Source organism: Brachypodium distachyon, chromosome 4 (genome assembly GCF_000005505.3).
Source record: "Brachypodium distachyon strain Bd21 chromosome 4, Brachypodium_distachyon_v3.0, whole genome shotgun sequence".
Lineage (NCBI taxonomy): Eukaryota > Viridiplantae > Streptophyta > Magnoliopsida > Poales > Poaceae > Brachypodium > Brachypodium distachyon.
The window spans coordinates 41,528,871-41,664,777 of NC_016134.3; the positions used below are offsets into that span (position 1 = coordinate 41,528,871).

At 47.6% G+C, this 135,907-nt stretch overlaps 19 protein-coding genes, 1 long non-coding RNA gene and 1 other non-coding gene across 32 annotated transcripts in view; 11 read left to right on the plus strand and 10 right to left on the minus strand.

Annotated features, from left to right (window-relative positions):
- Window positions 1-15,075: 15,075 nt before the first annotated feature.
- Window positions 15,076-16,068, minus strand: LOC100840959 (RING-H2 finger protein ATL39). The gene has a single exon (XM_003576727.4). It carries the CDS (start codon window positions 15,940-15,942, stop codon window positions 15,304-15,306), a length of 639 nt encoding a protein of 212 aa, XP_003576775.3. The 5' UTR covers window positions 15,943-16,068; the 3' UTR covers window positions 15,076-15,303.
- Window positions 16,069-21,518: 5,450 nt separating this feature from the next.
- On the minus strand, window positions 21,519-23,100 carry LOC100830569. Its single transcript, XM_003578470.4, has one exon. The coding sequence runs from the start codon at window positions 22,859-22,861 to the stop codon at window positions 21,845-21,847; it is 1,017 nt and encodes a 338-aa protein (XP_003578518.1). The 5' UTR covers window positions 22,862-23,100; the 3' UTR covers window positions 21,519-21,844.
- Window positions 23,101-23,287: 187 nt separating this feature from the next.
- LOC100830878 (DNA-(apurinic or apyrimidinic site) lyase 2) lies at window positions 23,288-30,450 on the minus strand. Of its 9 annotated transcripts, none has more exons than XM_024463355.1 (13): window positions 30,150-30,449; window positions 29,750-29,858; window positions 29,342-29,578; window positions 29,136-29,221; window positions 28,920-29,035; window positions 27,581-27,661; window positions 27,069-27,269; window positions 26,838-26,989; window positions 25,346-26,049; window positions 25,074-25,210; window positions 24,928-24,979; window positions 24,198-24,294; window positions 23,288-23,425 (listed from the first exon to the last, which is right to left on the minus strand). In XM_024463355.1, the coding sequence occupies exons 1-10, from the start codon at window positions 30,258-30,260 to the stop codon at window positions 25,133-25,135; spliced, it is 1,875 nt and encodes a 624-aa protein (XP_024319123.1). In that variant the 5' UTR covers window positions 30,261-30,449; the 3' UTR covers window positions 23,288-23,425; window positions 24,198-24,294; window positions 24,928-24,979; window positions 25,074-25,132. The 9 variants fall into 9 exon arrangements, with proteins under 9 accessions (XP_024319123.1, XP_014758521.1, XP_014758523.1 ...); XM_014903035.2 differs by having other exon boundaries at window positions 24,198-24,333; XM_014903037.2 differs by lacking the exon at window positions 23,288-23,425 and having other exon boundaries at window positions 23,766-24,294.
- A 2,025-nt stretch (window positions 30,451-32,475) lies between these two features.
- LOC100831185 lies at window positions 32,476-35,065 on the plus strand. The gene has a single exon (XM_003578472.4). The coding sequence runs from the start codon at window positions 32,803-32,805 to the stop codon at window positions 34,711-34,713; it is 1,911 nt and encodes a 636-aa protein (XP_003578520.1). The 5' UTR covers window positions 32,476-32,802; the 3' UTR covers window positions 34,714-35,065.
- A 3,215-nt stretch (window positions 35,066-38,280) lies between these two features.
- LOC100831786 (thaumatin-like protein 1) lies at window positions 38,281-40,369 on the plus strand. Its single transcript, XM_010240132.3, has 2 exons — window positions 38,281-39,364; window positions 39,517-40,369. The coding sequence occupies exons 1-2, from the start codon at window positions 38,607-38,609 to the stop codon at window positions 39,734-39,736; spliced, it is 978 nt and encodes a 325-aa protein (XP_010238434.2). The 5' UTR covers window positions 38,281-38,606; the 3' UTR covers window positions 39,737-40,369.
- Window positions 40,370-40,662: 293 nt separating this feature from the next.
- Window positions 40,663-41,691, minus strand: LOC112272536. Its single transcript, XR_002966553.1, has 2 exons — window positions 41,471-41,691; window positions 40,663-41,215 (listed from the first exon to the last, which is right to left on the minus strand). It is a non-coding gene; the product is annotated as an uncharacterized LOC112272536 (long non-coding RNA).
- A 1,435-nt stretch (window positions 41,692-43,126) lies between these two features.
- LOC100841264 (thaumatin-like protein 1) lies at window positions 43,127-45,257 on the plus strand. The gene is made up of 3 exons (XM_003576728.4): window positions 43,127-43,526; window positions 43,633-44,335; window positions 44,798-45,257. Exons 1-3 carry the CDS (start codon window positions 43,454-43,456, stop codon window positions 44,988-44,990), a joined length of 969 nt encoding a protein of 322 aa, XP_003576776.1. The 5' UTR covers window positions 43,127-43,453; the 3' UTR covers window positions 44,991-45,257.
- A 2,588-nt stretch (window positions 45,258-47,845) lies between these two features.
- Window positions 47,846-51,205, minus strand: LOC100831486 (protein NUCLEAR FUSION DEFECTIVE 4). The gene is made up of 2 exons (XM_003578473.4): window positions 49,726-51,205; window positions 47,846-48,768 (listed from the first exon to the last, which is right to left on the minus strand). Exons 1-2 carry the CDS (start codon window positions 50,934-50,936, stop codon window positions 48,297-48,299), a joined length of 1,683 nt encoding a protein of 560 aa, XP_003578521.1. The 5' UTR covers window positions 50,937-51,205; the 3' UTR covers window positions 47,846-48,296.
- A 5,141-nt stretch (window positions 51,206-56,346) lies between these two features.
- Window positions 56,347-60,065, plus strand: LOC100832088 (peptidyl-prolyl cis-trans isomerase CYP21-1). 2 transcript variants are annotated; one of them, XM_024463644.1, is made up of 7 exons: window positions 56,347-56,627; window positions 57,531-57,606; window positions 57,719-57,766; window positions 58,269-58,292; window positions 58,380-58,562; window positions 59,366-59,441; window positions 59,551-60,065. In XM_024463644.1, exons 1-7 carry the CDS (start codon window positions 56,550-56,552, stop codon window positions 59,684-59,686), a joined length of 621 nt encoding a protein of 206 aa, XP_024319412.1. In that variant the 5' UTR covers window positions 56,347-56,549; the 3' UTR covers window positions 59,687-60,065. The 2 variants fall into 2 exon arrangements, with proteins under 2 accessions (XP_024319412.1, XP_003578523.1); XM_003578475.4 differs by having other exon boundaries at window positions 56,352-56,627; window positions 59,521-60,065.
- Window positions 60,066-60,614: 549 nt separating this feature from the next.
- LOC100832386 (proteasome subunit alpha type-7-B) lies at window positions 60,615-64,097 on the plus strand. The gene is made up of 3 exons (XM_003578476.4): window positions 60,615-60,913; window positions 61,011-61,425; window positions 63,674-64,097. The coding sequence occupies exons 1-3, from the start codon at window positions 60,741-60,743 to the stop codon at window positions 63,833-63,835; spliced, it is 750 nt and encodes a 249-aa protein (XP_003578524.1). The 5' UTR covers window positions 60,615-60,740; the 3' UTR covers window positions 63,836-64,097.
- Window positions 64,098-68,144: 4,047 nt separating this feature from the next.
- On the plus strand, window positions 68,145-75,946 carry LOC100832909 (protein PAT1 homolog). The gene is made up of 7 exons (XM_003578478.4): window positions 68,145-68,597; window positions 68,702-68,830; window positions 70,311-70,459; window positions 71,747-71,803; window positions 72,017-72,086; window positions 73,331-75,260; window positions 75,580-75,946. The coding sequence occupies exons 2-6, from the start codon at window positions 68,821-68,823 to the stop codon at window positions 75,211-75,213; spliced, it is 2,169 nt and encodes a 722-aa protein (XP_003578526.1). The 5' UTR covers window positions 68,145-68,597; window positions 68,702-68,820; the 3' UTR covers window positions 75,214-75,260; window positions 75,580-75,946.
- A 9,666-nt stretch (window positions 75,947-85,612) lies between these two features.
- On the minus strand, window positions 85,613-86,894 carry LOC100833219 (myb-related protein Hv1). The gene is made up of 2 exons (XM_003578479.4): window positions 86,489-86,894; window positions 85,613-86,346 (listed from the first exon to the last, which is right to left on the minus strand). Exons 1-2 carry the CDS (start codon window positions 86,749-86,751, stop codon window positions 85,890-85,892), a joined length of 720 nt encoding a protein of 239 aa, XP_003578527.1. The 5' UTR covers window positions 86,752-86,894; the 3' UTR covers window positions 85,613-85,889.
- Window positions 86,895-92,770: 5,876 nt separating this feature from the next.
- LOC100833530 (protein POLLENLESS 3-LIKE 2) lies at window positions 92,771-95,091 on the plus strand. The gene is made up of 4 exons (XM_003578480.4): window positions 92,771-93,081; window positions 93,204-93,416; window positions 93,505-93,660; window positions 93,748-95,091. Exons 1-4 carry the CDS (start codon window positions 92,878-92,880, stop codon window positions 94,699-94,701), a joined length of 1,527 nt encoding a protein of 508 aa, XP_003578528.1. The 5' UTR covers window positions 92,771-92,877; the 3' UTR covers window positions 94,702-95,091.
- A 3,354-nt stretch (window positions 95,092-98,445) lies between these two features.
- LOC100833837 (nitrate regulatory gene2 protein) lies at window positions 98,446-104,016 on the plus strand. The gene is made up of 4 exons (XM_003578481.4): window positions 98,446-99,537; window positions 99,657-99,862; window positions 100,589-100,812; window positions 102,884-104,016. Exons 1-4 carry the CDS (start codon window positions 98,469-98,471, stop codon window positions 103,662-103,664), a joined length of 2,280 nt encoding a protein of 759 aa, XP_003578529.2. The 5' UTR covers window positions 98,446-98,468; the 3' UTR covers window positions 103,665-104,016.
- A 348-nt stretch (window positions 104,017-104,364) lies between these two features.
- Window positions 104,365-110,535, minus strand: LOC100834146 (synaptotagmin-2). Its single transcript, XM_003578482.3, has 13 exons — window positions 110,249-110,535; window positions 108,762-108,891; window positions 107,995-108,093; window positions 107,833-107,883; window positions 107,628-107,751; window positions 106,910-107,028; window positions 106,706-106,807; window positions 106,546-106,620; window positions 105,984-106,060; window positions 105,659-105,905; window positions 105,217-105,570; window positions 104,984-105,115; window positions 104,365-104,723 (listed from the first exon to the last, which is right to left on the minus strand). Exons 2-13 carry the CDS (start codon window positions 108,870-108,872, stop codon window positions 104,595-104,597), a joined length of 1,620 nt encoding a protein of 539 aa, XP_003578530.1. The 5' UTR covers window positions 108,873-108,891; window positions 110,249-110,535; the 3' UTR covers window positions 104,365-104,594.
- A 3,492-nt stretch (window positions 110,536-114,027) lies between these two features.
- Window positions 114,028-114,534, plus strand: LOC104585132 (vegetative cell wall protein gp1). The gene has a single exon (XM_010241131.1). It carries the CDS (start codon window positions 114,028-114,030, stop codon window positions 114,532-114,534), a length of 507 nt encoding a protein of 168 aa, XP_010239433.1.
- Window positions 114,535-115,112: 578 nt separating this feature from the next.
- Window positions 115,113-119,867, minus strand: LOC100834447 (3-dehydroquinate synthase, chloroplastic). The gene is made up of 8 exons (XM_003578483.4): window positions 119,363-119,867; window positions 119,120-119,270; window positions 118,868-119,035; window positions 118,549-118,775; window positions 116,717-116,840; window positions 115,891-115,953; window positions 115,652-115,795; window positions 115,113-115,444 (listed from the first exon to the last, which is right to left on the minus strand). The coding sequence occupies exons 1-8, from the start codon at window positions 119,635-119,637 to the stop codon at window positions 115,313-115,315; spliced, it is 1,284 nt and encodes a 427-aa protein (XP_003578531.1). The 5' UTR covers window positions 119,638-119,867; the 3' UTR covers window positions 115,113-115,312.
- Window positions 119,868-120,384: 517 nt separating this feature from the next.
- LOC100834750 (3-dehydroquinate synthase, chloroplastic) lies at window positions 120,385-124,645 on the minus strand. The gene is made up of 8 exons (XM_003578484.4): window positions 124,241-124,645; window positions 124,000-124,150; window positions 123,754-123,921; window positions 123,446-123,672; window positions 122,217-122,340; window positions 121,294-121,356; window positions 121,052-121,195; window positions 120,385-120,850 (listed from the first exon to the last, which is right to left on the minus strand). The coding sequence occupies exons 1-8, from the start codon at window positions 124,552-124,554 to the stop codon at window positions 120,719-120,721; spliced, it is 1,323 nt and encodes a 440-aa protein (XP_003578532.1). The 5' UTR covers window positions 124,555-124,645; the 3' UTR covers window positions 120,385-120,718.
- A 1,768-nt stretch (window positions 124,646-126,413) lies between these two features.
- On the plus strand, window positions 126,414-131,634 carry LOC100841567 (beta-galactosidase 12). 3 transcript variants are annotated; one of them, XM_003576729.4, is made up of 18 exons: window positions 126,414-126,831; window positions 126,916-127,028; window positions 127,144-127,210; window positions 127,294-127,386; window positions 127,475-127,618; window positions 127,932-128,023; window positions 128,381-128,486; window positions 128,590-128,674; window positions 128,774-128,892; window positions 129,011-129,178; window positions 129,274-129,455; window positions 129,572-129,681; window positions 129,787-129,896; window positions 130,001-130,108; window positions 130,221-130,322; window positions 130,417-130,562; window positions 130,649-130,994; window positions 131,117-131,634. In XM_003576729.4, the coding sequence occupies exons 1-18, from the start codon at window positions 126,550-126,552 to the stop codon at window positions 131,249-131,251; spliced, it is 2,508 nt and encodes an 835-aa protein (XP_003576777.1). In that variant the 5' UTR covers window positions 126,414-126,549; the 3' UTR covers window positions 131,252-131,634. The 3 variants fall into 3 exon arrangements, with proteins under 3 accessions (XP_003576777.1, XP_024311071.1, XP_014757381.1); XM_024455303.1 differs by having other exon boundaries at window positions 126,809-126,831; window positions 126,916-127,210; window positions 127,298-127,386; XM_014901895.2 differs by lacking the exon at window positions 126,414-126,831 and having other exon boundaries at window positions 127,014-127,028; window positions 127,298-127,386.
- Window positions 131,635-132,588: 954 nt separating this feature from the next.
- On the minus strand, window positions 132,589-132,660 carry TRNAP-UGG. The gene has a single exon. It is a non-coding gene; the product is annotated as a tRNA-Pro (tRNA).
- A 111-nt stretch (window positions 132,661-132,771) lies between these two features.
- Window positions 132,772-135,907, plus strand: part of LOC100835056 (protein MCM10 homolog) — a 4,065-nt gene continuing 929 nt past the window's right edge. Inside the window, exons 1-6 of the mRNA XM_003578485.4 lie at window positions 132,772-133,265; window positions 133,366-133,603; window positions 133,699-133,823; window positions 134,463-134,496; window positions 134,578-134,627; window positions 134,723-134,857. Of these exons, the coding sequence (XP_003578533.1) occupies window positions 132,904-133,265; window positions 133,366-133,603; window positions 133,699-133,823; window positions 134,463-134,496; window positions 134,578-134,627; window positions 134,723-134,857 (944 nt within the window). The 5' untranslated portion in view covers window positions 132,772-132,903. The remainder of the gene's footprint in view (window positions 133,266-133,365; window positions 133,604-133,698; window positions 133,824-134,462; window positions 134,497-134,577; window positions 134,628-134,722; window positions 134,858-135,907) is intronic.

Consider the following 135,907-nt stretch of genomic DNA (forward strand, 5'->3'; position numbering starts at 1 on the left):
CAACTCGTGATCAACTAGGTTAACAAGGACTGCGACTGCCCGCTGATGGCAGCATACGTGGATGATGTCCGCAAGCTGGAACGCAAGTTCAAGGGTTTGCAGTTCGAGCACGTCAAGCACAAGGATAATTTCGCGGCTAACGAGCTGTCCAAGTTAGCAGCAGAGCGTCGGAAGGTTCCGGCGGGGGTGTTTTGGCACTGACAGACTGCGCCTTCGGTTGCCCCCAAGCCGGCTGTCGGGGAAGCCCCCTCGGCACCCGAAGGAAACCCCGCAACAGCGAAGGTCCATGCTGCTGATGTAGCGGCATGCATGAGCAGGGAAACCCCGCGTTGGGCGGTGGATACCTGAAGGGGGAAGCCCTCCCGGAAGATGACGTTGCCGCGGAACGCGTAGCCCGGCAAGCTAAGATGTACGCCCTGGTGGATGGGAACCTCTACCGGAGGCGTGCAAATGGAGTGAAGCTCCTCTGCGTGCCACAAGACGAAGGGCGCGCACTCCTGGAAGAGATACACTGAGGCACATGTTCCCACCATGTCGCCTCCCGGGCTCTGGCCGGCAAGGCTTTTCGGCACGGCTTCTACTGGCCTACAGCGCTAGTCGATGCCGAGAAACTGGTCAAGACATGCGAGGCGTGTCAATTCCATGCGAAGAAGAGCAACCAGCCGTCGCAAGCCTAGCAAGTCATTCCATCCTCCTGGCCGTTCGCGGTCTGGGGGCTGGACATCGTCGGCAAGTTGCCGAGAGCGGTTGGCGGCTACGAGTATCTGCTCGTGGCCATCGACAAGTTCTCCAAGTGGGTAGAAGTGGAACCAGTGCGGAAGGTGACCGCCCAGGCAGCCGTCAAGTTCTTCCAGGGCATCGTGTGCCGGTTTGGTGTGCCTAACAACATCATCACCGACAACGGCACACAGTTCACGAGCGCAGCACTCCAAGCCTACTGCGGGAGCATGGGCACCAAGATCCACTTCGCGTCTGTTGCTCACCCGAGGAGCAACGGGCAAGCGGAGAGGGCCAACGCAGAGGTGCTACGGGGGCTCAAGACGCGAACCTTTGACAAGCTCAAAGGCCACGGGAAGCACTGGATTGAGGAACTCCAGCCCGTGCTTTGGTCGATCAGGACCACACCTAGCCGGGCAACGGATGAAACCCCTTTCGCCGTAGTCTACGGGGCAGAAGCAGTGCTGCCCCTCGAGCTCAAGCATGGATCCCCTCGGGTACGCGCGTACGGCAACCATAGCCAACACGAGCAGAGGGTTGATGATCTAAACTTCATCGAAGAACTTCGATGCCGAGCTGCTGTGCGGGCTGCACGCTACCAGCAGGGACTCCGCCGTTACCATGACAGGTGGGTCCGTCCCCGGGAGCTCGAGATCGGAGACCTTGTCCTGCACCGGATACAAGGAACGAAGGCCGGGAACAAGCTGGCTCCAAAATGGGAGGGCCCCTTCCGGATAGTGCAGGTAACCAGGCCGAGCGCTGTCCAGCTGGAAACTGAAGAAGGCTTGCCGGTGCAAAACAGTTGGAACCTTGAGCACTTGTGTAAGTTCTACCGGTGAAACGGCAGAGCCCGACCCACAGGTGATGCTCCGGCAGCATGCCTCTCGAACTAGTGTAGCCGGGCAACCCCTGATTGTAAACCGCTAGTTTCTATGAATAAAGATAAGTGCTTTCCTCTGAGTTTCAAGTTGTCTCGATTATTTGCATGTTTTTTCTTCTTTCTCCTGCTTTAGGTGCACAGAAATCTCGTTCCATCCTTGGTTGTGAGCAGGGGGCTGCCGGAGCCTCGAAAACAAAAACCCGTTGCCGGATCGCTCCGGCACGGGCCCATGCCATTGCCGGGCTCCCCGCAACGCGCATCACGCAGAAGCTGTGTCCTGGAATGGAAGAGTGCTCACACCCAAGTTTGGCATCGACCCTTCTGTGCCCGGGGTTGGGAGGCAGGAGGGTTACCTGTGCTCTATCTGTGTTGCGTCTTTTTTCGTGCATTTCGAAAAAAAATTGTAGCATCTTGGGCTCGGTAAGAATCTGACATGCAGGACAAGGACGGAATTGCGCGCACTGTGATGCTCGTGGAGCGCTCACGGGCCGTGTCATTTAGCGGCAGCCAATGGTGCATGGCGACCGCTTCGAGGTTCTTACCGCACTTCAAAGTTCTTGCTGCAGGAGGGTGTCGCCACGTGTGCCGCGGTGACTCAACGCGAATGGTGGCGAGATTCTTCACCGCGCCTATAAAAGGGTGTGGTGGCCATGGAGCAACTCCGAGCGAAGCTAAGAAGATAGCTGCGAAGGCGAGGGAGGCCGCGGAGGCACGGTGCTGGTGCATGCCATCAGCGCTGATGGGTGCACTGCCGCTGTGCCCTTGTCGCATCCCTCCAGCGGGTGTTCCTAACGTGGTTCCAAGGCGAGGGCTGCCACGGAGACGCTGTGGTGGAGCCGCCATCAGTGCTTGGCGCCGACGGCAGCCCCGCCACAGCGTTCCTGCCGCATCCCTCCAGCAAGCGTTCCAAGTGCGAGAACAGACAGCTAAGTGCATGATCCTAGCCACTTAGCTTTCTGACACTTAACATTGGCTCGTTGGTGTGGCTCGAGTCCTGCGTGTGGCTGGGGTGTTAGAAGGACGCTTGTGAGAGGAGTGCGCTCCTTATGCGGCTTGCGGGTCCGTCCCGTGGGCGCGTGCTTGGGAGTAGCTATCCCGCAAACGGAGTGGCTCGCCACTGCTACTTCACCCCAGGTCGGCACTGCGGGTCCGTCCCGGGTCCCTGGTCCGTTTAAGTGTGTGACGCGCGAGTCCCCGGCAATACAAAGAATAACACACGAAGGCCAGAAGATCCACCCCACGAGTCAATTCCGGGAACAAGAAGCAAGTACCAAATAGAACCAAAAAGCGAAATTCATAGAAACAGTGAACGATTACATAGACTAATAAAACATCAATTGTTCAACGGCGCCAAGCGTGATACTTGCAGGAATCAATAACAAAGACACAAAGATAAAACGAGGACCGGCAGGGGGCTGCGGCGACTAGTTGCCGGGGTCTTCAGCTGGGGGCTCCGGCTCTGGCTCCGGCTTCCTCTGCATCCAGTCCACCACCTCCTCGATGAACCTGCTCACCCCCTTGCAATGAGTAGGGCTGTCCTCGCTGTCCGACCAGGCATCCAGCAGCGTCTCGAAGGGGAAGTCCGGGTGGTGGAGGTGCACCCGAGGGAGGATCGTCTCAGCGATCTCCCTAGCGCACGAGGCTATCTCCCCGTCGCAGAACTTGGAGATCCGCACGTCGAGCGCCCCGAGCTTCCCCACCATGTCGGAGAAGAACGGGATCAGCGTCCTTCGCGGCCTGCAGCTCGAACCGCGGTAGCAGGTCACGCACCGCCCGGGCGATCCCGAGCAGCTTCACGGTCTCCCTCTGGCGCTGCTCCACCAGCGTGGCGTGGTTGCCGCGTGCCAGCGCCACAACGTGCTTGGCCTGGCGGAGGAGTCCGCTTGCCGCAAGATCTCCGTGGCCTTGGCCACGTTGTCCTCGCCAATCTTGACGAGCTCGCCCCGTGCAGTGCCCAATTCGGACTCGAGTTGGGTGCTCTTTTCCTTGGCGGAATTGAGCTCCTTCTCTCGCCGTGCCAACGCCGCTGCCGCGTCCTCCGCGGCCTTGGTCTGCCCCTCTAGCTTGGTGCGCAGCCCCTAGAGCTGGGAGAGGTAGCTGCTGACCAGCTCGCTCTTCTCGTTTAGGTGAGCTTGGGCCGTAGCGAGCACCTCCTCGTGCTCTTTGTTGGCCTTCTCCTGCGCCGCAGCCAGCGAGTCCAGAGCTTACTGGTGCTCGGCGCGGTGGCCCTCCAGTTGCCGATGGAGCTTCGCCTCGGGGACGACCGGCACTGCGGTTTCATCCCTGGTGCCAGGCGCGTCTCCTCCCGTAGCCGGGAGAGCTCTTGCCGTTCCCTCTCGACGGCTTGCCGCACTTCGCCGAGCTGGCCCTTCGCGAGTTCGTGGCGCTCCTTCACCTGGTTGAATGAGGTGACGAACGCCAGCTACTGCTCCTTGATGGCGTCAAGGAACTGGTGCCCCTGATCGTAGATGCTTGGGTCCCAGGTGATTGGGCAGATGCCGAGGTCTGGGCCAGAGGTAACGGCAGATGATGACGAGACCCCCGCCACCACTGTTTGGCCGGTGGGAGCGTCGTCCACTTGCAGCGGAGCCACCTGTTGCTCCCCTGCCGCAGCATCCTCCACACCCGGGCCCAAAGGTTGCGGGGCTGGTGGAGTTGCCGCGCCCCCGGCAGGAGACGCCTCTTGCTGGGTGGCCGCGGGATCCACGCCTTCGGCCTGCGTCGCCGAGGACGCACCACCGAGCCCCGTCTCAGTAGCGACGGTGGGCGCCGCCACCGTTGTGTCCGGCGCGGTGGAGCTTGGCGCGGGAGCCGCCTCCGGCTCCTCCCTCATCTCCGCATCCTCAAAGTTGCTGCCGAGATCGACCACCGCATTGCCCATTCTTGCTGCGGGCGCGGTGGGGGCTGCGACAAAGAAAAAATTAGAACTTAAAGCTAAATTGAGGTACCCGGCGACGGACGCGAGGAAGCTCTGAGAGAGTACCTTGCGGGGCCGCTGTGCTTGCGGGAGGAGCCTTCCCCCCCCCCCCCCTCTGTCCCGGCTTCTGCTGCCGGGCCGCCCGCCGCGAGCTGGATTTCGCCTTCGGGTCAGGGAGGTGGTACGGTTGCGGGTCAGTGGGCAGAGGAAACATAAACAATGAAACCAGAAGAGGGATCAGTACCTGTTGCCGGCTCCTCCTCCACTGGGATTGGGTCGGCGGCAGGCGCGTGGGCGGCGCTGCCAGCCCCCGCGCGAGCCGGTTCGACACTGACGCTGGCCCGGGTGCGCGGTTTCTTTCTTGGCACGGCGGGTGGGCAGTCGGCCCTCCCCCTCTTGCCGGCTCCCGTCGGGGTGCCGTCCTTCGGGGGGTTGAGCTTGAACTCGTAGCCCCGGAAGAGCCCCCGCTTGGGCGGGGCCGTGGGCGCCCGTGGGGTTGCCGCACCCCCGATCGCCGCGGAAGCCGCCGCGGCGCTTGCGGTCATGGCAGAGTTGGCCGTTGCTGCGGGCGCTCTTGATCTTTGCAGGATCAGGGGTGTGTCGTCCTCGTCCTCCTCCTCCTCCGTCACGGGGAGGACCGCTCGGGTCCCGGCAACTTGACCCGACTGGTCACCAGAAGACTCGAGGTCGGGCCAGCTGAGCTCCGACTCTCCCTCACTCTCCTCGACCACCCGCTTCCCACGGGTTGCGGGTGGAAGGGGTCGCGGGGTCCGAGCGGGGGATTGCGACATCAGGTCCCACTCATTGTGGGGCGGGTAGCTGCTGATGATGTGGTGCACCCCCTGGACGTCGGCGTGGAGGGAGGGAGCCCCCGGCGGCAGTTCCGTGAAGGGGGCATCTTCGCCGGTGATCCCTTCACCCACGCCCAGATCGCATCCGGGGCCATGCCCCCGTTCTGGAGGCGGGTGGTGTCCCCGGGCCCCGTGTACATCCACACGGGGCGAGAGCGCAGCTGCAGCGGCGCGATGTGCCGACTGATGTAGGTGCGCGCCACGTCGAGGTCGGTGAGCCCCGCTAGCCGCAGGGCCTTGATCCTCTCAACGATGGGGAGGAGCTCAGCGTCACGGCTGTAACGGTCCCGCCAGCTGCCGTTGGTCACCGGCAGCTTGGTAGGCGCATAGATGAACTCCTCGGGTTCCTCCACGCGAACCCAGCACCAGTCCGCGCGCCATTCCTTATCGATCTTCTTCTCCGACCGGACGATGAACTCTGACTTCATCCGATCGCGGGCACGGAACACCACCCCCGACGACATCGCCTCCGCCTGCTCGACGCGCGGGTAGAAGTAGTGCCGGGATAATGCCACCGACGGCATCACTCCGACGAACCCCTCGCAGAGGAACTGGAAGACGGCGAGGAGGAAGAAAGAGGTGGGGTGGAGCTGCGCCACCCGAAGCTGGTACGCCTCCATGAGCGCGTGGAGGAACAAGGAGTATGGAGGCACCAACCCGGCGAGGATGAAGCGCGCGAACACCCGGAAGTCGTTCTCCTGATGCTCGGCGCCGACGGGGAAGATGAGAGTCTCCCAGTACTCATTGAACCGAGAGGCGACGGCGCGCCGGACCTTGTCCAGTCCCTCGCCATTGTAGCCGGGCCGGAAGAAGGCGTGCGTGGCCCTCAGCGCCCGTTTCTTCTGGTCCTTCTCCGAGATGGGCTTCTTGGGAGCCTTTTCGCTCTTGCCGGCCGCGGAACTTTTGGAGCCTTTCCCTTTCCTGGGAGCGGTGGGAGCCATGGGGAACGTGGGCGGAAGCTAGCAGAATTCAGGTGCACAAGGAAGCTTTGGGATGAGGAGGAAGGGCTGGGGGGCTAAGTGTTTGCTCCTCAGCGCAGCGGTCGGGTCTTATAACGCTCGGCGCTAAGCAACGGTCACATCCGCACCCTACGGGTGCGCTCGGGATAACTAAGCTTCAAGAGGGTAGTGCAGGGCGTGGCCTTAACCACCCGCGTTAAAGGGGGACGTTAGCGCGGAAATCGCGCCCACTACTCTGCCCGTAACGGCAGAGTCCCTGGAGCAGCGCATAGACAGGGACCCGAAACGGCTCAGGACCCACGCGTCGGTTAAGGGCGTAGCCCGGCAACCGACCAGCGAAGATTTCACCCGGGAATAGGCGTTGCCGGCCCACGCCCGGGGGCTACTGTCGCACCAGTGGCACCCGGGGTACCGCCGCCGCATGACGCGTGGGCCACCTCGCCTGCTCCCCGGAAGGATCGCACCCCGGGCAGCACCGCACAAGCTGCCCGGCAAGTCACCAGCTCGGCAGGGCTAGCCGGGCTGCGGGGGTTGCCCTGGAGGGCAGCAAGAGAATTCCCGCCTGGGCGCTTCCCGGGAAGGGCGTTCCCGGGCGCAGGCACCCGTTACAGGAGCGGGACCAAGCGGGCAGGACAATGACGCCACGTGGCCGCTCGGCGGGTTCCCTGTGCGCAGGGCTCGTCAGGGCGAGGAGTGAAGCACAAGCAAACATTAAATGCTCTGACAGAAAGGGGATTCCCCGTCCAGTCAGCCTATAATGACTGGCCCAGTGTGAATTCTAGGCATGCAGCGCCCTAGCTACAGGGCTACTCATCATGCATGCAAGCCAGCACACCAAGGACAAGCTGCCCTAGTTCTTTGTTCGCCACTTGTCACCCATGCACCGAGGCACCTATGGTATCCCCTTGAGTATAAAAGGAGGACTCCCGCCAACGGTCTTGGGAGGGGGGGGGAGGGGGGGTTCGGTTCTTTTTTACTAGTTTTGGCCAGAAATAGCAAGTAGCTCTTAGCAGAAAAGGAGAGAACGCCCGGAAACTCCCCCCGACAACCTGTAAACCCTTATTCACTGGCTAATAAGAACGCTGAAGCAGGACGTAGGGTTTTACACCTCAGGGTGGCCCGAACCTGGGTAAAAACGATTGTGTGCATCCTCACGCTTGACATTGGCTTCGCCGGCGATCGCCGGATTGATCCCCGACGCCCTCTGCCGAACCTAAAAGGGGGTGCCGCTCACCCCCGTTGTCTACGCCTCGGGCTTCGACATTCAATAAATACAAATGTGATTTTGTTTCATATCTTTATTAGTCTCTAGTTTGTAGTTCATAATTGTACAAGTGTCTTTTTGTGCTTCTTCTTTTTTTGCAATCACAACTTAGTGTTTCCAGCAAAATAATACAAGAGAAATTTGCATGCTGATTTTTGCAACCGCAAGCTAGCTTAATAATTATGTGTAATTTTGTTATTTTCTTCTTAATCTCCAATTAGTAGTCTATGTTTCTGCAAATGCAACCTAGTTTTAGTAAATTTAAGTGTAAATTTTTATTAAAAATACAAGTGTAATTGTCAGCAGTCAAATTTAATTTGCGTGCCAACTTTTTGCAAGCACAACCTAGCTTTAATAATTGTAAGTGTAACTTTTGTGCTTACTTTTAAATAATTATAAGTGAAATTTCGTGCTTATTTTTGCAGCTGCAACTTAGTGTTTTTTTCAATTTAGTATTATTTATCTTGCCTCGTAATTTTATATTCTTGTTTTGACAGGCTCCTATTTTCGGCCAGGTGCTTCTAAAAGTTATATCTTCGTATATAATATATGTCCAACTCTAAGGTTTTTTTATTTTAGAAACCTAGTACAAAAGGAGACACTCACAACACACACGTATACTCACCACTATGAGCAATTCCGAAAGACTGAGCTGACAGATCTTGAGATTGAGATTGATGAAGTCACGTCAAAGGCCATTTCTCTCCTAAGTGGTTTTGGTGGTGATGACAACATGGTGTGTTATCTAATCGTGTGCTAAGCATTTCAGATTTTATTAAGAACTTGGCACAAGACGATCAGTGGACCCTCAAGATGGAAAGAAGCGTAGCGGTGTTAGCGGCTTTTTCTGATTGATTTGACTCGTAGGACATCCATACTATTAAGAGTGAATCCACACGGGAAGGTAATGTGTGAATCAATTTCACGTACACAGACTCATATATTGCACCCACTAAAAAGCCTACCCAAAAAGTGACAGTAGAAACCTAACTTCAATTTACAATTCCAGAGATCCTAGCATTCCGGGCACCGGAAGTTCCGCCTGAACTTCCGGGTGAACTTCCGGGTGCTCTCGGTTATCCCCCTCGGAATATGCGTAAGTTCTGGTTGCTCAGTGGAAGTTCGGGTCAACCGGAAGTTCCGGCCTAAGACAGACAATGCATAACGGTTCGATTTTGGGGACCCCATTTATATACCCCTTCGTCCCCAACGGTCTTCTGTCCGAGCACAAGCCAAGAGCAGACACTCTCTAACTCCAAGAACACAAGATCTCCCTCGATCTCTCTCCCTAGTTGATTTCCCAAGACAATACTTTGATAATAGGAAGAGAAGATTGAGATCTAGGATGTCACCAAGTCAAAAAGTTGATTTCCCTTGTTCACTTTGTGATTTCGTTTCTCTTGGGTTTTTGGGAACCCTCGACAAAAGCTGTCGCCTCAAGCTCCTCCTTGGTGTGACGAGCTCGAGGGTTGGATTGGGAGCCTCCAAGCTTTGTGGAGTGGTGCCCCGGTCAAGTTTGTAAGGGTCCGGTCTTCGCCCTCAAGGAAGCCATTAGTGGAGCTAACCTCGTCTTTGTGGTGTTGTGAGAGGAGAATAGAGTAAGCTTTTGTGGCACCTCTACCTTTGTGGTAGAGCACTCCTCCAAACGGAGACGTACACCTCTCAAAAGGTAGAACTCTGGAGTCAAATTTTCTTCTCCGGTGTGGTATCAATTTCACCTGTTTACGTTCTTGCAAGTTATATTGTTTATCTTGTTGCTTCGGCTATTACACTTTATACTAGGGTTGCATTCACTTTAGAGAATCTAGTGAGCCTTAGGATCAAGTGTCGTATCTTTCAAGAAAAGAAAAAGAAAAACTAAAATTTGTTAGTCGTCTATTCACCCCCCTCTAGTCGACCATACCGATCTTTCATCACCACAGGTGCCTAGCGCTGGTTAAATACTACTCCCTACGTTCCATATTAAGTGACTCAAATTTGTTCAAATATGGATGTATCTATTTCTAAAAAGCGTCTAGATACATGTAATAGAAAGTCACTTAATATGGGACGGAGGGAGTAGAATAATCCAGAAAAATATGACACCCATGTCAAGTCTAGAACTTGAATCTGAGTGGGCTATTTCCACCACAAGGAATCAGACCACCTGAAGCTAAACTCGGTTCTGCAACTCTAATGTTATGAATGTGCAATTAGGATAAGTTGCACATCCTTGAGACTAATTGCACAAAATGTTACTAACTTTTTTGTGTGTGTTTCTATGATTCATTGTTATTAATTACAGTTATTGTCAAGGTCTCTTCTTAATCCACAAAATACCTCTTTCCTATTAAAACTTTGATTTCATTCAGACTGTTCACGTATTGGGCTAAAATTTCATAGCTGAGTGAGAGAAGCTGGCTAACTTCGGTGGCAGTGCAAGTTGAATTTTAAGCAGACGCAATGTGCAATACGGAGTATGTAGGAAGGCCATCATGTTGTATGGAGAAAATAACACAAACACCAAATACTAATCACAAGAATAAAGAAAGCTTCAGGTCGACGTGGTTATCATAGACTGAGAAACTAATACTCCGTAATTCTCAGTCGCCTGAGCTCCGGTCGCTCCGGCCCTTGTAACTACCTTTCATTGCTTTCTTCCTTCGTACTAATTCCCCCGTTGCATCGTAGCACACGTAGCAGGGCGTGCTCGAATCGGTGTCCATTAACCCGGCCGTCCTCTTCGGACGGGGGCGGAAACGCGAAGGTGAGAGGTGAGAGCAAGGACGGACGGTAACCCCTGCAGATGTTCCACCGGCGCTCCGACGGGAATAATCGAGTGTCGGGGAGCTGGAGTCGCTGGTCCCACCGCATCAGTACTGGTCGTCGTCCCTGGTCCGAGGTCAACGGCGTCGGCGAGCTTCGCCGCCGCCCCGTGTCGTACTTGTGCAAGATGTTGTTATGCATGTAGCAGAGCGTCTGGCTTGTCGAACCAGACGCCCCAAGGCCTGTCGGCGCAGATGGGTCCCTCGATCTCGAATCTGTAGAGCAGCTCCCAGCACGGTGGCCGTTTGTTGCCGCCGTTCACGTCCTTGTCCTGATCAGCCGGCGCCGACGGGGTCCTGACCCAGAAGTGGATGAACATGAGGAAGTCCCGTGAGAGGATGTGCGCGGCGAAGCACAGCCGGCCGTCGAGCTCGAAGGTGGCCACTAGCTCCTTTTTATATGCCGTGGCCTCGGAGCAGTCCGGGAGTCTGTAGGTGCGGCACGTCTCGGTACGCACGTCGATAACGAATATTCTTTTTGGGGTATTATCACTCCCCTGATGCCTCAAATTCCAACCGGCTGTCATCACGTGTAGCTTCCCGTCGATCAGTGCCGGCGGCCAAGATTCGGTCCTGGTTGGGCGACACGGGGAGGAGAAGGAGGAGAGATTCCTCGCCGCCACCCGACGCCGCCGCCCGGCTGATGGTCACTTGGGGCCAAGGTGTAGACGTCCATGTGCACAAGCTTCCTGGAGGAATACGAGTAGGATGGGAACGAGAGCCGGAAGAGCTTGTACACCCTGGGGGTGGCCGGACTGAACCCCAAGGCGAAGAGATGGCCGTCGTTCTTGCCAACAAGCGGAGGTGGCCGGGAAGCGTCAGTGTCTCGCCGGTGACGGGGTTGCACACCACCGCCGGCGCCTTGGCGCCTGCGCAGTGCACGAAGCAGAGGAAGCCGTGGCAGACGTTGGCGAGGCGGTAAGGACGGGGGACGGCGACGTGGCACATGGCGTTTCCTGAGGCCACGTTGAAGATGCTGGCCTCGGTGTGGTCGCCGTTCCGGCCGGGCTCGCTTTTCTCGGTCTCGGAAACGAGCAGGACCTCGGCGGCGTCGGCCATGGAGGCGACGGCGGAGCTGGCGGCATGGAGGTCCCGGAAGGTGGGGTCGGCCACGGCGGCGCGCCATGGCCTCGAGACGCAGCAGCACCGGGCTACGTCTTTTGTCGGCAGCTTCAGGAGGATCTCCTGGAGAATCTCGATTGGGATCTCCCTGGCATTGCTGCTCTCACGCTTCGGACGACGGCGAGGACGACGTCCCATCGTCATCGATCCAAGCTGGAGGATGACCTGCGTACGGAAGTACACAGCCGGCGAACGGGTGATATATTGGGGCTTCCGCCGATCGAGTTCCACTTGGACCCGGCCGTACCGCCGTACGTCAAGGCCGGTATATATGGGATGATATGTTCATGTCGATTCCTAGTACAATAACACGCGGATTAATTTTCTTTTAATTATAGGAGTACAATAGATCTTTGAAATCTACCGGAAACTCAATGTACTTGTGCTTAAACCAAGGTACGTACAATGGACAAGACTCGCCATGGGTGCCGTAGTACTTCAGCCCTAGACCCCCGCCGAACGTGTTCAATGCAAGGCAGATGATGACTTCCAACAAAATATGTTCTATGCAAGCAACCAGGAATTCATTTATAGCACAAACTGGTGTAGCGAAATGAACAGAGTGTGAACTCTATTGTCATGAAAAAAAGGTTTTGCTATTGATAAATCGCATGTTTTTTAGTTTGAGATCAGTCGATATGTTAGTCATCGCCATAGCAAGTGTGAGATGAGAGAACGAGGATTACCCTTAGATCTTAATATAACGGTTATGAAATGTCGGCTGAGATTTAAGGCATATTTCTTAAAAATCAGGTGACTTAAATTGTATATGCTGGCAACTGAACATCAGTAAAGAACTAACACAAAACATATGTGCACTTTTCTTAACTCTATAAAACCATAATGTCAATTAACCTGCATTGCTTGGAGAGCATCACGGAGGAAAGGACGATAAGGCCTTGACGGAAGCATGTGTGACATTGCTCTGAGCTTGCAAGACGATGATGTTGTTTACATCATGACCAAGGGACGGATCGCAAGGCGTGGGTGCTTGCCATCGACGTGCGGAAGAAGACCGTACAAGAGGTGTGTCTGAGTTCGACGCTGAAAGATGCTTTGGTTTCAATTTCACGTGCACTCAAAGTGGGATCTCCAGATATATGAGTACTGAGGTAAAAGTAAAAGAAGATCACCGTCGTCTGGAAGTTCTTTCTTCTAACTGGAGAGAAAGCGAAGTGCCCCTATGGTTGATCGCATAAGAGAAAAGGAGAAGTGGTAGGAGTAGATATGCTCGTAAATTATGATTTGCATTCACGGAATTGGGGGGTTTCACAAGCCAGAAAACTAGTAAATCTTGTTGTCCTGATTGCATTGGTTTTAATTCATGAGAAAAGGATTAAGATTTCAGCACTTCATCTCTTACTTAACCATGGATGTGTGCATCGGTCGATGCAGAAGCCGTATTTGTTACCACGAGCAAGTTCTCTCTCTCATTGACTGTCTGACACATGTTGCAAGTTGCGATGAGCCTGGTGCTCTGGTTACATCAAAAGGTACCGAACTTAGGGGCTGAGGCGCTCACCACGCACGGTGAGTTTAATCTTCTGTCATCTCATTAATCCCCTACCATCTGTTTAAGTAAGAAGTCAGTTCTCATACTCCCCAGTCCCTCACCGCGAGCGGCAGCGGCACCCGCCCGAGCTCCCGGTGCGTGTCCCGCTCATCCTCACGTGGATGATCTCGTTGAGCCATCTCCTGGCTAAGCTTGATCAGATGTAGGTAGATTCTTTTCTACTCACTTCATCCGGAAATAAGTGACTTGGATTTGTATAGCAGACTTGGTCAAACTTTAACAAGTTTTTGATTAAGACAAAGCTAAACCATCTTACAAAAAATAAAGAAAGAAGTACTTTCTTTGAATACTCATTGATGAGATTGGAGAGAACATTCAGAAAACAATTTTGATCTTGTTTTGTTGTTGGAGGTTCTTTCCTGGCTTAAGTCAAAACTTTCGAAAAAAACGTTATTATGGATCGGAGGGAATGGTAAACCTATTTTTCAGGTGGACTAGGAAATGCAATTACCCGAAGCCAGCGGTAAACAAAAATATGCGGCGCTGCGGTCAAGGAAGAGGAAGGACGATCCAGGGGAGAAAATCTCGTCCGCGGTCGGCAGCGCCATCAACCTCGATGCGCAGAGGGGGCAAGGAGGGTGCGGAAGGGGGGGGGGCACGGAGGCAGGAATCAGGATTAGGGGGGCTAGTTGGGCTGCCTTTTCATTGATGGGCTTCAGAGAATAACGGCCAAGGGCCGGGGGGCGAATGGCGTAAAGCTAGCCCAAATCACAGCCTCATTAGGCTAATCACAAAGGAATCGCTAATTTGTCGGGGGGGGGGGGTGTCGCCCCCTCGTCCCCCCTAAATCGTCGGCACTACACGTAATCTTGGCCATCGGGCCTAGTTTTTTCAGGCTGGCACGAGGCATGCCAGAAAAGCACGGCCCACAGAACGGCACGGCACGGGCCAAATCAGGCCGGGTCAGGCACGAAGCCCACCACGTGCCAGGCTTTTTCCTGAGATCCAGCCCATGGGCTGGCACGGGCACGGCACAGCAAAAATCGGGACAAGCACGGCACGGGAACGGACCCGACACGGCACGAACGACACGAGATCGCCCGGAATGGGATAGCACAGAAAATAAGCTTGGCTAGAATGAGGCACCAGATTTCCTCGAAGCAGCATGACCGCACGAACGGCACCGAAAAAGCACGAGGCGGAGTTTTGGCATCTTGGGCCAAGAGCAGTCTGCGCGGCGAGAAAACGAGCCAACGGAGCCTTGCGTACCACGAAGCCCACGGAGTCAGAGCGCCTAGCAGAACGAATGGGCCAAAACAGCCCTAACAGGCCTATTTAGCCCGACCATGCCCTTCTCAGGCCTTCGGGCTTCCGTGCCGCCGGGCCAGGCACGAAATGTCCACGGCCCAAGCTTTTTCCTCAGATGTGGCCTGTGGGCCAAACCGGCACGGCACGGACCCATTTTGTGCCGTCCCGTGCCTGGGCCATGCCGGGTTGGCCCGATGGCCAGGAGTAACTACACGAGTGAGAAGGCACACGGCTGTGGTCACACCCGTTCTTTGGAAAAAGCTTCGTGCTCAATAACGTGAGAATATCCGAAAGCTTTGGAACACATTTTCTAGTCTCTTGTGCCTGACGTCATATCGTGAAAGAGTGACTATGTGACTGCACTGAAAATAGCCCGACGGCACAACGCAGCAGAACACGAGTATGACACGTCCGGAGGAAGCCCATGGAAACAGGGCAGCAATACAGGTTTAAGACCCTAAACTGCTCGTATGTTTATAAATTCTGTATTTCGTGCTCCCTCAGTCCCATATTAAATGAATCAGATTTGTTCAAATATAAATGTATCTATATATATAGCTAAAAAAAGTTTAGATAAATATAATATTTCGTGGCTTAAAATGAGACCGAGGGACTGAGGGAGGGAGTATTTGGGAATGGACGCAGCACACTAAACCCGGTCTCAATGCAAGATTCCGTGGCAACAGAATTGACTGAAAGTTCACGGCTGTCTCAAAGAAGACCGAATTGACTGAAAGTAGTTCAAACTGCAAACTGCTCCAAGCAAATGCGCAGTAGCAAATCCGGTAGAATCTGAATTTTAAGTAGTATCTCTGATTATCTGGTCTATCATTAGTAATTTCCTTATTAACAACTAGTAACTAGGATCGTCAAATGTTCAACACATCAAAATTGATCTACTAATTGGTTTACTCCCACGGGCTACAGCAGAGACTGCAGAATTAACACCGCCCTTGCGTGCACCACGCTCACGGCGCCATCGCCATCGCCGGAGGAAGCGCGCCTGCTGCTCCGATGCCGGCAGCGTCGGCGTGCCGAATCGCGCAGCCTTCCTTGACGCGCGGGACCGGGGCGCGGCAGACGGGGCAGGTGGGCGCGCGCGTGAGCAGCCACCGGTCGACGCACTCCCTGTGGAACCTGTGCCGGCACGCCGGGAGCACGCGCACCTCTTCCCCGCCCTCGTACTCCGCCAGGCACACCGGGCACTCGCCGCCGTCCACCTCCTCCGTAACCGCTTGATCTGCTGCTCCCTTCCGGTCACTGCCGCCGCCGCCGTCGCGCACGACGACCACCTGCACGGGGAGGCCCTCGAGCGCGCGCTTGGTCTCCTCCTCCTCCTCCTCCTCCCCCGGCCGCGCCGCCGCTCCCGGGTCGGCATCGGCAACGACGACGCGCCTGTTGCGGCCGGCTTGGATGCAGCCGTAGAGCGCGCTGAAGGCGACGTAGGAGACGCTGGCGACGAAGAGCACGGTCGTGGTCACGCCCACCACCCTCTCCAGGTGCGCCCGCTGCGCGTCCATCGAGGGCGGAGCGGATGCCGATGCCGGCATCGGCGGGGGCGCCGGCGTGGCCAGGACGCGGCGAGCGGCACCGCCCCATGGTTGCATGATGGCAACTGATGCCACCGGCCCCTAGCTAGCTGCTCGACCGGCCTCCCTCTAGGCTCTAGCGACCCCGCAGCGCGAGCGCGTGCGTACTAGGTTGTGTGTGAACGATGTGAATTAGTGAGGTCGACCGGCGACCGCGTGCTTTAAAAAGGCGGTGTAGCGGCCGGCTTTACGCGTAATACTGGGTGCATTTGAGTTGCATGACCCAGGTGGGGTGGGAACTGAGGAGGCGGAAGACGGGGGGAAGCTTCGTATCGTAACGTACGTAGGCGAAGGGAATTCAGAGGTTTCTGCCGCGCCGCCCACGGATGGGCCGAGCCAGCCAGCCAGCGCGCGCGATCCAGCTGCGATTGAGGCCGCGTGCAGGGAGTAAACGTAATGCGGTGCACCCTAGGCATGTCTTGGGAATGGTAGAATTCAGCGTGGTAGTAGGGCGTGGGCGCCATAGACGGGGAATCGATCGCGCATGCACGAGGTAACGGCATGCATGGTTCCAAGACGGGCTGAACTATTTGGCGTGCATGCTACTCAGTACACTCTACGGTACGGAGTACTACACTCCCAATTGAGTTTGGGCCGCAAGGAGCGTCTGCAATTAAAAATAAAACATTTTTGGCGTAGTGTGCTGGAGTATGAATAGAGTGTTTCTTGTAATAAGACAGAGCAGATGGCACGTACGTACTCCAGTCTCCAGTACTAGCACGATTCATCCAGCGTGCGTCCTGGCAATTCACGTCATTCAGATGCCACCCATGACGTTGCGCCTGGGCCGTGCAGCCTCTCTCTTCATGTGCGCGGTACGCCTTGGTGACGCCGACTAGCATATGGACATCTTCTGACTCCGGCTCGCGATCAACTCTTTTTTTTCTGAGCGGCTCACGATCAACAAATCACTTTATTTCAACGCTGCCAAAAAAAATCACTTTATTTCAACAGCCGTTGGACGCCACGGCCCATGGCCGGCTGCTTGATCTCGGCCCAGAACAACAGAGAGAGGCATGCGCTGGCCACGCGGCTCTCGTCGTTCTGGGCCAAGTTCCCGGGCTCCTGCACCGGCGCGGCAGCGGGATGCGTGCCAGTGTCGCTTTCCGTCTACGAGCAGCTCGGAGCTCGCCAAAGCCGGGTGCCGCCTCTTCGATGTCCGCGTCCAGGAGGACTGCCGCGGCGTCCTCGACACCGACTTATCCAACTTGCCGGAGACCAAGTTTGGGAGCAACATCGGCTTCCAGGGCCAGCAGCCGAGTGCCGAGGTAATGCCGACCCAGCGTGGACCCAGGTGAGAATCGTTCGATCCGGCGACGCGGCCCAGTTGGGAGTTGAGTCGGGGAAGTTGAGAGCAGCATCGGCAGATCCGAGGGACAGGGGTTATTAGGGCATCTTCAACGTGTACGTAAGCTCCATGTCATCAGTTATCTTTTTATTTAAATTTCATCTATCTTTTATTATATATATTATATAGAGGATATTTATTTTATGATTTTCTCCTAGCAGGCCCACTATCATCCTCTTTAATAGTCTCGTTACCCATGTAGTAGCGGTATCTTGCAGAAAAAATCATTTTCTCAACTTTTGATTCCACCTCAGCTCAAAAAGTAAGAAAAGGAGTATAAATACCTGCCAAGTACCCTTGTTGGAGAGATGCCCTTAGGTTCCCTCGATAGTACATGCATGGGTCGTATAGGATTCCCTTCCAGGCAAGTGTGGCTGCGTGCGATTATACTCTGTCGTGGGCTTTCGTCGGCGTCCGTGCGTGCATGGTGGATAACAGGGAATAAAACAGTTGTTGTTGTTGCTGCTGCTCCATACAAGCACGATACAAGTCAAACCAAAGAAAACTGTTATATGTGAGTTAATTCGACACATTTCTGATTAATTATTAAAGAACACGGCACTTTGATCCACTTTTGGGCGAAAACTGGAAGGACAAGGTTTGTAGGCCTAAGAGCGGCATCGTGCAGTGCTTCTGACCCTGAGGAGCATCTGGCTCGAGAGGAACCTGCGCATTCCTTTTGGCCAAATTCTTGCCCGTCCAAGGTTCGTAAGCTTAAGAGTGGCATCGTCCTTCTGACCTGATCGAGGAGCATCCGGCTCCAGAAAAACATTCGCATCTTCCATGATCGTTGTTCCTGCGAGTAAGTACTTTATTGACTACTTCTTAATACAAAAGGCGCACATTGTGCAACGGAAAAATGTTCTTGTGGCCGATGTTTTATCAACGGTGCCCCTGAACATTGAGTTCAGACGTTTATTAACTAGAAATAAGTGGACATCTTGGTTGCACTTAGTCCAACGATTAATGATGGTTAATCTTTCCACCACGCCACACAGATTTTGGTGGAAGTTAACTCCCTCTATGGTTTACTCGGTTAAAACTATGTACAGAGATCTAATGGATAGTCCTATGGGTTTCTCGCGGTATTATCTTTGGAAATTAAAAATTCCCCTAAAAGTTAAGATTTTTATGTGGTTTTTTGACCGAAAAGTGTTGCTTACGAAGGATAATCTAGCCAAAAGGAACTGGACAGGATGTATGAAATGTTGTTTTTGTGACTTTGAGGAGTCCATTCATCATTTATTCATCACTTGTCCCTATGCCCAACTTGTGTGGCGATTATTTACTTTGACTTTAATTTGCCTCCCCTACCAATATTTCTAATTTGTTTGGGAATTGGTTAAATGGGATTGACAAAAAAGACTAAGGCTCACATTCAGGTGGAAGTGTCTGTTGTCTGTTGAGCTATTTGGAATTGTCGAAATGATATTATTTTTAATAGGGCTAGAGTTGTTCACTTTTTGCATGTTATTTTCAGCGCCACTGCTCTAATCCGCCTTTGGTCCCTCCTCCTCCCTGTGGACAAGCGGGAGTTTTTGGCTTCTGGGTGCACTCGGCTAGAGATGGTCGCTCGGAATATCTCCAACCTGGCTGGCTGGCGGCCTGTTGCTAGATTACAAGATGCATAGGAATTATCTTCAGGATCTTTGTTTTATTTTACTTTTTTTTGTCTTCACTTTGTGTGATTCGTGAATTTTGTACTGAGATGTTTTAACTTTGCAATAAATTGGCTGTGTGCATCATGCAGAAGTTGTTTGGTTGAGCTGCCTGCAGCTGTATTGCACCCGCAATGCATATGTTCAGTTGTTTGGTTTCCTGGGCTGGGTTAGGTGGGTGCAGCCCAGCTGCCAAAATGGCCCCCTCAGCCTGCATCCGGGGTACGACTGAATTGAGCGTTTTTCTCGTGCAACCGCTTCGCTCGCTCTTTCTCCCGAATCCCAATCAATCTCTTCTCTCTCCATTCGGTCTCGTCTGCCACCGGCCGATCTGCCTTTGTTCCACCGTCGGCCGCCATCCCTCCCTCCACTCGGTCTCGTCTGCCACCGGCCGATCTGCCTTTGCTCCTCCTTCGCTCCCATCGGCTGGCGCTGTCCACCACCTCTCCTCTCCCAGCCTTTGGAACTCTCGCCAAGCGCCGCCCCTCTTCCGTCCCATCCGACCGCGCGCCGCCCTCCCCCTTCCCTTCCTGCGATGAAGCCCGAGGTGGAGCCAAGGACGTCGGTGGCCTCTTCCAGCGATTGGAGAACGGCGGCGAAATTGGTGCGGCGACGTGGGGAGGACGATGACGATGGCTCCAGATGCATAGACAACCAAACAGGCGGCTGCAGCAACTGCTCGCACCCGCCGCGCCTGCAGCCCTGCTGCGATGCAGCCTGCGGCCTGCAATGAATCCAAACACGCCCTAAAAGAATGGGTGGGGTTGCTGCCGCCGTGTCATCCTCCACACATGGAAGAACTACGATGGATGGGCTTTAATATGCCGCAATAGAAAACCATATAGTGGCCGGACAAAGCCTTCATCTCTCGCTATTGAGCAGAGAAGCGCCCCTAGCTGAACAGATGTAAGATCTGATGCCCAATGCACGAGTCAGCATTCTTTTTTGAAACCTTCATGTCTAAGCATTCTGCATTCAATATGTACAGATTATGCATGTCTTCAATCATTGTTGAACATGATAATCCCGTGTCCTGCTCATGTCAAAGAACATCTTTCACAAACCCGGGAAAAGTCTGCTTTAATTTTCTGCAGAGAGTGTCCTAAAAAAAATCCCGCACAACTATTAGCTAATTCATTCACTTCTTCTCTTAAACAATTTTTGGTCCATACTGTACACTTTACGGATCACTTTACCCTCGTTCAGTTTTTGGTATTCTTCACGTGGTATCACATCATCACCAAAAATTATATTATAAAACATCATAATCTTTATAAATATAATATGCATTTTATCTATACTTTCTAATAATTATATTACTCCGTACATAATATGGTAGTGTACATTGTTTTCTGTAGTGTCGCTTGTATTTTACTCTTGAATACAGTCACATAGAAATGTATTTGTAAATATTGTAGTATTATAAAGTGTATTTCAACGAAACAGGATTATGCCGTGTGTAATCTTATCGTCATATAAACACTCAAAATGTATTCCCTATGTTCCTAAATTTGAAGTTCTAGCTTTGTTCCATGTCAAATTTTTGAAAGTTTATAAAAAAAATATCAACATCTAGAATTTCAATTAGTATCTTATGAAAATATATAGCATGATTGATTTAATAAAGAAAACTAATTTAGAGTCTTGGGTTGATAGATTTTCCAGTAAACTTGATAAAAGTTTCAAAAAATTTACTTTGGACAAAACTAGGACTTTAAACATTTAGAAACGGAGTGAGTACATTTTTGAGCGCAGTAACTAACTCCATGATTTCGTATTAGTTGCGGCGTCGTGCTCAGCATGGATAAGAAGGGGCCGTACCGCTGTACAGGTTTCTTGTTGTGCTGGAAAGCTCGGGGGGAAAGGTCCTGATTTGTTGATTGATTGGGACATGTTCAAGCGGAGGCCATGTGGCATTTGCAAATTATGATGCAATTCGCCCACGTGTTGTCAAATCTGTCGTGGAAATAGTATATTGAGCTTGTTCAATACACGGACAGATACTCTCTCTTTTTTATTGAGAATAATACTCTCTCTTTTTAGCGGAACACGGATTATACATACTCCCTCCATTCCAAAATACACCTCATATAGATCTGTGCATTTGGATCAAAGCACCTCTCATTTCTAGTGCCTGACCATTCATATTGGGTTAATAATAAATGGATGTGAATAGTTATTGGCCGGGTGCGGATAACAAGAGAAAATGAGATATATTGTGAAACAAATGAGAAAAATCTATACACGTTGTATCATGAAAGAGAGGGAGTACTTGTAACGAAAGTCAAATGTGCGAGATAAAAGTGAAAAGACCACCTGATGTGATCCTAGTGTAAAGAAAGCTGGCCACCATGTTGGTGAAATGCTCGATCGTAACCGCTTGTTCGTAAGTAACTTTAGTTAATGGTGAGTTGGTGACAGCATTGCTGAGTTCAGTGGACCGTCCCCTCACAAAATAAATACTCTAAATTAACTACACCATCAAAGAACATTGGCCAGCTAAAAAACCTTCCTGTACTCGATCAGTAGTAGTAATACAATCAAGGCTTCGAACTTGCGTTTCTGTTTCTTAAAACTAACGTAACAAATTAACGAAACACTTCTTTGCCTTTCGACTTTTGAGTGAGTAACGAACAATACACTTCTGCTTATTCCTTGATTTGTACATGTAACTCGCCACTATACACAAAAGACGCAATTACACAACATCAACACGGTGAATACAAGGCAAATTAAACCACACGTACGTGCCCTAATTTACCCGTAAAGAATGCCCCACATGAACACACACAACTGCTCCTGTTGACCTGTACTGCGCACCCCGGACGTACGCCGACGAAAATCCAAGACGAAAGTATAATCCTCGAATCGCGCGCGGCCACACCTCTAATTTAACACGCCCTGCCTGCCCTGATCACGCGGTGCCGTCGACGCGGGCCTTGGTGACGCCGGCGCAGGCGTCGACGAAGTCTCCGTCGATGAAATCCGTGGAGAACACCTGCAGCTTGTCGCCGAGCCCCTTGGCGAACACCTCGGCGATGAAGAGGCGCGCGTACCCGTGGATGCGCCGCGTGACGGGCTTCACGCAGAGCACCGGGTTGTCGGCCTGCGGCGTCACCGTGTTCTCCACCCGGTAGAAATATCTCCGGTCCTGCACGCGCGGCTGCTGCCCCAAGAACTTGATGTTGCTCTCGAACTTGGTCTCCGGCAAGTCGGTGTCGATCCAATTGTCCCGCAGGTAGCCCGCGCTCCACAGCGGCTCCCCGGGCTTTGGCGCCGGCGATTTGCGGGGCTTCCACACGCAGATGACCCGCCGCGGGAGCAGCTCGGCAAGCGTCCTGTGGAACACGGCTTCGTCCTGCGGGATCAGGTGCTCCCCGAGCTGCTCCACGAGGTACTTGGCGAAGTCGGGGGGGTCCTCGTGGCCGAACTCGGTGCGTATCTCGAGGACCAGGACCTCGGACTCCGTCTCGGCCAGGAACCGCTTCACGTCGGCGAGCACGACGTCCACGGAGTAGGTGGCGAGGACGCCGTGGCAGACGCGGCGCTCCTCCTGGACGCGGACGTCGATGAGGCGGCAGCCCGTGGCGAGCTGCTCGTAGACGGAGAGCGACTGGCACTGCGCGAAGGGGCGGGTGATGAAGGGGATCCCGATCTTGTTGGTGGCCGAGTCGTGGGAGCCAGGCCACACCACCTGGTGCACGCGGACGCGGTCCGGGCCGAGCTCGGACATCCACGTCTTGCGGTCGGCGGGGCGGTGGCCGGAGCCAGGGAACTCGTCGCCCGAGGACGTGGCCCGGGTGGCCAGCGCCTGCTTCTCGGTGGTGACCAGCTTGCGGCGGTTCACCTGGGCCGAGAAGAAGGCGCCCATGGCGTCCAGCGGGTTCTTGTTGTTGTTGCCAGAGTCGTTCTTGCTATTGGAGGAAGCCATGGCAAATCCCAGCTCCTATAAATAACAGCTCTGACCTGGACGGCTGGAAGACGCGGCGGCGGTCGTGATCGAGCTCGATCGAGGCCGATTGATTGATTGATGGCAAGGAAATATCACCGTGTCAGCTAGCTACGGATGGATCGTGGATGGACACATGGAGATCATGGATGGACGGATATATGCATGGTTGATTTTGGTTGGAGCTCTCTGCTCGGATCGGCTGGGAGGAGGAAGCGAGGCGTGTTCTTGTGCGTTTCTGTATCTGTGTGTGTTGGTTGGTCCGACTCCGACTGGCCTTAGTAGGTAGATGTGGTGGTAGTGGGGTGGTGGCAGGACGGACAAGATTTTTTTCCCCATCCTCCTCTTCTTCTTTTTGATTAGAAGAAGATGATATGGAGCCTTTCTGTACACATTTCGAGCGAGGATGGTGACAGGAACAGGGCCACAGGGACAATGACACAGGGGTGCTGCAATTGAATACCATGTGGACGACGGTTCATGGAATAATTGGCCGGACGATGAGCAAATGGAAGTACTCCACTTTTCTGGTAGGACGAGGGCCGTCTTTGAAAGAAAAAGAACTAGAAGGTCAGGTTGGGAGCAGGGAGTGTGCAAAAAGTAAATGTGAGGACTTCACCCGCTGGCAAGGTTAATGACTCACTGCACGACGGTTTAGCTTTTTCTGAGTAAATGGACTAAAATGAGTCAAGCATGGGAAAGTCAGGTTGACGTCGTCAGCTGCATATAGGTGATCGGAGTTTGGGACGAACAAACGTGATTCACATTTTTTAGAAGAAAAAAATGGTTTAGGCAAACAAACTCTATAGAACGAGAACCACGCGGATATGTTTCTCCAATTTTGTAACGAATCAATCAGTAGCTCCCAACGGAAAGAACAAACGAGGACGCACAATGAGCCATCCGACCCTCATCATTGCTATCTTTAACTGAACACAACAGAGAAACTTCCTTGTAATCATCTGGCAACGGTAGGTGGTTACTCGGTGCTATATTATTTCGAGTAATTTTGCTGGCCATGCAGCCATGCTTATATTGCCAGGAACGCAGGAACTATAGCAGCATGCTTAACTAGATACTCCCTCCGTCCCATAACATGAGGCACACACGTATTACTAGATCGTCAATTTAGCTAACTAAATATGAATTAAATAATGAAAAGATTATATCATTAGAAAGTTCTTTCGATAGCGAATCTAATGGTATACTTTTTGTTAAGAAACATACATATTTAATTAATCAAATTGATTATCTAGGGATGCGTGCATGACTCATACTACGAGGCAGAGGGAGTAGATGGGAGCAAACAGTTACTTACCAAGAAAGCTAAGGTCATATCCATTCCCACAAACATATTTCAGGTCGTACGCGCATATTAGCAGAAGGACCAGCCACCAGATCTCCAGCATGCCCATCTATTGGAAGAATTCATTGTCCGATCCACGTGATGGCTACTGGTTAGCACAGATGTATGAGGCACATAATACAGATCAGCATAAACGCCCCTTCACAAATGACACTTCTTGATAAGAGATGCACAACAGCAAGACTGTATGAATGATATTGACACGATTTAGGTGCATAACTACAGCACAGCTTACATTATTGGCTTCAGCTGGGATTTTTTTCCTTCAGATTTTTACATAAATGGTTTTTGAATTAAAAATACTCTGATAATGTTTTCAAAGGTACGCTAGCCATCCAACAAACCAAACTAGAGTAGAGCTTTTCCATCCCTGATCTGTGGAAGGATGATCCACCAGATTTTCTTATAAGCTCTCATGTGGAGGATGTAACCATGTTTACTTAATAAAGTGTCTTACCGTTCAAAAAAAAAGCTACAGGAGAGCTCTAAGGTGGCATTTATTTGCCACACAACAATAGAGCAGTATTTTGTTTGTCGCTTGGAAGTTACAACGAAGGAGGGTACTGGGTACAGTAACCATCTAACTACAGCTATATAAGGATAAACTATTTATCTCTGTTAGTGAAGGAAATAATGCTGAATCAAGACCATCTTGCTCCCAGTATGGGAAGATCAGACTTACATTTACATGTACATGAAGCCCAAGCAGACAAAAGCTAGACAAGTGTCCAAGGCTACAGGGGACAAAACAAAAGTTAGCACAAAAGTAAATAAAATTGTCCATCAAAGCATCAATACATTTCTTATGAAATTGTTGCAGTTACTCACAGTGAAAGCTGAAAGAAGTCTTTTCAACTGCACTATAAAAAAGGGCCACACAAAAAGAGTCATTGGCGCTGTCCTTTAGATTTTACAGAGGCCCATTGAAAGTGACCACAGTTAGCTTCTGGATTTGATGAAGGTCCCTGCAAATACAGATACACGGTGGTCACAGTACAATATCAATGCTCTACATCATTTAACAAAGATGCTTTGAATCACACAGCCTATTATGGATGTTCCTCTGATATGAACCGAGAAGGAACCTCTGAAGTTAGTACCTGAGCACGGGCACAGACATAGAATAGGCGACCGATATTGGAGCCCTTCTTCACAGACCTTGGAATGCAAGGTTCACGGTGTCCTTTGCAAAGTGGTAGGGTTGTCTTCATTCTCAGTTGTATTCTTTGCCACTCCAATGTTGCGACATTACACTTATCAGTTGATTGTGAACATGGTATATCTGAGTTATCCTGATCTTCATCAGCTGCAGCTGTACAATGGATGTGTTCCAGCAGACTATCATCTTTTGGTGAACGTAATTCATCCATATCAGGTACTGTGTCTACTGAACTAACTGGGTTATTGATATCGGCATCCCCTGTCTTTGTCTCTGGTTGTCGAAAAAATGACTTGATCGTTGGTTGGGAGGATAAGTTATGTTTGTTCTTCTTGTTTGACGTGAACTTGTTGCCAGAAAAGGAAGCTTTCTGACTTTGTGGTGCCAGTAATGTTGGATTGTTATTATTGGAGTTGCCACTTGAACCTTCATTTACCCAATGATCAAGATTCCTCCGCTTACATGTCAGACTAGGAAGGTTACCACCTTTAGAAAACTCAGTTATAGCAGTTGGCAATTCTTCCTTGGATATACTTTTGTTTTCCAGGTCATCACTGCAGCTGCTTTCATCTATTCTATCCTTGGACATATTTGAACCTGTGGCATCTTCAAGTTCATAATTTTTCCCTTTCAAGAGGAATGATACTGCATGTTGGATTAACACAACTGATTAACATAATGCATAATACTGCAACCACAATCGATATTCCTTAAAAGTGCACGCAAGTATGATATTCGACAGCTTTTTATTCGAGAAACTGTTACATAAGGCCAAGAATGGTTGTATTACCAAGTGATAAGCTATGATAAAATGAGAATTCAAAGCCGTCTATCATCTAAGGAGGTGCATCGCAGCCTACAATAAAAAATAGTACATGCCGCAAAACTTGCCGCTTAGAGTGACACAAGACACTGTTATCTGAACTTCGCACATTGTAGAAATTAGAAACTGTAACCAACCTATTCCAAAAAAATAAAAAACGAATGGTGGATATACTGGAAGTGAATATGCACAAACACATCTTTTTATTTTAGTACTTTTAACATGCATGTACACTTTGTTTCAAGTGAATAAGAAAGCCATAGTCCTTGAGCAATTTTAGTACGAGCATCCAACCAAGGAGGGAATTTATCCATATGAACATTACAAAATACAGATAGTCGCTTAAGAAGTTTTTAAGGGGATACAGTTAGAGTTTGCCAGTGGTCTTACAGTAAAATAACTAAAGAGAATGTTCATAGGTAAGGAAGTGGAGAAGTAATAATCTTGCATCTGATGGAAACTAACACATACAGTAGCTCAACAACTGAAGACACATTAGCAGAATGACAACATGAATATAATACAACCTGGTTTCAGCTTGTATACTGGAGAAGGTGAAAATTCAAGTTATGGCATGGAAAATGTTACAAAACATACAGTGTTAGCTCACCTATAGTCTGCTGCCGTCCACGGATTTCTGGGAGATATCTTGCAGCTGTTGATGGGGTATTATGGACTGGAACTTCAGGTATTCCGTTCAGTATAATATAAACTGGAATATGATCAGACCCTTCTAGCTTAATACTTCTCCCTCCTTTCCACCTGTGGACAATGTAACGGTAAGCAAATCCTGTATATTATCCACTTTGCTCTCGGAAAAAAAGTTTCCACCCTTCTTTACTTTGAGATATTTTCTGAATCCCCTCTTCGGAAATGATTCATTATCTCACAATCCTCCACATGGCAGTGGAAAACACTATGGTCTTCCATAGAATTGCAATGATGGAAACATGCCCCGGAAATGAGAATGTGATCTATTCTAGAACCATAATTATATTCTTCAGCTCCAACTTTCTGATTAAAGCAAGTATAAGCTCCCACCCTGCATAAAAGAAATGCAGCAAGCTTACTATACAGGGTTAGCGAGTAATTCCCATGGACTCCCCTATAGGTGTAATTCATAAAAAGATGGTAAATAGTTGCTGCATAAATGACATGGTGATTTCCATATCCAGACAATGGACACATACAGAGTAGTGCTCACTTTCTGAGGAAATTGTTTAACCAATAGTGAAATATTCACTTGCATCGTGGGCATGGAGCAACTAATTATAACAATGTTACACAAGCAAGAGTAGAATAGGTCGGAGTAGCACATACATAGGCAAGGAAAGAATAGGACTTGCCATATACCTTTCAGGGTGTTTTGATCTGAAAGCGTCAAAAAAGGGGCCTCCATTTTCTCTTAGCATGGATCTCAGCCATTCCCGAAACCTTGAATTAGGAAAAGGATATATATCAACTATTGTTCGTCCTGAGTGATTTCATGATTTCGTACTAATGTTAGTCATGCCTAGTACAGAACATTAATTTGAAGCCTCGATGTAAATACTTGTTATTAACATTTTCTAATTTTTCCGTTTCAAATTAAAAAGCAGTAAGGTTTTCTACTGAGCTTGAAGCCTATACATAGCAAAGGTGTATCGAGTTATAAAAAAAAAACGACCTACAGGAATTAGAATCCATGGCATTTTTAATTAAGAAGAAAAAACAGTGAGCACACCTGCAGAGGCTACATTATTCAGTTATTATACGTGGAAGTAAATGCATGTCAGATACTTTAAAAGGAGCAGACTGATGCATTCATCACAAGTACAAAGCCTAGTACAAACCATTAGCTTGTACCACTGGTGGCCATTTATTTGATCCGTCTTTGGTCTTTCCTCCTAGCGGTTGACAAGCGGGAGCATTTGGCCTCTGGATGCACCTGGCTGGAGTCGGTCACACGGGATATATTCAACCAGGCTGGCTGGCGGCCTATTGCTAGACTTCAAGATGCATAGCCACGATCTGCGAGATTTTCGTTTTCTTTCATTTATTTTTGTATCCACATTGTGTGATCCGTGAACTGGCTTGTTTGGTTTCAGTTACTGTTACTTCAACTTTGCAATAGAAGGGCTGTGTGCATCGCTTCGATGCAGAGGCCTGGAAAGCCCCCCTTTTTGGGGAAAAACAAATCATTACTTGGGGCCTTTTTTGTGGAAACTAGTTTGAAGCCTGACTGCACATGTTATCATAACAATTTCTACTGAGCTTGAAGCCTTCATGTGGCAAGGTGTATCAGGTCATTATAGGTGAAAGCAGAGAAGATATAAGTCAGGTATCATGCAGCCTCTGTGTGGATTCTACTCCCTCCGTCCCAAATTAACTGTCATGGATTTGCATAGAAATATCTTGCAATTTTGCGAGACAATTGTTTCTCATGCTGTTAACAAATTGCATCACCCAATCGTACAACTGCTCGTGAATTTCACCAAACAGGGATTTACTCAAATTTGTGCTTAGGCAGACAAAATTATCACCAGAGCAGATACAGCATTTTATTATGAAATAGGTCGACGTTTTTACAGAAACTGAGGGGATTAATTGATTCATTCTCATATCTTCAGACTATACAACTCAGCGAACTTTTGCTGCAAAACACCATCATAGTGAAGCAAATCACAATAAAAGGAAAACTATACGTACTTACATTTGCTTCTCGAATCCAGGAGGGGCGTCACACCTATCTATAGAACCAGGAGCAATATTCATATCTCCAACAACGAAAACTCTCTTCCCAAGAGCCAACAGAAAGTCCCATCGTTTCTACAAGATTTTAGGAAGATAAACATAGTTTAAGAGAACTCACTAACTAACCTATTAAAATTGTGAGAAATCAGCACTATACTGAGATATACATAAGTACCTGCAATATCTTGTAAAATAGTAGCTTAAAACGAACTCGTTCTTCGTCATCTTCTCCAACAGCTGGGCCATATATATTAAAAAGAACTACATGGAGGGTTCAGAATACCATCACATACAGAGAACAAATAAGATATGCAAAAAAAGAACATTGACGTATCGCATGGAGGTCATATAGTCTTCCTTTCAAGCAAAGACATTTCTTACCAAAATGTCCATGATCAGTGATGATACATCGTCCCTCATTGTCCACCCTGAGTAGCTCCTCTCTTGTTATTACGCCAAGACCTTCCTCTTCAACAGGCATTTCAAGAACAAAATCCCCAATTATTGCACTCCCTTCTGCAGAGCCCTGTAATCCAGTAAATCCTTCTTCAGCTGCAACTGGCAAAGCAACCTCCTGACAGGAAAATGCTGATGTTACCCGGCAAAATGTCGCAACACCTATAATACATAAATTAATCAAAAGAATGGGATGAAGAATTCATAGTGACTTGACCAACAAAGTGTCATATAGAAGAAAATAAACATCTCCAACAAACAATGCATCAATACAAGACCACAGACCAACCGACCAGAATATTCTAATTAATCAGTGGCTTCAAGGCGACTCACCAGAGTATGCTCCACGCCCTCTCAAAGTACGATTGCACGAAATAAAAGCTTCGTATCCCTCAGCCATTATGACATCCCCAGACAAGTCCTGCCTCGACAATTTCGTCTCCTGAAGAACATCAAACATTGATACAGTAAGCTGACCAAGTTGCGGGCTTAACCCCACTTCATCAGTGAGCAGAAATCAAGCTACAATCGTGAACCCACACTTCATAGAGCATAAATAGTACGGTCGCTTAGATTATTGGAAATCAACTGTAGTGACTAGTGAGTGAAGTGTAACATTTGGCGGGTAACCACAAACAGCTAAGAGCTAGGGTTTAGATACATGATACCGCCCGAATGGCTAATTGGGCGTAATGGGATTGGTGGGAATGAAAGGATCAGCAACTGGCCAAACCTGGAAGCAGATGATGTCGGCGTCGAGCGCGTCGAGGAGACGGCGGAGCGATCCATGCTGCGCCACACGCGGCCGCAGCCCATTCACGTTGTACGTCACTATCTTCACCATCCCCGCTGCCGGCAGGCGGAGGATCTGGACAGCCGCCGGCGCACCTCGAGCTTCACGCTACCACGGAAACGGGCCTCGGCGCTGGGGGCGACGTGATGGCGGGCGCCGCCGTGCCGGTGGTTGGATGGTGAGGCGTGTGGCGTGGCGTGCGGGCAAATTGTCCGGTCCCGATTCCACGCCGGCGGCGGCGGCAGGAAAGTCCGGTGCGAACCGCTTTAGGCTTACGCCTCAGGTCCACCGTCCGATGGAAGATAGAAGGCTGAGATTTCTTCAGTAAGCTTCACCATAACCCCCTGCTATAATTTTGCATTTAACACCCCAGTACTACAAGATTCACATTCCCGTGCAACAAGGATCAAGAATGGAGAACGAATATTGTGCGATGTGTTGATAGCTAACCTGCAGCTGAACAGCCTGAACTCTCTTGTTCTTATTCTGAGATTCTGAGATGGGATAAACTCCTTCCAGTGAGTTCAGGACTCGAATTCGCCTCGACTCAACTACTCAAGCATCAGTAAAACTTTGAGTGGCAAATCCTAAAGTCGCAGCACACTGTATATACTCCGTAGTAAAAATCCTATACCAGGCAACATCGTTGAAATTAAACGTGATTTCCCTTAAAGGAGACAAAGTTAAACGTGCTTGCATGCAGCTGCAGATAAGAGTGGAATCGATCAACAGCGCGCTTGCTCGGTCGTCCATTCGCATGCATGTGGCCATGCGCATCTTGACCGGACCGGAGGTCGGGTCTTGCTACTCCCGGCACCAACCATTGCTTGCTTGCATTGCATGCACTGACCAGGCCGGGGCACGACAGATCGAATGGTCTTTAAAATTTAGAGGTTCTAATTAATTTCGGTGCCGGTAGATGATACTCCTACACTCAACAATTCTGACTCCGGAGTGGGCCGCATGAACATTGAAGCTGTCTGAGAACGTGATAGTATGACTAAATGGGGAGTAAGTACAGAGGAGTACTATTACCTATTCTCCAGTGATAATATTGGGACCATGAGTAAGTTATTGACAGTACTAGCAGCGAGAGCATTACACTTGACAAGGTGTATGATCTTTTCTCTGAAAGTGTACTGGGTCTTTGTCTTGTCAGGGGACCGCCTCGCAATGCGTTCGGTGATTTTGACTTTTCAGCATTAGTTCGGTGCTCGAGATGTCACTGGGGCGACACTTGCATCCTTTTTGGCAGTTTGATACGTGCAAACCGCGAACATGTCGTTTTGTGACGTTTATATATGCGTCCAGATAAGAGCGGCGGTTTTTTATGTGACCACCGTAGACGTGGACTTGCGATTTGGACGGACGAGTGAATCCTTTCTCATCTCTCTCTCGCAGTTGATCTAAAATGAGAGACAGCCAGACAGGAGAAATGATGAATTGCCGTGTAATGTTTTATCTAATTTAATTAAAGTAGGGAAACAATCTAAAACAAAATAATGATACCAAACCAATGGATTTAGCATTGTAATCATGCACCACATTTCGGGTAGCATTTGAATACTCCATAAACAACAAGGAGAAAATCCATAAACAATCGCAGAGGAAGATTGTAGGGTATGGTGTCTTCCAATATTTAAAAGATTGGGGGATCCAAACCAACCTGCAATCGTCATAGATGGTGCGATGGCTGTTCACCGTCGATATGACTCATCAATATCTTTGGAGTCAAGATTAATCTTTAATCTTACCATAGGACACCTTCTCCAAGAAAAAGTACGGGACATCCTTGGCATCCTATCTCGCAGATTACGCCTCTCCTGACGCGAGCGCAGCGCACGGGACAAACGAGCCGGTAGGCCCGGTACACCGAACGTATTACGCGTACGAATAATGAATCACGGGCTAAACCAGCGGATTATCCCAAATCCCCGCGCGCGGGGTGGGCGGAGGACAAGCACGGCTCCATCCACGTGCGGTCTGCCGCTGCCGCACCTAACCATCTCTCCCCCCGATTCGACCGTCGCCGCTGGCCAGTTTACTCGAACCAACGAGCCGGTCACCACCACCCCACGTACACAGCAGTAGCACCCGGGGTCTGGCATTGAGCCATTGACCCCGCCGCACCGGCGCGCAGCGGAAACCCGAGGGAGAAAACAACGGACGGAAAGATAGGAGAAAAACGCCAAAATCACCGAGAAAACGAGCGAAACCTTGAGCTGGAGACGGCCGTTGCTGCCGTCCGTGCCCGTCCGCGTGCGGGCGGCTTCCAGCTCACACACGACACGCATAGCCCAAGTACCCCGGCCTCTCTCCTCCCCCAAAAAAACCCCAAAACCGATACCCAATTTACTCCCCACCATCGGCAGGGCGGCAGGCACCCTCCTCGTCGTCCTCCTCCTCCTCCAATTCATCCCCTTGGGATTCACACACTTCGGAGGAGGCAGGGAGGGAGGGAGAGAAGGCCGGCCGGAGCCGGACGGGTGAGAGTCCGTCCACCCACCCGTCGCGGCTCGGGAGGCCTTCTGCTGCCTGCGCTCGCCCGTGCCTTCCGGTAGAGGAGGGGGCGGCGGCGAGGGGCGAGGGCGAGATGGACGACCTCAAGCAGATCCTGGCGCGGCCGATCCAGCTCGCGGAGCAGGTGATCAAGTGGTCCGACGAGGCCTACACGTTCCGGCAGGACTGCATGGAGCTCAAGGCCAAGGTGGAGCGCCTGGCCTCGCTGCTCCGCCAGGCCGCGCGCGCCGACCTCTACGAGCGCCCCGCCCGCCGCATCTTCGACGACACCGAGAAGGCGCTCGACAAGGCCATCGCGCTCGTCGACAAGTGCCGCGCCCACGGCCTCGTGCGCCGGGTCTTCACCATCATCCCCGCGGGATCCTTCAAGAAGATGGCCAACCAGCTCGACAACTCCATCGGAGACCTCTCCTGGCTCCTCCGCGTCTCCTCCTCCGCCACCGACGACGACGACTTCGACGCCCACATCGGCCTGCCCCCCATCGCCCAGAACGAGCCCATCCTCTTCCTAATCTGGGAGCAGATCGCCGCGCTCGCCACCGGCAACCTCGACGCCCGCGCCGACGCCGCCGCCAGCCTCGTCTCCCTCGCCCGCGACAATGACAGGTACTCTAAGCTCATCATAGAGGAGGACGGTGTCCCGCCGCTGCTCAAGCTTGTCAAGGAGGGCCGCCTCGAGGGGCAGGAGAACGCCGCGCTCGCCATTGGGCTGCTTGGCCGCGACCCGGAGTGCGTCGAGCAGATGGTGCTCGCTGGTGCCTGCTCGGCCTTCGCCAAGGTGCTCAAGGACGCACCCATGAAGGTGCAGGCCATGGTGGCTTGGGCGGTCTCCGAGCTAGCCGCAAACCACCCCAAATGCCAGGACGCCTTCGCGCAGCACAACGTCATCCGGCTCCTCGTCGGGCACCTCGCCTTCGAGACGGTGCAGGAGCACTCCAAGTACGCCATCACGTCTAAGATGTCCATTCATTCCGTGGTGATGGACAAAAAGAACAGCAATGGTGCGGGGACGATACCAGACTTGCTGGATGCTGGGGAGCTTAGCACTCAGAGGCACCCTACCCAGAGCAACAACGAGATGCACAATTTGGTGCAGTCCACCATGCCCACAAAGAACAACGGGGGCAGTAGTAAGGGCATTGGTGGTAATGGTGGTGTCATCGCATCGAAGCAGCATAATGCGTCATTGTCAGGAGCGACTACAAGAGGCAGGGAGTTCGAGGACCCTGAGACAAAGGCATACATGAAAGCTAATGCGGCTAAGGCATTGTGGCAGCTCGCCAAGGGCAATGCAGCTATCTGTAAGAGCATCACAGAGTCAAGGGCTCTTCTCTGCTTTGCTGTTCTTCTTGAAAAAGGTGAAGGTGATGTGCAATACAATTCTGCGATGGCTCTGATGGAGATCTGCAGTGTTGCTGAGCAGAATTCTGACCTACGACGATCAGCATTTAAACCAACCTCTCCTGCTGCCCGTGCTGTTGTTGACCAGCTCTTACGTGTAGTCGAGAAGGCTGAGTATGATGATCTCCTAATTCCCTGCATTATCTCATTGGGCTGCTTATCCAGAACTTTCCGTGCAACAGAGACTAGGATTATCGCTCCATTGGTGAAGCTTCTTGATGAGAGGGAAGCAGATGTCTCTCGGGAAGCTGCATTGTCCCTTACCAAGTTTGCGTGCACGGAGAATTACCTGCATGTTGACCATTCTAAAGCGATCATCGATGCGGGTGGCGCAAAGCATCTTGTTCAGCTTGTGTACTTCAGCGAACAGGTGGTTCAGCTTGCAGCACTCACCCTTGTATGTTACATTGCACACAATGTCCCAGATAGCGAGGAGTTGGCACAAGCAGAGATCCTCACGGTGCTCGATTGGGCCTCCAAACAAGCATACATGGCGCAAGACCCAGTAATCGAGAACTTATGGCCAGAGGCGAAGATCAGGTTGGAACTGTACCAATCCAGAGGCGCAAAAGGCTACTATTAGGTCACATGTGCTGTGGAAATGCATGAAAGAATATAACCAATGTTCTTCGTTACAATGTCCAAGTACTGTATATACATCGAGTGGCTTCTATGTGTACTCTGGTTGAACTTTTTTTGATCCGAAATATGGCAAAAGTTGATGTTACATCTTTGGTTGGGTTCTTGATACATATGGATGGAGGTAATTTTGTTTCAGGTGTCCTGGGGGGTTCGTAGGCTTGGACGTACACAACTTGAGTTGTTTTGTGGTGGCATAGTTTCGGGAGATTAGCATCTTGTCTTCTCTTTGGGCTACTGTTTGTATCATGTATATTACATTTCACTCATCTATCAGAGAAAAATTCTTAATCCAAGAGTCGTGTTTTTCTTGCATATGACCTCATGGTTTGCTTGACTGTTTCTGCAAATTATGCCACACTGTTTAGTTGATGACTGCACAATTCAAGTTTTTTCATGCTTGAGATGCAATTACAGGCTCTAATTGTGCCGCTGGTCAACTTCCACAGAGATTAATATTCTAAATTTCTAATAGATAAATAACAAATGTCCCAGGTACATTTTTTGGTTTACATACCTTCTTCATAGCATACCTTTAGAAATGTGTCCTTTCCCTTTTATGTCTGTTCAATCTGATTCAATGCCTGTTAGTTTTTGAAATTACTTAATATACATGTTGGACTTCTTTCCTTCACCAAATGTGTATGGCACCTTACTCACTTGTGTGTCCTTCTGCATATTTCTCTGAATATGCTAACTCTAGGAAGAACTCTGGTATTGTGGATGCAATTCTGAATAAATGCTTTGGGAGAGTAGCCTTTGGTTCAGGAAGTTGTATCTTCAGAATTCAGATGCATGGTTCACACTTCACACCCTCCAAGTTATTTCAGGAATGGAAGGAACGAGCTCTGGCGATCAATGAGTTTGCCGTAACAGCAGTTCTGCTACAGTCCTTCCATGTGGATGCATTGTAACCTTAGCCTGCTGATCTTTGTAGTTCTTCAATCATGAACCTGTTTTGCTGCATGAGCCATGTTCAGGTATGTAGAGTTTTGGTGCCTTTCTGGTGCACGCATCCTGTTCTGGATCTCAGCCTGCCTCCATGATTCGACTCTGCTGTTCCCTTTCCTCACCAGGCAGGTCAGGCCCCCTTGTGTTCCTCACAATAACAGCTGATGGGTCCTTCCTATATACTAGTACCAATGACTCCATTTTGTGCTGTGCACACATGGTCCTATGATCGATGGATCGTCGTTTAGAGTTCTTGCTGATGTGGTCCAGTTGTGCTGAACGGTTCCTGAGCGTGATTTCAGTCTCATTGACCTCGTATTCTTTTGTACAGAGCCTCCGTCAAAAGCTTGCATCACGGAAACATGTTGTCGTATGCAGATGGGAACGGTGAATAAACAGCACGACCCTCTTGCGGATTAGTTGGTGGTGATGGATTGATTGATTGGTTGGTTGATTTGGTGTGTTGAGCTGGTTGTTTAGGTTGTCTGCATTTGATTGTTCAGTGCGTTGAATATACGTGAACGGCGCTGTCCACTCTGGCTGGGAAAAGGTCGACGTGCCTGCAACGATTTAAAAAGAAAAGCATGTGTATTCTAGCTTGGTCGTCGTCGTATCGTAACATTCTTTTTTGTAGTAGTGCCAATATTCTGTATTAAGTTGGTTCTTGTACTTCGAGGCACACTGCTATGAACACACCGTACCTTTTCATCCTTAGTCGAGACGTTTAAGAGGGAAGTAGATAAAAGGTACTCTGTCACTTCCATAATTCTCGTCGAAATATTACATGTCTCTAAACACTTTTTAAGAATAGATACATTTATTTTTGGGGCAAATTTGAGACAAAAATTATAAAACGGAGGGAGCAAATACTAGCACATGGATTCATTAGGCGTTAATTGTGTAATGAAACATGTCAAAAATATTGACAGGAAAGAACCATGTTAATTGAGGAGGAATTTGCATACAATTAGTGCAAGAGTGGTCAGGGGACATCTCCAACTTTCCTCTGTGCGTGCTTAGTTTCGCTCAACGCGATCTAGAGTCGACGATAAATAAGCTATGCAATAAGTTATATCTTAAACAGACTGTATACAATTGTTTAGCACTAGATGTGATGTTATACAAAGATAACGAGGACTCTTAGACCATCTGTAAATGTCGATTGTTGCTCTTAGCTGACTGTTATTCTGAAATTGTTGATATGGAATATAACAAGAGAAGAGAGAACTGACACTTCACGAAAAGTTAGACTCGCTAACAAATCGTGTAGAAATATCTTTGAGAAATTATTGTATAAACTATTTTACTGTTGATTCTAAGTGACGAAGGAGTCGATACGGACTACCGTTTGTGGATGCCCTTAGCCAAATAGTCAAACTGTTCACAAAGAGCCAACTTTGTTCTCTCATCCAAGTAGCAAGTAGCAAGTACTAAGAAAAAGCAATGTCACAAGTACTAAAAAATAATTTAAACAAAGTCGTAAGTACTAAAAAAATTAAGCAAAGTCACAAGTACTCAAATAGGAGTGCTAATCTTTGTAGAGATGGGCCTAAACTGCACCCACATCTTGTGTTTCTTTGGCGCTACGGGGATCAGTTTTTTTTCCTCCTGGGTAATGGGCCAGAACGCAACGAGCCTAGATTAAGACCGTCTCAAGAGAGTGGGTATGCAATCTGCAGCACGCGCTCTGCTCGCGAGCCGCTCAGGTGGGCCGAGCTCAACCATGGATGTTCGTTTGAAATGCTAGTGTTTTTTTTTTGTGTTTGTCTACAGAGTGCAGCGTGTACATGTACTTTGGTCGACTACATTGAATACTGGGTGCGTACGGCACGAATCTCACAAATTGTCTATGTATCCTGTCAGGCAGTGGTTATCGCTGTCAGTGTGCAGCTGATAAAAAATTGTACAGCTGGTAAACTGGGTACCCATCGATCGCAGTTTGTTTGCAGCACTGGAAAAGAACATGTTTCACTTAAGCACTGGAACTAACTAGAGTAACAAATTAGTCCGTAGTAGTATTCCCTTGCACAGATAGCATCGCTCGAAGTTATCTTTAGTTATTGATATTGATAATTGCTCACATATCTTGATCTCTGCATATCGGCAGCGAGATGCACAATGCAAGATGGAAAAGATTAGAGCCGAACACAAAACAGGGACGGGATCGAGTTTTGGAGCGAGCGACCGTGCATCCATACACGCGCACAGACTGTCGGCAGGCGGCACCGGAGCCCGACGCTCATCAGTGAGATTCTTCACCCCCCACGACCACGAGATTCCTCTGTTCAAGTTCTGTGTCCGTCCCGGGAACCACGACGAATGTCTCCGGCGGCTCCCTGCAGCCAACCACCACGCCCCGCAACATGCAACTCGCATCGATCCATCGATCTCCTCAAGGCAGATTCGTTGCCTGTATCTTGTGATCCGGAGCATTTTTATTCGAGATCGGTGCTGATTAATCCATCAAAGCAAGCAGGAGTATTTTTGCTTCAAGCTGCTGCAAGGACGAGCAGAGCGACGTAAAGCGAGCACAAGGACAACCCGGTTGACCGCGGCCACGAGAAACGGAGATCGCCCGCTTGGTTGACGAGTCAGGCGGACCACGTGTGCGTGCTCTGATTGGCTGCTCCTCTCTGTTGTAAGCTCGAACGTTGAGCCGGCGCCGACCATCTCAAGGACAACCTGTTGACTGCAGCCTGGACGCCCGGCACCAGCACCACCGCCCATCAGGAGCCGCCAGGTCCAGTCCCCGCTCTCTCCTTATAATAGCTCGTCAAATGCATGGTCCATTGAGCACATTCGCATCTCATCTCCAACATAATCCATCGATCGATCAACCAACACCTCCTGATCTAGTAGCCTGACGCGAGCTGACGGTTTACTGCCATGGCAATGGCAGCTCGCGCGCTGCTCCCCGTCTCCCTCCTCCTCAGCTCCCTCTTCTCAGGGGCATTGTCCACGACGTTCACGCTGACCAACTCCTGCAGCTACACGGTGTGGCCGGGGCTCCTATCGAGCGCGGGCACGCCGGCGCTGGGCACCACGGGCTTCGCGCTGGCGCCGGGGGAGTCGCGCGCCGTGGACGCGCCCGGGGCGTGGTCAGGCCGCATCTGGGCGCGCACGCTCTGCTCCACGAACGACCAGGGCCGCTTCACCTGCGCCACGGGCGACTGCGGCTCGGGAGCCATCGAGTGCTCGGGCGGCGGCGCGGCCCCGCCCTGCTCGCTCGCGGAGTTCACCCTGGCCGGCTCCGGCGGGAACGACTTCTACGACGTGAGCCTCGTGGACGGCTCCAACCTGCCCATGGTCGTGGTGCCGCAGGGCGGCGGCGGCTCGGGCTGCGGCACCACGGGGTGCATGGTGGACGTGAACGTGCCGTGCCCCGCGGATCTCAAGGTGGCCGGGCCTGACGGCGCCACGATCGCGTGCAAGAGCGCGTGCGAGGCGTTCGGGCGGCCCGAGGACTGCTGCAGCGGGCCGGAGTTCGGGACCCCGGAGGCGTGCCGCTCGTCGTCTTACTCGCTCTTCTTCAAGAACGCGTGCCCGAGGGCTTACAGCTACGCCTACGACGACGCCACGTCCACCTTCACCTGCGCCACCGGCTCCGCCAGCTACCTCATCGAGTTCTGCCCCAGCATCTCCAGGTAAATTATGCTTCATTTACCATTGACACACGAACATCAATCATTCATGCATTCATGAATGCAACGTGCGCGATGCTTCACTGGTTGGAGTAAAATCGTAGGTTTAACGTACTAACGTCGCATTTGCAACGTTGTGTGCATGTGCTCCACAGCCTCAAGTCGTCGGTCGGCGGCACGAACGCCTCGCCGGCGTTGCCCGTCGTCAACGACTCGGTCTCCTACCTCGGCCATAACCGCGACCGGAGCGGCAGTGGGTCGTGGTACACGCCGAGCTCGAGCCACGCATCGCCGTCGTCGGCGCCGGGCCCTCTGGCTCTCGCGGCGTTCGCCGCCGTATCCACGTGGCTGATCTGCAGCGCCCGGCGCCACTGACTGTTGCCAGCCCAGTGCATGCCGCCCTGGGAGGCGTTCCCAGAGGCCAGAACGCAGCTGCATGCGCGCGCGTCACGGGCCATGTGCCGGGCCGACACTTTGACCTCGGGCCGCAGGATCACTTGTATAGATTATTTGTGGATCGCAGTAGTGTATGGTTTTGCAAGCAAAGTAGTACTGCTGGCTGGAGTAACTAATCAAGCCACCTCCAGATTGCAGCAAGCAAATTGCCTTTTTTACACCAGTGAGGCGGGAATATCGGCAGAGCAGAACAGAACCAGGTGAGCTGGGGCGACGTCTACGCACGCAGGTGGGTCGGTGGATTGATCACATGAGTTCAACATCAAGAGCAAACAGAGTCAAACAGCATCGTTTGGCCTTCTGGTTCTGTTTCTGGATCCGGAGTTCCCGAACCAGCTGCTGCATGTGTGCTCCGCGGCGCGGCCCATTTCCTGCTTCCGTGCTCCATTGACGCCTTCTGGTTCTGTTTCTGAAAGGAGATGTGGCTATTGCTTGTCGTCTTGCACGGCTGCACCGTCAGAGTTTCAGCGCTGCGTCGTCACTCAGGTCTGCAGCGCGTAGGCGCGCCAGGGTGAAAAGCGAGGCAGTCAGGCAGATGCTGATTCTTCTGCCACCCTGCACCGCAGTAATCAGCAGGCGGAGAGATTTGTTTTATTTCACAACGAAATGGTCAAACATTAATCACCCGGTATGTGTGGATACACTGTGCGCACATGACTAGTGTGTAAGTTGAACTGGAAAAATGTCAATCGAACTGAAAAAATGCCCCATCTTTTTCTCTCCTCCTTTTGCTGGTCAGATTCGATTATGGTAGATCCGGGAACGTCTCCACCCATACGTAGTTACGTACGTACATACGGCGCACGGATCAAAAATATGGCTGCTTTCAAAAAAAGATCAAAAAATATGGCACACGACGGAACCGGGGAGTGTTTCCGTCCCGAACGGTCGCTTGGGCACACATGATTTGCACTTGTGTTTTCACGTGAAACAGTAGTGTGGTCCTAAGTTCCTATAACAAATTTCCATACAGGAACATAGATCAGACGGAGTATTAGAGAAAGGTAGTTTAGACATTTCGCATTATTATAATAGTAAAACAAAATTTCTCTTCCTCACGAGACCCAGTTTCTCCCAATTTCGCCGTTTCTCTTCTCCCGATCCTGCCGCCCTCCTCGTCCACGCCAACTGCCGTCGCCTCTCAGCCCGCGCCGCCTACAGCCTCCCGCCCCATGCCAGTGCTGGCCGCCGCCGGGACCCTCCAGCCCCCACCGTCCATCGCCGCCTCTCGGCCCGCTTCGGACGGGCCGCCGCCTCGCCTACGCCGGCCGGCGCCGCCTGCCAATCCGCGCCCGTGCCGGCCGCGTCCCTCTCATTCTCTGAGGCCACAAATTCTTGTTACGTTCTTGCCCTTGACGTTTCGATGCTCCGTGCTGGCCGAGACAATACTCCACGTATCTAAATCGGAGTAGTTAGGAGTAACAACTAATCTTTGCTCTTAGATCAAATAAAATAGACGTCTAAATTAATCTAAGGATAGAGTACAATCCCCAGTTAGAAAAGCAGGATCGCTCTGAGATCCCACGGATGCTAATGCTAGTGTTATCGATGCCAAGCAACGCTCCATGGCAAATCCCCAAACCAGCAAAAGGAGAGGAGATGAAAAGATCTGCATGCGGGCGCTGGATCGATCAGGTAGGTATGCACACGCACCTGGGGGGCCCGCGGATAACGAAAGTTAACAACACATGCTGCTGATCGATGAGGCCGGTGACGGGTCAGAGGCTACGCAAAGCGGCTTCGCTGCAAGCTGGTACTCCGTAGTGTGCAATGCCGACATGTCGAACGCATATCAGTTGATCGCTTTATATCCATGGCGCAAAGCCAAAGCGCCCCGGCCAGCAGCAGATGAAAGATCCTTCCGCCTAGCTGGCCCGCGCACGGATTCGATCGTCTTTGTTGGGCGTACGTGCAACTTGGCTTATCTCGCCGTGTATGCTTGACGTGGCAAATTTCTTTCTTTTTTTGGGATGATCTCAACTTGGCCTGCCACTGACTGACATGGCGTATCAATCGCCTTGTTTCCGTTCGTTCACGATGAACCGCTTTTACGAGCCGCGCATGCAAGTGGGCAAGCGCGCTATAGTTGTCCAAAAAGATCACACGAAACGAATCTAAGCGTGTTCAGGGTCGAGATACGGATGGACCTCAGCAGCACCAACGTAGCATTGACTTGAGCCACCTGAGAGGAGGTCAGGTCGGGTCCATCTCAGGTGAACACAGTAGTTTGTCCCTCGCAAAAAAGATGGAGAGAAACAGTAGCCGGCCAAAAGAACATGTGTGGTGGAAATAGTATCCAGGAACACAGGGAAAATACATGGAATCCGCCGTAGCAACAGCTAGAGCCTAGTACGCACAGTAGGTGCGTTGACGGCTGTTCCGGGCGAGGTCAAATCAAATCCCACTCTCGATCCCAGTCCCACCGTGTCGTTTTGCCATTTCTCCTCCTCGGAAAGCAAAGTTGGAAGACATGATCGAAGCGTTGCGAAAAGCAGAGACCGCCATTCGTCAGTATTCCAGGCGAGCCAAGGGCGGAAACGACGCAAAGCCACCGCGTACGTACGGTAGACTCCATCGCCAATTCGCCATTGTGGACTCCTGCATGCAAAGGGCCAGATCAGGACAATGCGGCACGAGAAGAGTGGAGAGTGACGGGTGCTAGCTGTGGCGCGCGCGAGAAGACGACGACGACGAAAAAGAAAGAAAGAAAAAAGGCGTCGTGCCAGGTGATGAAAAGGAAGAGGGGATCGATCCGAAGTGCCTGATCTCTTATCCGATGCGCCGCTGACCACACCGCGCGCTTTACACGGCATTTTCGTTTGTTTTCAGCTGGTTCCGAACTACCGGTGCTTTCATTTGCTCTTCCGTGCCTCAAAAGAACCGCGGTCGATCGCCGGCCGGACCACCGATCAGATCATTATCTGCCGGTCGATTTGTGAGAATTGATCCGAGAGAGTGTAGTAGAATGGGCAACGTGTCCTACTAGTACTACGTCGCTTGTCAGTGTTGATTGCGCCGAGACAACGAAGGATCGAAGGCAAAAAGATCGCCAGGGTCGTCTTCTCCACCATGCTCTGCTGTTCCCTTCCCCACAAAGCATGTCAGTTCCTTCGCCCAATTAAGTTCATGCATGCCTTTTTATCTTCTTGACATGAATGAAAAAATATCAAGCTCAGCCCCAAAACCAAAAGCAAGGAAATATATAAAGCTAGTGGAAAAAAGAAGGGAGGAGCGACTAGCAATTCCCAATATTATCCACATCGCTGGTCACCATGCATGAGGAAGGAAAAGGATGAAAAGCGCAAAGAGGGGGAAAGGGGTGAGGTGGCCACGAGCCTGTCCGCTGATGTCACCGCCGAGCTATAAAAACGGCCCGGTGTGTGCGAGCGAGTGAACTTAAAATGCACAGCTGCACAAGCTAACGCTTAGTCTAATAACCAACCCTACTCCCACTTCTGTCCCCCTCTCCCTGATTAGCCATCGCTACTTGCCTTATATGGTTAGCTGAAACCGCCATTCCATGAGCCATATTGGCCGCTCCTCCTGCCGTACGTAATTGATCGATCACCATCTCCTCACATTAGTTTGGTGCGAATTAACGGTTTGATATTACCGGCCGGTGTGTACGTACGTGCAATGGCTTCTTCGGCCGCTTCATCTTCCTCCATTGTTTGGCGCCTCCTATTCGTCTTCATGTCCTTCTTCCAAGGTACGTTTGTTAATCGGCAATGGCGAATCTTGTGTGTTTCTTGTGGTGATCGAATCAATGCGTGACGGCCACGTACTGACGTCCGTGCATCACATGCATGCTGCAGGGACGACGTTGGTGTCCGGCGCGACGACGTTCACGTTCACGAACCGGTGCGGCGGCACGGTGTGGCCGGGCGTGTTGGCGAACGCGGGCAGCCCGGCGCTGGACACCACGGGGTTCGCGCTGGTCTCGGGCGAGTCCCGCTCTCTGTCCGCGCCGCCGGGGTGGTCGGGCCGCTTCTGGGCGCGCACGGGCTGCGCCTTCGACTCCGACGCCGGCTCCGGCAAGTGCGCCACGGGCGACTGCGGCACGGGCGAGGCCGAGTGCCACGGCGCCGGCGCCGCCCCGCCGGCCACGCTGATCGAGTTCACGCTCGCGGGCGCCGGAGCGCCGAAGCAGGACGACTACTACGACGTGAGCCTGGTGGACGGGTACAACGTGCCCGTGGTGGTGGAGGCGGCCGGGTGCCCGGCCACGGGGTGCGCCGCGGACCTCGACGAGCGGTGCCCGCCGGAGCTGAGGGCGACGGGCGGATCAGGGTGCCGGAGCGCGTGCGAGGCGTTCGGGCGGCCCGAGGACTGCTGCAGCGGGCCGGAGTTCGGGAGCCCCGGCGCGTGCCGGCCGTCGGCGTACTCGCAGGTGTTCAAGGCGGCGTGCCCGAGGGCTTACAGCTACGCCTACGACGACGCCACCTCCACCTTCACCTGCTCCGGCTCCGGCGCCTACTCCGTCACCTTCTGCCCCCGCGCCGGTGCCACGCTCAGCAGGTACACTATGCACAAACACACTGGCCGGATCGGAGCATCTTCCGGAATGCAGATCACTTAGAAAATGCATTTTTGTGACAAAAAAGAAAGATGATAAGGCGGGAGGAGCTGCATATGCTAGGTCCTTTAAATTGTTCTCATCCTTACAACTTTTGCTGCCTTTGTCCCCTTACTTCCTTGATTCTTTCCCCCACCAATGCATGTATGGTGACCAGTCACCTCCCTGCGGCTAGCCTAGTGCTTGCTGCGTTGAAAGTTGACCGTGCCTAGTTGGAAATCCCCAATGGAAAACTCGAGAAAAAACTTGGAATCTCCCCCCTCTCCCTTGCTCGATGAACCAGCTAATCATCCACAATGCTTTCATGAACCGTAGCTAGTGCAATCATGCCATTAAATAATTAGTTTTTGTTCAAGAACATGTGTTACATTCTGATCGGTGCTGTCCTGATCCAATTTTTGCAGCCAGAAGTCGAGCATGGACCCGACGATGCCGAGGCCGAACGACTTGGACGACAGCGCGCGGCTCGCGGCAGACTCTTGGCTGGCGAGCCTGGCGACCGGCGAGACTGACGCCGCGACGACCATGACGGCGGCGTCGGCGTTCCAAGCAGCGCTGGCAGCTGCGACCGTTGTGGCCTTGCTTGTGTCACACTAGCTAGCTAACTAGTAAGACCAAGAAGAGTGGAGTAGGTCGAGGACGATGGAGCATATATTCTTTAGCCTTTTGCTTGTGGATAGAGGGGGCAGGGATCAGGGATTGTTGACTAGTGTGCAGTGGTGCTGTTGCGATGGTGTCGGCCAACTATAGCACGCTATGCACTAGTTAATTTGCTTCTGGAATTCTTGTGTATAAATACATCGTTTCTTTTCAGTTTTCAGTTTATGTCTCTTCTCGTCACATGCTGTATTCTGAGTATGGTAAGATTTTCTAGCCTCTTTCTTTCTTTTCCGGTACCAAAATGAGACACGGTTGCCGCTAATGCAGACAAACTAAGGACAGATGCATCAGTCCACGAAGTACCAAATGGGATGGCATTCCAGAATTTCATAACGACCTCAGGGCACCTGCAGTTAGCATATTAGCAATCACATGTACTCCCTCAGTTTCAAAATAAGTGACGTGGATTGTATAAGAATTTATACAAAATCAAGTCATTTATTTTGGGACGGAGAGAGTATTACTAAATACCAATCCACAATCCAGGTAATTTATTGATCAGGAATTCAGGATAGCGATCTCCTTCCACCAAAAACTTGCTATAGTGCAACCAAATATAACAAATGTTTTGATGGCTTCCTTCTCAGAGCAGAACAAGCAGGTTTCATCAGTAATGTGTTCTCTTTTGGGGACATTGTCTCTGGTTAACAACTTATTGTGGCTTAGTAGCCACAGGAACACTCGTGTTGCCAAAGGTCAGATATAAACACCTGAAAAAGAGAATGGGGGGTACAGCACAGATCTTAATTTCAAAAGGTTATGGATGGCCCACCAAGATATGGTCATGAGGAGAAAAGGACAACGATCACCTCCTGATGCCCCAAAAGCTATGTTTTACACGGCTCAGTAAAGTAAGCAATATTTGACAGAACACTGCAAAAAAAAAATGTAGAACAGATCGAACAAAGACAGTGAATTAGGCCTCACCAGGAAGCTAATAATAAGCATGCATGATGGATTTGACATGAAACCAACAAAATGCAAAGACAGAAAAAGAAAATCTAGGGCTCCAAGCTGTAGTTCACAGAAGGGTTAGATTGACAAGCAGTACAACTTAAAGAAAATGTTTTCTGACTTTAACATAAGCAAGCAGCATGAACAAATGTAGACATGATATGGAACTGACCTTGCATCGCCCATGATACATAGTTCCACCCTCAGATGGATTATTTCGATAGCAATATCCGTCCTAAAAGTAGATGCCAAATCAATGGTTATATTTTTTTCTTTTTCTTGACGAGATACCATTAGAGAGTTTAGCTATTTCCTGGCGACCTTTCAGCATTCTGAACTACCACTTAACTAGTTTTTTTTCTTTTCCTTTTGAGCTTTCTCCAAAATATCTGAGGTAAAGTTACCAGCTTGACAGTTGATGTTATAGTAGACGAGACCTAGCATATTCGCAATAGAAAATTATCTACCTGTATATAATTCAGCCATGAATATAATGAAAATACTTGCATTGCTAAAATGAAAACCGGGTCCAGGTCAACATCACAACGACGCATCAAATTTTTTGTTAGAGTATTCACTTGGTTCTAAAGAGAAAACTCAATTCTGTAAATATGTACTCATTCATCACAATAGAAATTTAGCACAGACATTCATTGACTATTCTGGAACTGTTGTATACTGGCAATGGCAAATATGTTTATCGTGTACTGAACAATCAGCATATCTCAATCCCAGTGTTAAATCTGCTTAAAGTACCTGGAAGGAAATTTCAATGTGCGATATTTTTCAACATGTCCTTTATGGCGAAGTGCCACTGAACACTGATGTGCCATCTTTGGAATAAGGGGATGAAAAGACAACCATAAATACATTGAGAATTGTATCTTTAGTTCTTAACCGAATGTGAGCCGTTAAAAACTCTGAAAGATTATGACAGGGGCACGATATTATGCATCATGGTCCACCCTAAGAAATATGCTCTTCAGTATCCATCTATAATGACTGCCTGTCAGATCGAGAAGATATTTTTCCTTGCAACGAAATTCAGATTGGTTGATTGAAACACAGGAGTAATGAATAGACAATCCAGCAGAAAATGAGATTTGGTTGTCTCAGAATCAAATTAAACCTCATTGTAAAAGCCTCACAAACAGAAGTGCTAATAATGGAGGATAGTTGTTTTAAGCATCAAAGGTACCTGAATCACTCCACTTCAGATACTATGTCTTCATCAAAGTCATTTGTGAGGTCGCCACCAACCTTGGACCGATGTGCCATAACATGACACAGGTGATTTACATGTAGTTTCAGAAGCACAATCACTACCTTCCTCTGTACCAACTAAAATGTGAACGATATTATTTTATAATTCGGCTCTGGCAAATGAACACGAAAACAGAAAGAAAAAAAATGTTAGAGGAAGAGTATCATGTCATAGTCTACCGTTGTGCCAAATACGTTCTTACTATTTGTCACGCATAAACCAAACTGCTCACAAAAAGCTACTCCACCCAAAGGACGACAAGAATTTAATAACGGAGGGAGTAATTCGCAAAAGCATATGTACCGTCAAGCAAGTCGTAACTCGTAACACACTTGTGAGTTGTGACCAAGCCTCTTCATCTGTGAGTTCTACAGAAGCTAATGCTACAGCAACTGCAAGTCTGCAATATCTTCTACTCCTCCTCAGGTTCAGGTCACACACTAAAGGGAAAGAGTAGGATGCAGTTGGCAAACCTACAATTCAGCACTGCAGTTTACATTAACAGCACTTCCGTCGAATCAGCCAACAGCCATGTAATCCTGCAAGTAGTGAATTCCTCAAACGCACAGAAGAATATTCAAGAATCGTAGTTTTGAATTGATGCGAGCTCGTATGACAAACAAGCTCAAATGTACAACCACTACACCGTTGTCCCCAGGGCACACGTATATCCTGTAAGGTACAAATGCAACCACTACAAGTTTACAAAAGCTTCTCTGCAGGGTACGCACTAATAAACCGAAGGGGGGAAAGCTATACGCAAAGTGCAGCCTTCTCGGTCAGTAGTACACTACTGCTACAGCTGACGAAACAATTTCTCCACCCAAATCAGCCGCCATGAACTTCCCTGGCAGCACGCTACATATACCAATGGAATCCATATTTGCCCAAAGAATGAAGGCATGCATGAATCTTCAGAGGATAATCCCCTTACCGATGTACTCCGTACACTGTTCTTCAGTTCTTCTTCGAAAATGCCACTGAATGCTAATGCGCGACAAGTTGCATTTCTGGGAGAAGAATGGCTAGCTGACCCTCTGCACGGAGGCAGACCTGCTCTTCGCTTGGTGGATCTTAGCGTACACCCTCCTGGTCCTGAGGCTGAGGAGCACGTCGAGGGCGAACCCGGCGACGCAGGCGACGGCCATGACGACGAACACGAGGCGGTAGCAGTGCGCGCCGGCGCAGGTGTTGCCGCCGCCGGGCACCGCGGTGGCCTCAGCGTCGTAGAGCAGGCCAGCGAGGAGGCCGGAGAAGAGGAAGGAGCCCAGCGGCAGGTTGAGGATGAGGATGTTGTAGATGAGGCCGTAGTGCTTGAGCCCGAACAGCTCCGACGCCGTCGGCACGGTCACCGCCACGCGCACGCCGTAGCAGATGCCGACGACAACAGAGCCCACGAAGAGCGAGCCCGGCATGCCCAGCGCCATCACCACGTACCCCGCCGCCATCAGCACCTGGGACGCCGCGTTCCATGCCGGCCGCGGCGTTGCTCTTGTCCTGGAAAATTGGTGGTGTTCGCAAGGTCAGATAATTGCACAAACAGATTCAGCTGCAGACATTGATTTTACATGGAGTATATACTAGTATGATTGAAAATGAAAGAAATCTGCATTTCAATGTCAATTCTGAATCGTCAGTTTTGACACAGTTTAACTGACACTAATTTATACTCCATCACGGTCTATCCATGATCTCACCCGGCACTGAACCCATTAGAAATACTAGCACAATTAACATCACGCCATAGCTATCAGGCTTATAACAACTGTTTCTTTTCCCCTTATTTCTTTCTGCCTAAAAGCGTCAAGGGAATGTCCGCCCAAATAAAAGAGACACGAGCTACACTGCAAAGAAAAGTTGACATTTCCATGCTCCCGGAGAAAGGAATGAGGTGCGATGCACGCTCTGCCACGAGGTCGACACTTTTTTATTCCCATTCCCAAGGCCTGTATCCATAAAAAACTCTTATGCACTTCACGAATCACGACTAGTCTCCACCATTTCGCTCGCTACTTCGTGCTTAAGATAGCACCACAGGGAATTTCAGTTTAATTGTAATTTTAAACCGAATATCTCAGTATCTGGCTAAAATACGTTCAGTTTAGTCTAAAGTAACAAGCGGTACGTCCAACGATTATGCATCTAGTAAAAGTGCCCATGCTAACGTTCAATAGAAATGCTCGTCCCAATTCCGTTCACGGACGGGCCGCCGACCCCATTTGAACTTCTCGCACGAGGCGAGGCATTATCAGAAAGGAACAGCGACAAAAATCTTTGCACCATTCGTGTCTTATCTTTTGTTTGCTCCGCGAGGGGGCATTCGCGTGTTGTGTTGTGGGGTTCAATTCTGATCGAGATACGGCGCAAAATCAGCCGTACCACGGAGCTAGGACGGACTTGAATCAATTGATTAGGGGGGTTAATGGCCGTGATTACGTGGGAGTAGTAACGTACTTGATGAAGTGCTCGGAGATGGTGCCGGAGGCGAGGCGGCCGAAGAATCCCCAGATGCTGGTCATGGAGACGAAGATGGAGACGTCGGAGTAGCCCATGGCGGAGCCCATCTGGCCCAGGTTGTTCATCACGGCCAGCCCGGTTCCGACGCCCATCAGGAAGGAGGTGAACAGCAGCCAGAAGTCCATCGACGCAAGCGCCTGCGCTATCGTGTGCTCCTCACCGAGCCGCGGCCTCTCGCCGGGGCCCCGCGCCTCCGCCTCCGACCCATTCCGCTCCTCCCCCTTCGCCGGCGCCGCCGCGAGTAGAAGCGGTGCGGTCGTCGACTCCGCCGCCGCCGCCGCGGCCTCCGCCGCCTCGGCGTCCGCGTTCGGCGCCTTCCGAGATTTCATCCACGACCTCAACGCCACGTGCGCCGGCACGGCGACGGGGGCCGCCAGGAGCACCAGCAGCACGGCGACGAAGATGGTCGAGACGACCCCGCCGCCCCCGCCGGTGCCCGTGAGGTCGGCCGCCAGGAGGTACAGCGCGATGGCCACGGCGAGCATGCTTATCGCGGTGAATCCCCTCGCGTCATCTTCCTCCTGCCTGCCCGCGGCGGCGGCGGCCTGCGGGCCCTCGCGAAGGAACACCATGGCGACGGCGCACACGGCGGCGGGCACGACGGCGAGCATGACGAGGAACGAGGCCGGGTCGTCGGCGAAGAGCGCGGAGCACACGTCGGTGAAAATCGCCGTGCTCAGCCCGACATACCCCTTGAGCACCCCGGACACGGGGCCCCTGCTCCCCCTGAAGTTGCGGATGCAGGTGACGAGCACGGCGGTGTTCATCCATGTGGTGCTGTTGCCGCCGAGGCAGAGCCAGACGCACATCTGCCAGTAGGGCGGCGGCGCGACGGCGCGGGAGACGACGAGCCACTGCGCACCGTAGCCGAGGAAGCCCTCGAGGGAGCCGATGGCGAGGAGGAGCCAGGTGGGGACGCGGTCGGAGGCGAGCCCGGCCACGAGCCCGAACGCCTTGCCCACGTCCTTGGCCACGGAGAGCCCGTTGAGCTGCAGCTGCGTGAGGCCCATGAGCGTCTTGATGGAGTCGGAGTAGTTGGAGAAGGTGTAGTTGTTCCCCGAGATGCACTGCACCCACACCGCCGCCACGAGGCCCAGCCACCGCCCCCACGCCGTCCCCGACATTGCGTCCAGCGCCGACGACACCATCCCGTCGATCGTCCCCAATACGCTTCGCACTCCTGAGCGACGAGCGTGCGCGCTACTATGGGTTTCCTGCGCCTGTCGCCCGGTGGGGTTCTTGCGTCTGCGTCTGCGTCTGCGTCTGCGTCGGGAGGCGGTATGGGAGGGAGGGAGGGCGGAAGCGGGGGCGGTAGAGGCGTGTTGCTTTCGGAGCGTGTCGCGTCGGTCAGTCGGTCGGCGTGTGTGGGCGGGCGGGCGACCTGGGAGTTGTATTGGTTGAGACGAGGGGGTTTAGCGAGGACGGGCCCGTTTTATAGGGAGTAGGGGATGTTGATGGTTTCCATTTTCTAGATTTCTTTCCTTTTGGGAGAGACGATGACTTCGTGCTGACGGTGTCAAAGGCAAGATTTTCTTTTCTATAATTAGTTTTTTATTTGAAACTGGGGGCTTTGTTGGATCGTCGACTCGTCGTATTATAGTCACATTTTTTAATCAGTTTTTTCTTGCGATATCTTCCTGTTGGCTACAGTATCTCATAGTCATTTTGGCGGGGTTTCCTTATTTTGTATTATTAGGGCGTGGCTATTTTTAAGTCGCCCGTTTAAAAAAAGTTAAACTTAAATATTAATCAACATTTCGAAACCGTTGGATTAAGATCTGAGGGTTATCTACATTCTCTCATCTGTCACTTGTTATCATTGGAAAGATTTAATGGCTAACCCGTCGGTTGATCTCCAACTAAAAAAGGACAACTTATCAATAACAAAACCGGTTTCTATTATTAGCATGTGACGTCAAAATTTTCTATATACGACGGTTTCAAACAAGACAGTTTTGATGACAAATTTATTCGGAAGGGGTTTACTAAAGAAGAAGGCACGGAGTTGAAGTTGCAATGACATACGGGCATCATGATAGTCCCATCTGTTTTTGTCCTTTTTTTTATTATTGAAACCATGGTTCTGAATTCCAGTTCTACTTCATACTGTTATGAGGGGTTTATTTGTAACGGATAGCCAAACTCTCCCGCTAAAATTGACCACGAGCCAACTGAAGTATTAGAAAAATCGATAAAAAAACTGATTTGAGTTTGCCTCGAATTCACGTGCCATCACAAGCTTTTGACGGAAACACAAACATTTTGGCATCCACTCAAATTTCTTTACGGACCGGGGGTAATTCTAGTACGGAGTAACATTTTTTCTGTAGCCGTGACCTGCAGCAACTAGATAACCATGGAGAGTTTGCGGCTAAGCGCGCGCGGCGGTCAGCGAGTAGGGCGGCAATAAACGCAGAGTGCAAGAGATATGATAAACAAAACATGGTCAACGTGTTGGGCATGGCAACGGCGGTTTTCAAATTAGACGTGCTCCTCTGTTTTCTTGGAAGCCAATATGCTCTCCTCCGCCCACATCCGTCATCCGTTGCTGCTCATCTTGCCTGGCATGCATGCAGAACAACCTGCAGAAACCGCTTCACAGTTGGAGTGTTCGCGCCTGCAACTGTGCAGGATTGCAGCCTCGCAGGTCATTGTAACATTAATACTATGTTCAAGCGCATGATTTGCAGCATGAAGCGTGTGAAATATGTACTGCTAACTTGCAAGCATCGTCTTTCGCACCATGTACGCCTGTTCATCAATGCATGGATATCCGGAGCAGAGTTCCTCTGAAGACAGAATTCGTCGCAGCTACGCGGAAGCAACTTGCGTATCCCGCGACGCGCCGCATAACCAGAGAGAGTTATCTACTGGAGTATATCTGTCGAATCTGTGTGCACATTAGCTCGCACGCGCCGCACCGACCTGTCGCTGCTTTGCTCCAGTTGTACTACTCCAGGAGGAGCACTAGTGAAAGCCTTTAGAACCGTGGATTGCCTTGCCGCAGCACGAAACTGGTTGCTTTCTTCTCGTGGAGCCAGCAAATTAATATCCGAAAGGCATAGTTGCTTTTAGGTCAAACATGTGGTGCCCAATGCTTTCCCTTCCTTAATTTTCTCCCTGAAAAAGACGGCGTGGGAAAAAAAAGAACACAGATCTTAGATCTTACGAGTACTACTTTTGTACTAGAGGGAGGCAGCAGCAGAAAACTAGAAAAAGGCGAGGAGCACCGAGAGTTGCATTCAGGTACGGGAACCAAAAATCTCCAATTGGAGAAGGATATTTCTTGGAATGATTCCAGTAGAGAAAATTCTTCAGAATTTTCCTCTACGTCTACTTCTACAGCAAACGAGTCGCTGCATAGCTGCGGCGAATGGGATGGATTCTCTAACTTAAGTCACATGTCTTTGTGAGGCTGAAATGTGAGTCCCACGGTTGGCTGGTCCACTTGTCAGGTTGACTTAAATCAGATAATACTTGCCGTGCGGCGAAGCGGCAAAATGGCTAAAAGGTACAGTACGGAACATGGCCCGGCTGGAGCCTGGTCATCCCTGGTGCACGTTTAGCTTTTGAGTTTCTGTTCCCGACAACAACGAACGGGCAGGAAGGGGCCGCGTGAAGCACGCCTCTGCAAAACACCAGCAGCCCCAGGTCTCAACTGTCTAGCCCAACAACTCCCACGGGCCGGGTCCAATCCAAGGGACGAGAAGCCGACCCCGGTAGCCGCCGAGCCAGTTGTGGAACCCACTACCCACGACCACAAGACGAAGACGTAATCCCGGCTGCTGGTTTCCGAGAGGAAATACGGCTGATTGCGGACAAAGCGCTCGCTCGATCAATCAGTCCGGTGTCAGTGCGCGATTACAAGAATCTTTTCCCGGGAGTAGCGTTCGTCCGGGACCGGACAGAAGCTGTCTCGTAGCTAGCTGTCCAATCAGCCCGTAAACACAACAAGCCACAGCCTGTGTTCAACTCCTGCCCAGATCGATTATGACGTCTAGACTTCGTTTCTCCGAAGGGAAAAGAAAAGAAAAGAAAAGACAGCGTGACGGTCTGACGGGGACGGGGAGAGACGGCAGGCACGTCGGGACAAACGCGGGTAAGATATCGTGAATATCGCGTCGCCCAGACTGGAGTAGAGGAGGAGGACCAAAGTCACCAAACCGGCCTTACTGTTACCGGTAGGAGCGTTTCCCCGAAACAACGGCGTTTCGGGGCTCCGAAAGTCGGCATGAAACTACCAGAGCTGTCGCCCTCAGCCTGGAGATTAACGGCGGTACGTACTACTCCCATACTCGGTCCTGCCTCTAATTTTTCTCCAATGGAAAAATACATCCTCCTCAATACATGGTGATTGGTGAATCAGCAGAACAAGATCCCGTCAGTGCAAAGCATGAAGAGCCTAGAGGGATTTACTTACCACTAGCACCGATTCGGTTATTCCTAAATCCTAATAGACTGAGAAGGAGGATCTTTAATCTAGACTGAGAGGGAGGATCTTTAATCCTACGCTAGTTGTTATCTGATTAGCGTAAGCCAGCCGCATCGTTTGACGGCTAGAACGGCATCATTCATTGTACTGCCATATATTGATCCGGAATCCTGTGATGCCGATACGTACGGCGCACATGGCCGGTCGCGCGGCAAGCTATCGGCATCGATCGTCTCTGCCGAGCTCACGCTGATCTTATCAGATCGATGATCGGGACACGTACGGCCGGACTGATAAGCAACCCCAGTTCTCCGTATACAATTCAACTCACGTTGTACTCTGTACTGTGTCTAACACGCATCTACATTGCCCGTCCTTTCCTTTTTTCCACGGAAGCTGTCAGTGTACGGCGATCAGCAATTCTTATTTTCTTTCGTGATCAAACAAGGCACGATGATGCATGTGTCTGTTTTTTTTGTGTGTGTGGAATTACGTGGCCTGTCTGTTTTAGTGATATGCAAAACTCCAATTTCTCTTGTACTACTAACAAGCTGACATAATGACATCTCAGTTGAAAATTACGGAGCACTTACCACTGATTCTAAATTATAGTCGAAATATTAAATATACATTTTTTATGAATAAATACATTCATATCTGGACAAATTTGAAACAAAAATTTAGAATCTGAGGGGAGTATAGTCATAGACATGCAGTACGTACAGGGGGAGCACAAGAACTCTTTTCGGGCGCGGCCGAGTAATGCTGCCAAAACAGTCGATGTCGCTCTGGTTGCACCGTGAGCTGGAGAGAGAAATGAACGGCCACCTTGCTGGAGTAACACTAATGATGTTTCACTGATGGAGTCCCTTGAGCTGCTCCGTGCTATTTTTCGTCAGATCATAGATCGTCACTCCCGACGCTCCCTCGTCGTACTGCCTCCGTAATCCGAAAAGTCCCAAACCAAACCCTGAGTCAAATTGTTTAGCACAACGCTAAAAATCATGACAAGAAACGTTCACGACTTTGTTTACGTTCGGACTTAATTGAGACCGCAAGCTAGAACAATCATCGCTGTTCAATCACCATCCGATGTGTACGACCTCATCACGGCGCACGAGGATACCGTACAAACTAGTGGCATGTCATATAAGAAAGATGGTCCATGAAACGTGCACCTGGTTATAATGAATCGTGTCACTGCTTATGCGTCGATCTTATCCGCATACGGTACTCGGTGGAGTGATCTCTCTGCAACAGCCTACACAGTACAGAAGTCAGCAATAAGGGTAAGGGGCGACCACTTCTGGATGGAGCTCGGGAGGGACGATCGAGCTGGCGATAGTCAAGAAGTTAAGGAGACTCAGATCGAGAGAGAAAATTACGCAAAACCACCACATCTAAGACGGCCTTATAAAAAAACCATATTTTTTTTTTTCAAATCACCACCGATTTTGTGGATACAGGTCACGCCGAACACTGATTTTGGGGATACAGGTGTCACCTGTATCCCCAAAATCGGTGGTGATTTGATTTTTTTTTAAAGATGGTTTTACTAGAAGTTCGCCTCAAATGTGGTGGTTTTGCGTAATTTTCTCGATCGAGAAAGTGTTAGTGTGGCAGCAACGGCGAGCACTGGATTTTTTATGTGTTGATTTCGTTCAACGCACCTTGCTTGCTACGAGTACGTGGTAGCACCACGTAGGTGTCCATACAATCCGATGCTCATGTACCGGCATAGTCCACTTAAAAAAATTGATAACAAAGCAAAATTATTTTTCTTATTTTTTCTGTTCTGGGAAAAAAATTATACGAAAGGAAACGAAATTTAGGACGAAAATTGAAAAGAATCTTTTTTTTTGACGTCAAACTGGCGGAAATGGATCTTTCTTATCCATACGTGCAATTCTTTTCATAAGTAACAATTTCCTTCGAGTTGATGTTTTTGCGATAAAAGCAAAATGATGATCCTTTTTTTAAACAACACAAACGCTGATCTAGATTGCAGCGCGGGCTGGGGCCTCGACCAACCGCGTTCCACTTTCCAGGCTTGCACCAGGCTCTCGGTCCGTGGCGATCCGTGCACCACTTTCCAGCCCATATACGCTGGCCCATTGGCCCTTGCGAGTGTGCAAACTGCTGACGTCACTCGCACCTAGCAAACGCAGGCCCGTTCCACAGAATCAGAGGAGGGGGCGTCCGTCCGCTTCGTCGCCGATCTCGCTTCCGCCGCAGCAAATCCCCAACCCGCGAGCAGATTCGCGCCGAACTCGCGGCTATTTGATGAGATAACCTCTCGGCCGCCTGACCTCGGGTGCCTTCAGTCGCGATGCTGCGGAAGGTGGCCGGCGTCTTCCTCGCCTGCGCCGCGCTCTACCTCGCCTTCTCCTCCTATGTCCGCCGCGAGGTACGGCTTCGCGCTCGCTCCACATTTTCGGAAGCCTCCGTGGCTTGGTCTGGTCGGGTTATGCTGTTGGGTTGTTAGCCTTGTTGGATCCTAGGAAACGGCGATAAGGCGGAATCGACTGGATTTCTCCGTCCGAGTGTCAATTCGTTGTACACGACATCTGTTGGTAGTAACATCTGCAGCGAGGTGCGGGTATGGTCGTTGCCTTGTTGCTGAGCCTGCACTGGCTTCGCGATGTCCATGTTAGTAACCAAAGAATCATGCAACCGTTTTCCTCATCCATCGTTGTAGTGAAGACTTCTAAAGGATGTATGCGAGATGCCATTTGTTGATGCCCGTGTTCTGCTGACGATTCAAGTAATTTTACTGTGGAATGAGGTCGAGCTGAAGTTTACTTGTCACCACTAGTGTCGCTGGCCGCAACATGTTTTTGTTCTTTCTCTCGGACCCGCACCCAAGTGTGTGTCATTTGCATGGTCGCAACATGATTAGAGATGCTATCTGAGATTCTGATCAATATAGAGACTTTTTGTGCTCATTTTGGGCAAGTTTTTGGACATGCGTGGTGTCTTCAACTCTTCATCTATGATAGTACTCACTCCTTGCAAATATACAAGTCCAACATGGAGTTTTATGCCAAGATTTGACCAAAAATTACACTAGTAAGATGAGTTTATTTGTGACACAAAAGTGATATCATTGGATTCTTTCTGAATTTTTTTTCTCATGGTATAACTATTATATACGCCAAATATTATTGGTCTAATTGTTGGTCGAAGTTTGGCATAAGATTCTGTGTTGCCCTTATATATCTGGAAGGAGGGGAGTAGTGACTACTGACTAGCGAGGTAATGATTCAGGAGTACAATAGTTTTATCATCTCTTCCTTCTCATGTTGTACAGAGGATTGCAGATGTTCAGTTACCAGCAGTTACTCACAGGGTGTACCTGGATGTAGAAATTGATGGCCAAAATATAGGTATAACTTTCCCAACATGATTTTTTTGGAGTTGCCCTGTTACTCCCTGTATAACTGAGCTTAAGAACAATTTTCTGGTTGCCCTAATTCTTGTATGGCCCTCTTGTTACAGGTAGAATTGTTATTGGTCTTTATGGGGAAGTTGTGCCAAAAACAGTTGGTATTTACACACCCTCTTTCTCTCTTCTCCTCATGCTTATATTTTTAATTGAATGCTTATATCTCTATTCTCTTTGGGGATAATGACATAGCCAAAGATTGCATGATTATCCTGTCATGTTAAATCTTCCGTAGAAGAAGTTATATGTACTTTAGCCGTGCACCCCTTTTTGGACACTACAAAATAGAGAAAACTGGAAATTGATTGGATATTCAGTAGATTAGTGGAGGAAGACTGTTGCATGCCTATGCCGCCTCCAATATTGTAAGCCTGTTTGCAATACTGCTGTGAAAATTTCAATGAAGTTCTTAGTGCATCTGTCCCTTTTTTCCATCATTTGTTAGGATATTTATGGATGTTTTGAAGGAAATGACCCTAAACTATCCCACTGCCTTCCAGCTTCCAAATATATTGCCAAAAGGAACTATTTAGACCATATAGGAAGAATACCTTTCCTCTATGAAGTTTATTATGGTTCTAATTTTTTCCCTGCATTTTGCAGAAAATTTTAGAGCCCTTTGTACAGGTATTCATCTTCCTTGAACTGTCTTCAGGTCGTCTTCCTTGAATTCCTTGAAGTATTTTTCATGCTGCACTCTTTTCTTTATTGCAGGTGAAAAGGGTGTTGGGCCCAAGGGTAAATCTCTTCACTATAAAGGAACACCATTCCATCGAATCATTCCAGGTTTCATGATTCAGGGTGGTGACATAGTTAGAGGTGATGGGAAAGGGAGCGAGTCTATATATGGAGGTACCTTCCCAGATGAGAATTTCAGTGTGAAACATACACATCCAGGTAAGATGTTCAACCAATGATATTTTTCATTTTTAACTTTGTCTTCCTGTATTTTTCAGCTATACAGCATCCTAGTAACACACTTGTCTTCTACTCCCTCCGATCCATAGTAAGTGTCGCATGTTTAGTACAACTTTATACTAAAGTAGTACTAAATCAAAGACGCTTATTATTGATCGGAGGGAGTATGAAAATGACCGCCTTCTATTTGTGAGTACCAGTGGCTACTATGGCTGACAGCTTAGCAATGTTAATATGTTTTGTCTACTTGAGGTCAAACTGAAATATTTACTTGAGGCCCTCTCACATAAATTTTATCTTGGGAGCTCGTCTGACAGTTTCAAATGCAAATCTTATAAAGGGAAAGAAATGCTTCTCCTTAGCTGAGGCAACTGTTTTCTCAGCCTCAACCTAATTAAGCGCAGTGAACTAATTGGGCCTTATTGCATTAGTGAAGCTATGGAGCTGGTAAACACTAATGCGACAGTAGTCTACTAGTGTAGAACCTTGGCCCTTGAGAGGCACCTACAAAATCTATCTTGCTTCTAATATCTCGTCTCACGTGTGGCAAGATTGAACATTATTCACATGCTATATCGCACAATTGAAAACATGTTATATACAGACAATGGCTGGAAATGGAGGTGGCTGTGGTCCGCTATGAAGCATGTAGGGATATGCTTACGTGCACCATTATTCCCTTTTGGATGTTCTTACTTGCAAATACCTTGTATTGCGAATACCATGTTTCTGAAGTTGGAGTGTCCAAATTGTCACTCTACGTCTACCTTGCGATCTTGCAGGTGTTGTTGCTATGGCAAATTCTGGAACTGACTCTAATGGGTCCCAGTTCTACATAACCACAATTAAGACATTCTGGTTAGTTCGATTACACCATATGCTAGAACTCAGCAGTGATCAATCTAGAATTTATGGTTTATGAAATGGAACGCCGTAGGTTGGACGGGGAGCATGTTGTATTTGGCAGGGTGATTCAAGGAATGGATTATGTCTACGCCATTGAAGGGGGTGCCGGAACATACAATGGCAAGCCGAGGAAGAAGGCCCTGATCACTGACTCTGGTGAGATACCCAAGGAGAAATGGGGCGAGGAAATCCAGTAGGCTGCTTGGTCTTTTTTTAGCAGGTAGTTGGCTGCTTGGTCTGTTCTGTTGCTCCTGGACATCTTGACACTACGTGCTTTCTTGACCGGTCTTCTTCGCACCCCCGCTGCGCTTCAGGCGAGAATTCTAAAATGTTGTAGTACATTGTAGCCAGTGTATAGCTTGTGGAATCCTACTTGTCTCTGAACTTGTACTGGTATGCATGACAAGCAAGTTTAGTTACTGAATCTGCTTACCTTAGGCTTGCTATGCAACGAAGTAGTACGAAACTGGTGACTACTCCGGAGAATGGAGATTATCTGGATGTGATTTCCGTTTCTTGTGTTGTATGCAATGCTTCATAAATGCATATAATAAGACTCGACGGCATAATCACTAATTTGGACGCAAATGGACGTGCTTTGAAACGAACGTTCTTGTCAAGTTCAGACTCAATGAACTTTGGAGGTATGTAAGAACCAAACTAAGCACCCATAGTAATGTTTTAACTGTTTGGCTCAGACGAAGAGAAACAATTACACAGTTTTCACGTGGATTTTTCTGGCTTTCCTCGTTGGGTTGTTGATTCCCCACAGGTTTTCTTGCTTTCACTCTGAGGCCTCGTTGGGTTGTTGATTTCCCCACAGGTATCAGGTACAGTATGGAGAAGGATTGGGGGCAAATTAATCTACAATCCCATCATTCTCTCTCAATCCTCACCGGGATGGGATCTACAAGCCCATCATCCTCTTTCAATCCTCACCGGGATGGGATTGACCGAACTGGGCGTAACGTGGGTTTCATCTGCTGATATTTTCCCGTTAATTCGATTTACAAAACCACTGGTACGCGTCTTTGAAAGAGATGAACTGATGCATGCGTTCGTCAGTCGTCACAAATCGGCCCATCCCACCACGTCAAGGCCTTCTTCTTCTCTCCCAAGAAAACTTCGAAGCCCAACTAGAAACCCTTCTTCCCGACGCCACCGAGCTTACCAACACACCCTCGAACAACCCAGCAAAGGCACGACCACCTCCCCGAACCCTAGGCCTACCCGACCGCCGGCGACGCCAGGATGGCCCGCTACGACCGCGCGATCACCGTCTTCTCCCCCGACGGCCACCTATTCCAGGTCGAGTACGCTCTCGAGGCCGTCCGCAAGGGCAACGCCGCCGTCGGCGTCCGCGGCACCGACACTGTCGTCCTCGGCGTCGAGAAGAAGTCCACCCCCAAGCTCCAGGACTCCAGGTACTAACTCCGCAGCCACAGTTCCCCTCTCCCCTCCCCCTCCCGCAACGCGCCCTCGCTCGCCTTCCGGTTCACAGATCTCATCTCGCTCGCGCAGGTCGGTGCGGAAGATCGCGAGCCTGGACACGCACATCGCGCTCGCGTGCGCGGGGCTCAAGGCGGACGCCCGCGTGCTCATCAACCGCGCGCGCGTCGAGTGCCAGAGCCACCGCCTCACCGTCGAGGACCCCGTCACCGTCGAGTACATCACCCGCTACATCGCCGGCCTGCAGCAGAAGTACACCCAGAGCGGTGGTGTACGCCCCTTTGGCCTGTCGACCCTCATCGTCGGGTTCGATCCCTACACAGACAAGCCCGCCCTGTACCAGACTGACCCCTCCGGTACCTTCTCCGCGTGGAAGGCCAACGCCACTGGGAGGAACTCTAACTCCATGCGGGAGTTCCTGGAGAAGAACTACAAGGACACCTCCGGCAAGGAGACCATCAAGCTCACCATCCGTGCTCTTCTAGAGGTATTTGTGTCCCAAATGCTTCTCTTTAGTTTAAGCAAACATAATATATTTGAATTTGCACATGCTGTGCCAAATTACCAATTGCTTGCTTCATTAGAGAAGTCACTCGTAGAGCATACTGTAGGACTCTTGAACATACTGTAAACACTATGTTACACGGTACGGGGATACGAATACATAGATATGGGAAAACGGTATTGTTCTAAAAATAAACTTCCAGAGATACGGTGAGTATACATATAAATGCATAGAAAAATAGAAAGGCAAGGCACTGCCGGCGGCGCGGAGAGCTTCGCGATGCGTGAAGCTGCCGAAAACTTCGTGATGTGCAACGGCCAGTTGACGGCAAGAGGAGTCGATCCGTGATAGTTCTTTTAGTCCAGTTGACGGCAAGTGGTAACAGGCCTGGTATATATCCCTGAGGTATCATCCTGTGCGTATCCCAGCCTTTTTGTAATTTTTTTTTTGAAAAAAGGCTAATTGGGGACGTCCGTATCCCAGCTGTATTTGTGTGTCCCCGTTCTGAGTGCGTATCCTGCACTCTGCCGTATCCCTGCATTGCCGACTAAACATGGTCCAGATGTAACCTAAGGCAAAGTAACCTTGGCAGCAGCAGACAAGAACCGTGGATTCATGATCATTCTCAATATGTTTGACGCTGTTAATCGCCTTAGCAAACTCTAGGTGCAGTATTTGTTACCCGTAATGTGTTCAGTTGACCCGGAATATTCGTTAAGCGAACAGTGGTTTAAGTTGCCTGTGGAAATATGACAGTGTATGGAATCTTCGATTCTTTTTATGTACTCAACCAAGGATTTGGTTATCTTTTTATGTACTTCAAAGCAAATAGCAACTGAGTGGCTGACATGCCAAACAGATGCTGATTACTGGTGCATGTAAAAAGGTCTACTTGCTACTCATAGATGTGGTAGTTTTCTTTCCTAGCAATCTTACGTCTAGTAGAATGGAGATGAAAGTGATGAATTGTGACAGGTACTTATGAAGAGGCATTTACATAGGTACTCCTGGTGCAGCTTTTTTTAGTTGTGCCGAGAAGCTTGTTTAGGCCTCTGTGAATATTAAATTTACTGCTGTCTGATTCACTCCATTCTAATAAGAAATGACAAATTATAGCGAGCTCCTGATTGAGCAAGCATGTGTGTGTGTTGGGGGGGGGGGGGGGGGGTCCATCTATCCCTGGTCAGATGTCTGTGTCTATCCTCTGGTTTCTGCTCTTACTAAGAGAGAATATATGCATAACCCCAAATATTTCATGACTGTTTGCTGGAACTTTTTTTTATAACAATTATACAAATCAACGTCACTTATTTTGGGACGGAGGGAGTATATCGAATGATGCCTTTTTTATTTGCAAATCATGATTTTGCTATTTCTTTATTTGCTGATTCTAGTATATAAAAGATATAATGTCAAAAGGAAGAGAGATTTTGATTCACCAGCCAGTTGGAAGCTGAGTCCTCCAATGCAATTCAGAGAATAGATAGGTGTGGCGTGTATTAAAATGTATTGGTGGGTTCAGCATTGACCTCTCGTTGTGAGTATTTTTTTTAATCCTAGTCATATGTCAAGTCATCAGTCCACAGGGGTTATGCGAGTTCAATTTCTATTTATGATAGTCCTTTTCTGACTCACATTCTTTTTCCTTAAGCAACATAAGCAAGCCGACCTTAATCAAGGAATTAGGAGAATATAGATACACCCAGTGCTCATGGACCAACAGTTACTTTCGGCAAGGATGTATCCATCTGTGCCTTCTTTGTTTCACTCCTTGCATTTATGTGCAATATAGGTCACATCTGAAATTGAACTTTTGCTACATCTCTAAAAAACAGTTCTCTGTTGCAATGTATTTCCATCATGTAGCTGACAGATGGCTATTGTTCACATATGCATCTTCACAGATCTGCAAGTTATACCAGCATACATGATGAATTTAGTGTGTATACTAGAATATATAACTGTTAGTATCTGATTTCTTTACTGGGATTGTATTTATTTGCAGTTTGATTGTTGGCATCCAAATGCTATACTAGGATTGTATTCAGTTGCAGGATCCACATGGGATTGCTTTTCCTCTATATTTGTTTAGCTTCTTTGTGTTCTTGGCTCCTTGCTATTATGCTTATCTTTTATTAGAAAATGTTATGCTGTGCATTGTAACTTAAGTTTATCCTAGCAGTTTTGTTTTTGTTTTTTATCACTACTGATAGATGACAAATCTTTTTAGGTTGTCGAGAGTGGTGGGAAGAACATTGAGATTGCAGTGATGACAAAGAAGGATGGTCTTCGGCAACTTGAGGAGACTGAAATCGACGAATATGTTGCTGAGATTGAGGCAGAGAAGGCTGCAGCTGAGGCTGCAAAGAAAAGCGGACCGAAGGATACCTAATTATTGGATGTGATATGCTTTATTCTGTGAACCAAAACTTTTAGTGTTACCTGTTAAGTTCTATAACTCCTTTTAAACTGCTTTAACAAGACATAGTAAATGAATTGCCTTTTTTTCTTGGTCCCCGGTGTGCTGGTGATTTCTGTGTGCAAAGCGTTTGAACAGGGTGCAAATTTATCGATGTATCTCCAAAACAATTGATGGGATCAGGACATGCTACCAAATCGTGTTATCTGAATTCACGCTTAATCTCACGGGACAATTCTTGTGTTTTTGTTGGTATGTGTCGCTTCACTTTTGCTCCTGTTGATCTCGCCTGAGAATGCTTGGTGCGTCTCTTCACTTTGGTTAATGATATAAATCTCATCTGATAATCCATTGCTGGTGCTTTCGACCTCTCACCATCTACTATGCACTCAAGAGTCCGTGCACGAGTTCCTCAAAAAAATAAAGGAACTGTCAGCGATCGAGTGTTGCAAATCGCATCCCTTTCTGCTATTCCTATCCAGCTAGTAGCCAGAAGATTTACGGGTCGGAGCTCTGGAAACAAACCAAGCTAGCGCTGCAGAATGTGCTTTCGCAGACCCTCGAATTTGTTTAGTCGTGCACATCTGGCATCAGGATGGCAACGGGGCGGGTCGACCAAATCCATATCCATCGCTAGACCAACTATCCATCCATGAATATATCCGTGGATGCAAAACAATATTCACATCCATATCCACCGGGTATCCATGTATTATCCATATACATGCAATATAGTCCCTCCGTCCAATATTAAGTGACTCAAATTTGTGGCGGACCCAAGATAAATTTTAAGGTGTAGCGGAGTTTACACGGCAAAAAATCATATCATAACTATGCGAAAGCTCATTGGATTACTAGATATATACTTATATTACTTTGTGTTCAACAAAAATAATAATAATCCAAAAATAAGATATTGCTGCTCAAAATACCTCAATAGATGACGCTTACGTGGACGACCGATCACCGAGTTATAATCTATATTAACCAAAAGACCATATAAACTTACGAAGTACTCCCTCCGTCCCGAAATAAGTGACGTGGATTTGCTTATACAAATTCACGTTACTTATTTCGGGATGGAGGGAGTACTTTATTACAGTAACGGAAGATACATCTATCGAGTAGTGGATCCACATGTCAACAATTTATTTATTTTAATAAATACCGGATATCCATGGATATCCATGGATCAAATATGATATCCGTGCCCGCTCCACGAGTTGGCAAGTATCCATTCGTGGATATCCATGGATCGAAAACCCGATCCATATCCGCGATCCATGGGCTGGATATCCATGAATATCCACATCAGGGGCGGGCCTAGGATTTTCACCTTAGGTATTCAAAATTGTTCTGCAAATTCACCGGTCAAAATTGTTCCAAAAATTCATTGGTAAAAGTATTGCGTTTCTAATCGAGAGATCTCGAGGTTGTCCTCTCATGTGTGTTGTAGTGCGTGTGTAGCTGTTCCAGGGCGGAAATGCCGCGCTCCACGGAGCATCAACCAGCCAGCCTACCAGGCCAACGCCCAAAAAACGGGGATGCTAAGGAGGCAGAGGAGACGTCGCTAGGTTGTTGTATTTCAGACATGTTTGTTTTGGGATTTAAAAGGAGGCGAGGAGGCATGAGTTGCATCACTCGAGGTCGTACGAGATTATTAGTATACAGTAAATGGTTCGATTTTTACCGATCTAAAATTCTACTTACACCATTGGGCCAATTCGAGGGAAGGAGGAGATAGATGGCCGGTGCATTTTAGGGCTCAATGCTTGAATACTTTGAGTTTTAGCCCAAAATATTCTCTACACATGCATACATATAGAGTACATAGTATACATATATTCTTTTTTTGCAAAATTTCAAGGGTATTCATTTGAATACCCTTGAATTGAGCTGGGCCCGCCCTTGATCCACATTTTGACTATCCATTGCCATCTTGAATCTGGCACCACCACTGGCTGCATCACTTTTTAGCTGTTCAATTCGACTGGTGACAATGAACAATTCTAAAACCGGCATACGTAGCACGCCTTATTAAAAAAACTACAAGCCCAGGCGGGTTGACTCTTCGATCTCACATTGCTCCACATACATTTTTCGTGAAGCGGCCAGGCCGAGGTGATCCTCCATGCTGCTGCGGCGGCTAGGGCTTCAGCTCTTTCCTCCGCTGGTGGTGTCGCCGGTTTGTCCAATGTCTGATGGCTTCCTTGGCCTCAGAGGTGCGGCGGGTCCTAACCGTTCTTTGGCGGAAGAACTTCTCTTTTTTGTTTTAAGTTTTTTTTTGTGCTTCTTCAAGATGGTGAGGTGGCGGCTCCATCTTGCAGTCAGAATAAGATCCTCCTCGCACCGTTCTTACTTCGGTGGTGCGGCTAGCGTTGGCGGAGGGTGCGTGGAGTTGTGTGTCCGGCGAATCCCCTAGGATCCGGCTGCTTTTCGGGTTTTCGGTGAATCCCTTTGGTTTCGGTCGGCCTTTGTGTTTTTTCATGTAGTTTCAGGTCCGGCTCTTCTGATTTGTAGTTCTCATCTTTGGCATGATTGTTACTCTAGTGCGTTGGCCCTTTGGGGTATTAGCACAACAACAACCCCACCATCTACTACACAAGATCTCCGGTGGCGGTCACTTTTGGTGAATAGGTATGCCTCCAGGATAGCTTTCCCAGCTTGTGGTTTTTGTTGAAGGGGGGGAGGCGTTTGGGATTGGCCAGCGACAAGGGCGGCGGCATTCAGGCGGTGTGTATTATAAAAACATGCATATAGAACACCAGCAAGATGTACGACATGAAATTCATCCTTCTCTGATACTCCTTGCTGGTGTTTTAAACCCTTCCGCTAGCTGTGCAAGATAACAAAGGCCCAGGTTTTTGGGGGGCTTCTTAAGAAAGGTAACACCCCACCCCCCACTCCCCCACCAGTTCCTGGAGAACAATATTTGGCTAGGAAGCCTACCAAATTTGGTGGGCAACTTCTCTAGGAAGCCGGGGAAGGGAAACTTCTCGGTGAAGTTGGTGCAAGGAGCCGAAAAGAATGGGGCTAGAGAAAAGTCACGCTCACCCTCTCTCTTTTGTTACTCGCGTTGCATTTGGAATTATGTGGCGGCTTTTCCCATTTGTTCGCGATCTCAACGGTCCACAATCTCTGGGAAGCTCTTAGGCAACATTACTTAATTCCAGGAGGAGACACTTCGATCAACTAGATTGCCTTGTTGGGAACCTTGGAAGCGTGAAATGACATGGTTTAACAGATCTATTGCGCTTCCCAACTTGCTACCAAAGGTGGGGGGGGGGCAAAAGACCCAAGTTTATGAAGGCGTTGGGCAGTGGATGGGCATTGTGATGCCGCACAGAGCGTTCTGCTCAAACTGGTAGCAGGGAGGAAATACAAGAGAAATTAAGGCACAAGAAAAAATAAAGAACAAGTAAAACCCAAGAGGAATAAAAAGAGAGAAATGAGACCGAGTAGGGTTAGAGTTTCTCACTCGCTCTAGTTTCACCCCTGCCTCCGCTCAATCAACTTTGTGTACCCCCCTCCCATGCTTAATTACTTGCCTCCGGTAGAAGTGAGGCGTTTTGCAAGCACTTCGTGCATAAGCGCACATTTTCCCCTTGAAAAGACCTACCGACTATCACCACTCGATAAACCTTAAGCTCTCTTTTGGTTTTGCCCGCCTATTTCCTTCTCTTATCAATATAAATGAAGTGCACCCGCCTCTTTTTAAAAAAACACAAATGTATCTTCTATGCCTCCATGGCTACGCGTTCATCCTTCCTTTCCCTTTTTATAATGGGTGCTCCCAACACAAGATCAAGCCTTCTCTCCCTACCCCTAGTTTTGGAGAGATCTCACTATAACTCTCTGACACATCTTCGCCACCGCTATCACCGCCTCTCGCTTGCCACCGCCGAATAAGAAGAAGGAAGAGATTTTGATGGAAAATTTCGAGCCCAAGCAAATGGCAAAACAATGATCACTGGATAGTTGCGTTTAGTTTTCTCTCCGGTCCTGTAGTAATATATGAGGACGCATATGTAAACTGTCGGGCTTTCAACGGTCTCACCGTTATTTATGTTCCGCTCCGCACAAAACCCAATACTTTAAGTCCGAACTAGAAAACCTAAAATCCGAAAATCAAACAGAATTTTCAGATGTCAAATCTGAAGCTTGAATTTATTTCCAGCAATTCGGACTTTAGTTCCCGGTATCCCCAATTAGCCCAAATAGCCTGATTTGAACACAACACCCCCGTATATATATTTTTTCCCTAAACAAACTCCCCAACTAAACCTAGCCCACCACACTGCTCTCGGAGTCGTATCGCCGTATCGGCAGGCTCTCTCTGTCTCTCTCTAGCGTCGCACGAGAGCACCGAGGGGACGACATCTCATCGCCGTCCTCGCCCCTGTCACGGCGCGCCACCGATCCCGCTCTGCCCTAGCCGCTGCCGGCCGCCCCCCGCATCTCCCTCCTCCAGCCTTGCGTCCCGCCGACCTCGCGCTGCCCTCCTCCAACCCCGGCGCTCGCCCACTCCTCTCGCTGCCCTCCGCCGACCTCACCGCTCCCCGCGCTGCCCAGCCCTGCAGGCGGCCACCGCCTAAGTTCTCCATCGCCCAGAGCTGCCCGCCGGCCTCCTTCCACGGAAGCGGAACGGGTCGAAGTCTCGCCCTCGGCCCTCTACTGGGTTGGCTGGCTCGGATTTTGCGGGAGATCCATCCACGCCGATTTATTTCTTCTGTTGGTAAGGCGGCCCTAGCGCAGCTTCCTGAATTGCTCCAAGGGTTTTTGCTCTCGTGTTTTCCTTGCTGCGAGCAATCAAATTCAATTCAGTTTACCTCCGTGCAGCTAGTGTCGGATTTGTTTCTGCCGTGCCTCGTGCTAAACCAATCCGTTAGAGGTTCGGGTCATCAAAATCTCAGCTTGTTTTTGACAAGTTTCGGGGGGTTCAGCTGAACCCTCGCGCCATGGAATCAGGTGATGGATCAGCTTTTACTTAATTTATTATCGAGATTCCCCTGAAAGTACATTGTCCATAGGGTTTAGTTTTTGTGATAGCGATTGGATTGACCCAAGCTTTTTTCTGTTTGAAAAATAAACCCTGTGTAATTTTCAGATTCTTTACAGCTTCAGCTAATTTGTTTATCATATGATCATGTTTGCGGTTTAAGCTAGTTTAACCTGCTGCAATTTTTCCTGATGCCCACTTTGTTATGGTTTAGTTCTGTGGTGGAGTGAATGGATCAATTATGGTTGTTTACTCAAAAGTATTTTGCTATCCTTATGTTTTCATGAGTAGCTAAATCTGCAGCATTAATTGGATTATACTCCCTTCATTTATTTTTTTGGCTAAATATCTTAGAACCACATGTACTTCGTCCAATTTTTTTGTAAAACCACATTTCTTAAGAAGGGACTGAAGCACGACGGCAGCCTAGGTCCCTCAAGCACAGTGGAAACCGGCGCTTCTGCTCCTCTTCTCCAGCAGGTTAACCATGCTGCAGGTGGTGGAGGACCAGTTTAGAGCAGGTTGGAAAAGGAGGATGAGCATGAAGGGGAGAGTTGGTGGAGGAGGTCGAGCCAGAGAGGAGTAGGCAGGAAGGAAGAATAGGGGAGGTACAAGCATGCTGGGAATGTGCTTGCTGCCTCGTGGAGAAAAGGCATGCATGGTTGTGTAACTCTGGGAGTTTGACTAGGAACCCCGTGCTAATGCGTTAGATCCATTCCCTGCCTTCCACGTTATTTAAATGGAATAATAATAGTGTTCTAGCAGCTGGTTCACTTTGTTGAAACCGTTGTTACCTAGTTATGACACAAGAGAGGTGGTTTAAAAATCTATGCAAAAAAGTGTGGTTTCATGAAAATATCTCCTAAAAGTGTAGATCTGCATTCTGCAATAGTTGTGACATCCCTTCAGTTTTAAGAAATTTACTCACTTTTTCAAGGCCTGGTCATTTCAAGATTACATGTAACATTTGACCACCAAGTAGTACAACAATATATAGGTTTAGTGACACACAAGTGGTGCAGTTAGAATATATTTGAAATATGGTAATGATTTCATTGGTAATAACAATACATCGCAAAATAATAAGCAGTGAAAGTTCAATTTATGAGACCATGCCAAGTTAATTCTTATTAAATTCAATGGATGGAGTAATTTCTATTGTATGATTGAATGTAGTCTTTTGTACTTTGAAACCAACCGGGGTAATTTGATAAGTGCAGATCAGATGTTGCTTTCTTGTAAGAATGTGTTTATTAATGGGCTCTATTAGTATTTGACAATGATTGAATCACAGTGGTGGGCTGAACTTACTTGCTTTAATTTATATTTGCAGTTTTAATTGCTTCTTTGGGTAATAGCTTAATGTTCTCTATGAAATACTTCTTTTTTACTTTCTTATGCTATGGCATCGTTTACTAATTGCTGTATTCTCCCATTATCTCTGTGCAGGCGATACAAAATTTGATGCATCACAGTATGCTTTCTTTGGTAACAATGTGACAGAGGAGGTTGAGCTTGGTGGATTAGATGATGATGATGCTTTTGTTGAGCCTGGTGATGAAGAATACGCTCCTACATATGGAAGGGATCCATTGGAGGTAGTGCCATAGCATAGATAATAGATACCAATATATGAATAATTTTTTACATGACAACCATTGTGCGTCTTTTGCCCTTTTGTTTGCAAAACAAAAATCGTAAGTGAATAACCACATGTTTGTGAGTCCTGTTTTTATCAGAATTGTGGTAAATCCCCCTTGGAGTTCGGAGCATGATGAGAGCATGTGCTCTTAGAAACTAGTTTGACCATTCTAGCTCTTGTTTCCATATTGATTCATGCCATCAGGATAGAGAAAGCAACCAGTTACATTTTCGGGACCAAATAGGCAATACATTGCTACCTCCTCAGTCTATGGCTTTAAGGCACATATTTATGCGTGCACAACAATTTAAACTTTGACAACTTATGTGCAAAGTATATATATTTGGCATGCGCGAATAATATCATTGTATTTTTCTTGAAAAATTATTTTACGTTATATATCTTTATACCATATTAGAAGTGAAAATCGCAGTCAAAGTCGTGCATTGGAGACTGAAAAGTCAAATGCGCCTTACAGTGATGGACGGAGGGAGTATGTAACTGAGAAAGCTTGCGTTGTCTCTTGAGATTGATAATAACTTCCGTTTACGGATTGGTCGAAAGACTGGCAGAGAATGCAGCCAATTGTATTTTATGGTCACTAATTCTACCATGTCACCAAAAATGGCATCTTCTAAACTCAGGAAGTCGACGTGTCTGTTTTGGAATTATTGGTTAACTCTGCAGAGTGCAGACAACTATAACCTGGAAGAATTAAAAAAATCTGATGAATGCGTTATGCTGGAGGTTGGCATGCCCTGTGGATCTGAGGTTGCAGTGATGGTCGACAGCCGACAGGAGGCCAAGGCTGGTAGCCATGGTGCCCCCTTGTTCTGGTGTTGACGGCTAGATCGGGAAGGAAGGAGAGATGGATCCATAGGCTGAGCGTCTTAATATATAGAGGGAGGCATCCAATCCGTACAGGAAACCAATCTAATCCTTAAGGGATACAAACTCTTATATTAAGGAAACCAACCATTGCAGTTAATCTGATTAGCAAGTCTTATCTGCGTTGTCGTTATATGTCTGTCCCCACACAAGTGTAAGCATGTTTTAGTTTTATATGAGTTTAGGTAGTACCATTACAAGCCACTGTTGTAGCGTAAACATGCATTCAGTAATGATTCCAAAATGGCTTGTTGCTGAATTACTGATTACCTTAAAAGCTTGCAGATTGGGGCAGTTATTTTTTTCTGTTATATCGGAAGGTCAGCTGCTTATTGATCAAGCTTTGCTTTTGCAGGGTGGAGGTGTAAGTTCATTTACTAATGTTGACGATCTTGCTGGAGCATTCTCAAAGGTGTGATTTCTTTAGTACATAAGATGTATCTATTGCGATTTAATTTAGCAGAATCATGGTGCATTTAATATTCTTCATGAAGACCAGAATTTATGCTCTGCAATTATAGTATCATAGTCGTCACATGAGCTTCTCATTTATTTCACCTACAATACTGTCTATTTTGTTTGTTTGACCGCTAATATTGATTTATCGATTTCTCTTCACTTTCAGCTGTCCAGAACTGTTAATGAACCAAAGCAACCTGGAATATTTAGTCGTGGGGGTTCAATTTCTGGACAAAGTGAGTAATGCTATGTTTCTTCTTGAGTTCTTTACTAATTGCTGATATGTTTATTACATTAACATGCTTGGGTGTCGAACTTCCTTTTTGTCTCTTAAGGATATGTTTGGTGCATTCTGCATGTTGTTAGATGGCGTAATTGTGCTTGAATGACCGTATTAGGTGGTTTACAAAAGAATAACATTTAATATCCATACTTACCAGATATCGTCTAAATTCCTTGCAACGCACCAACTAAAATTAAAGATGAGTGCGGTTGGATGTAAAAATTGAGTTTACTAGTGAAAATCAATAGTCTTGGTATGTCGCCTTGTTGTGTGCTATATGCATTTTATCTGTTTATTGGCTCGCACAGCTTCACGGTGAGGTCCTAGCTACAGCTATGGCAGCTGTTGTGGAAGCTATTTACAATACTCCCTCTGATCCATATTAATTGTCGCTGATTTAGTACAGTACTAAATCAGTGACAACTGATATGGATCGGATGGAGTAGCATTTTTCATATAAAAAGAAAAGGTATTAAATGCACACATAAGAAAAGTCACATTCAAATAAATTAGGTAACCATAGTAATTTAGACATATTAATCCATGTACATAGAACCATAATTAAAGTCTGGAACTGGCCAACGTAGCACTACAAGTTTACTGGATGCCCGAAATTTCAAAGCAAAATTAGCTAGGATCAAGGTTTTAAATGGCTGTTCACGTGGCTTAGTGGCGAGGTCTCTGAAAAGCTATTGTATTACTAGGTGTCTAGGTATCACGGAAGCCATCGTCATAACATTTTTACATCATAATAAAATAATAGATGTGCATAAGAGATAAGTCTTACAAGCCAATTACAGCATAAGAAAATGTTAATGTATGTTGAAATGAATAAAAATTATACAATTGTTTTATCACATCAAGGATTTAATGACTTAGAAATACGGATATTGGAGTATACAAAAATAGAAAGATGTAGTAATAGTATCTTGATATGTTTTCTCATAGTTAAGTCTTATAATTGATATATTTTAACTTCTGAGAAAATTGTATCCCAAATTATCATGCTATTTTGAGATACATGTACCTGTGTGGAGTAGCAGAGCTATTTGGAGCTATAGTGCTAGTTGCTAGTATTACTGAACATTGACCCGTAGCTCCGTGTTTGAGGTACAAAAAAGATACAGGGAAGCTATAGCTAGCTACTCAAAACCTTGGTTTATCATTATTAACATTTGTATTCTAATTATGTACTAGGTTCTGCTGCAGATTGGGCACAAGAACCTGAATCATTATACTGGCCTACACAGCCTGTATTGGAGGCTGAACAAGGGCTGGACAACAAGAACTGGTCTCAACCACCCCATCCAGCCCACTTTACTGATTCCAGACTTCACAGGACATCCTCATCCCCGCAGGATGCTCAGTATAATCCTAACGAGCCTATTCTTGGACCAAGGCCATCTCCTTTGCACCGGATGTCATCATACCCACAACAAGAGCCTCAATACAACACTACCGAACCAATTCGTGGGAATGGTACCATGTTTGCACCAGCTTTGATGCAGCGTCCAAATGGATTGGTACCACCTCAAATGCCACCTCTTCGTCAACAAAATGGAATGCTCCCAATTCAACAGTCTCCACCCCAGTTCTCGCAACTACATGCCCAGATGCTCGGCCCCCAGCATTCTCCACCACAAAATCTGCATATGTTTGGTCCTCGGCATCCTCCACCACAAATGATGGGTAGATTTGATCCAAATTTGGTTATGCCCGACTTGAGTGACCCTAGAGCAAGATCAATGTTGCATCATGGGAGACAGGGCCTACGTTATCCTCCCCATGGTTTTGAGCTTAACAATATGAGGATGGACAATAGGTTTCAGCGGTTCAGATCCAAGTATATGTCTACTGAAGAAATTGAGAACATTGCAAGAATGCAGCAAGCTGCCACTCAGATCAATGATCCATATATTGATGATTACTATCATCAAGCTTGTTTGGCTAGAAAAACAGCAGGAGCACAACTGAAACGCCACTTCTGTCCAACCTTAATTAGAGACCCATCTTCTCGTGCACGCAGTAGAGATGAGCCACATGCCTATCTCCAGGTTGATGCTCTCGGGAGGCTCCCATTTTCTTCGATTCGCAGGCCCCGTCCACTCCTTGATGTTGAAGAAGCCTCTGAACCAAGTGATAACATTACAGAAAAATCTGCTTCAAAACCTCTTGACCAAGAACCAATGCTTGCTGCTAGAATCACAATCGAAGATGGTCTTTGCCTACTACTGGATGTGGATGATATTGATCGTTTGCTGCAATTTAGTCAACAGCAAGATGGTGGCATGCAACTGAGAAACAGAAGGCAGGCTCTCCTTGAGCAGCTGGCAGAATCACTGCAATTAGTTGATCCACTTACACCTAATAAGAATGCATCTCTGTCACCAAATGATGATCTGGTTTTTCTCCGCATAGTATCTCTGCCGAAGGGCCGGAAACTACTTTCTCGTTACCTTGAACTTGTTCCTTCAGGCAGCGAGCTCGTGAGGATTATTTGCATGGCAGTCTACCGGCATCTAAGATTTATATTTGGCGATTTGCCCTCTGATAGCAGCATAGCTGGAACAACAATTAAACTTATGAGCGCTGTATCCACCTGTGTTCTTCGGATGGACTTGAGTGGACTCAGTGCTTGTCTTGCAGCTATTGCGTGTTCGTCACAGCAACCACCTCTTCGACCTCTTGGATATGCTGCAGGTGACGGGGCTTCTGTCATCATAAAGTCCGTACTGGACAGAGCAACAGAGCTTCTCACTGATCAGCATGTTGCCTCTACTTATAGCATACAGAACCGAGCTCTATGGCAGGCATCCTTTGATGCCTTCTTCCGTCTGCTTATGGAGTATTGCATGAGTAAGTTTGATACTGTGGTTCATACGGTGCAAATGCAACCAGCTGCTGCAGCTGTGATACGCAGCGAAACGCCAGTGGAGCTGTTGCGTGCCAGTCTTCCTCATACAAACGAGTATCAGCGCAAGCAGTTGCTCAGTTTTGCTCAACGCTCTATGCCCGTCAACAACTCTAGTTCTCATGGGTCTGGTAATGTACCCATGGCATCAGAATCTGTCCAGAGCTGAGATACAAGAATAGAGCTGCTTCCCGTAAAATCTATATACTTGATATGGTATGGTTCTTTGAGAGGCTGCATGCTTCTTTTCTCTCTCTATCAATTACTGTCCTGGATGTCTGTGCCTATCATCTGGCCTCGCTTATTTTCAGTATCTTCATGTTATTTTGTTGCACTTGGTTGTCAACATCCAAATTCTCTGTTAGGCTGGTAGTTGCAGGATCCAGCTGGAAGTAGTTGACCTTTCTTCTACAACCGTTTTGCTTTAAATTGGGTTCTTGTCATCATATACTGCCTTCTGTTGGCTTGTATGTTCACTTTATCCTTCCAATGTTGTTTCTGTCTGGGGATCACTAATAGATGAAGAAAATTTTAGGTTATTGAGAGTGGTGGGAAGAACATCAAGGTTGCTGTGATGACAAAGAAGGATGATCTTCTGCCACTCAAGGGGCGCTGAAGTTAATGAATATGCTGCTGATATTGAGCTAGAGAAGGCCACGGCTGAGAAGAAGGGTGCCTGTTTTGTCAGACAAAGCTTACAGCGTGTTGCTACCAAATGTTCTAAACTGTTTTAACAAGACACCGAAGTCACTCGTAAATGAATTTTGTTGTTTCCTTGGTGGCTTGTGAGCTGGGGTTTTTCTTTTGTTTTCTCAGCGTTGAATTGACGCAAAAATTGTTGTTCATCTCAATATTACTTATTAGCCAGATATTTGAACATGCGGACTTATCGTTGTTTCTGAGTCGTGCCTGCCGTGTCAGTTGGCTACCTTGATATCGCCGTTGCTTTCGTGGCCATGTCACTTGGGTTGATAATAATCTCACCTGATAATGCTGGTGCTTTCGTGGCCATGTCACTTGGGTTGATGATAATCTCACAGCTTACTTTGGTTCTTGATAATCTCATCTCATAATTTATGCTAGTGCTTTCGACCTGTCGTGATTTCTGCACTAAGAATCAGCATACAAGCTTTGAGATTTACGTCTCTCCTGCTGTTTTAATCCAGCATGACGAGATTTTTTTTATATCATATGAAGAAACAGAGAGGGGGACAACTAAATGGCTAACAGGTCTGTGACACGTACGAGGAAGCATTCTCATTTCCTGTTGCCCCCCACAAGCGAGAAGGACCTGTGCAAGCCCATATTTAACCAGTTAATCAGATTTTGGAGGCAACGAATCTGCTGATGCTATAATATGCTCGGCCAGGCAATAGACTTTGGTTACTAATCACATCTGCCGTCATCACCACCTGCCTTAATTTTCTTTTGCTGTTAAAAATGTGGCCGGTGACACTGAAAAGAGCACCTGCCTGACGTGCTCAAGGACATGGGCAGCTTAGCTACCTAATCTGAAACCAGAACAACAAAAATAATGAATAAATAATCGGGGGGCATGCGGGCACCGAGCAAGCAAATCAGCAGCTGGCTCAGTCAGAAGGAGAGATTATTGGCCAATCTTATGCTGCGAGCGACTAGATTAGCACACTCAGAAACCAATTAACCATCAAGTTTTTATCATGTCCTCGAGTCTTTAGCTAGCAAGGCCGGTTGGGCGGCGAGTTTGAAGGGTCGCTACCAACCCGGGGCCAGGGCACTCACTGGAGCGTGTTATTATTACACAATCATATCGACATGACCGGCACAGGAAGCACATAGCGGCAGGCATCACCGCTCGACCTACTCTCTCTCACACTCGCCATCACCATGCACGCACGCACGCTTTGGTTTTCTTTTCTAGAAGCAGGTCGATCGATCGAGATGAAACGAACAACAAAAATAAAAATATCAGCTTGGCACCCTTGAAAAACCCTTTCCAGCTGAAAGGTACATTACTGTTAGTCTATTTTCTACTTCTACTTTTTTTTAGGATAATGGACGGATCGGATGGGCGATATTTGTATTGGTCTAATAGTGCTGTGAGCACGCAAGGCAAGGAGAGAGTTGACCGGTTAATTAGCTACTAGGAAGGCGCAGTGGGGAATATATCGAGGAGGTACGTGGTGTGACGCGTCGCGCGGTGTCGTGTCGTTGTTCATGTATCCACGTCGGGTGATTTGCCAAATCAGGAAAGAGGGAGATCGAAGGCGAGGAGGATGAGGAGGTCAGGTTTCGGAAAAGAGCCGAGGAGGAGGCCAGAGTGATCGAGGCAGAATGATCTTCACGCAGGGCCCAGCGTCCAGCCGGGCCTTCGTATCGATCCAGCCTCCGATCCTCCTCCAATGACGACTTGCATTGCATTGCTATCCCCCTGTAGTCACACCATGATCGTGACCGGCACGGCGACGAGTGTACACCGCGCGTAGTGCAAGCTACGTTTCTGCATTGCACCCTGTCATGGTCGGCCAGGATTTCCCGTCCAAGATTCAGCGTTTAATTTGTGAGAAAATTTACGGTACCCCGGTACTCCAACAACGTACCTTGGAGTATCACAGACATCGACGGCTGATATCAAAAGGGTATTTTGGTCTTTTCACCCCTTAACCACCGATAGAGGCCTGACTTCGCATCCGCGCCGCCGCCCCGCTTCGCCTCGCCCCCCCCCCCCCCACCCCATTCGCCGCCGTCTCCCCTAGCTCATTCCAATTGAGCCGCAGCCCCGACCCCTACTGGCCCCGTAGCCATCCCAAAAGAGCCGCAGCGCCCCCCCCCCCCCCCCCCGCCCACATGATCAACCACCGTCGTCGTCGTCTGCATCTGGGCTCGAGATCGTCGCCTTCACCCGCTCTGCTGGCGCGGCACCCCAATCCCGGCGCTCTCCGGCGACGGAGGCTTCGACCTGCGGCAGATCGACACGTCATGGAGACGGGAATGAGGCTTGGTGCGTACGCACATCTCGGCCAGCCGCGGCCCATTCGAGCGACGCCTTCGTCCGATCCGCCGGAGCAGCCACCGATCCCTCTCCGCCATCGAGCAGGCACTGAGCCCCCTCGCCGTCTCCCCCGCAGGTGCAGTAAATCCGCCGGCTCGACAGCCAAGCCACGAACCCTCGTGGCGGCGGCCGCATTTCCTCTGAACTGGCACGACGGCCTCTTCCCCTCACCCCTTCAGGCCCTCGTCCCTCATTGTGGCGTTGATTAGATCAGGAAGGAAGAGATGGAAGGATTTTTTTTCTATTTTTCTTATTGCAAACAAAAATCCAAGGGACCTAAGGATCAAACTTAATTACCAGTTTGCTATCCAATTCGAGGTACTCCCTAGTTTTTCCACCCGGTACTCTGTGGGATTGAGATGGAGTACCATGCAACGATAGCCATTAGATCGGAACAAATAAACGGCTCATATTAAATCAGGTGTACCGTAAAAGAGTTCTAGATTTGTTGAGCTTGTTCTTATAAGCACGACTTTCTTCAATTTTCTTCTGGCTAGGTAGAAGCACGCAGTGACCGCCGTTCTGGCGAACATGCTGTGTAGGCAGGGGTGGTTACTTGGCTCCATTACTTTATGTTGGTCGATCTGTCCCTATATATTGCTCTCTCTAGGCTGCTGGGTTGGTAGGTGCACACCGCACAGCACTTGAAAGAGGTCGTGGTGGTACTGACGGTGTTACGGCTAAGCTACCGCCGGGACGTGCTACTCGTACTTACAACTAGTGCTGAGATTTGAAGTTGGTGTAGGTGGGATTAGATATATTATGGGCCATCGCCAGGACAAACCAAAGTGGAGTACGTGAAAACACTGACAAACACCAACAGCGTAAGTTCTTTATTTTATTTTCGCAAATTATATATGCAGGGTACGTACAAGTTCTCGGACACGAAAAGTGGGTTTCGAAATTCGAAAATCTAGCATGGAGTATGTACTATTTGCAACTGTCGTGGAAAGTGAGTTGATTTGTACTCCCTCCGTTTCATAATTTTTGTCAAAATATTACATGTTTCTAGACACATTTTAGGAACATATATATTCATTTTTGAATAAATTTGAGACAAGAATTATGAAACGGAGGATTGCCCTACACCGAAAAGAGAAGCTCGCGCGAACTGTTATGTTTGCACACGCACTCGATCACGCAGCGAACTGTTATGGTGTGAATATGCGCCAGTTTACGGCGGCAGGCAGTGCACGACCGGTCCCCGTCCTTTCCACCGGGAGTGAACGGATGAGTGAATTGATGAATGATTGGGAAGCTCAAGCCAACCACCACCCGGCCCTATAACTGACTGCCGAATCCGTCCAGGTTCACGTCGCATCCAGGAGGCAGAGACCCGGCCGGACTCCTACAGGCGACGCGATGACAGGGATTTGGGAACCATGCATGTCGCCGGAGCTCCTCTCCCTCTGACGGTGGAACAGTGAGAATGTCCTCGTCGTCCTGGATTAATTGGATGGATACGCCTCTGCCTCCGCTCCACTCCTTCTCCCATGTGACCCGGGAGAGACTCTTCAGTCTTCAGGCCCCGCATATATATGCGCAGCTGATGAATTCCTGCCGCCGCGCCTATCCGTTTCCTGCCGTGCCGTGCGTGGCTCCACCCGCCTGATGCACTGCCCGCGTATTCATTTCTAATAAAGTAGTAGATTTTGTGGTTGTTGTTCCGTTGTTGTTTTGTCAGTTCATTTGTATGGTTGCGGTTGTTGTTGCTACTGCTGTTGTACTGTCATTACGAGTACGTGCTCGTGGTGTCAACTGTGGTTCACATCACTGGATTTTGGCCATCAATGCCTGCGATCGATCGATAGCACACACTGTCAATTTTCGATCGATACACATTAAAATAGGAGTATTATACGAGTGTCTGAATGTAACGTCCTCGCGTTCTTGTCAATCAAAACAGTTAAACGGAATTAGCCAATCTAATCAGGATGTGCAAGGTACTATATATGTCCGATCTCTACTGCCAGACCCTAATAATTTAGTACTAACACCGAGATGGAATTGAGCAAGTACATGTACCTACGTGCGCATTTATTGCACCTACTCGCGGCAGAGAGGGGAAGATGGGGAAAATTAAGAAACAACCCCGGAGAGTGCAACAACCAAAACAGACACCAGATAACAAACACGGCAATGAGACGAAACTAGTGATGATGCTCATAAACTGCATGGTGGGAAGGAGGCGTTGTTGGCACCTAACTGCCTACCCACCAAAGAGGGAATCCTCGTGTCGCCATCCTCACACTTGCACACAGGCCGGCCGCTGAATTATGGCCGCCATTCATCTTTGCAACCACCAGAATACAATGCACAGGGACAGGCATCATGGACTCATTCATGCGTGGGAGGTAGAAAAAATGGCAAAGACAAAATTATATGTATGTCACATTTTAAGTACAGACATGGTTTTCTTTTACTACTCCAACCGTTTCTAAACGTAAGAAGTCTTAGTTTTGTTCTAAGTTGAACTTCTTAAACTCTGACCAATTTTTTTATAAAACTCTACCAATGTATACAACTCTAAATCAGTTTTATTAAATCCATCACGATATATATTTTCATAATATACTTATTTGATATTTTAGATGCTGATATGTTTTTTTTATAAACTTGCGTTCTGGCGGTGGAGGTTTTCATCGGCGTAGGAAAAGAAGACGTGTCACTTACATCCTCATCCTGGTATGGCCATCTCGTTCTACACCATGGAGCTAGTGATTCTCAACATTTGTACATCGTTTTTGTCCTATTTATAGTTAGTTTGGCAACGAAGTAGCGGTTATGCAAACCTATGAGGTTGGTCCAACTTATAAAGCATTGGTCATTTGAAATTTCATAAGAAAATATATGTGGCAATATTAAAATGTGTGTGATGGAGTTGGCGATTTTTTTTTATGAAAAGGAGTTGACGATTTTTACTTCGGAAAATTTTAATTTTATTTATATGCGGCATCGCTATTGTTTTAGTTTGTTTGATCTTTTAAATTTCAATTGCAGAATCAATAAAGCCAGATCGTTATATGAAAAAACTGGTTTTATAGAAGCTAGTATTAATTTTCTTCTGTAAGTTTTGCTGATGGTCAAACCTATAAATACTTGGCTAACACGGATCCCAGAAACAACCTACACCCCGGTCGACTCGGATGGATACACACCTGGAAGGATATGTACATATTTCTCGATAGAACAAAATCAACATTTCTTGGTATAAATTGATGAATGATCGATGATGGTACCACCTCACTTGTATTCTAATACTATGCATACGTAATGATCGACTCCCGCACGTATCTACACTTGATTATTCCGCGATAGCGAGTTCCGTCGACAGCTATAATTATACACATCCCACATATATACATATATACATCTATCCCAACTAGTAATAGTTTCTTACGGATCAATCGCTGGCGATACCGATACGGTGACGCATGCATGTGTGCACGTATACCTGCCGTATTTTAGTTCAATCAGTTGTCCGGTCGGCCGCAAAATGTAGAAAACGCAATGGGAATGTATACAAACGTATACGTTGGGCGATTGCTTGCTTGCTTGCTTCTGCTACCTACCGATCGATGAGATAAAATGCCCAAAACTGGTGACAGTAGGTAGGTCGGCACCGGAAAACTGGTGAACCGGCCCGTGTATCGTATTACTGCCTCTTGTGCCGTCGTCAGGGGAAAACAATGCGTGTCAACGCCTTCACGGAGCATTCTCTATAGCTGCTTAGCTATGTAGCAGCCGGATTTTGTTATATTTTATTTTCTTCTGTTATGTTAGATAGAGTGCACGTCTTTTTTCTTTTCTTTCTTCAAACGGAAGAGTGCACGTCTTCAAGTAGACAATAGTAGTACTCCGTAGTAGACTATACGTCTATACTGTATAGTAGAGTGCTCGTGAAAGATATATGCGGCAGTCGCCAGCTGCACAGCTTGGAATACAACGGGTTTGATTAGGCACAAAGAAGTGGCTAGTCTTAAAGAAGATAAGGACTACTTGTTGGTCAAAAGCGCTCGTTCGTTATTTAATTGTTGGAAAACATGGTGCAACTGCTGAGCCAGCAATATCTAATACAAAATGCAATTTACTCTATTATATAGGCGTGTATAACAAAAAAGAAAACAGAGCATTTTTTGTAGATAGTCTTGAAAAGATGCACGAGAAAATGACCTTTGCTTTGCGATGGCCATGGAAAAAAGAGCATTGATCCATCCATTGGACTCTAAACACAAATACATCGCTGCCGTGCTTAATAATGCAAAAAGGAATGATTGGCTGCCAAATATCAAGACTTCGCATATGACTTTGTATGTCAACTGTTTCCAGGTCATATATATGGAGGTTGGACTGGTGGAAAAAAGAAACATCTTTTTAGGCTCCAATGTGATAGAATAACTGATCATGCATGACTATATGGTCCTTGTTTTGGAAAATCATGGCGGCACAGTGGCACACATCTAGTATATCGTGGTGATAAGTAGTGTTGAATTTTACAATGAGACACAAGATTCCAAACGAAATGTGCTTGTCCAGTAGTATATCGTGGTGATGAGTAGTGTTGCATTATTGCATCGTGTTCATAGCAACATTTGTTCTTTGAAATGACATTGTACCAACTAGAGCATGTTTGCAAGAGAAACATTTCCAGATAAAATTTTGGTATTTAGTTAATATTTAACTTAAATAATACTCCAGTAAAAAAAATTGATATTCTTCCAAACAGCCTGTTAGAAGAAAAAGACAATGACATGGTAGTACTACTTGGATCTTGGTTAATCCCTGGTCGAGGGCCCCAATCCCCAATTCGATCAAGTACTCCTTGCTTAATTAATGGGGACTAGCTAACCTAATCCAGTCTAACAATAAAGACTGTCCCCAACCTTACAGTTAATCAATGAGTAGTAGTATGCCTCTCCCAGTCAGGAATTATTAAATGGGGATTGGCTACCAACCCAGCTATGTCCCTGCTCCTATCCATCATTTCAGCTCGATCGCCCTCTCCCTCTCCCCCGTGCCATTCAGCCCGACCTCCGTACGTCCGGTCCACGGCGCTCTCAGAAAGGGAAAACTGACATAAGCTTTGCCTGATACAAATAAATTGATAAAGCAGAAACAAATTAATTGTAGTGCAAGCCTAAGAAGGTTAAAATACTTAAATACATATAAAAGGGAACGCCCTTCCGTATATGCTGATCAAATGCGTGGGTTTGCTAGTTAATCTGTTGTAAGACCAGTTAATTTGTGCTTTTACACTCGCAAAAGCTCAGTTTGTCCGATCAAGTTTACACGATTTTTTTACATACGCGAATTTTAAGCCAACAGAGCACGACTAGACGGGAAAGCGGATGTACACAAACCTATCATTCCTCAACTCTCAGTTTCTTGATTGGCGGCAAGAGAGGAAGAGCACAGCCACAAAACCCACAGTAACTGACGAGAGTTTTATCCTCATCGGCATCGACCGCTTGGCGGCTTGCTTTCGGTGGGGAACAGATTCCAGCCAGCGTCGATGGATAAGGTAGCCAGCAGAGATACAGATCTTAGTCTTAATCTTACCAGCAGTAATATATTTAACATTTAGCTACCCGTTTGGACCGTGATGTGTGCAAGTAGTGGAAACTTTACCCTTTGCGCCTGCCAAAGTAATGTCGTTTTCCATCACATTGTTTTCTTCATTCTTTGTTGCCAGCATGCAATGTACATCGATCGATCGCTGTTAAAGTTAACCAGAACAAAATGTTTCCAGTAATGAAACAGTAGTGTCTTCTATGTCATGAGTAGATATTATATGTTGCGCATCGGCGTCGGCAGCTGCCGGATTCATTTGGGTTCGGTGTCTCCTTCTTCCACTATGTAAATACGTAGAACAGCTATCAGCATGCGTGTCCTGTATGTTGTTTTTACGTCCACCCAAGATTTTTTTTTACTGTCTGCAGTCTATACCTTTGTTAACTTAGAGGCAATTGTTCCCGCTCAAAAACAAAACTTAGAGGCAATTATTTCTTCGTGGATACAGATAACAGTCTGGTCAAACTTCATTCGTCACTTCTTTTATGTACAGTAGTCCATGAATCTTCTTTATATTTATATATCGGCTGGCTTTTACCATTTAACGGTTACTCCTTCCGTTTCATAATTCTTGTCCCAAATTTGTCCAAAAATAGATATATCTATTCCTAAAAAGCGTTTACATACATGTAATATTTCGATAAGAATTATGGAACGGAAGAAGTAACTTATAAATCACTATGCTTCAACACGAATAGCAAAACCTTTTCTTCTGTATGAAAACGGCCAACTATTTCTGTTGTGTAGACATGTTTAAACGTTTTCCACTTTAACACGTAAATCCAGAGTGGAATACTACACGCCAGTGCCACACGGTTATCACTAGTGGACGTCACGCCAACGCCTTTGCGACACAACAAGTCGACGATATGTACATATACATATAGTATAAAAAAAGAGAGACGAGCAGATAGAATTTTACAATCAGTTGCATCACCACCCACCGTAATTCCCATCGCCAGAAGCAGCAAACCGTTTCGCTCGAATCGATTGATCACGGCCGGCAGCAAAGCAGAGCAAAGCAACCGATGGAGCTGCTACCATCACCCACCACTGCCCAAAGTTGCTAATTTATGACGCCGCCGCCGGCCCGGGCGCCGCATGCAGCAAACCAGCAACGGAGCACTGCAAGTTGCCCGTGAAATTTGTGTTAAACAAAATACCAACAGCGTTGTTAATCCTGGTTTACTTGTCAAAAAATTTAACGACAGATGCGAAACCCGGGATTCATCGTAGGCCTGCTGTTTTTAACTCCCTGCTGCCGCGGTGTTGCCAACGTGGCCTCGCCGGGACACCGCGGGCTGCTGAGCTGAGTGAGTTGGTTGCCCAACGACGAAAATGGAATTTTTTTTAAAATAATACTAGTACTACCGAAAGAGGCGACCTTACCTAACAACCCTCTTTTTGAATAGTTTGTTTGTCCCTTTCGTGGCTTCCATGCTTAGCTACTCAGCCAAAAATGAAAATGCTAGTGTAGTAAAACTTCCATGAAATAGTATTAAGTAGTCTTACGTTTCTAAATAGATGTTGTTTTATACTTCAACATCTGACTTTAACAATTATTGTTATATGGATGTGTTATCAGCAATAATGTTTCTAAACAACAGTTAAAGCCATTCTGAAACATGTATAGGATAATAGGATAGGTTGAACAATCATTTTGAAACATTAAGACAGGTTACATTCTCGCAGCTGTACAAAGCAGAAAAAAAAGAGGAGCACACTGATCTTATGTACACGACTACAGGGTATGCAAAAGCAGGTCAGGAAACGTGGTCTAACCTCAGGAGCCGCTTTATCAAAACTGCGGGATTAGGCAATGGTAACATGCGGCCACGCGGCCAAGTCGCCATAAGATCTGGTTCAGTGGCCCGGTCTTGAGATCACACCCACACGACACACTGAATCTAGCCTCATGGGAACGAAAAACTCTCATCTTAAACTGCACCTTTTTTAAACACGGTAATAATTCTCTTAAGCTACAGTGCCCTATCATCAAGTATTATTATTGCTCGTGATTAGTTAACAGTAATTACACAGAGACAAAATGGAGCAACAAGAGAGAAGGGCGGCGGGATCTTTGGCAAAACATGGCACAAGATCCTCACCCCCTTTCTTTCTTTTTTCTTGTCTCTCTTTCACCCACTATTTTTTTTTACCTACAATCTAACCAATAATCAAGTCACGAAACGAAGGATCTAGAGATTGGGGAGAGGAATGGGAGCAGGGGATGCTATCCATTTTCATTTCATCTCGAGGCTTCTGAAGTCTAGCATGGCTGTCCGGAGGCCGAGGAAGTTGCTGCACTTGCACTCGGAGCTCCTGGGAAGCCCCAGGCTGCAACTGAAGCACACGCCGACGCCAGCCTCCCTCTTCACAGGCTTCATGGGATCCTCTTGGAACGGAGGGCTGATGCAGAGGTCCAGGTTGAGGTCTGGGCACTTGAGGGGCTTCCCCTGGCCCCAGTCGACGGGGTCGTGGCCGATCGCAGGCTTGGGCTCGTCTAGCCGGAACATGGAGCCCTTCTCCTCCCTCGCCGCCTCGAACGATATGGTCACGTTGGACACGTGCTCGTTCGTCGGCCGGTGGCTCACCGGGTCGATCCCCCGGCTCAGGAGCTTCCTTCTGATGTGTGTGTTCCAGTAGTTCTTGATCTCGTTGTCTGTCCTCCCCGGCAACCTTCCAGCTATCAGGGACCATCTGTGTCAAACAGGAATAACAATAGCCGTTTATTAGCACCAGATAGTATTATCGAAGCTATGTTCTTTTTGTCAGTCCTAGGCATGCATGTAAACAGATGATCCTTGGTACTATTGATATGATATTTGGGAAATGAACGTACTTGTTGCCCAGGAGGCTGTGGAGCTTGATGATGAGCTCGTCCTCCTCCTCGCTGAAGTTGCCGCGCTTGAGGTCGGGCCGGAGGTAGTTGATCCACCGGAGGCGGCAGCTCTTGCCACAGCGGAGGAGGCCGGCGGCCTTGGGGAGCGAGCGCCAGCACCCCTCGCCGTGCGCCTTGATGTAGGCGGTGAGCCGGTCGTCCTCCTCCTTGGTCCACGCTCCCTTGTTGGTGTGTGCCTTCTCGCAGCACGGCGACCTCCCCATGACTGACTTGATTAGCTGACGCCGATGACGCTTTCCTTTTCTTGCGCTACCCCGTTTTGCCAATGCTTTCCTCTGTTCTCGGTGGTGGGTTGCAGTGGAAGTTGTTGTTGTTGGGGGCTGGGACTGCACAGGGTGGGTGGAAGAAGGGGCTGGATTTTATAGGCACTTGACTCGATTGGGGAAGGTCTTCTAGAGGCTGAGTTGGTGAGAAAAAGGTTAGGCTGGTAGGCCTCCCTCTCCCCCAGGTCATGACCTCATCACCGGTTTACCAGTTTACAAAAGAGAAAGGCGCAGTGACAGCCACAGGGCGCAGCCATGTGTGTTGTGTGTGTGCTTATGTGTGTGTGCGGTAGCCTGCCTGCCTGCCTGATTCACAAACCTCAAAGGTAGGTGTAAAGTGAGGTAAGCTTGCCTGCCTGCCTGCTTGATGCCTACCTCTTGGCGCGCTCGGTTTTAACAGCTAACTAACCGCATCTCCTCCACCACCACACAACCGTGATGCCTCCCTCCTCCTAATTTGGTTGTGGGGGATTAGGTTCATCTCCCTTTCTCTGTTCTGTTGATGCTGGTCTGCCTAAAGCTCCTACACCGTGAAACACATAAGACTCAGGAACATGATTTGCCTAAACTAAAAGATGGCATGGTCAGTATGATTTAGATACAGCTTCGGCCCTGTAGTTGCCCTAGGAAGGGCTAGATAAGCAGTTTTTAGGACCTCTTGTGAGTGGTGACCCAGATGCAGTGCAATCTGTGCATGTCCTACATGATCAAAAGTAGAATGGAGTCTATGGGATTATTTATTTTTTCTTCGGCAAAATTATGTCGACGTGAAAATGATCAGGGTGCCTACTAGGACAGAGTAGTACTTGTATACGAGTCATTCATCCATTAAAAAACGCCCTAATCTCACCAGATCCAATCATCTTAACATTTCTTCCTTTAACAAGTAAATGTTTTGGTGCACCCATACAAGCAAATGGGCATACTGAAAACAGGATAATGAGGTGTTAAACAATGGAGCCCTGATCATAGACTTCTTTTTCCTTGTTTATTCTTGAATAAAAATGATGAATTGGAATAGGTATCTGGCACTGCCTAAATGAACTTTATTTTGCCACCCACCTTTTTCTGGTTAGCCTAGTATAATCTGTTTGCACAATCATAGTATTGCCAATCCGCCATAGTCCAATGAAACTACTCTCATGTGGAACGTTTCTGTTTTATATCTAATATTGATTAGTTCATCTGTTTGGTCAACCCTAAATTAAAAAATCACCAAAGTCATTAGTTCTGCACCTGCTTCGCATTTCTTTCAGTTGCAAGGCAGATCTTCTGGATATCATATTTATATTGGCTAATCCACATGGCAATAGATAACACTATCAATGATCCTTAATAAGGATACCATCGACTATGGTTAGGACCTCTTCCACTTCTGTGACATGTACTTTACTTTGCCGTTTTTCATAGACAACGCAGATTAATATGAATACTGAAATTTAACCGTGCTGAATTTTCCACGTATTAGGAATTACTCTGCAGTACTAAAGACTGGGCATCACATTCTGAGGAAGCAGATGAAATTGTGACTTGCTGAGGTGGACCATTAATTGTTACTTGTTAGGAGGAACTTACAAATCCACGACAAATTCCAGATGGGCTTACATAATATTTGTCTACCTAATATATTCTTTTGGGATGGTTACCAAACTATGGACCATAGTTGGTTGGGTGTATGGAGAGGAAATATCCCAAACCATTAGCTTCAGTTGGGGCCAGAATGATTGGGACTTCACACTCCACAATGGTCCTCTATATGAAATGTCCTAATTTTCTATATCACCCTTTTAATTTCTTTTTTGCAAGCATTGGGTGATTACAACTTCAGATCTAACTCTGCCTCCAGGTTTTGTTCCTTTTAGCGCGCGATAGACTGAGTTGGTTTCTACCTGAGATTTTCTGCACTAATTTGAGATAATATGTGTTCACTTGAGCAAACTAACAAACGTTTTCACAACATTTAAGGTTGGTTTGTATCACTCTGTGGCAGAAGGAAAATGCTAAATCTACAGGGGAGTTTTGTTTTGAAAATTCGAGCATCTCAAGCAAGGTGCATGTACCAATTTGTCTACCATGCAAACCAGAAAGCAAGTCAGAGTATTAGACACCGAACTACTTTATTGATAGCAATAAGCTAGTTGGCCATAAATCTGATTTAATGCTCCCTGAAATAGCTCCCATTTGGTGGATTCAATTTAATCAAGTAAACCATTTCGGTTGTCCCTAATCACCATCTCACTAGCAAAAGGGGTTCAATTGCTGAACAAAACCCATTAGCTCCAGCTCTTTCCATTGCTAAATGTTTGCCACTAGTTCTAGAAAGCATGAAGGCTGGCAAGAGGAAGGTAGGGAAATGGTTCGTAGTTGTCTAGTTGAGAAGTGGTATCAGTTATGTGCAGTAGTTCCACCTTCCACTTAGCCACGCACTTGTGGTGGAAACCTCCTTTATGCAGGCTAGGCTGTTTTGGGTTAGGGGGTAGGGAAAGAGGGTAAGGAGAGAGGTAGGTCTAGGTCGACCTTTTGTTGTTATCTCTTCAAGGGAGGCATGGCCAATTAGCCATCCCCACCACATGGCACAAGCACAAACAGCACTTATCCATGACTCCTCTCTCCCAACTCCCTCTTTGTTTCCTCCTACCTACATGCCCCTTATATGCCTGCATAAAGCTCCAAACTTCCTGTGGCATCTTCCTTTTCACCCATAAGACTCTATCTACCTACCAGTCCTTGCATTCTTCCATGCAATCGGCTATTATTAGGTTAGGTGTGGTGTTGGTCTCCAGGACTTCAACCCAAATTCATGAGCTAACAGCCTAGCAGTTGCCTATGGCTATGGCTGACTATGAACTCATATTTTACAGAGAAGCAGAATTGATAATAATACAGTGCAAGAGACTTGTATTACATTCAACCCCAAGAATCATTGAATATGTGTACTTCTGGTTGCAACGCACAATGTTTCAGCCTGCACGTGGTTAGTCAGCTACAAAACCTTCAACACTATCCACTACCAGAAAACTCTGACCACCTTTAAACGACTGAAACAACCATGGGGAAAAAAACTATGTCTAGTGCAAGACCTATATTCACAATTCCAAATCGTAGGTCAAAGAGAAGTCAGTACACAATGTTTTTATAATGGACATAAAGAGATCAAGTGTCACATATTTGGACTTGTAAAAGAAACCATGAGGTTAGCTAACTCTCGATAGCATGCTTTTCCAGTTGTTACTCTTCCTTCGCATGCAACAATTAGTTTCCTCAAAAGTTAAGGTTTTTAAGCAAAGGTGGGCAATCAACATATTTCATCAGTAACCAATATATATATTAGCAGCATCCTAGATGCTTAACTGCCTTTTGCTCTTGATCATTAACCATCAATTTCTCACCATTAAAAGAATTTCATGTTCACATCTATATAACCAGAATTAGACCACAAGCTGGAAGTTAATTATGCTCACCGTGGTTTCTCAGATCCTCTCGGTGTTTCTATCGCAAAAGCAAACATAAGATCTCCCTCTAGCTTGCATTGGTTAGTGACTGTCTGACTGAAGTGGCTTTCTGCAGAAAAGTAAATACATGAATCCTAATCATGTTGAGCTCTTGAATCATATCTAGAAGCAGAAGCAGTTTATCCTTCCTGTCGTAGCATCAAAGGGGTTCTTTACTATGTACGGCTAGTTGCTGACGCTAACTAATGGAATGTGAAATTGGATGGTTAATTGCAGCAGGAGTGTTTTACAACTTGAGTTTAGACTTAGAAACAGTAACATAAACAACTGAAACTGAAACAACAATAAAATAATATCCCAGATCTACAAATTAATCATATGGATGTTTGGTCAGGTTGATCCATCTGCAAGATAATACAAAGAATACATACCCTTCACTTGCCTGTGAGTCAATTGTCCTTTCTTAACTACTGCCAGACCAACGCAATTTCAGTTGAGTACAGGTGGATCTTCTAATAAATAAAATACATGGTATTTATTTCAGCTGCCTAATATGATTGGTGGATGAATAATGGAGTGGCCCCATGAATACCCAAAAGGAACCCCAAGGAACTCAAGCACCTAATCATTTGCGAGGCAAAAAGTTTTGAAACTTTACAGTTGCATAAACATAATTTTGTTCATAGATGTTATCTTTATCCAATTTGACCAGAATGTACTCATAGGTAGTTGTTTACTTGAACCCATTTTATTTCGTTTTAGGGGACTCGAACTCAATAGAGAATTTATCAAAATAGTGTTAGATAACCAAATGCTTAGGGTGGGGTATGCCCCACCCGGCCACCCTGCTAGCTAAGCCCCTGCCAATCGGCAGTCCTTAATCGACCAAATAGAACACACAAACAATGTGTGTGGCTCCAATACTCCTTTTCATCCTTTCACTGAAAATCTCAATGAACTGTCCAAAAGATCAACAAATTCCGAGTAACAGGTCCATGAGAACATAAGTTACAGGTAGCCTCAATATTGACATGGTTGTATCAGCGTTTTATTGCAGATAAAACATATCAAATGTCAGATATTTCAGTTGAGGCACAGTTATGATGAGGCTAATAGTTGATTATTGTGTTCCTTTTGTAATATCATGTCACAATAACTTACATAAGGTAGTGATCATCCAGGGAAAGATTTAACAGAAAAACAATACAAAAAATTTCTAACTATATCAGGATGATTATGAAAAAAATATAGAAACATCGCTCCCTCTTTATAATATTCCTACAAAAGGTCAAAAGACAGGTTAAAGGTATTGTTTATGGTATTGTTTATGGTATAGAATACCAGCAAGCGCCATCCTACAAAAATAATGATGTGCATGTATATTTAGCACTGTATTAGGGTTGTCAATGCGTCTACATCACATTATTCATGTGGACATACAAATCAAAGAAAAGAACAATACGTGCAACTTGCTCAGAGATTTTGGTGCACATGCATGACTCTGGACTCTAGAGCTACCACTGTACATTGAAAAGAAGCAGCTATATAAGTATACAACAGTGACATTCTTATACACCGGCTACAAAAGAGCCTGATGGGGATCCATTATATACGCTAAGCCAACAAATCAGATCAGGTGTGATAAGTATGTAGTCATAAAACAGGTTATAAAACCACACTTCATCATATAATTATGCACACAGCAAAGCAGATTAGGAACCACATTACGACCGTCTGATGTAACAACACAGGTGATCATTTAACAGAATTTAAGTTCGTACCACTTATTGCTGCAAACCTAACGCCTTCCCGGCTCACCAGTTTGAAGCCAATTGTTCCCATTCCAATTTGGTACCCATTATTCCGATGCGGCGACGCCCTACAAACAGGCATAACCAAAGAGTTAATAGACTTCATCACCACATCATCTCAATCCTCCTATCCCTTGCACATTGACCAGTTGACATCTGGAGAGCAGTACGAGCTGGGCGACGATGCCCATGAACTCACATTTCCTAGTGTAGCTTGCCAGCCAGAACTGCCAACCGTCCTGGCCTTGCTGCGCCTCGGCATTACGTCGACCACCTCGCAGGTCATCGGATACGAGAGCGACGCGGCAAAACCACCACGAGATAGATGCACATCGTTCAAACCGCCAAACACGAACGGGCGCGGGACATGGCACGAAGCACGAACCTTAGCCAGTTAGCCGCTTGCGGCGGAGGCGGCGGTTCCGACGAGAGCGTTCCGACTCCGGCGCCGCCGAGACGAGAAAGAAAGGAACCGAGAAAGAAACCGGCCCTGTTTGCTCGGCCAGGTGGGCTTCCCATAGCTCGTAACTTGGGCCAAAAGCCTACTAGAAAAACATTCCAGGGTGACAGTTAAACGGGCCCCCGAGGCGGATACGGCCCGGCTGGACACAGCTAGTCCCCCAACGGCTAGTTTCGCGAACGGCTAATTTCCCTTCCCCAACGGTCGGGAGACAGGATTCATATATCTCCTGCCGAATGGAATCCAATGCCCAAGTGCTCGTCCGCGTCCTCCTCCTCACCCTTTCCTCGCGCCGCCTCCGTTCTTCGTTGATCCAATCCTCGCGCGACAGAGGGCGGCCGCCATGATGCACCATCAGCAACAGCAGCAGGAGCAGTGGCTCGCTGGCGGCGTGGGGGGATTGCTGCGGCCGACCAAGTCGGCGCCCTGCTCGCCCGTCAAGCCGGCGCCGGCGCCGGCCATGCTGCGGACCAACTCCGACGCCTTCCACGTCGCCTTCAAGGTCCCCGTCGGCGACACGCCGTACGTGCGCGCCAAGCGCGTCCAGGTATGCCTTCTGTCCCGTGCGCTCGAGCTCTATTGTCTTTTATTATCTCGTGGTGTGGGTTTGGTGGTATTTTGGTCTTTTGGATGCTTGTTGGCCGGGCTGACGTTGTGGCGGCGGTGCAGCTGGTGGACAAGGACCCGGAGAAGGCGATTGCGCTGTTCTGGGCGGCGATCAACGCCGGGGACCGTGTGGACAGCGCGCTCAAGGACATGGCCATCGTGATGAAGCAGCAGAACCGCGCCGAGGAGGCCATCGAAGCCGTCAAGTCGCTGCGCAGCCGCTGCTCCGACCAGGCGCAGGAGTCCCTCGACAACATCCTCCTCGACCTCTACAAGGTTGGTTCGCCTCGCCTCCTTGAGTTGTGTATCTGATTTTGATCTGAGATGAAACGTACTGAATTGCTTGAAATTCGATTGGGTTCAGAGGTGCGGGCGGCTGGACGATCAGATCTCGCTGCTCAAGCACAAGCTGCAGCTGATCCACCAGGGCCACGCCTTCAACGGCAAGCGCACCAAGACAGCGCGCTCCCAGGGCCGCAAGTTCCAGGTCACCCTGGAGCAGGAAGCAACCAGGCTCCTTGTAAGTAGCATCAGAGATTCATCTCCTTAACTCATTTCCATGTATGTCGACTCGAGCCGATCGCTTATTCGCATTGCTGCTTCGCAGGGCAACCTTGGGTGGGCGCTGATGCAGAAGGAGAACTACACGGAGGCGGAGGGGGCGTACCGGCGGGCGCTGCTCATCGGCCCCGACAACAACAAGATGTGCAACCTGGGGATCTGCCTTATGAAGCAGGGCCGAGTGCTGGAGGCCAAGGACGTGCTCAAGCAGGTGCGGCCGGCGGGCGTCGACGGGCTGCGCGGCGCCGACTCACACCTCAAGGCCTACGAGCGCGCGCAGGAGATGCTCCGGGACCTCGAGATCAAGCTCGTCGGCCGCCCGGCCTGGGCTACCGCAGGCGACCAGCTCGACAAGAGCTGGCTCTTCGACGCGCTGATGCTGGGGTCTTCCTCCAGCATCTGGCAGCCGCAGCCGTGCGTCGAACACCTGCTGCCGCCGCTGCCCCGCGATCAGTTCGCCGATGAGAACGCCGTCGGCGCTGCCGCGAGCAAGAAGATGGCAACGGCGGCGATGCAGCCCAACCTCAACATCGACGCCCAGCCGTTCTACTCGCACTCGCTGCGGATGCCGCCGCTGGCCACCAAGCCACAGAACGCGCATCGCCAGCAGCCGGCGCAGCAGAAGCCGGTCTCTCAGCTGCACGATCCGATGGGTAACCTGAAGAGGACGCGGTCCGGCACCGCCATGGACAAGGCAGCCACCGCAGCCGTGGAGAAGAAGGAGCAAGACGACAACAAGAATAACAGCGGCGGCGGCGGCAGGCGGAAGTCGCTCTCCGCCGAGGAAAGATGGCCCGAGCTGCCGGATCACAACGCGTTTGATGAGGCCCTGGTGGCGGCGGTCCTGGCCCCGGTCCTTGCCGACGACGAGAACTACTGCAGTCACAAGCCAGCAGCGGTGCCAACGAGCTGCGACACAAGCCCGGCAGCGGTGAAGGAGAAGGTGGGCAAGAGGCTGAGGATCTTCCAGGACATCACACAGACACTCAATGCTCTCTGACGATCTGATTGATTCGTTTTGTGTTGGTTTTCTTTTCTGCTCTCTGTCACACAACACAACCGAGGAGGCGCTTGATCGAGGTGAATGGCGACGCTGCGAAGGAGATGGGCTTGTTCTCCTGGGAGTTTCTGCATCGCCGACTAAGTTAATTAATCTAGCTAGGGATCAATCGTCGATAGGAGATACCATTCGATTGGGTTTTAGCTTTGCCGCTGATTCTTTGATTTGATTCTTTTCCTTTCTTGACACAGAACCAAATAACAGCTGATCATTCTTTCCAGCTTACACACTTGCCGGGAGTTTGTTCCCTGCATTGTAACAGAAGTTGCTTAATTTTATCTTGCTTCTAATGGCTTGAAATAACAAAGTTCCAAGCTTCATTGTTCCCTGCACTTGCTCCCATCTTCATTGCCTGGTGATCAGCTCCCATCACCAAATCATTTTATCTTCACCAAATAGTTTTTTTTTTGAACGCATCTTCACCAAATAGTTTTGTAACCCACATGTTAAAAATAGTTCTGTAATATGTCAACCCGCTCTTTCTGAAAGCTTCCCCTTTTCTGAATGTGATACCAGTACGCAGCGGCGGTGCCAGAACTCTAATCCTATGTATTATGTGAAAAATTACCCTATTTCTATGGTTAGATGTAGCTTCGCCACTGCCAGTACGGAGACGCCGGACATAGCGCCCGGAGGGCCAGCGTTTAGGTGCTGCTCCCGTGAGCGCGAGGAGGCAGTGGGGCTGTGTCGACGGCATCTCCCTGGCCCTTTGGGTGCGTCGTTTCTGTGGAAGTCGCCTGCACGTCCGCGATTTCGGCCCCGTGTCGATCATGGTTCGGCCGGGTTTCAGTCTTTCAGATCGTTGTTCACAGTCTTTCAGTCTTACTGCTCCCTCCGTCCCAAAATGAGGGACATGTGGGTTACAAAACTATTCAAAGTAGTTATAGGCCTGAAATCTATATCTACTCGGACGGTGGATTTTCAAAGACAAACTACAGTATTTCAGTTAACTACGCCATGGCTGTAACATAAACAATCTGGTAGTTATATCGGAGCTAGAGCAGGCGGTGGTCGTACCATCAGCTGCTAGTAGGGCGCGTTTTCTAGATTTCGGTAATACTTTACGGGAGGATTCTGGCCGATCTCTTTCGTTTTGGTCGATTTTCCGATAACATGACCACCGAAGTATGTTTTTGGTCCATTTTTGTATGACCGAAGAAAACCACCGAAATCCCATGGTTTCTATTTCGTCCGATATCAGCATAACAGTACAGGGGTTTTAGTCGTTTTTGACTTGTGAAAAAAATAAGGGTGTTTTCGTGTGTTAGCACATGCTTCTTAGATTTTCGGTCATTCTCTGATATCTTGCCTTACAGTAAACATTTTCATGCACTGTTTGATTTTCGGTGCATTAACCCGTGGTACTCGTTTTCAGACCATTTTGGCCGGTTGAAAGAAATCATTATTGTCGGCGTTTTCATGCTACAACCCACATGTTTTGGGTGTTTGGTCGATTTTTCAATATTGTGACACCCGGATCATGTTTTGGGACGTCTTTGGCCGGTCGAATGAAATCACTGGCCATGCTTCTTGGAATTTCACTCCTTTTTCCAATACTGTAAGCATTGTACATGTTGTTGGCCGGTCAGAAAAAAAAATCACCTTTCTATGTTTTTAGTACACTACAGCCATGATTTTTTGGATTTTCGGCCGACTTGGATATTGTGGCCGTCGATAACATTATTGCACAGCTTTTGGTTTGTCAAAAAAATCACCGCGCTGGCTGTTTTTGTGGTATGTTGCCCACGTTTTTTTGGGTTTTCGGCAATTTTCTGATAACGTGGCCTCCGGTAAACATTTTTGGGCTGTTTTTGCCCGGCGGAAACAGACCTACGTTCTGAATTTTTTTTTCCCTGGGCTATAGCAATTTCGTGACCTCGACAAACGCTTTTGGTCTGTTTTTGGCTGCTCGAATGAATCACAGCTCCGGTCGTTTTCGTAGGCTACCCCGTGCTTTTTGTGTTTTTGGCCCTTTTTCTGACATCGTGACACTCGCTACACGTTTCAACAGAGTTTTTGGCCGGTCGAATAAAATAACCGTTCTAGGCGTTTTATTGGAGTCCACGTTTTTTGGTTTTCGGTCGCTTTTCGAAACCGATACCCCCAGTACCTATTTTTAGGCAGTTATCTGCTGATCGAAAAATTCTCCATTCCGTTATTTGGGTTTTCAGCTGATTTTCTGAAATCGTGACCCCAAGTACACGTTTTCTAGCAATTTTTGTCCGGTTAAAAAAAATTCACCATACTAGGTATTTACTCGGGCTGTAACCCACAATTTTTAGGCTTTCGGTTGATATTCCGATATCATGACCCATCACGGGGAGTTTTCATGGGCCATACCGAACGTTTTTTGGTTCGGCCGTTTTTCTGATATCATGACCCCTGTACAATATTTTGGTCGGTTTTTGGCCTGTTGAAAAAAAAAATCACCGTTCTAGGCATTTTCGGTGGGCTATAGCCCATGTTTTTTAGGTTTTCGACCGATTTTCTAATATCATATCTCCAAGTACACGTTTTCGGGACGCTTTTGGCCGATCGAATAAAAAACATCGTTTCATTGGCTAGCTCATGTTCTTTGTATTTCGGTCAACTTTCTGATATCTTGACCCTCGTTCCTCATTTTCGGTGAGCTTTTTTCGGGTAAAAAAAATTCACTGTTCCGAGTCTTTGATATGTATATAGCTCATATGTTTAGGTTTTCGTCCGACTTTCCATATCGTGATACCGATACACGTCCTCAGGGCATTTTTTTTGACATATTTTTTGATTTCGTGACCCATGGTACACGTTGTTAGGCTGTCGAAAAAATCATCATTTTGTGCTTTTTCTTGGGCTATGGCCCACGTTGTTAATTGGTTTTTCCGATTTACTCCACATTTACTTTTTTGGCTGTTATTTGTTGTCCACAAATTTTACAGCTTTTTTTTCTAGGATATATGTCATGTTTTGTTGGGTTTTCTTCCGATTATCCGATATCGTGTCCGTGATAAAAGCATCTAATTAGATGCTAGGCCAAGTATTAGTGCAACATACGTTGTGTCCGCTATTGGTTGAAATCACGTCAAGAACTAAAATTATACAGAAATTAGTGTAAATGTGATTAATTTTGTTTTCCAGGGCTTGCAAACCGAAAAAGAGGAGTACTGCTCAGTACTATCTACTCACCTATGGTTAGTTTTTGGCCATGTGGTTAGTCTAATCCTGGGCCCTGGGCCCTCGTGGCCAGTCGTGCGGACGCACCGTATATCCGGTACAGGTCACAAAAGCAAAAGTCGAACAGAGGCTCGGCCTTCCTTGGGGTCACAAAAAGCGATCGAAGCGAAAGGCAGTAGAACCGGTGCACCCTCGGGCACGCGCGCGCTAGCCGCTAGTAGCCCGCTCGCTACCACCATACGGCACGTCGGAACTCGGAAACCCGTCTCGCCGGGAGCGCAATTAACAGCGGCGCATCCGCGAATTCAAATCCCCCCACCAGCTGGCCGCGTGTTAATCGCCGATCAATCGCAATCCAGGGAGGGCATTGAATGTCTCAAACACCCCCCGACCCGGGAGCCGGAGATCTCCGGACGTCATCGCTTTGGCACGAGTGCGCGACCGTTGGTGACGCGGGGGCTGATGAACTCCCCACGCTGCCCCCGAGCCGCGCGGCAGCGGAAAGGGAAAGGCCGAGGGCATTGTGGAGGGAGCCCGAGAAAGACACCGGTCGCATGCACGCTGCTCCAAACACTGTCTCTCTCTCTACTCGGCCAGCCACACTCTACCTGTGTGCTGCTGCTGCTGCTCCACCTCACTGCACGCTGTGCCGCTGTTGCTGCGAGCCAAGCAGCCAGCCGGTTACTTTTCAGCTCCAGCTCCAGCTCCCACAGGCCACAGTCCCACTCTCCCTTGCAAGGAGGCGAGGTAAAAGGAAAGAGGCGTCAAGAGGGGGGAGGACTCAGAGGAGACTCAGCAGTGCAAACCAACGGTCACTGCCTACCTTAGCTAAGAATTTGGGCGTGTGTTTGGATCCTCAGAGAGAGAGAGAGAGAGAGAGAGTCGGCGGCGAGATGGGCTGCTGCCAATCGCGGCTGGAGCGGCAGGAGGCGGTGTCGCGGTGCAAGGCGCGGCGGCGGTACACAAAGCACCTGGTCCAGGCGCGCCGGGACATGGCGGCGGCGCATGCGCTCTACCTCCGCTCGCTGCGGGCCACGGGCGCCGCCCTGCTCCAGTTCGCCACCGCCGAGGCCGATTCCTATCCGCGCCCCCTCCACCCGCCCACGGCTCCGCCCTCCCCCCCGCCGCCGCCTCCTCCCCCTCCGCCGCCGCCCCCGCTCCCGCCGCTAAGCCCCACCCCGACCACCACCTCCTGGACGACAACCTCTTCCTCGATCAGCGCGTCCCAAATCCTGCCCCCTCCGCCGCCGCCCCCAATGCCGTCCAGCTGGGACTTCTGGGACCCCTTCGCGCCCTCATCCTCCCGCTCCCCCGCCGACGATGTCGACTGGGACGACGCCGCATCCACCATCGACGCCCCCACGGCCACCGCGCCGCCCGTCGTCACTGCCGCCGCCGCAACAGCCCCCGCCCCGGCCCCGTCTGTCGTCACCACCACTTCCACCCAGAGCGAGCTCACAGTCGTCGCCGTGCCCCGCGGAGCCACCGGGAAGAAGGACCTCGCTGAGATCGCCACCGAGCTGGACGAGTACTTCCTCAAGGCGGCCGACGCCGGCGCCCGTGTCGCCGCGCTTCTCGAGGCCCCCATCTGCGAGCTTCCCGAGACCAACCACAGCCTCCCAGGCAAGACAAATCAATAGATCGACTCGCTTTTGATCGACTAATTCCTCCCTTGTGCTCACATTTCGCTTATTTCTGACGAATCTCTTTGCTACGTGCGATGGGATTAACTGATGTTTCAGGGAGGGTGCTGAGCTATGGCAAGAACTTGAAGCCGGTGGGGTGGTCCTGGGGTGGAGGAGGGTATGGAAAAGGTAGCAATGGCTTCTCCAGGTTCGGGGGAGGAGACGAAGGGATGGGCAATGGGGGAGGCTGTGGAATACTTAGCCACTCCTCCACCGTGGAGAGGCTCTACGCCTGGGAGAAGAAGCTGTTTCTTGAGGTCAAGGTGCGTGAATCGTGTTGAATCTGTAACTTCATTATGAGTAGCTTGAACTTTGAATCGTCAAACTGTACAGTAGCTTGAACAGACATATTCATCGAAATGTATACCTTGGCTAGATCTCAAGGATTGAATGAGTGGCTTACTGCTTTTGAGGAGTAGCCTCCTTTTACAGTGTTGCTAGCAGTAGCCAGTACTCTTGATTATTATCATATTATGCTGTGACGAGAGATACTAAGAATGATTCAGTGGGGTGGCAATTGGTTTTGTCTGAAGAAAAGTACCTAGTGGGCACATGTATACTAATTGCATAGTGTGTTCAGTTAGCAGTAGTTTATGCCCCAGTGTCAGGAGCTTCTGTAAATATGATATGCACTGTAAGTGCTTTTGGATTCTTCCAAGTAGAAAGATGATCTTTGTGCTTTATTTTATCTCAATTGTATAATCATGAAAGGCTTAGTCGGTGAGGAGCTGTAAAGATTGGAATTTTAAGTGATTTGTGTTCTCTGAATGCTGTTTTCTGTGCCATGGTAAAGATAGTGTGTTTAAGTTCCTCTGATCGTCCTTTAGTAAGTAATCATGAAATGTCAGCTTTATTTACAACTTTAAAGATAGAAATTCTTATGATCCTTTTGATAGGACATGACTTTGCAGTGTTTTCCCCTTTTCTTACATCAATACTTGGCAGATATTTCTGTGACACTTTCTCTAACTGAGCAACCAATCTGGCAGAGTTATGAGGGGTTTAAGCAGGAGCATGACAAGAAGGTGGGGCTGCTGAGGAAGCAGGAGGTGAGAGGTGTGGACTACCTGAAGATGGAAAAGAACAGGATGGAGATGGAGAGCCTGGAATCCAAGATGCTGGTGGCCACTCAGTCCATCGACACCACCACCTCCGAGATCATTAGGCTGAGAGAATCGGAGCTATTTCCTCAGCTTCTTGAGCTGGTTGCTGGGTCAGTACAGCACTATCCTTCATCAGTTCACCCATCTACTCTTTTGTAGTTCTTTGCATACTTTCATGTCAGCTTGGTGGTGTGGCTATGCTAGACTAGTATGGGGCACAGTACTAGGCTTTCCGAAGCGGGGCCTGTGAGAACAGCAGAGCCATTAGTTCTTTACCCTTTTGATCCTATCGACGTCAGCTTCGCACCATGCTGCTGTTTTTCTTTGATCCTCTCTACTCATCTAAATGCACCTTTGGCACTATACCAAGTCACTTTTCACTGATATGGGTGAGCATTCAAGTAGTGAAGTAGTGTGGCGTAGTGCTGTGCTGGTGGGATCTCCATGTTTAGACCGCCCTGACTGAATCTTCTGTTCATTGATTTTGGTCAGTATACTAGCTAGACCTGCTGGGAGATCTCCCAGCCCCCGGCATCATTGCACATCAGGCCTTTGAGGTGATAGCGGTGGTTGACATTCCATTGCTTGATCCTATGAGTCTGATGATTAGTAGTGATTCTTTTTACTGCAATTGGAACTGTCTTTAGGAAGTTTGTTTTTGAACATCTAGCTGGCTAGTTCATTGTTTTTTGAGTGAATTTCACAGAACCACAGGTTTTGAGGCAGACTTCTCAACAAGCACGTACTTTTGCTAATTTGTCCGCAAAACCACACGTTTTGTGTCCCAACTGTCTCACTGCACCCAAAACAATGGTTTAAGCGCAATTGACGGTATTTCTTACATGTGGGTACTGTGTGTCAGACGCGATGCTTTTTCATCAAACCCCTTGCCTTTTTTTCTTTTTTTTTGCCTCGTCCTCTCTTTTTTCTTCTTCTTCTTCTACCAATGGAACTGGCCAGCTGCGGCATCCCTGCCTGCTGCCCGCCGCCCGCCCTCCGCGCTGCCCACCGCCCGCCCTACCTGCTGCCCGCCCGGCCGCCCCGCCCTCCCTGCTGCCAGCCGACCGCCACCCCGCCCTCCGCGCTGACCGCCGCCCCGCCCAAGCTACTGCCCGCCAGCCACCCTGCTGCCTCCCGCCCCCCTGCCGGACCTGGTTCACCTCCTTCATCCCCTTCTTCAGCTGCAGCTTCCCGTGATGTACGTCTTGATGCCCACCGGCACCGAGGAAGACGGCCTGAGGGCGATGAGCGCCCTGCACGCCGGCCATGCCGCTGCTGGTGGGGTTGAGGCCCCAAGCGACACAGCTGCCAGGCCTGGCTGGCGAAGCCATGAAGGCCAGCGAGAGGGACGCCGTGGCGTCGTCGTAGGTCCAGTGGAGTGCCATAGGGTAGCCCCCAGCTGCGGGACTGCCATAGGTGGTAGAAGAAGAAGAGAGGAGGGGCAAAAAAAGAAAAAAGGGCAAGGGGTTTGATGAAAAAAGCGTCCCGTCTGACATGTGGGACCCACATGTAAGAAATACCGTCAAGAGCGCTTAAACCAGTGTTTTGGGTGCGGTGAGACAGTTGGACACAAAAACCACGTGTGGTTTTGCGGACAAATTAGCAAAAGTACGTGCTTGTTGAGAAGCCTGCCTCAAAACCTGTGGTTCTGTGAAATTTACTCTTGTTTTTTGATGAACTTTGCTTAATAAAGGAAAAGGAGAAAAGATCATTTGAGTTCCTTGTTCGTGGCACCTCTGCTTTGGTATCAGCAATTGTGTGTCTCACTTGGACTTCTGAAGTTCGCATGTCGTTTTTCATCAAGGACATGATGAGCTAAACTCAGTGTATTCTTTGTCTAACATCATTACATCTCTAAAGGAAAGAGGTACTTTGGTACTATTATCAAATACAAGTTCATACATCTACTTTGCAGACCATGTTTGTTTGTAGTACTACATAATTGAAGTACTATCAATTACTCAGTGTCGTTAGTGCACTTTACTTCAGTTAATTCTGTACTAGAATACAAGCTATCCCCTGTTGCAGTTTGAAGGGGGCTCCTATGAATATATATCAATACACTCGAAGTACAAGTCAGATACCCTGACACATCATTTATTTCCTGCAGTACATTTTCCTCTCTTTAGCAATATGTATATTTTTTCTGTTCTCATGTATATTTCCTTTTGTGAATTCCAGCTTGATGAGCATGTGGAGGGGCATGTATGAGTGCCATCAAGTGCAGACCCACATGGTGCAGCAGCTTGAATACCTCACCAGTTCCTTGAGTACAAACCCAACTTCCAATGCCCATCGGCAAGCAGCTCTCCAGCTTGAGATAGAGGTGGATAGGTGGTACTCAGCATTCTGTAGTCTGGTTAAGTCCCAGAGGGATTATGTCTACTCATTGACCGGCTGGCTTCGCCTCTCCCTGTTCCAATGCCATCACAATCCACTTATCAAAAATATTCAGAACTCTGATATCTACAGCTTGTGTGAGGAATGGCAGTTAGCTATTGACCGAATCCCCGATAAGGTGGCTTCAGAAGGGATCAAAACTCTCCTAACAGTGATCCATGCTATTGTAGTCCAGCAAGCAGAGGAGCAAAAGGAAAAGAAGAGGTCAGAAGCTGCATTCAAAGAATTCGAGAAGAAGACGGAGGAACTGAGATCCCTGGAGGCCAAATATGGGCCGTACTCTGCTGAAGGTCATGGAGAAATGACACGGAAGTTGCCGGTATCAGAAAAGCGGGCAAAGGTGGAGACCTTGAGAAACAGGGCAGATGAGGAGAAGAGCAAGTACCAGAAGAGCGTTGGCGTCACGAGAGCAATGACTTTGAACAACCTTCAGACAGGCTTCCCCAATGTTTTCCAGGCAATGACAGGCTTTGCCAGCGTCTGCATGGAGGCGTTCGAGTCGGTGTACAACTTCAAGCGGAGCTCAGACCGTGTCCTTGACATGAAGAGGCTGCTGACCTGAGTGTGCCATTGCCCCAAGTTGGTGTAGGTCACTGTATAAAATGTATACAGTTGTAAACTTCTAGTGTAATTGTAGGCTGGAGAAGTCTGATTTACTAGCCTGGTACCTGGTTCTTACTCCATGGCACTAGCGTAGTAGGCACAGAAATGCTTCGAGCTCATTTACTTGCTGTAAATGAACTTGCGCCTTGCTTTTCCTTTTTGTGTGACGAAGAGGTGTTTTTATCTGTTATCGATTCAAAATCAGGCTGGTTTAAAGTGGTTAATGGTCTGTGTGTGGAGACTGGAGATGTTCCGATTTTGGTAGCAGATGACAGCAGTTATTTTGTAATGTACGGAGTAGCATTCAGCCATTTTTTTCGCTATTGCATCAGGCTCCACCGACCACGGCGCCTTATATCGCCTGCAATAATCCTCGGTGCCCTTCCCGCTCAATGAACTACTACCTCGTCTCAAATTTGCCAAATACGGATGTATCTATGTGTAAAAAGTGTATAAGTATATGTAATATTTTGACAAGTAATTCCGACCGGAGAGAGAGTAGTAAAATCCTACTCCCCTCAACGAGATCTGATAGTTAAAAATGCAAACTAAGAGCAGTTTGCACCATCTGAGCGGACACAGGTTGCATAATAATAATACAACAGGGTTATGTTCCTGCATATAGATAGTTAAAACTGCAAACTAAGAGGAGCACACCCTGTCATCACAAAGAAGCTATAATTCCATTTCCGTTGTCAATAACAAGTCTAGGTTGTCTGAAGAAAACATTCGAGTCATTAACAGAAAATCCCAACAAGATGAAACAGATGTCTAGAAACAAAGGAAATATCTACATGGACTCCAATTACAGGTATTCAAGGACTGCTTTATGGCATGGGTTCTCCATGTACCTCGCAACGCCCAAGCATTGCCACTTTCCGCACAGGTCCTATGAAGTTCTCCACTGCAACTCAATTTGTATCTGCCCATTTTTCGAGTCGATGAGATGGTACTTTTCGTTAATCCGCTTGTTGCTGATCACGTCTGCCAGGCTTATATCAATGTAGCCCAAGGTTTCCTGTAGCAACATAATATAAGCATCAGGGTAAGACAGTTTCAGACAACCCAAGAATGTACAGAAGAAAGACATACAAATTGAATGATTAAAGTATCAAATAAACAATGGAGAATAGATGTAAAAAAAGAAACTGATGTAAGCAGCAAGTAGTGAGCTTGACGATGGTGACAAGTCACGAAACATCTGTTCTAAACTAAAATTGAGGTTCTCTGTTATTATTATTTCCCCTAATCAAGTTGCAGAGCAACCAAAAATCATACCTTGCCATGTAATATCCCTTTCTTTCCAGCTTTACTTAGGACTTGAACGTGCAACTTATCGTTTGTAGGTGGCTCCTCACAAACAAACTCAAATTCATCCTCCCACCGTGGATCCCTATTCTTCTTGATAACCTGGTAGAGAGGAAGGAATTTGGGTGCCATGCAGCATGAAATCATATCAGAACATTTCCAAATTGTGATGTTAAAGTGCATATACGGAAAGTCATAAATACCTTTGTCTTCTTCTCTTCTCCTTTAAAAATTATCTTCGCGTATGGGTTTGTGTGATGCTTCCCTTCAAGATCTTGAGCTTCATGAACAATAACATAGAGCAGCCCACCACCAGCTGGAGTGTCTTCTGGTGCTTTTTGTACTTCATCAGTACCATCCATGCTCTCTTTCTCCATATCTTCTTCCTTGAAAGGCTTATATGTCAGCTCCAGAGTAATCTGACCACGAGATTTCTCATTTTGTATATCATTTGGATCCATGGTCTTCAGTAAGTTAAGATTTGTAACTTTAGTCTCCTCTGGGGGAAGGTCTTTCAACAGAACCCTGTTCATGCCCATCTTTTCATGTTTTCCAACCTAGACATATCACAGAAATAACTGATTATTCTTTGGTAACATATAAGATGAAACACTACAGCAGATTCATAAACAAAACAAGCCATGCCTGTTCCCAGTCGAAGACATTAATTTCCAGAGACTGGTTTTCTGGATCTGTTACAACAAATTTGAAATCTTCATTCCACTCTGGATTGAGATTGCTGCGCTTTACGGTTGTTTTCTTGGATGGAAGCTTGTCATCTGACATCTTAAGTTTTGCATATGGGTCTGATTTACCCAACAGATCCTTCTTTTTCAGATTTTGAGCCCTTACAACCTTCACAAGTAGAATTCCAACAGGCCTCTTCGATGCTCTGGGAATACGCGGAAAACCATTAGCAACAAATATTCTAAAAACAATAACCAAACAACCAAAGTGGTGAGGAATTTACTTTGAAGGATCCATTATAGGGACTTCCAGTGTCTTTGGCCACAAGTACATGCTCGCAACTTGCTTCTTGATGGTCTCCTGCAAATACACAAAACAGAATAGTTGAGGGCGAAGCAAGATACGACACTTCAGGTTTCAGAAATGCAGCACACACTGCAATGAGTGAACTAGACACCGAATAGTAACAACAAATATAGGCTATCGACATGTAATTATAACAAGGAGGAAATCTAGCTCTGGGTACGCAAAAATGTCATTTTGTATGAGCGCTTAAGCACATGCAGATCAATAACAGGGTGAAGATACAGTAGCATATCATAAGTTTGATGTGAATATTAAAGAGTTGTGGCAATTCATTCATTCTCACCCACCGGAGCTTTCGCACCTGCGCAAGTCATGTGCCTTTTAGACATTGACAGTGCTCGGCCAGTGGCCCAGGATTTGGTCGATTCCATCATCAATTTATGATGGTGCACAGCAAATTTGATGAGTGAATACCTAACTTAAGTGTGATAAATAAAGAAACTTAAACATGAGAAATTCAGAATGGGAGTCGGGAATACCTGAACAAATCTATAAAGAACAGGGATAGCCATTAAATCTGCTCCAAAAAGTTTTAGCCCAAAATCAACATGAGGCTGCAAAACCAATTAGAACTAGTAAAAAACTATTAAAAAAAGTGGATCAGCAGCGTAGTAAAAATACAAGCAATCATTTGCAGACCTTCTCCATAAGAGAGACAAGGATGTTAGCAAAGCAAGGGAATGTAGGCACCAACGGCTTCAGAGTAATACGAGGTGAAGCAAAGACTTGCAGATCCACAATCTAAAAGAGCATACAAAAAAAAAGGCATCACTAGGTTAAATTCAACAAATCACATAGGTAAGCATTAAACTTCAGCTCATGACACTATGACAGAAAGAATACCTGTACAGTTGCTTTCAATCCATAAGCCTTTGCAACAACGGTGATATTCGGATTTGCAGCCCACTTGAGAGATGGTTCCATTATCAACTCTTTTTCTTCTGTGACATAGACTTTCATTCCTGGGGAGTGCATCAAGTGTAAAACAATTGACATCACACATAATCAATCTGACGTAACACCAGGATATGAAGAGAGTTCAAAGGACATCATTATCACAAGCATACACCTAAATGCCAACAACTATCCACGGAAAAACGGAAGGCAGCAGTCCTTATAAATGCGGCGTCCTATGTTATACACAGCATGTAGCAGATTAACTAGAGTGGAAGCAATCTCTCCATATTACATATCATCAGCAATACTAGGTTCTAAAAACATGACTACTTTCAAAGGTGTTAATTTCATTACACATGAACCTACATAGTGATACAACTACAACTCAGGAAGTCGATAGAGAACTCAAACTCAACAATCGCCATATAAAGAGGGTACAGCTGTTTACAGCCAAGTCAAGCAAAATATGTCGCATCTTATTACTATTACTACAAAAGGAAATGTTTGGAACAAAGACCATGTAAAATACAGCTGTATTCTGCATGTGTAGGAAAAAAAAAGAACACGATACTACTAACCTTATTTTAGCCAAAGAATCTAACCTTATTTTAACCTTTCTACCAAAGCAGAACCTAGTGCCTTATGTCTAAAGAATACTACTGACCTTGAAAAGTGGGTGGTAAGCTACCCAGAGTAAGTGCTTCGAACTCAACAGAATCTATCTTATATTTTTCAGTGTTCTCTTTAATAATTGGTTTTGCAATATCCTGCACAGTTCTGCAGATAGCCTACAGGAGAAATAGTAATGAAAGTTTAGTGTCAACCAGAGATAAACATCTCGTGCTCAGAGAATTGACACCAGCAAGTACCTTGTCAAGATAAGGCCACATCAATTCCAAAAACCTGTTCAGCCAATCAATCTAACAACCAAAAGGAGGGAAATGAGGATATATAATAGCTAAACTGGTATTGCTTGAGTAAATGAGTTTATTCAGCAAGTAGCTGCTAGCTTGAAATATGGGGAAGCATACTCTATCATAGTCAGGATTCTTGACCCACATGGGAATTTCAGGAAGGATGCCATCCAAAGATTTCGTGTCATATTCCACAAGTGGGCGAACGTTGACATCCTGAATGGTAATAAGAAAATTTACCACAATGTAATACTGAGTTTGAACATAATAAACATCACATATCAGTTATAAGCAAGTGGAGAACGGATGTGTTTGAGAAAAGGAAAACATATGAAATTAGGCAGAATTTGAAAACAAAGCAGACTAACCACTAAAATAATGAAGATTTACATCCTTTGAAAGATGCACGTATTACTCAAACCCAAAAGCTGCAACATGATAAAGATGACCATATCCAGCAAACTCAAAATAGACCAACGTATTCTTCACAGGTTCTGATATTTTATAATCTAGAGAACAGATGGTTTTACTGAACAGAGATCCTTGGATCATTCATGGAGCCACAAAAGTTGCCAAAATGAGGTAGTTTTCGAGTTTACAACAGTGACTGCTACATTATTGATTTTGGGGATACAGTTAACTTATGCGACAACACCATATGTTGCCATGCATGGGACTTGGGAGGCAAACACCGTGGCCCCAATCTATTCAAGTATACAATGTATCAAATGTACATGCATACATAGAGTATCAGGGAAAGGTAGTGTTTGAAAACACAAAAATCAAACAATAGAATACTTAAGTCATGGGTTAGATCCACATACATCAAGGCAATGATAATAGAAAGTAAGAAAAAAGAGGTTCGATCAAAGAAAATTCCCCACCTTGACATCAGTTGGCTGGAAGTAGATGAAGAAGTAGTACCCAATAACAATACCAGCTGAGAATCCAAAGCCAAATCCAGAGAAACCAAGCACTGTGCTGATTACGCCCATCTTTTATTGCTTCTAAGACCTGAAAACGCATGCCAGCTTTCTATAACAAGTTCCAAAACCAATTACACAAAATAGTCAAATAAAAAAACATTAAAAGAATACTTCTAAATTGCCAAGGGACAACCAGAAGCAGCAAACTTCATAGCACCAACCTTCCACCCTATTCTTTTCTGCAATATCCTATTCAATATGCAGATGGCATGAAAATACCCCAAATACCACAAGCAGATTAACACTGCTTCTGAAAAGCGGCGTAAAGCAACTTCCCACACTAGAAACTGGAAAGGCCCCATCAGTGCAGATTCCACCACAGTATGGAATTAACACATCAGCGCACATATACAAAAGACTAAGTGGAAAGTTCTTTAAATTAGTGAAAACGACAGGCTGATTATTGCTAAAACAAAGCTTAGCACAGCTAATGCCAATTGGTTTGATAACAGTAACAAGATAAAGGTACTTGGGGCAAGGAGAATAGCTGTAGCTTTCGAGTTGATCATACCGCTTTCAGAATAATATAGGGTGGCACTACCAAGTTGCATGGTGGAGGAAAAGAACCTCGAAGGTGGCACTTTGGCAGATTGCTCTTGCTCAAGAGGCTGGTTAGTGCTATAATCTTTGCTTTTAAGGCAGGTTTCGGATTTGGGGTCAAATCAGGAACGGTCAATTGAATCTCCCAATAAAAAATAAAGGGGTGAGGAAACTGCTCAGAGAGAAAAAACGTATATAGGTAATCTTAGTCTTCCCCAAAATAATAATTTCTTCGAAATTGTTAGGTCAAATCAAACTGATGAACCAAAACAGGCAATTTAAAGGAGAGCTGCATGAAGTTTACAGGGTTCGCGTACTGCCGGGACAACAAATCCGTACTGCTACATACAACTACATCCAAATGGAGGAAAAACAAGGGTGCTGCATTTATCCATTCACCACGTATGCTCAGGGCAAACATGATCTGATCATGACAATGAAAGCATTGTGACGCGTAACAGCAATTCAATGAAATCGCACAGATGCGCCACCAAACCGATGGATCAAAGCCTTCGACATCTAACGCCCACCTGACATCAGCGACGCCGAAGGATCGGGGTCACCTTCCGCGAGTTGTTGTCCGCCTCGAAGCGGATCAGATTAACTACACCTAGCACAGAGAAACCTACACGAATCCACCGACAGCCGCAGCAGAGAACAACGCCCCCACACATTCAAAATCTCCGAACCTACGGGTACGAACTCGACCAGGTAGCCCCCCGCCCCAAACTCGTGCATGCAACGGAAAATCATTGGATCGCCCGAACGCGGCGGCAGGGACGAACGAACGATGCGAACGATGGGGAGGGAAAGAGAGAGGGAGGGAGGGAGAGGCGAGGACGAACCAGAGTGGCCGGCGGGCGAGGTCGCGTTCCGTTCGTTGGTGAAGGATCTCACGGTTCAGGGGGAGGCGCGGCAGGCTGCCATGGAACGCGGTGGGGGCTCGTCAGAGGGGGAGAGATCCTTCGGTTTCCTGGGTTGGGTTGGACGGGACGGGGGCACGGGGCGGAGCGGAGGGGAAGGCGGAGGAATCGAATGTGTCTGGGAGAACGGGACGGAAATGCAGAGAGAGAGGGATGGAGGCCTCGGGCTCGGGCGCTTCTCGGCAGTCGGCACGTTGCGGCACACGCGGCCGCGATCCGATGTGGGGGATTTTAGCAGAAGCGACGCCTAATTAAACGGGGGTGACGCGGTACTCCTCTGTGTGCCGCTGTTGCGTGGGCCAGAGCACGCCTTGCCAGCTCGGCATGTGCCGGGGTGGGTGTTCAGGAGTGAGGGGCTCCGACAGTTGCTGAGGACGGTCGATTCGTTTGCATAAGTTTTGCTTCTCCTATTCTGCCGTTTGTTTGTTTTGTTTTGTTTTGTTTAGATGTTGCGGCAGAACATAAGGCGCACAAAGGCATCTCAACGAGACAACACCTACACATATATTGAGCTTACGTACCAATATTTGTTAGCTATACACAAATATAAGATCAGGTCCACAAGTGCTTACAGAATTTCGTACGGAGTACTATTCTTATTCAGTGATTGAAGCCGCTGCAAATCTGTGACCGTTTGATGGATCCAAATGAATCGGCGTGAGGATGAGGTCACGGCTTTGCTGCATGGCTTAGCAGCGACGACGAGGCACCAATCAATCATCGATCGATCCACCCGGTCCGGGCAGTCAGAATCACGTACTCGTGCTAGACACGGACAGCGCGCGGGCGATCGTGTCCCCTCGTGCAGCAGCCAACAGTGCTCCGAGAACGACGTGGATTCATGCTTCGGCTCCCGGGTCGTCGTGAAGTTTTCCGGAGCATGAACGTGAAGACAAATGGCGATCGTTGTCCAGCGTCGGACCGGCCAAGTGTCGGCAACGTCGGATAAGATCGCGAATAGCATATCTGACGAAGACGTTGCGTCGTCCGAAGAAATTTGTCTGGATAGGAAAGAGCGAAAGATCGGTCAAGCGAGCGCATCTCACGTGCTGCCAGATGGAAGCAAATGGGCCTTGAGGCGTGAGCCAGTGAGCTGATCTCCTTGACAATTCTACGGCCCAAGGCCTGTACGTCCCTCTTCGTGCCAGGATGGTACGTTCGTTTGCAACAGCCATCTTTCGTACACAAGGTGGGCCAAGCAGGTGACCGTCCAAACTTAAAGCAATCCCCGCGCTTTATGCCACCGGCACGAGGAAAATTGAAAGCGCACCAGAAGCACAAGTCCGTGACCGTGCACCCACAAACCCACACGGAGTCGGAAATAAATCTTTACCTCCTAATCCTGGAGTTATCTGAAGTTGGTACCCTCTCCTTGATAATCCGATCGATACCTCGGGGAACTAAACCTCGTTAGCGCTTGTTCGTTTTCCAAAAATTCCCCTTGTACTGAGGGGGAGTGGGAGGGATTAAAGGAAAAATGAACTACATTTCCTCTCAATCCCTGCCAATCCTTTTGTTCTATGGGGTTTGGGCACAACCGAACGAAGCCTTAAGGGCATGTACAATGGTTGATAAGACTGACTTATCTTAAGTGTTCCACGACATTTAGAAAAGGCAACAAAATATGTTGTACAATGGGTTATCTCTTAATGTTATATCTCAAAATTACTGATTAGATGAATAAAATTAACTAAATAAATGCTAAGAAAAGGCAAAATCCAGTACAATGGGAAATTTGACTTATCTTTGACTTATCATTCTTATGAAGAGATCATCTCTTAATTAAGAAAAGACTTGTGACTTTTTTTTATTTCTCTCTCTTTCACGTCAGATTTTATCCTATGTGGCGTCGCTAAGAAAAGGCTGACGTCACCCCATTGCACATGCCCTAAGTGATCCCAACAAAATGTACCCAACTGTGAGGTTCACTAACATAACAACAAAATGTAGCCAACTGTGAGGTCACTAACACAACGGCGAGTAGCGAGGTCAAGGCGGTCACCGCAGTGGCGAAGTCATGAGCGTCCGCCTCGATAAGGAGGTTGTGTACGTTGTAACCATCCTATAGGTCATGCCCGAACTCGTGGAACAAGTTGATTTGTTGAGCCGATCCCTCCACATGGTGGTGGTGAGCTGCAACCAAATGAAGCCAAAAAACACAGCTCACGTGAACCGTTGATCTCAAAATAATCCAATGTCTAGGATGCCTCCTTGAGAGAGAGGAGAAGAAGAAACTCTAGACGATCACCGCAATGGCGAAGCACGAGCGTTCACCTCGATAAGGAGGCAGCGTACGTCGTAGCCATCCTATAGGTCGTTCCCGAGCTCGTGGAGCAAGTTGACGTGGTTGAGCAACACTGTGTGGGTAACATGACATACGTTTGCACAAGTCATGGTTATCATCTGCGGCTCGACTATCGTTGAACTGGTTGACACCTAGCGAATGTCTCGATGACACCTGCCACCCCCTTCCCACATCAGTGCCGCTCCCGTCGCCAGTTCCCCGGACAGCAGAACTGGGTTTATGCGGCATGAAAGACTCGGTCAGCACAACATAAAAGTAATACATCCAATTGCTGGCATTTGTTGCTCCACGATCCAATTTTACATACGCACGCGTTCAAACGCAACGCATCCGCAGCAAGAGAACATCCCAACCACAGTTTCTTCAATGCTGCTTGCAAGAAACCACGATTTCAGCAATCTTGGCCTTCCAAACATTCTCGAGGTCGAGATCAAACGGGTTTAAGAATACGAATAACCAACTTTATAACGATTAGAAGGATGATACATTCTGAACTTGTCTACAAATTCAGGGCTTAAAATGCGTACCTACGGTTCCTCCTTCCTTTGTCTGCTCACCGAGCCGCGGCAGCGGAGACGTGACTAGCCGGCGAGGCATCGCGCGCGCGTACACTACACTGAACGCCCGGTCTCGAGTCTTGACCGCGCGCGCGGCGATAAAACTCAAGTTCCGATCGGGCTTGTCGATCGGACGGCTCGCGCTGCACGGCCGGCGGCCGTCCTCTCTGCCTCGGGCCCTCCCCCGGGCTGTCGGCGCTGCACGCGACCGAGATCTCCACGCGACCTCGCTCCCACCTGCACCCCGCCCGAACAGAAAACAAATCATTCTGCTCGTCCAGTCGTCGTCCGAGGAAAGGCAACGGAAGCTGCAACTGCAAGCACGGGGCGGCACGTTCACGGCACGATGCTGCGCCCGAGGAAAGTCGTTAACACCGGCCACGAAGTATCCGTGGGGAGCGGGGTGGCGTGGTACTGGCCAGCCGGTTTGCCCGTTGCCGCGGCTGTATATAAATGCAGGGGTGCGTGCACGGGCACGACCTCAACGGATACCTGTACCAGCTGACACGATACCATAGCTTCCTCCTCAGATCTGTTCGTCTTTCCCACAGCTAACTAACCTTTTTTTTTCTTTTCTTTTTTCTTTTCTTTCCGCTTATGCAAGTGCTGCTGCTATCTTGATCTGTTTTATTCGATCTAGATCTGCAAGCAAGCAAAGCTTTTTTTTAGTTTCCTTCGCTTTCGTACATCTCCACCTGTTTTTGTTGGTCGGAGTTTGATTTCTATCGTTTGTTCCATAGGCATCTGGTTAATTTGTTTCGGTTCTAAACTTCTCTTAGATCTACGTAATTAGCTGCCGCTGCTCTCAGGTCACCGTTAAGCGTTTAGAACTTCAGAAGATGGAGAGTGGTTTGAAATCCTTGAGCAGCTCAGCGGCGAAATCACCTTCCTTGATGGCTCGCAAGCCGTACTACAGCGGCAGCATCCACCACCACCCTGCCATGGCGCACCCGTTCCCTCAGGCGCCGGCGCCGGCGCCGGCGCCTCAGCCTCCGCTCCTGCCCCTGCCCGTGCACCTCCAGGCCCCGCAGAGCACCCGCCCGGTGTTGCGAGCCAAGAAGCCGCGCCACGCCGCGCCGTCGTCGAGCCCCAGGAAGCCCGGGGCGTCGGCGCCGATCGTGGTGGCGGCGCCGTCCAAGAAAAGGCCGGCGGCCGGACAGGAGGAGGCGACGGGGTGGACGTCGCTCTACTCGGTGTCGCCGCCGCCGAGCAGCGTCCCGATGCCGACGTCGCTCCTGGCCACGGCGAAGGCGAAGGCGCCGACAGCTTGCGCCGTGGAGGTGGCCGCAAGCGGGGCCGTGGACGTCGGCGCCACCGACGAGCTCCGGCGCCTTCTCCGGCTTTAGTTTAGCTAGCCGCTGTTTGATGCTTGTAGCTAGCGGCAGAGCTAGGGGATCGAGCATTCGAATCCGTCCGTGTATCATGGGTTGTTTTACCGTGCCCGAGATGAAATCACGACGAGGTTGCTCCAAAGCTGTAACGATAATTTGCTGATTCAATACTAAATGATGTTTCCCTATGTTGGTTATTACGAGTCATTCGTCATGTCAAGATCATTCGTTTCGTTGTCGTTGTGTTGATGCTATGCTTCAGGTGTTCGGAACGCAGAAATTTCTACGAATCTGTATGTGAACAGTTAAAACCACGGGATTGGGGAAGAAGTTGCTGTATTTCATCATCGATCTCAGGCAGCTGCAACCCTGCAAGCATATTCTAGCTGTGTGCCGTGCTGGCCTGCTGGGCTTCACAGCATCAGCAAGGGAACCAGGGGCATCTCAGTCCAAGAGTAAAAAATGCAGAACTGTCGCCCAAGTACAAGCAGGGCACTGAACTATATACCCATGATTTGCGCCTCAAGATCGACACAGGCATCCGCATCACACGTTTTCTGAATTCTGATAGCATGCAGCAACAAATCAGCGTGTGTGGCAAAAGAAACAGATAAGACGCATCTTGAACACGTGTCATACAACAAATCAGCGTGTGTGGCAAAAGAAACAGATAAGACGCATCTTGAATAACCGGCTTTTAAGCCCCCTAACCACATTCCGTTATTTTACAATGCACAATTACAGCCTATTTAGTACTCCGTAGTATACAGAAGGGAGATCCAACTGAGAAGGATCAGTTATCGCAGAATGCACGGAGGGTTTCATCCAGGGCTTTTCTGTCATAATCGCCAGTGAAAACACAGCCCCCCAGAGGTCCTTTCAGAAGGACGAGCCTCAGCAAACCATCGGCAATCTTCTTGTCGAGCTGGCATGTGTCATACAAAAATCAGGCAAGATTGCTCTTCAATAGTAAAAGAGAACAAGCTAAGATGTCAAGGCGCATAGGTCTGTTATACAGCGATGCAATGATGCATACGAAATAAGAAATAGCACAACGGCAACCGTATGTTTGGTAACAAAAGCAATCTTAGTACTAATACACAGGTTCTTCTGCCATTATTAAGATACTTACAGCCATAATGTTTTTGAACTTCTCCACTGTCATGCCCTTTGGTAGTGCAACGGGAAGCTTTGCTTGCTCCAGTATGTCAATTGTCCGTTTTTTAATGGATTCGTGTATCCAGCCTAGCCGGTAAGACATGTCGGCTGCCATAACCTACAGAAGTGGCATTCGGAAACAGAAGAGGATGGTAAGGAAACGAGATAAAATCATGGTTAAGAAGTGGTACCAAAATATTCAGGTGGTCTTACTGTTCCAGTTGCAACAGCCTCCCCGTGGAGCCACTCTCCATGGCCAAACCCTGTTTCTATAGCCTGGCAATTAATGAAACGATAAGTGGGCAACATATGGATGCTTCACAAAACACAAAGTCCCTACCAAATTCCCCCAAAAGCTAGTGAGTTAAGATTATTTAGTTTCTGGTACGACGTTGCCCAAATTGTAAATCAGAATTCATACGATCTTAGAGTTATTCTCTCTTTTTCTGCGAGGAATCTTAGAGTTATTCTAAATCTGCAGCAACAAGAAAATTCCGGCCTGGGTTTCAAGACTTCTCTACTGTGTGCCCATATTTGCATGTATGTGGAAGCACAAATGAGAAACACGGAAAAACACCTCCAAGGATGGTTCATCTTGAAAAATGAATTCAGGATTTGAAGTCATAAACTAAAGAATTTCGATTTCAGTTTGCAGAATGGATGTACTAGCATATAGACCAAGGAGAAACTGTGTTAAAAAAGCATCAAGAAAAATATCTTCAGTAACACGACTTTGTTTCAGATGTTAACCGCTAGAGGCCTATTGAATATTTTCTAAATATAATGTTATTGCTAGCACATCATGCACCCAACAAAGAAAATACTCACAGATCACACGAGTGACTTAAGCAAACCGACACAACAGCGCGACAAACAAATTAAGTATAGTCCCCACCATATGTTCCAATGTAGCAGCAACAAAAATACAGTTCCTGCAGGTTTAGCAACTCATCCGAGCATATTTACGCGGTACATCATAATAACATTAAAACAGATTGGTTCAACTTAAAAACCGACAATGATCAAAGATAACACGTACATGACCAAATGTATGACCCAGGTTTAGTGTTGCTCGAAGACCATTTTCCTTCTCATCCTGCGCAACCACTTCAGCTTTGTTTTCACATGATCTCTTTATTGCGTAGGTCAGGGCACTTGGTTCTCTACAAACAGGAAATCCAAATCAAGACGTATTTATAATTCGTATGATCTTAACAAATTGTGGTATTGTGCCATTCCCCTTCTTCCTTCTGTCCATCACCGAAGGTCCGAAAGAACAGAAACAGCCAAGTCCCAAGGCAATGAAGTGGCCAGCGCCCAGCGAGGCAGGCACGCAGCCGCGCCCGGCCAGTCGTGGAGTCACTGACCCCCCGGCTCCCGCTGTCCCTCCTCGGCTCCTCCAGGCTCTAGTCCTCCGGACTCCTTGTCCTCCCTGACTCCCTCTCCGGTTCTCCCAGTCTCGCTGGCTCCCTACTTCCCTAATCCCTAGCGACTAGCGCCGCCGCCAGGCTCCATGAGAGCGGAGCGAACGAGGAACGAGCCTCTTCTGGTTTCTGGACGGGGCGATCGAACCAGTCCCCACTCCCCAGGCCGAGCGCAAGCACAATGACTGCCAGCCTCCCAGGCCCATAGAGGCATAGAGCGATTCCCAGGCCCAAGAGGCAAAATCACAATACCATTATGGTAGGGCGGGCCCGAAAAATTATGTTCTTACTTCTGATGAACTGTTTCTCAAACAAAAAAACTTCTGATTAACTGTTTCTTTTCGCTAAAAAACATTGTTTCTTGTTATCTTTCAGTTTCGCACAAGTGAGCTGCTAGAGAGTGTCACTCAAAAGTCTATATTGACACACGTCGGAGGTCATAAAAGTCAGGCGATGCTGGATATTTAACATGCTGTAAGAAAAAAAAAAGATGTGATTAGTTGTGATATTTATTTTCGTGAGATATATTATACATTATACACGTGCTATTTACATAATTTTAAAGCCTCTTTTCCGAAAAAATATACATAATTTTCAATCTATGGAGCAATTTTCACGTCTGATTTCAAAAATAAATAATGTAATATTTCTTCGCACAATGCTTGTATTTTTTATCCTTTTTGTGTGTTGTCTGCCATGTCTTTTGGAGGATATTATTACCTTGCTCCGTCAATAACACCATGCAGAGCAAAAACCGTTATACAAATTTCAAATTTGTTCTAGCAGTCATGCATGACACATACCAATAATGCAGCAAAGTGTTGTTAGGAATGGTCGACCTCTTGTTTGTCGAGTGTGGAAGCTAAATTTTTCATAGTTCCACGTTAAGATTAGGTGTTTGGTGCATCTCCATCCATCGATTTCAAAAGGCAGCATGATTTGTGAGACCGCAAAGCAACTCAGTGTGGCGAGGTGGTGGAAAAAATCAGGGGTAAAACCCAATATATGTGGAGAGCGAGGAAGACATATGTGTTGTCATATACTCCATCCGATAATAAATTCTTGTCATTGAAAACAGTCCGCTGGATACATTGGAGATGAAAACATCCAACGAGAGAGGAGAGTCACAGAGCACATGGTGGTCGCCTGAGAGAAAGTTAGTAGGGAGGAAGCCAGCAGGGGGGACGTGTTGGTATTCCCACGACACGACTGTCTGGACCACACCTAAGCACCTAGCTTTGTGCTCATCGCGCATGTTTTTGAAATATAACTAGCAATTGATCAACGCATCTAAACATATATTATTTGTAGGTCCGTAGCAAAGCACGGGCTTCTTGCTAGTAGGTCTAATGCCGCACTTTCTCTTGCTATATTTTTCTTAAATCTGAGTAACGTTTTGTGGCAGAGCATGCTAATAATATCAACTTTAGAACCTGCTGAGTAGTACCTCGCTAACAATGCTGTCATATTCTTCTCTTGCCACTCAAAGAAAGGTGCATCTCTTACGAGCGCTAACTTCACCACCTCACCTATGCCTGAAACCAGCTCCCTGTCAGGCAATGTATTCAGTGTTTCTGTGTCTATCAGTACGCACTGTGGCTGGTAGAATGTCCCGATTAAGTTCTTTCCCAGTGGATGGTTAATGGCCGTCTTCCCTCCAACAGACGAATCCATCTAAAAGCAATTCATACAACGACCCACATTAGAAACCAAATCAGATGTCCTCAGAACTCTATTAATCTTAATCGAGCTTAGTGTATACGTACCTGGGCCATCAGAGACGTTGGTATCTGTATGAAATTGACGCCACGGAGGAACGCAGAAGCCGCAAGCCCACACATGTCCCCGATGACACCACCCCCTAGCGCGACAAACGTGCACCTGCGGTCCAGCCGAGCCTCCACCGCCTTGTGAAAAACCTTCATCAGCGTGTCCTGCACATTGATTATTACAACAAGTTACACTAATTACATCCAAATGAACTGAAGCACGAGCAGAAGGCTGGATCCCGCACGCACCATGACCTTGTACTTCTCTCCGTCAGGCAGGATCACGCTCTCCACTGAAACATTCGGGTTGTCGTGCGTGAGTGCCCAGGTCACTTTCTCCAGGTAGAGCGGCGCGACGGTGGTGTTGGTAACCACCAGAAGCCTCTTCCCGATCACATGCCTGGGCGGATTAAAACACTAGGATCACGAAATGACCAACACGCGCGGAGTCACCAATGGAGCAAAATCAAAGATCATGATGATCCTGAGTACCTCTGCAGCAGGTCGGGCTCGTCCAGGAGGCCGGGGCCGATGTAGATCGGGTAGCTCCGGTCGCCGAGATCGACGTCGACCACCGTGGAGACGCGGGACTCCACCGGCGGCTGCATCGCGGGAGCAGCGGCAGAGACGAGACGGCTCCGGAGGGACGTCGCGGGGGAATTAGCGCGGAGCAGATGAGGGCAGGAGGAGCGAGACGGCGAGGGGGTGGAGATAGCCACGCAGGAGGCGGAGGCAGCGGCGAGGAAGGAAGAGGCGGTCGCCGCCATGGGCAACGAAACGGAGAGGGCGGCGGCGGCGGAGGATGTTCGGCAGTGGTACGTTGTGCCTCGTACTGCGCTTTTTTTTCTCTTGAGCTGGAGAGATCCCGTTACTTAAACTGTGCCAAGCAGATCGCCGGCAACGATGTCCTGTACAAGATAGAATCCGGCCATGCTGCTTGGGACGGATTGAACAGTTCGCATCGGCTACCGGTATGGCACGCAATGGGGACGATGTAGATTGTCGTCTTTTTGATAATGAGATTTTGAAGATAGCTTACCACGTTTACCGCGTGGTGGATGTCACGTAGATGTCGTCTTTATGAACGCTGAGAGATAAAGTCTGCAATCAACATCCGATCTCGAAAGTTGCACTCCACCCCCACCTGGCGCTCGTAAAGTTTCATGCTCGCTAAAGTTATGTCAAGATCATTCGGTTCCTTGTTGTTTGTGTTCGAAACACAGAAGTTCCCCTGCATTTCATCATCGAGCTCAGGTAGCTGCACTGCTAGCTGTGCCATGCTGGGCTTCATAGAGTCAGCAAGGCTTTTCAAGTCTGAACACTTGAGGCTTGCAACAAGCAACACAATACAGCCCAGTCCAAGATAAAAATGAAGAACTGTCGGACAAGTAAAGGGACTGAACTGTACACTTGTTATGCTCCTCAAGATCGACACAATCATCACACGATTTCTGAATTTCGATAGCATGCAGCAAGCCAGCGACAGATCAGTGTGTGGTAAAAGAAACAGTATATATACACTTGTTATTGAACAGCTAGGACACACATATTGTACACTTTGTCATGCAACAACACTATCTTTATAATATCTTATAAGCTTTATTACAATAGAAGTAAAGCCGTCAGGAATCGCTAACGGCGATATACTAGAAACAAACTCCGTTATTCAAAACAACTGATCAAAATTGATCAGCTACGGAGATGCCCTACAAGCCCCTAACCAGATTCCGTTATTTTCGACAAAAAGAATAACAACAAGGATATCATACAATGCACACTGTTTCTGATAAGATATGATATTACAGCCTATTTAGTATACAAAAGTGCTGAAGATCCAACTGAGAAGGATCAGTTATCGCAGAATGCACGGAGGGTTTCATCAAGGGCTTTTCTGTCATAATCGCCAGTAAAAACACAGCCTCCCAGAGGTCCTTTCAGAAGGATGAGCCTCAGCAAACCATCAGCAACCTTCTTGTCGACCTGATATGTGTCATTGCGAAAATCAGGTAAGACTGCTCTTTTTTTTGTACGAGTTTTTTTTGTACGAGGTAAGAATGCTCTTCGATACTAAAGCGACAACTTAAGATGTCAAGACGTATATGTCTGCTAGAGCGATGCATGCAAAATAATAAATAAAAAGAAGACAACAGTTTGAACTTCTGCCATTATTAAGATACTTACAGCCATAATCTTTTTGAACTTCTCCACTGTCATGCCCTTTGGTGGTGCAACAGGAAGCTTGGCTTGCTCTAGTATGTCAAATATCCGTCTTTTGAGGGGCTCATCTATCCAGCCCAGCCGGTAAGACATGTCGGCTGCCATAACCTATGGAAGTGGCATCCCGGAAACAGAAGAAGATGGTAAGAAAACGAGATAAAAAATCATGATTAAGTGGTTATACCAAAATATTCATGTGATCTTACTGTTCCAGCTGCAACAGCCTCCCCGTGGAGCCACTCTCCATAGCCAAGCCCTGTTTCTATAGCCTAGCAATTAAAATGAAACGATCAGTGGGTAACAGGGATGCTCCACAAAACAGAAGGTTGCTACCAAATTCCCATAAAAGCTAGTGAATTAAGGTTGTTTAGTTTCTGGTACAACGGTGCCCAAATTGTATATCAAAATTCATGCAATCTTAGAGTGATTCTAAATCTGTAGCAACAAACAAATTCCAGCCTGGGTGTCAAGATTTCTCAATTTTGTCTTATAGTTGCATGTATGTGGAGGCACAAATGAGAAACACGGAAAAGCATCATGAAAAATGAATTCAGGATTTAAGGTACTAAAGAAATTCGAATTGTGTTTGCAGAACAGATGTACGCCCTCCGTCCCATAATTCTTGTCGAAATATTACATGTATCTAGACACCTTTTTAAAAATAGATACATCCATTTTGGGGCAAATTTGAGACAAGAATTATGGGACGGAGGGAGTAGCATATAGACCAAGGAGAAAGTGTGTTAAACAAGCATCAAGAAAAATATCTTCAGTAACACAACTTTGTTTCAGATGTAAACCGCCAAAGGCCTATTGAATATTTTCTAAATAGAATTTTGTTGCTACCCCCATCAAGCACCCAACAAAGGAAATACTTACAGATCACATTGAATGACTTAAGCAAATAGACACGACTCTTTGTTGTTTTCTTTTCAATTTTTAACATGCGACAAAAAAATAAGTACAGGAGTAGTCCCCACCAAATGCTTCAATGAAGCAGCAACAAAAATACACTTACTGCATGTTTAGCAAGTCATCCGAGTATATTTATGTTTGCACATGATAATAGCATTATAATAGATTAATTAGTTCAACATAAAAACCAACAATGATCAAAGGTAACACATACATGACCAAATGTATGACCCAGGTTTAGTGTTGCTCGGAGACCACTTTCCTTCTCATCCTGGGCAACCACTTCAGCTTTGTTTTCACACGATCTCTTTATAGCATAGGTCAGGGCACTTGGTTCTCTACAAACAGGAAATCCGAATCAAGACGTAACAGAAACATGACAAAATACATAATTAATGAGAAGAGGGAGAAAGCTATTATATTTATTTCAACAAAGAAAGGTCAAGAGTTGCGCTGCAGTGCTGCTATTTACAGAAACATGACAAAATCACGCAGCTATGAATGACATGTACATCAGTAACATTATAAATTAGCTGGGATACATAGTACATTTTGTTACTCTGTTCTCTCAAACTAAGCAACATAACAATTCATATAATGGATTGATAGCTATTAAGAAATTTAAAATTTCCCCGAGAGTTGAATAAGACCATGTTATTTATATCATAACTTTACTCAACAATTAAGCATTTTGGCAAATATACCAAAAGGCCATGCTTCAAACAACCAGGACATTAAGAAGTTTTATTCCAGTGAAGGGGTCACCAAGATTCCTATTAATAGCTTAACTGTTGAGTAAAGTTAAAAAATGGGCATCCACGGACCGTGGCCATACAGCAGATCGCTACCGTAATAAGTTAAACAGAAGTACTGCTAGCTACGGCCTAAGGTTCTAATAAAACAATAAAAAAATAGAGTTGAGAACATATAGAGCTCCGGATATTTCAAACTGGAAAGGAGTGAGTAAACTTGACTAGGTATACGTGTATGGGCTAGAAGTCCAAAAGAAGGTATACTGCACAGGTAATTAGAATCATAACTCTCTCTTCTTTACAAAGTGAATCCATAACTCTTAAACCCTAGTACTCCCTTGGTTTGGGTTTATAAGGCCCACACGGAATTTTATGCCAAACTTTGACCAAAAAATGCATTGGTAATATGAGATTATTGCGGCACAAAGATATATTGTTGGATTCGTATTGAAAAACCCTTTCTAATGGTATAACTTTTATAGACATATACCAAATATTTTTGAATAATTGTTGGTCAAAGTGTGGCACGAATTTCAATAGGAGCCTTATAAACCCAAATGGAGGGAGTAATAACTAGCTTCCAACAGCTACCATAGATCTAATGGCATGCTTTCTCTTGCTATATTTTATTAAATCAGAGTAACATTTCGTGGCAGAGCATGCTAATATCAACTTAGAACCTGCTTAGCACCTTGCTAACAATGCTGCCATATTCTTCTCTTGCCACTCAAAGAAAGGTGCATCTCTTATGAGCCCATACTTCACCACCTCACCAATGCCTGAAGCCAGCTCCCTGTCAGGCAGTGTATTCAGTGTTTCTGTGTCTATCAGTACGCACTGTGGCTGGTAGAATGCCCCGATTAAGTTCTTTCCCAATGGATGGTTAATCCCTGTTTTTCCTCCAACAGACGAATCCACCTAAAGCAATTCATCCCAAACCCACATTAGCATCAAATCAGATGTCCTTAAACTCTATTAAATTCTAATCGAGCTTAATACCTGGGACATCAGAGTCGTGGGTATCTGTATGAAATTGACACCACGGAGGAATGCAGCAGCCGCAAACCCACACATGTCCCCAATGACACCACCCCCTAACGCAACAAATGTGCATCTGCGGTCCAGCCGGGACTCCACCGCCTTGTCAAAAACCTTCATCAGCGTGTCCTGCACATCGCAACAAGTTAATTACATCCAGAAGAACTGAAACACAAGCAGAGCGCTGAATCCCACACCCACACGCACCATGTCCTTGTACTTCTCGCCATCAGGTAGGATCACGCTCTCCACTGACACATTCGGATTGTCGTGCGTGAGTGCCCAGGTCACTTTCTCCAAGTAGAGTGGCGCGACGGTGGTGTTGGTCACCACCAGAACCCTCTTCCCGATCACATGCCTGCGCGGATTACACGCCAGGATCACCAAATGACCACATGGACTAGGTCGCCGATGACCAATCGAGCAAAATCATGATAATTCTGAATACCTCTGCAGCAGGTCGGGCTCGTCGAGGAGGCCGGGGCCGATGTAGATCGGGTAGCTCCGGTCGCCGAGGTCGACGTCGACCACCGCGGAGACCCGGGACACCGCCGGCGGCTGCATCGTGGGAGCAGCCGCAGCGATGAAGAATCGGCCCCGACGGGACCTAGCGGATGAAGCGCGGAGCGGAGGGCAGGAGGAGCGAGACGAGGAGGGGGTGGAGGCCGCGGCCGGAGCTGCGCGGGGGCGGCGAGTGGAGATAGCCGCGCGGGAGGTGGAGGCGGAGGCAGCAGCGAGGAGCGAGGAGGCGGCGGCCGCCATGTGGTTGCTGTCGCTGCGAAAAGGAGACGACGGCGGCGGCGGAGGGTGTTCGGCGGTGGTTGTGCCTAGTACTCCTCTGACGGAGAGGGGATTTGAGGCGGGCGGAGTGGGGTAGGTAGGAGAGGAACCCGCGAACAGCTAGATAGGTCGATCTTGGCCGTTGGTTTGAGAGGTTCGACGGTGGGAATGGATCCGTGGTTGGTGGATGGGGGATGGCGCGGCCACGACTTCACGTGCTCGTGATGGTTGGTGGAGATGCCCGGTCAGGCGATGGCGCCATGGCGGCTTCGGAATGTGGGCGACAGTTCGCCGAAAATTCGTACTCTCCTCGTCCTTGTGCAAGCATTTCAAAATTTAACTCTAATCATCAAGTGCATTGTACTACTCGTCCATTTTTTATGGATCGAAGGGATTACGTAGAAAAAAAAACATACTTCCTCTGTCTCATATTAAATGATTCAAATTTGTCTAAAAATGAACTTATTTATATAATACGTCTAGAAACATGTACTATGTCGGCACTTAATAAAAGACAGAGGAAGTATTATTAAAATAAGAATTTGATTATATAGTTTCGTGATCCATAAATTAGATATCATAATACTTGTCTAATTAATGGTCAGTTTTGAACCTATAAATGCATGCACGTCCAGTGAAATCAATAGATGGAATATTTTCAAACTGAGCTACTTAACCTTGGAAAGTGATTAAGTTGAATACCCTTGCCCCCTCCACCTCCTCTTCCTCCATGACTATCATTGGTGACATTCATTTCATGGACAGCAAGCAATGAGGGTATCGAGCTCAAAGTTTCTTTCACTAGAGAGGCGCAACATCATGTACTTATGCATGAATGGAGACTAGTGAGGTGGTGTCTGGTGATATAGGCATCTCCAGAACTAATTGTTATACCGAATATTGGTGATTGCTAACCTCGAACAAAGTTAGTGAAAAGTAGATTAACAGGTAAGAAGTTCAATTTATAGTTACATATAAATGAGAGTGTTGTAATTGGGAGGAAACTGCATGTGTGTGTTACGGGGAAAAGGCGAGTAAGCGAAAACAATGAGAGTGTTGTAATTTTTGCGTTAGACGCTCTGTATTGTATGATAAGTATATCCCACCCACTTCATAAAGACAAGCTTCGTTCTGTTGTATCGACATACGAGAGGACTTACGTTGATCATGAAGGGACCAAGTAGTCTTTAGTTAGGGGGTCTATGGTTGAGAGCGTGGCTCTTATTGGGGGGTGCATACGTCGATCAGAGGAGTATACCATTGTGTATTTTACATTTTGACCTCCTATGAAGTTTTTTCATGTCTCTGTCACTGTATACACTACTCTCCCGATTCATAAAAAATGTCGTCCACTTAGTACAAAATTCGTACTAACTTAGTAGTACAAAATGTGCGACACATTTTATAGATGGGAGGGAGTGCCTCCCTTTCTAAATAGAAAAGGTTTATTTATTCTAAGTCAAACCTTTTCAAATTTAGCCAAGTTTATAAAAAAATCTATTACTCGGTATATCAAATTAGTGTACTATGAATATAAATATAATGATATTTTTATAAAACTAATTGATGTCCTACATGTTGGTTAATTTTCTTTGATTAAATTTGATGAAGTTTCACTCGGAAGTCGGAACGGAGGGAGCAGATGAAAATTGATCGGGAACAAATCAGGAAAAGCCAGCATCCCGAGGGAGCGCTGCGCGTGCGACACGCGTCAGCACGGGAGCGCCCGGCTCCCGCCCTTCTCGCAAGGCCGTCCTTTCCCGAGTCCCTCCCGAGCTCTCGCCGCGAACTCCGCGCCTGTCCACTCGCCACCACCACCAATGGCGCGCGGCCGCTCCCCCGCAACGCCCCTCGGCCTCCCGCCCTTCAAAGCGGCGCCCGCCTCCCCCGACCTCTCGCTAGTGCCCCCACCCCGACCCATCATTCCCCCTCCCCTCCTCGAGCTCGGTGTGCGTCCCCTTCCCCCTGGTCACCCACATGGCCACCGCGGTGCTGCTGCTGGCCGCCGCCGTCTCCGCGCTCCTCGCGGGCGAGGCGGAGGCGGCGTGGAGCCTAACGAAGAAGGGCACCGTCGTCTCCTACGACGAGCGCTCCCTCATGATCGATGGCAAGAGGGACCTCTTCTTCTCCGGCGCCATCCACTACCCTAGGAGCCCCCCGGAGATGTGGCCCAAGCTCCTCGACCGGGCCAAGGATGGCGGTCTCAACACCATCGAGACCTACGTCTTCTGGAACGCACACGAGCCCGAGCCCGGCAAGGTATACAATTCTTCCTCGTGCTCCGCTCCGACGCGCACGGCATCAAAATAAAATCCCGCATCTCACATTTTACATATGCCGCAGTACAATTTCGAAGGAAGGTGCGATCTGATCAAGTTCCTCAAGCTGATTCAGGACAACGACATGTACGCGGTCATTCGCATCGGCCCCTTCATCCAGGCAGAATGGAATCACGGGTTCGTTAATGTGGCAAAATATATATTTGATTTAGTGTGGAAAAATCAGCCAATTTCATATATGCTGAGCTCGTATGATTACTTCTCGTGTTTCCAATGTTGTCCCCCACCCCAGTGGCTTGCCTTATTGGCTTAGGGAGATCCCCCACATAATATTCCGCGCCAACAACGAGCCTTACAAGGTAATCAACGACACATTTGCAATGGTACAGTATACATTTGCACCAAGAGTTTCACACAGATGGCCGCTGGCTTTCTGGTGCAGAAAGAAATGGAGAAGTTTGTGAGATTCATAGTGCAAAAGTTAAAGGATGCGGATATGTTTGCCTCCCAAGGAGGACCCATCATTCTAGCCCAGGTCAGTTAAACTCTACCTGTATGATGTCATTTATCTACATTGGTTTATGACATATGAACATGCTTGCAATTCATGCTTCATGTCACAGATCGAAAATGAGTACGGGAATATAAAGAAAGATCATATAACAGATGGTGATAAGTACCTTGAATGGGCCGCTGAAATGGCCCTTAGCACCAACATTGGAATCCCATGGATAATGTGCAAGCAAACTACAGCTCCTGGTGTAGTGGTAACTCTCTTTACCAAACTTGTGGCGAACACCTTAACGCACACGTATATTTTTTTTAAACGATAAAAACTACTCCCTTGTACTAAATCCCCGGCACATATTATGGATCGGAGGGACTAGCTTGTATTTTATATTCAAGGCCCCATCTGGAAATGCGGTTTGTGTCCTAAAAAAGTTGAACTGTTTTTGTGATATTTCCGGTGTCCCAAAGAGGCTAAAATTTGAACATCTCTCATAAACAGCAATGTCTTATCCAGAGTTGTGTTCCTTTGACCCAATCTTTTAATCCGTCCCTTTTCCTTGCGCTCACTAGATTCCTACTTGCAATGGAAGGCACTGTGGGGACACATGGACGCTGCGTGACAAAAATAAACCTCGCCTTTGGACTGAGAATTGGACTGCACAGTAAGTTCAAGTTATTCATACTCCACATTCTACTTGTTTGCTAAAGTTAGTATCAGCATTGATGGTGTTGTGAATGCCTGGTAGGAAGAGTGGGCAAGAGAGGTAGCACCACTAATGTAATAAATTTACTGATCATCCAAACATGTTAACTGCATTTGCATATTTCTTGTGTGTTATCTATTACAATGATAATGCCATAGTGGCATCATCCTAACCTTCAATCATGTTGTTAAGTTGTTAACTGATTGTGAAAATATGAACATTTGCCTTTTGGGTTCAGAAAAGACACTTCATCTTTATCATCAAGTAATTTATTGGCATTAATATTAAAAGGAAGTAGTTTCTTGACATACACAGATTCAGAGCTTTCGGCGATCAGGCAGCTGTGCGCTCAGCAGAGGACATTGCGTATTCTGTTTTACGATTTTTTGCCAAGGGTGGGACATTGGTGAACTACTACATGGTATGTATGTCCATTTACCTTTTGGAATGATATGCATTAAGATAATTCACAGAGAGGATACTAGAATTTCTCATGGAATTGCATGCTAACTTGTTTTGAACAGTACTATGGTGGAACAAATTTTGGAAGGACAGGTGCTTCATATGTGTTGACTGGATATTATGATGAGGCTCCCATTGATGAATACGGTTAGATTGACTCAATTGTATATTGTAAGTTTTTCAGCTTTCATTGGATGCCTCCATTATCATCTAGCAATCATGTTATTGGTCCATGTACTTATCCAGGTTTGAACAAGGAGCCCAAATTTGGGCATCTCAGGGACTTGCACAAGCTAATTAAGTCATACCACAAAGCTTTCCTCGTGGGGAAACAGTCATTCGAGCTCTTGGGTCATGGGTATGAGGTTGGATACAACTGCTTCCATCATTTCGGCACATAAATACTTTGGATGTTTTGTGTGACAGCGTTCTATAGCTTAATAGTCGAGGTTTTCGGGGCCTGATTAGTTTCCTCACCTGCAGGCACACAACTACGAGTTGCCTGAGGAAAACCTGTGCTTGGCTTTCATCTCCAACAACAATACAGGGGAGGATGGAACTGTGATGTTCCGGGGGAAGAAGTACTATATACCGAGCCGCTCTGTCTCTATCCTTGCAGACTGCAACCATGTGGTGTACAATACAAAGAGAGTATGTACACTGCATACACCTGCCACAAATTAGCAAGGGCAACACAGTGATTATAAACATGCCTTCCTGACTTGTGGTATTATGTGCTATGCTAGGTGTTTGTGCAACACAGTGAAAGGTCATTCCACACGGCTGACGAGTCGACCAAGAACAATGTTTGGGAGATGTACTCGGAACCGATTCCGAGGTATAAAGTAACTAGTGTCAGGACAAAGGAACCCCTGGAGCAGTATAACCTGACCAAGGACAAAAGCGACTACTTGTGGTACACCACAAGGTGTTATTTCGTTTATCACACCTTCATTCCAGCTCAGTATTTCGAGCCTTTCTTGTTTATTTTTTTCTTAGGCAGCAAAATGCTGATATCACTCTCTTTTTATGGTGGCCATGCAGCTTTCGCTTGGAAGCAGACGATTTGCCCTTTAGACGTGACATCCGGCCTGTTGTTCAGGTCAAAAGTAGTGCACATGCAATGATGGGGTTTGTCAATGATGCCTTCGCAGGTAACTTGGACCAATTCTGTAACAGTCTTCTTTATCCAAAAAGATACTAGAGTTGCAAGCACAAACAACTACCAAAGAGAGGTCTCATCACCACCATTTACGCAGGGAGTGGGCGTGGAAGCAAGAAAGACAAGGGTTTCCTTTTCGAAAAGCCCATTGATCTGAGAATAGGTATCAACCATCTCGCACTGCTGTCATCATCCATGGGAATGAAGGTAATATCTGACCGTTTCAGCCTAACTGGTTGGGTGGTGGATCCATGCAATTTATGAAGGAATATTAATCTGTATTAGTTCTGTTTGCACGGTGTTGTTTTCAGGACAGCGGCGGTGAACTCGTTGAAGTGAAGGGAGGCATACAGGATTGCATGATACAGGGTCTCAACACTGGGACCTTGGACTTACAAGGCAATGGTTGGGGCCATAAGGTACAGGCTATTGCAATGAAGATTTGAGGAAAGAATACACTTTTTGTTGCTCGCCAGAGCATACTGTGCTCATATACTAAGAGCTGATTACCTCCGTGCTTGTTTCAAACAGATCAATTTGGACGGTGAGGACAAGGAGATTTACACGGAGAAGGGCATGGGCACTGTTAAGTGGAAACCGGCCGAGAATGGACATGCTGTCACCTGGTACAGGGTAAGCTGAACCATGAAAAGGAACATCTCACATTCTTTCCCTTCAACCTTCGCTTTCAACTCTCAATGTCGCTGTCTGTTCAATGTCATGTCAGAGATACTTTGATGAGCCAGACGGAGATGATCCTGTCGTTCTTGACATGAGCTCTATGAGCAAGGGTATGATCTTCGTGAATGGTGAAGGCGTAGGTCGCTACTGGACCTCATACAAAACAATTGCCGGACTTCCTTCCCAGTCACTGTAAGTTCAGCACTGCTGAATAACACTTCCTGTTCTTGCCCTGCAACGAATTTGCACCCCCAAAACTCATTCAAATTTCCTTTCAGATACCATATTCCACGACCATTCTTGAAATCCAAGAAGAACCTCTTGGTTGTATTCGAGGAGGAGATTGGCAAGCCAGAGGGCATCCTCATCCAGACAGTGAGGAGGGACGACATCTGTTTCCTCATGTCGGAGCACAATCCCGCACAGGTCAAGACGTGGGATGCGGATGGGGGCCAGATCAAGCTCATCGCTGAGGACCACAGCTCAAGGGGCATCTTGACCTGCCCCCACAAGAAGACCATTGAGGAGGTCGTCTTCGCCAGTTTCGGCAATCCAGAGGGCGCGTGCGGCAACTTCACTGCGGGCACCTGCCACACTCCCAATGCGAAAGAGTTCGTTGCGAAGGTACAAACACTTCTCATTGGCCATGTGCAATTGTGCATCATCTGTGATAATGTAGCTGATTATGGATCACATTTTGTTTGTTCCTGCCTATGGTTGGTGATTGATCTCTGGTCTATGGACAGGAATGCCTCGGCAAGAAGTCATGTGTACTGCCATTGATTCACACCCTGTACGGTGCGGACATCAACTGCCCCACGACGACGGCCACGTTGGCGGTGCAAGTTAGATGCCACAGAAAAGGGAAGAAGGATGATTAAGAATAACAAGGAAGATTGGCGCCCTTCTCTGGGCTCCTGCACCTGTTTGTTTCTTCGTCTTATGTTGTTCGGAACTCAAATCGCGTTGTGCGCCTGTTGTGATTAATATTCGGTTGAGGCGTGCTCGATCAGGACCATGGGAAATCGACACACAAATGCAAAGGGGGTGCTGAGTGCTGATCGGCTTGAAAATGTATTTTGTTTTTTCTTTTCTTGTTTGTTGCTGTTCTGTGCTGTTTCATGTTAACCATCACAGTAGATGCTGAATAACTATGAGGGATAGTTTTAGTGAACTTCGACTTTGGTGTAAAAATATTGTTGAGCTGACCGAATGGATAGAACAATAATCGAATGAACATGTTCTGTGTGTGCATTCGTATTTATTTCTGTGTTCTCTAAAAATGCAAAAGCAAACGTCGTACCACTCAGTTCAGAAGCAATCACAACGAAAGGTGGCCAAAACAAAGCAACGTGTGGTTCGTAATCTTAGTTGTACAGTTTGTAACTTCCATCTTCGCCGTCACCCTCCTTCACCGATAGATCGCCGGCTTTTCCCTCTTCCGCTGGTGTGTGTGTGTGAAAAGGCCAGGATCTACCTGTGGAAGTTACAGTTTTCCTTGTATAGAGCTTTGATATGTGTCTTATTTTGCTCAAGATTGGCGATGGCGGCATGGAATAAGGTCTCCTTGCTTTGGACTCATTTTTTTCTTTGAGGAAACGCAGCCGCTGCTTTCATTTCTTACGAAGAGGCAAAACAAAATTATTTACAAAGATACGGACAAATGGAGAAAGAAATACATTCGACGCTTTTCACGGGGGTATACTTAGGGTTGCAGGTGGGCAAAGTGGGATTTAGGTGGGAGACCACTTGCAACCCTAGGCATACTCTGCGGAACCATCAACTAACAATCATGTAAAAAATAGGATAGTTTAGGCATACCCGGTGGAACCATCAACTAACAATCATGTAAAAAATACGACAGTTTTGTATCCGGCCATTTGCCAAGACCAGATCTCATCGAAGGACGAGTCGCAAAGATTGGCGAAAGTGGCCAAATTTGATTCCTACCATCAGGATTTCGATGTAATTATAATGTTCGAGAATTTTTGTATTTCTAGTGATGAACATTTATACTCTCTCTGTCCCAAAATAAGTGGCCAAAACGAAATACTCGCTTCAATCCTAAATTGTTGTCGAAATATCACATGTATCCAGACTCTTTTTAAGAATAGATACATCCATATTTGAACAAATTTGAATACAGAATTTAGAATCGGAGGAAGTAGAGTAGATAAACATGACGATCAAAATCTAACAACGAAAATAGAAGCGTATGGGGGCGTTGCGAGAATCGAACTCGCGACCTCTCGCACCCAAAGCGAGAATCATACCACTAGACCAAACGCCCTGTTCTGCTAGTGAAGGGAAAATAAAATTAATCTCAATGAAGTGTACGCTATTTTATTGGCATGAATTCTCTCTGTTTTCCCTCCAGGATTTTTCCCTTTCCCTCCCGAATTCCTCGTTTCCCTCGCCTCGATGCCTCTAGCCCTCGCATCTCTGCTCTCTCTCCCTCTCCCTCTGCGGCGCACACAGACGGATCCCACACGGACTACCACCGTTCTACACACCTCGCCAACAGCCCACAGCCATGGCGGGCGCCAGCGACGACCTGGACCTCCTCCTCTCTCTGGACGAGGACGGCGAGCAGGTCGTCCTCGAGACCCCTCCGGCCTCCCCGCGCCCCGCCGGCGGAGGCGCCTTTACTCCTCCGAGGACCGTGCGCCCCGGCGGCACCGACATGTCCGTCTTCCGTGACGCCGTCAAGGATTATATCGAGGCTGTCCCGGCCTCCACTTCCGCCTCGGGCCCCAAGCGCTCCAAGCTCCCCAAGTCCACCCAAACCCTCGTCGACACCTACTCCGGCCTCCGTATCAAGGACATGGCCGTCTCGCCGCTCGAGCTCACCAACCGCTTCGCCGACATCCGATTCGTCCGCATCTCCGCTTTCAAGTACGGATTTGATTTTCCCCCCGAAATTACTCCATTTTTTCTTGGTATTATTGGACTCGTGAACCCATCGATTTGGGCGTGCTTTTCTCCTGGCGCGCAGGAACTTGGCCGGGGGCGACACCTTCTCGGGCTGCTGGGCGACCGCCGGCGTGGTGCTGGACAAGGGCACGACGCGGGTGAGCGCGCAAGGGAAGGACTACAGCATCTGGAGGATGGGCGCCCTGGACGACTCCGAGGTGTCCGTGTTCCTCTTCGGGGACGCCCACACCCACTACTCCGGTGCGACCGCCGGCGATGTGTTTGCGCTGTTCAACGGCAACGTCCGCATGGACAATGGGGTACTGTGCTTGGTCACTTTCTTTTGTACCAATTGTAATTGAGGCCATGAGAGTGATGCCGAGTTGATTTTTTGTTGGTGATGCTGTTTCTGCAGGGGAAAGGGTTTTCGGTGAGTGTTGCCTCAGTGGGGCAGATGATGAAGATGGGCGTTTCAGCGGATTTTGGGATGTGCAAAGGGAAGAGGAAAGATGGGATGGCTTGCACCATGGCCACAAACAAGTATGTACTTCTCCCTGGAGCCTGGATGATGAGAGCATGCCTGAAGATGTGTAGTTGCAAGCTGCCGATAAGATTTAGAAAGACGCATAAACTACATACTGGACTCAAACACATAGAAGATATTTTGTAGCCATCTAAACCATATGTTCGCCTTCCTATGAACTACGATCAGACCCTGGTCAAGGTGTGAAGATTGTGGCAACCATATCACAGCTTAGAGGCAGTGCACAACTGCACACTGCCTCTCTCTTTCTGATGACAATATTTGATTCCCGCTAGTCACGGCCTGACGGATTGAGTGTGTTTTCCAGGCAGTCATTTGTATTGCTTTTCCACTCTGATTGCCTGGGATTGAATCGTGACTTGGGTTAGGCAGTCAGGCTTGAACAATTGACCACCCTCAAGAAATGGCGGGAGGATATTTGGTATTATGGGTAGCATCGTTGCTGCTGCTGCTGCATGATAAGTGTTACTTTGAGGTCCTAGACGTTTTTTCTAATGAAAGCAAATTGCAATCGAACATCTTTTCCTTAGCCTAGTTTTGGTTTCACATGTTGTTAGGCTAAACCACAAGAATAGGTGTACATTTGGTTTTGATAAATGCTGTTCTAGTTCTGAACATGTCATGTTCCTTTTCAGGCGTAAGGGGTCATACTGCAAATTCCATATATCGGTAAGGCTATACTGTCAACATATTGCTAGTGTGGCAGACAGGCATGCAATGATGATTAATTATGCGTGTTTCAATTGGCAGAACACATCATCGCAAAAGTACTCTACTGGCAGAGTTGAGCTCAAGGGTGGGTAAGTGAATCCTCAAAAGAACAGTCATTAGCCTTCCTTTTATTCCTTATAATGGTTCCTGATCCTATCTGCATGATTCTCATTTTCTTCTTCAGAAACTTCCAATTTGCTTCTAAACTTCGTTCCAATGGGATTTACATGGTCAATCCTTCCTCAGAGCGATCCAATCCACGGAATCCATCACGACCACTGAAAGTGATGTCAGTAGATGGGCTAAAAAGGGCTTTAAGGTATTTTACGTACTTTTATTTCTTCAACCGTTCTAAAATCTCTTGAGGAAAATAAACTTCAACGCACTTATTCTTGTTTATCCATTCTCTAATTCTCTTGAGGAGGAGCATAAACTTCTATGGTGAATGAAACAAAACTTCTATGGTGATTGGTGAACGAAACAATGGTGTGAATAGTTAAATACACAAACATGAAACATCTATCTCTTGCCGTATATTATTGTATCGTCCAAACTTACAGTTGTACTAAATTCTGCCTGGTGTGAATAGTTAAATACACAAATATACCTATTTTATATCTATTGTATTTATGCCGTATCGTCCAAACTTACTGTTCTGTTAAATTCTGCCTGGTGTATCCTTTTTTTAGCCTCGCACCTTACCACAATAATTTCAAAGTTGTTATTCTTTGTAAAACGAAAGCACACTCCACATTTGTAGCTACAACTTTCAGAGATTATGTATGTCTTGTATTAGTATACAAACATAATAGATTTGGAAATACTGGATTCTCTATTATATGATGATAGACTGGTGGCTAGAACTGTGTATGTCCTGTATTGTATTAGTATTAAAATAGACAGATTCAGAAATACTGGATTCTCTATTATATGATTATAGACCGGTGGCTATAACTGTATACAACTTTCGGAGATTATGTATGTCCTGTATTAGTATAAAAAAAGAATAGATTCAGAAATACTGGATTCTCTATTATATTGTATGATATTATATGATGATAGACCGGTGGCTAGAACTGTATTAACCCTTACAATCTTTACTTTTTATAAAGATTTGAGTTGGTGGTCGCCCGTTCACTACATCGAGACTCTCCCCTGTGTTGCTAGGAAGAAATGAATGTATCTGCACCCATTCAATATGGTAGATATACGTATCACGATTATTTGACTACAGTTGACTGGATTGATATTTTTTGTCATAATTGTTATTCAGTATGAAATTTGGGAACAGAAGGGCAAAATCGCATTTCATCAATTTATGCCAAATATTATGGAGTAATAATAATTCCGTAGCAACGGACATGCTTTT

Bases quoted from the DNA above. Each gene is read 5' to 3' on its own strand.
- LOC100840959 (XM_003576727.4), bottom strand. From the start codon at position 15,942: ATGCAACCATGGGGCGGTGCCGCTCGCCGCGTCCTGGCCACGCCGGCG.
- LOC100830569 (XM_003578470.4), bottom strand. From the start codon at position 22,861: ATGGCTTCCTCCAATAGCAAGAACGACTCTGGCAACAACAACAAGAAC.
- LOC100830878 (XM_024463355.1), bottom strand. From the start codon at position 30,260: ATGGTGAAGATAGTGACGTACAACGTGAATGGGCTGCGGCCGCGTGTG. The intron at 29,222-29,341 runs GTAAGAAATGTC...CCCTCCATGTAG, and splicing joins CACTGATCATGGACATTTTG to TTCTTTTTAATATATATGGC. The intron at 26,990-27,068 runs GTAAAGAAGGGT...CATTGTCCACAG, and splicing joins GATTCAGAAAATATCTCAAA to GTGGAAAGGAGGGAGAAGTA.
- LOC100831185 (XM_003578472.4), top strand. From the start codon at position 32,803: ATGGACGACCTCAAGCAGATCCTGGCGCGGCCGATCCAGCTCGCGGAG.
- LOC100831786 (XM_010240132.3), top strand. From the start codon at position 38,607: ATGGCAATGGCAGCTCGCGCGCTGCTCCCCGTCTCCCTCCTCCTCAGC. The intron at 39,365-39,516 runs GTAAATTATGCT...TGTGCTCCACAG, and splicing joins TTCTGCCCCAGCATCTCCAG to CCTCAAGTCGTCGGTCGGCG.
- LOC100841264 (XM_003576728.4), top strand. From the start codon at position 43,454: ATGGCTTCTTCGGCCGCTTCATCTTCCTCCATTGTTTGGCGCCTCCTA. The intron at 43,527-43,632 runs GTACGTTTGTTA...TGCATGCTGCAG, and splicing joins CTTCATGTCCTTCTTCCAAG to GGACGACGTTGGTGTCCGGC. The intron at 44,336-44,797 runs GTACACTATGCA...CAATTTTTGCAG, and splicing joins GCCGGTGCCACGCTCAGCAG to CCAGAAGTCGAGCATGGACC.
- LOC100831486 (XM_003578473.4), bottom strand. From the start codon at position 50,936: ATGGTGTCGTCGGCGCTGGACGCAATGTCGGGGACGGCGTGGGGGCGG. The intron at 48,769-49,725 runs GTACGTTACTAC...CCAATTTTCCAG, and splicing joins ATCTCCGAGCACTTCATCAA to GACAAGAGCAACGCCGCGGC.
- LOC100832088 (XM_003578475.4), top strand. From the start codon at position 56,550: ATGCTGCGGAAGGTGGCCGGCGTCTTCCTCGCCTGCGCCGCGCTCTAC. The intron at 57,767-58,268 runs GTATTTACACAC...TGCATTTTGCAG, and splicing joins AGTTGTGCCAAAAACAGTTG to AAAATTTTAGAGCCCTTTGT. The intron at 59,442-59,520 runs GTTAGTTCGATT...GGAACGCCGTAG, and splicing joins ACCACAATTAAGACATTCTG to GTTGGACGGGGAGCATGTTG.
- LOC100832386 (XM_003578476.4), top strand. From the start codon at position 60,741: ATGGCCCGCTACGACCGCGCGATCACCGTCTTCTCCCCCGACGGCCAC. The intron at 60,914-61,010 runs GTACTAACTCCG...TCGCTCGCGCAG, and splicing joins CCCAAGCTCCAGGACTCCAG to GTCGGTGCGGAAGATCGCGA. The intron at 61,426-63,673 runs GTATTTGTGTCC...AAATCTTTTTAG, and splicing joins CCATCCGTGCTCTTCTAGAG to GTTGTCGAGAGTGGTGGGAA.
- LOC100832909 (XM_003578478.4), top strand. The intron at 70,460-71,746 runs GTAGTGCCATAG...TTGCTTTTGCAG, and splicing joins ATGGAAGGGATCCATTGGAG to GGTGGAGGTGTAAGTTCATT. The intron at 71,804-72,016 runs GTGTGATTTCTT...CTTCACTTTCAG, and splicing joins TTGCTGGAGCATTCTCAAAG to CTGTCCAGAACTGTTAATGA.
- LOC100833219 (XM_003578479.4), bottom strand. From the start codon at position 86,751: ATGGGGAGGTCGCCGTGCTGCGAGAAGGCACACACCAACAAGGGAGCG. The intron at 86,347-86,488 runs GTACGTTCATTT...TGTTTGACACAG, and splicing joins CACAGCCTCCTGGGCAACAA to ATGGTCCCTGATAGCTGGAA.
- LOC100833530 (XM_003578480.4), top strand. From the start codon at position 92,878: ATGATGCACCATCAGCAACAGCAGCAGGAGCAGTGGCTCGCTGGCGGC. The intron at 93,417-93,504 runs GTTGGTTCGCCT...GATTGGGTTCAG, and splicing joins TCCTCCTCGACCTCTACAAG to AGGTGCGGGCGGCTGGACGA. The intron at 93,661-93,747 runs GTAAGTAGCATC...GCTGCTTCGCAG, and splicing joins AGGAAGCAACCAGGCTCCTT to GGCAACCTTGGGTGGGCGCT.
- LOC100833837 (XM_003578481.4), top strand. From the start codon at position 98,469: ATGCACGCTGCTCCAAACACTGTCTCTCTCTCTACTCGGCCAGCCACA. The intron at 99,538-99,656 runs GCAAGACAAATC...CTGATGTTTCAG, and splicing joins GACCAACCACAGCCTCCCAG to GGAGGGTGCTGAGCTATGGC. The intron at 99,863-100,588 runs GTGCGTGAATCG...CCAATCTGGCAG, and splicing joins AGCTGTTTCTTGAGGTCAAG to AGTTATGAGGGGTTTAAGCA.
- LOC100834146 (XM_003578482.3), bottom strand. From the start codon at position 108,872: ATGGGCGTAATCAGCACAGTGCTTGGTTTCTCTGGATTTGGCTTTGGA. The intron at 105,116-105,216 runs GTATTTATGACT...CCTCTCTACCAG, and splicing joins GAGAAGAGAAGAAGACAAAG to GTTATCAAGAAGAATAGGGA. The intron at 104,724-104,983 runs GTATGATTTTTG...ATGTTGCTACAG, and splicing joins AAGGGATATTACATGGCAAG to GAAACCTTGGGCTACATTGA.
- LOC104585132 (XM_010241131.1), top strand. From the start codon at position 114,028: ATGGAGAGTGGTTTGAAATCCTTGAGCAGCTCAGCGGCGAAATCACCT.
- LOC100834447 (XM_003578483.4), bottom strand. From the start codon at position 119,637: ATGGCGGCGACCGCCTCTTCCTTCCTCGCCGCTGCCTCCGCCTCCTGC. The intron at 119,271-119,362 runs GTACTCAGGATC...TAATCCGCCCAG, and splicing joins GAGCCCGACCTGCTGCAGAG to GCATGTGATCGGGAAGAGGC. The intron at 118,776-118,867 runs GTACGTATACAC...AATTGCTTTTAG, and splicing joins CAACGTCTCTGATGGCCCAG to ATGGATTCGTCTGTTGGAGG.
- LOC100834750 (XM_003578484.4), bottom strand. From the start codon at position 124,554: ATGGCGGCCGCCGCCTCCTCGCTCCTCGCTGCTGCCTCCGCCTCCACC. The intron at 123,673-123,753 runs GTATTAAGCTCG...GAATTGCTTTAG, and splicing joins CCACGACTCTGATGTCCCAG to GTGGATTCGTCTGTTGGAGG. The intron at 121,357-122,216 runs GTATGTGTTACC...TTTAATTGCTAG, and splicing joins TGGGTCATACATTTGGTCAT to GCTATAGAAACAGGGCTTGG.
- LOC100841567 (XM_003576729.4), top strand. From the start codon at position 126,550: ATGGCCACCGCGGTGCTGCTGCTGGCCGCCGCCGTCTCCGCGCTCCTC. The intron at 127,211-127,293 runs GTAATCAACGAC...TTTCTGGTGCAG, and splicing joins CCAACAACGAGCCTTACAAG to AAAGAAATGGAGAAGTTTGT. The intron at 128,487-128,589 runs GTATGTATGTCC...TGTTTTGAACAG, and splicing joins CATTGGTGAACTACTACATG to TACTATGGTGGAACAAATTT.